A 121896-nucleotide genomic window follows, 5' to 3' on the forward strand; every position below is an offset into this window, starting at 1 on the left:
TTGATTTCAGAGAGGAAGGGAGAGCAAGAGAAAGATAGAAATACCAATGATGAGAGAGAATCATTGACCTGCTGCCTCCTGCACACCCCTCCACTGGGGATCAAGCTCACAACCCAGGCATGTGCCCTTGATCAGAATTGAACACAGACCCTTTAGTCTGCAGGCCAATGCTCTATCCACTGACCAAACCAGTCAGGGTTCTATATCCTTTTTTGTGCTATTAAAGTTCTCACTAAGTTCACTGAGCATCCTTATAACCAGTGTTTTGAACTCTGCAACTAGTAGATTGCTTGTTTCCATTTTATTTAGTTCTTTTATACATACACACACACACATACACACACACGCACACACACACATCCTATATAATAAAAGCCTAATATGCAAATTGACCAAACGACAGAATGACCGGTGGAACGACTGGTTGCTATGATGCGCACTGACCACCAGAGGGAAGACATTCAATGCAGGAGCTGCCCCCAGCCCACAGGCTCCAGGATAGCCAAGGTGGGTGCCAGTGGGGGCCCCCTGATTGCCCTGCTGATCGCCCCACAGATCAGCCCTGATTGCTGGCCAAGTCTAGGGACCCTACCCGTGCACAAATTTCATGCACCAGGATATATATATATATATATATATATATATATATATATATAAATTTTTTTATTGATTTCAGAGAGGAAAGGAGAGGGAGAGAGAGGGAAATATCAATGATGAGAGAGAATCATTGATTGGATGCCTCCTGCATGCCCCCTACTGGGGATTGAGCCTGAAACACAGGCATGTGCCCTGACTGGGAATCGAAACATGACCTCCTGGTTCATAGGTGGACACTCAACCTCTGAACTACACTGGCTGGGCACGTTTAGTTCTTTTTCTGAAGTTTTATTCTGTTCTTTGATTTGGAACATGTTTCTTTGTCTCCTCAATTGTCAGCCTCTCTGTGTTTGTTGCTATGTATTAAGTAAGAGCTGCTTCATCTCCTAGGCTTGGTAGAATGGTTTAATGTAGTAGGTGTTCTGTAGGGTCCAGTGGTACAGCCTCCCCAATTACCCAAGCTGGGCACTCCAATCACCCCATGTGGTTGAGCCTTGTGTAGTTGAGCCTTGATTGCTATTGGCATGTCAATGGAAAGGATTTACCCTCAGGACCATCTACTGCAAGGACTGGCTGTGACCACTGACCTTCATGGAGGATCAGCTGTACAGGGGCCCATTCACAGAGCAGGACTTACTTCAGTGGGTCTCTGTTGCCCACTGAGTCTGCCCTTGAGTGTGTTGCTTATGGAAGTGCTTAGGTGATTCTTCAATGTGATCTGAAGTTGTCAATCAGGTGCAATGGCTGTGGGTCCTCCTGGGAGGTGCAGACCAAGGTCAGCTGCCACCTGTGTTCTGCCTAGGCCACCTATCATGAGCTACTAAGTGACCTGCAGATGGCTGCTACTTGTGCTGATCTTGAAGGTGCCCAGGAGAGGCCAAGCTGCGAACCAAGACTGGCTGATGCTAGTGCTGGGCCTAGGGCTACTTAGAGAGCGGTATGGGCACTCTGAGGCCATATGCTGCTTGTTTGAGAGAGTTTAGGAAAGTCTGAAGCACGAGCCAAAACAGGCCATTCATATGGGAATGCCACTGAAAATGGTTTGGGTGGGCCTGCAAGTTGGATGGGGCAGGGTCTCAGGGTACCACCAGGGCTTGTCGAAGACTATGAGCCTGGATGATGGAGACTCAGATATGATGCCTGCCTATGGCTCTGTATGGGAAGTTAAGGAGGGTGGGGCAGTGGTCACAGAAAAATGGCCTCTGCCAGCACTTATTTCTGGCAGAAAGCTCCCCACCCAACTCTTGTCCTGATGCCAGGACTAGAGTGTACTTTCCCTTTCTACTGAATACTGACTTTCTCTTGAGGTGTCTTACCAGAGCACAGTGGATCAGACCAGCACAGAACAGAGCAGAGCAGACTAGCGAGGAGCAGAGCAGAGCTGTTTGGCCTGAGAGGGACTTGGCCCCAGGGCCACCTGGCCCCAGGGCTGCCTCACAGCAATGCTATTTTTACACTGGTGCTGTATCACAATAGAGTTGTTTTGCACTGAATAAAGTTTCCTTTTTCATTGCAGCCCAAATTGGGAATTTCTGATGGCGTTGAGCTGGAGTCAACAACCACATTTAACATTCCATGGTGCCTAATGTGGGGCACTAAAGCAATGATTCCATCTCCTAACACCATCCTGAAACCAACTGGTCTGGCACCTGCATCAGCCCCTTGTGCTGAGTGGTCTTCCCAGTGGCACCTGAGGACCTTGGGTAAGTCCTCTCAGATCTAAGACCTCCCACTTGCCATTGAGGTCTCAACGACTTTATTGGATTTAGGTAGGGGACCCATATCCAGTGATCTCGGTTCATATGTTTTGAACCGAGGGCCTCTCCATAGGATTCGGGTGTGGTACCTAGGAAAAGTATCCCTCAGTCGTGGTTGGCACCAGGAGGGTATCCCCCTGGGAGGGCTTTCCTCCATTGCATTTGATACCCAGGCAGGTATCCTCCAGGTTGGAACTAGGCCTTACCAAGTTTGTGAGAATGCTCACACTAACAGGCACTGGGGTGGGGGGTGGGGGGTGGGGATGAGGGAGGGGGTGGGGTGGATGGAGACTCCCCATAAGGAGGTGTGCATAGCGGATAACTCATTCTCTAAGTTTCACATGCTAATCAGCCACCATTTGGGACTTTGGCTAATTGCATGCACCAAAAGTGTGGTCCAGAGAATTGCAATTGCCTAGGCCTCTGGACTAAAGTCTTATGAGGTGATCTCAAGCTCTGTTGGCCGAGATGGGATTCCTCTGCAAACCCAATGCTGGTTTATTTGCACGCTCAGTGAAAACAAAGAGCATACTGTTCCTCCCAGAGACAATGAGGAGCTTTAAAAACAACAACAACAAAACACCTGGTACCTTGATAGCTCTAAAAGAAATCAAGAGGCTCTATTGCCTCCCTCAGGAAAAATAATTCTAAATTAGGTAAATTCTTGATGTATTAAAAAGGAACCCGGCGCTTGTGAAACTGGAACAAAAGGGAGATCATTAGAAAACTTTTCCTACCCTTGTGCTAGCAACTCGAAAACTAGGTTTACTACCACAGCCCCTGGAGATCCCTCACTTTCTAGCCCCACACCCTTGCCTACCCCCTGCCTCCCCTCTACCTTTTTCCCCTCCCCCATCTTTGTCTCCAGATGCACAGCAGCCATCTGATGCTCAGGCCTCACCTCTGAAGCCATTTTTCAGTCTCCCTCCAGGAAAATCTGTCCCTTTTAAGGCCTTACGGGGCCATTCTCTTTTCTTTTGGATCCAAATTTTTCTTTTGAATTTTATATTGTTGTACTGTCTGTGTGTTTATGTGTGTCTATGTATGCATGTTATAGATAAGGTATGTTTCTACTGCTAGATGCTATTGCCAAAAATTGACTTGTAGCCTGGCCAGTGTGGCTCAAAGTTTGAGCGTCAACCCAGGAACCAAGAGGTCGCTGGTTCAGTTCTCAGTCAGGGCATATGCCTGGGTTGCGGACTCAGTCCCCAGGAGGGGGCATGTAGGAGGCAGCCGATCGATGATGTTTCTCTCTCATTGATGTTTCTATCTCTCTATCGCTCTCCCTCCCTCTCGCTCTAAAAATCAATAAAAACATAACTTGTAAATTCAAATTTAGATCATAAAAGGGCTCTATTCAATTGTCTTAAAATAAATGAGCACTGATACAAATTGGAGAAATAACAAAAACTAATGCAATTGCTTTAAAAGTATGCATCATCTATGATTAATCTTTAGCCAATAAAAGCTCCTTAAAGATGTTGGTTTCATTAAGGACATACAGTTGTCCGCTGCTTTCTAGCTTTGGAACTAACAGACCAGATGGAAAACCAGGGTATAAGGTGGAGAAGATGTTTCATATGACCAGGTTAGAGGGGCACACGGTGCCACAGTTTGGGATGCAGATCCCTGTGCTAGAGCCTGGTTGGAATGTTATGGTGACCGAAAATGATTCATGTAGGTAGTAAGATGTGCATTTGGTAAAAGGAGTTATTAGGAATTGAAATACATTTTAATTGAAGAAAAAAAAAAGTAATTTTATCCTAAAGTAAATGATTGTTCTACAATAAAAAGGTAAAAGATAGGACAAAGGGTGAAAGATTTGTGAAAGCTGCAGAAAATTTGTGTATGTTGCAGAGGTTCATAGAAAAGGAATCTTGAAAAAGAAATCTTACGTATGGTCAAACTAAGATTGGAACAGATTTATCTGACAAAGTATGCTGAGCCCGGTCAGTGTGGCTCAGTGGCTGAGCATCAACCTATGAACCAGGAGGTCATGGTTTGATTCATATCCTTGGGTTGTGGGCTCAATCCCCAGTGTGGGGCATGCAGAAGGCAGCCGATCAATGATTCTCTCTCATCATTGATTTTTCTATCTCTTTCTCCCTCTCCCTTCTCTCTGAAATCAATAAAAATAGATTTTTTTAAAACATCAACAAAGTATGCCGATACAGAATTGGAATTTGGGTTTCTCTCTCTGTTAAAGAGACAAAAGTGTTTTTTCCACACTATTGGTATCCCTTTACTAGGAAATCATAAAGGGAAAGTAAAGCTATACCTTGCATCATTGGATCTTTGATTGCTTAGGTAAATCAAACTTTAATATTTAAAGAGCTAAATTTTACTTTTCACTATTTAACTTTCTATAATTGCTGTGAAGTGTGTTTTTTTTGTTTTTGTTAACTGAATGATTGAATGCATAACTAAAATAAGGGAATCTGTGTTTACAAAAGAAGGCAGTGAAACTAATGAGGTTTGACTTTGGGGTCGTGGGCACACGGTGTAGTATATACAGATCTTGTAACAAAGAAACCTGTATGTTCATGTTGACCAATGTCACCCCAATAAATTTAATTTAAAAAAAAAAAGAAACGAATGAGGCCTCTCTGATGTTTGAAAGGTGGATTTCAATCCAATTGCCCCGCCCCCCCAGATAAAAGTGTATTAATGATGATCCATATGTACTCTACCATTGCGTAGAACATTCCTTTGTCCAAGGGCTACAGCCATAGCAGTTACTAAAATACTTCCTCCCGATTTGACTTACTGGATGGGCGTCGGCCTGTGGACTAAAGGGTCCCGGGTTTGATTCTGGTCGAGGGCACATACCTTGGTTACAGGCTCCTCCCCAGCCCAGGCCCTGGTTGGAGTGGGTGCAGGAGGCAACCAATCAATGTGTCTCTCTCACATCAATGTTTCTTTCTGTCTTTCCCTCTCTCTTTCACTCTCCCTAAAAAAATCAAAGGAAAAATATCCTCAGGTGAGAATTAACAACAAGAACAACAACAACAGCAACAAAATACTTCTAGAAAGGATATTTCCTGCTTAGAAAGTCCCTACAGAGTCCCATTCAGAAAGGGAAACCCATTTTACTAGACAAATACTACACCAGGTGTGCCAAACTTGGCTGATATTGCAGCGTTTCCATTGCACTTGTCCTGTTTTTTGTTTCTTTCTTCTTTTTTTTAATCCTCACCTAATGATATGTTTTTATTAATTTTAGAAAGAGAAGATGGAGAGGGAGAGAGAGAGAAAAAAAACATTGACCAGCTGCCTCGTGTAAACACCCTGACTGGGGATCAAATCCGCAACCTGGGTACGTTCCCTGACCAGGAATCAAACTTGCACGATTTCGGTGTATGGAATGGAGATGACCCTCTAAGCAACTGAGCCACACCAACCAGGCTATCCTCTGGTTTTATAGAATAAAATGGCAAAATAAGTAAAATTCAATTGGTAAAACTTATTGAATCTTTTCATCTGCCTTGACCCAAGGCCTTTCCCTTGATATTGCTACTCCTTCTAGTAAATATCAATTGTCTCCTTCTAAAGTTGTTCCAGAAGACCTATCCTGTGAGGCTAGATCAGGGAATGTGCAAACCTGCCTTGTTAAGGAGACCTTCTAACTTATTGGGAAGAACTTGCAGAGATTCTTGGAATTAATGCAAGCTCATAGAGTAGCTTTCACAGCGTGCTCCCAGGAGATTAAGACAACGAATATCATGGCCTGCAACCTGGACACAGGGTCCATCAAAAAACATATCGCCACAAGGACTCACTCCAGCCTGGCTGGAAGGGACGATACCAGGTACTTTAACTAGCCCCTGAGTTGAAGGTTAAAAAGATGTTGATACATGAATTTATGTTTTTCATTTTAAAAGGCTCCCAAACTTACACCTCATTTGTCTGATTGAACACCACAGCCTATAAGAAACCTCAAATTAAAGTTATCCAGAACAGAAAACCACACAGACAAAAAGCAGATGACACTTAAAACATATGGCTTTTCTCAGGATCGGGGATTGGGCCAGTAACATCAGCTCCTGCTATGTATAACTCTTACGTTTATTTCAGAGTTGCTATAACACATATTTCTTAGATATTTTAACAACCTTAATCCTGTCTCAACAAGCTGGTCGCCTATGTTTTAAATTGGATGTTCTAGTTATTGCACATCATTTAACCCTCGACTATACAGTACTTCCTAATTTTTGCTGTTTTAATCCTTATAAAGGGGAAACCTTGGGCGTAATACAATGCTTTCAAACCTTAGCCTTCTCCTGGAACCTCTCTACTAGATAGCCATCCAGGGCCTGTTTCTAAGTCTGATAAAATTGATGATCCTGCCGGAAGCCGGTCCATCCTTGCTGCTTGACACAGTCGCTGCAGGGAAGAAACATCTGCACAGCATATGTTTCAAGGGACCTGGCGTATATGGCATACTGTTCTTAATATGTTTGCTCACCTTCTTGGAGCTATGTGTTTTAACCAAGGTCACCTCTCCAAGAAAGGTTGTTTCCCCAGGTAGGGATTTTCCCCTGAAGCTAGGGAGGGAATAAAACCCCTTAACTAAATGCCAGGCGGGTAGTTAATCGCTTTAACTATGAACAATCACCCTTAAGCTACATAATCTTTACTCCCTGGAATGGAGATAAGAAACGACCTAACCTTTGTAATAGAAATTGATAGGATTAAAATCAACTGGTATAAATACAGATGTAACAAGACAATAAAAGACAGAACTTGGAGATCCTGGACAGAACTTGGCTGGAGATCCTGGCTAGAGATCCTGGCTAGGCTGCTGATCACCTGAACGCTGTCTCCGTGTCATTCCTTCTTCACCGACTCTGTCCACACCTTTGGGGACCCCTGGACCTGCTGGGGCAGGATCCCAACATGATCCCATAGTTGTTCCTGTTAGCTACTTCTCAACTATCCTTAACTTTACTATTAATTTCACCAAAACTCCTCCTTCTGAAACTTATCAGGTTAAATTGCAAAAGGAACTTCTACTCTCTCCTATCTACCTAAACCCACCCTATGCACTGGATACACTCTCTCACCAGGTGATACCCAACCATCTCCCACAGTTGAATTAGTCGCTAGCCACCTCTTATCACATGACCACCTGTGGCTTAAATGCCTGAAATATGGTTGTGTCTGTCAACCCTGACTGCTTTGGAATGACCCTTTGTAAGGCCATTGTGAGTGGAAACAGTCCACACTGTCATGAACCTGGATGTTCACCCCACGAGGTTCAAACATACCAGAAGATTTCTGGAGGGATGTTCAAACAAGACTGAGCCCTGGTTGGAAAGTGTTCTCACTCCCCTCCTGTTATGGATAGAAATGAACAAACTCTACCAGGCACCTTTGTGCCTCCACAGGTTATATTTTGTCTCCATGTACATGAATCAGCCTTGGACACTTGATTGTCTAGATAGCTGGAGGCTGACTGGGACACTTGACGTCTTCTTTTACTATCCTCAGGATGATAACAGCCACCCCTCCAAGTTCTCATCAGAGGAAAAGGAATGCCTGATCAGAGTATATTAGTCCCCTGATGTGTGGATCCCTCTGTTTATGAAGATAGCTCTCCCCAGCCAGCCTGGCTCAGTGGTTGAGTGCCAACCTATGAACCAGGAAGTCACAGTTCGATTCCCAGTCAGGGCACATGTCCAGGTTGGGGGCTTGATCTCTAGTAGGGGACATTCAGGAGGCCACCCACCAATAATTCTCTCTCATCATTTATGTTTCTATCTCTCTCTCCCTCTCCCTTCCTCTCTGAAATCAATAAAAAAAATATATATTTAAAAAGCCCTAACCGGTTTGGCTCAGTAGATGGAGCATCAGTCCTTGGACGAAGGGTCCCAAGTATGATTCTGGTCAAGGGCATGTACCTTGGTTATGGGCTCGATATCCAGTAGGGGGCGTGCAGGAGGCAGCTGATGTTTCTAACTCTCCCGCTCTCTTCCTCTCTGTAAAATCAATTAAAAATATATATTTTAAAAAGTATTAAAAAGAAACAAAAAATAAGTTCATATATCCTATATAATAAAAGGCTAATATGCAAATCGACTGAATGGGGGAACAACCGGTCACTATGACGCGCACTGACCACCAGGGTGCAGACGCTTAATGCAGGAGCTTCCCCCTGGTGGTCAGTGCACTCCCACAGGGGGAATGCTGCTCAGCCAGAAGCCAAGCTCATGGCTGGTGGTGGGAGCCTCTCCTGCCTCCACGGCAGAGCTAAGGATGTCCAACTGCTGGGGAGCAGGCCTCAGCCGTCAGTTGGACATCCCCCAAGGGCTCCTGGACTGGAGAGGAGAGGGTGCAGGCCAGGCTGAGGGACAACCCCCCCATGCATGAATTTTGTGCACTGGCCTCTAGTATATATATATTTTAAGATAGTTCTCATGGCCTTTCTGTGGGATGTGACTTGCTAGCAGGTTTTTCAGGAGGTGGGAGTAATTGCTTTCTCAGAATTGTATTTTCATGGGGTGGCCTTGGAACTGCTTAATTAAGTATACTATGAAACCTAGCTAGAACCATCAATCAAATTGCTTGTTTTTTGTTTTTAGCAATTTGAACCCAGCAAATATCTTTAGACTTCTGAGTACAAATAGTCCTCAACAACATCACCCTTGATTATGTGCGTATAGCCCAAGGAGGAGTTTGTGCCACAGCCAATACCTCCTGCTGTCCTTGGAAAAATACTTCTTCCCAAGCAGAGTTTGAGACATCCTAACTCCTTAACCTTGCCAGATCCCTTAAGGGGCATCCCAGTTTTGCTTCTAGTGTCTATGGCTGGTTAGGACTTAAATTTTCTGACATTTTCAGTTGGATCCCCACTGGGCTCAGAGCTATTTTAGGTCTGGGTTGCAAATTGTTATTATAATTTGTTAAACATATTTTATTGTCAAGCTAGTGGTGTTCTGTATAACCAAATGTTTAAAACCTCCTACAAAAACTTGAGTAATCATTGCATAAAGGATAGAAATAATCCATCAGGCCCTAGCCGGTTTGGCTCAGTGGATAGACCATTGGCCTGCAGACTGAAGGGTCGTGAATTTGACTCTGGTCAATGGCAGGTACCTCAGTTGCAGGCTCAATCCCCAGCCCCCTCTGGCACGTTCAAGAGGCAGCAGATCAACGTATCTCTCTCACGTGGATGTTCCTCTCTCTGTCTCTCCCCTTCCCTTCCACTTTCTCTAAAAATCAATGAAAAAATATCCTCGGGTGAGGATTAACAGAAAAAAGAAGAAGAAATAATCCATCACCTTACTGTATCCCCTCCATGTGTGTAATTTATGATGGTTGGAACCTTTATTCCTGATGCCAAGTACCTTTTGTCAATTATCCATGATTTCTCTTACGAAATCAGTGCCTTTGTTGTTTTAACTTGTCTGGGCTGCTTTTATAAGAGCTTGTGAATTTTGAGTTTGGCGGGTGCCTGAGAGACCTCTTGTAAGCAAATGGCTCTAGTTCCTCCATTGGCTACTTCCCTGCCCCAGGAGTCCCACCGAGGGACGGAACCAGAGTAGGTGGCCACCAAGGGACTAGATGGAACCAGAGTAGGTGGCCAAGCCACTCTGGCACTGACATGGGACAAACTGACCCGATGGACCACCAGCACTCTCTGTCCACAGGTTCTGATCAGAAGGAGGGAAATATGGACCTGAGATGGAAGAGAACCCTAAGAAGGGTTCCTGGTAGCTAACTGGGCTCAAATTAAAAACAAAAAAACACTAAAACAGAGGATGGGCCAATCAGGGACCAGGGGGGAGAACTTCTATCCATATAAGCCAGCTCCCCTCTGGCTCTGAGAGCGCACTTCTCTTATTATTATTATTTTCCCAATGATTTTTAGAGAGAATGGAAGGGAGGGAAAGGGAGAGGGGGCAGTATATCGATGTGAGAGAGACACATCGTTTGGTTGCCTTTCACACCCACCATGACAGGGGCTGAGGATAGAACTTTCAACCCAGGTATATGCCCTTAACAGGGAATGAAACCTGTGACCCTTCAGTCCATGGGCTTATGCTCTAACCACTGAGAAATATTAGCCAGGACTATTATTATTTTTTCATCAAAGCCATGTTTTATCCTGTCATCGTAATAAGTACTGGGCACTTTCCCTTTCTACCAAAGACCAAAGACTGTGTTTCCCTGGCTGAACTGAAACACCAAATATATTTCACAGGAGCAGAGTGGAGCAGACCAGCGCAGTGCAAAGCAGACCAGCATGGAGCAGACCAGCGCAGTGCGGAGCAGACCAGCATGGAGCAGACCAGCGCAGTGCAAAGCAGACCAGCATGGAGCAGACCAGCGCAGTGTGGAGCAGACCAGGAGGGAGCAGACCAGGGCAGTGTGGAGCAGACCAGCATGGAGCAGACCAGGGCAGTGTGGAGCAGACCAGCATGGAGCAGACCAGTGCAGTGTGGAGCAGACCAGCGCAGTGTGGAGCAGACCAGTGCAGTGTGGAGCAGACCAGTGCAGTGTGGAGCAGACCAGTGCAGTGTGGAGCAGACCAGCGCAGTGTTGAGCAGACCAGCATGGAGCAGACCAGGGCAGTGTGGAGCAGACCAGGGCAGTGTGGAGCAGACCAGCGCAGTGTGGAGCAGACCAGCATGGAGCAGACCAGTGCAGTGTGGAGCAGACCAGCGCAGTGTGGAGCAGACCAGCATGGAGCAGACCAGGGCAGTGTGGAGCAGACCAGGGCAGTGTGGAGCAGACCAGGGCAGTGTGGAGCAGACCAGCATGGAGCAGACCAGGGCAGTGTGGAGCAGACCAGCGCAGTGTGGAGCAGACCAGCATGGAGCAGACCAGGGCAGTGTGGAGCAGACCAGGGCAGTGTGGAGCAGACCAGCATGGAGCAGACCAGGGCAGTGTGGAGCAGACCAGCATGGAGCAGACCAGCGCAGTGCAAAGCAGACCAGCATGGAGCAGACCAGCGCAGTGCAAAGCAGACCAGCATGGAGCAGACCAGCGCAGTGTGGAGCAGACCAGGAGGGAGCAGACCAGGGCAGTGTGGAGCAGACCAGCATGGAGCAGACCAGGGCAGTGTGGAGCAGACCAGCATGGAGCAGACCAGTGCAGTGTGGAGCAGACCAGCGCAGTGTGGAGCAGACCAGTGCAGTGTGGAGCAGACCAGTGCAGTGTGGAGCAGACCAGGGCAGTGTGGAGCAGACCAGCGCAGTGTGGAGCAGACCAGCGCAGTGTGGAGCAGACCAGCATGGAGCAGACCAGTGCAGTGTGGAGCAGACCAGCGCAGTGTGGAGCAGACCAGCATGGAGCAGACCAGGGCAGTGTGGAGCAGACCAGGGCAGTGTGGAGCAGACCAGGGCAGTGTGGAGCAGACCAGCATGGAGCAGACCAGGGCAGTGTGGAGCAGACCAGCGCAGTGTGGAGCAGACCAGCATGGAGCAGACCAGGGCAGTGTGGAGCAGACCAGGGCAGTGTGGAGCAGACCAGCATGGAGCAGACCAGTGCAGTGTGGAGCAGACCAGGGCAGTGTGGAGCAGACCAGGGCAGTGTGGAGCAGACCAGCGCAGTGTGGAGCAGACCAGCATGGAGCAGACCAGTGCAGTGTGGAGCAGACCAGCGCAGTGTGGAGCAGACCAGCATGGAGCAGACCAGGGCAGTGTGGAGCAGACCAGGAGGGAGCAGACCAGGGCAGTGTGGAGCAGACCAGCATGGAGCAGACCAGGGCAGTGTGGAGCAGACCAGCATGGAGCAGACCAGTGCAGTGTGGAGCAGACCAGCGCAGTGTGGAGCAGACCAGTGCAGTGTGGAGCAGACCAGTGCAGTGTGGAGCAGACCAGGGCAGTGTGGAGCAGACCAGCGCAGTGTGGAGCAGACCAGCGCAGTGTGGAGCAGACCAGCATGGAGCAGACCAGTGCAGTGTGGAGCAGACCAGCGCAGTGTGGAGCAGACCAGCATGGAGCAGACCAGGGCAGTGTGGAGCAGACCAGGGCAGTGTGGAGCAGACCAGGGCAGTGTGGAGCAGACCAGCATGGAGCAGACCAGGGCAGTGTGGAGCAGACCAGCGCAGTGTGGAGCAGACCAGCATGGAGCAGACCAGGGCAGTGTGGAGCAGACCAGGGCAGTGTGGAGCAGACCAGCATGGAGCACACCAGTGCAGTGTGGAGCAGACCAGGGCAGTGGGGAGCAGACCAGGGCAGTGTGGAGCAGACCAGCGCAGTGCGGAGCAGACCAGCATGGAGCAGACCAGTGCAGTGTGGAGCAGACCAGCGCAGTGTGGAGCAGACCAGCATGGAGCAGACCAGGGCAGTGTGGAGCAGACCAGGGCAGTGTGGAGCAGACCAGGGCAGTGTGGAGCAGACCAGCATGGAGCAGACCAGGGCAGTGTGGAGCAGACCAGCGCAGTGCGGAGCAGACCAGCATGGAGCAGACCAGGGCAGTGTGGAGCAGACCAGGGCAGTGTGGAGCAGACCAGCATGGAGCAGACCAGGGCAGTGTGGAGCAGACCAGCATGGAGCAGACCAGGGCAGTGTGGAGCAGACCAGCATGGAGCAGACCAGGGCAGTGTGGAGCAGACCAGCATGGAGCAGACCAGGGCAGTGTGGAGCAGACCAGCGCAGTGTAAAGCAGACCAGCATGGAGCAGAGCAATGCACAGCAGTGCAGACCGGCAAGGATCAGACCAGAGCAGAGCTGTCTGGCCCGAGAAGTGCTGCCTCGCGCTGTGTTGTTTTTCACAGCCGTGTGGCATTACATTCCAACTGTTTTGTACTGAATAAAGTTTCGTCACCGCCCCCCAAACTGGGGCTTCCTGTTCGCACTGACGTGGAGCCAATGACCAATTGACCATCGACCATTGGTGGACACTGGGATAGGAGCAGAGTCAGGAAGGGATACCTGTGTGGGGTGTGTGATCAGGGCGGGGCAGCTTTGAGGAGGTGATGTTCCAGGAAGGCCTCAAGGAAGGAGTGGAGAGAAGTAAAGAGCGCTTGCCAGGGTAGGGAGAAGATGGGTACAAAGGTGGTATAGTGTGGCTGAGATCTTGAGCTCTGGAATCAGACAACCTTGTGTAATCTCTGCAGCCCCGACTCTAAATGGATATAACCACATAGTACTGTTTGAATATTGTGAATTTGAAATAGCACGATAGACCAAAAACCAGTAAGACTTGCTCAGTGCACCCAATTTGAAATAATTTGAAAGACCTTCCCCCTGAAATGTAAATGCATCAGAAATCATTCAACTTCCAAAGTCACTAAGGTCTGAGGAATGTGAGGCTCAGGATATTGAATATGATTTGATGGCTCCTCCTACACGTATGTCTTTGGGAAATGGAAACATTTGCCAATTTGGGTCCAGCTTGCTGGTAAATTATATAAATTTGAAATTATACCAAATCTTTAGTAATGAATCCTAGACATAAAAGGTGCTCCATTCTGTCCCTGCTCCATGGGACAATTAAATGAGACTGTGTTTAGGACAATTAAAGCCCAGGGCCAAATTCTCCATTAGACACAACAGGCATGGGACCTAGGTGCCCTGATACTTTTAGGGGCCCCCAAAATTATTTTAATTTGTTTTAACATCAGAAGAAAAAAGTGGAATTGTCTTTGTACTAATACAGTCATAAAATATGATATTTTATTTTGGAGGAGGGGCCCATGAAAGACAGCATGGCCCTGATAGTGCCTGGTACAGAATATGCGTCAATAAATGTGAGTTGTTTTATCCTCCTCCTCATTGTTGCTAATATTGGCAAGAATGGGCCACTCCTTCTCAGGGTGTGGTCATCAGACCAGCCTAGCTAGATGAGAGGATAAATACAGCCAATGTCATAACATGGATCAGCAGTGGTGAGTGTACACACCCTGCTTTGTGCTAGACAATCATTGTCTCACCCTGGCTGGTTTGGTTCAGTGGTTAGAGTGTCGGCCTGCAGACCGAAGGGTCGAAGGTTCGCTTCCCAGTCAAGGGCACGTACCTTGGTTACTGGTTCGATCCCCTGCACCCTGGCCGGGGCCACTGGCAGGAGGCAACCAATCAATGTGTCTCTCTCACATCAATGTTTCTACCCCTCCATCCCTCCATCCCCTCTTCCCTCCCTTCCACTCTAAAAATCAATGGAAAAATATCCTCAGGTGAGGGTAAGAATGATTTAAAAAGGCAATCATTGTCTTATCTTATCCTCTCTACATCCTCATGAAATGGGTATTGTTATATGTAGTAGTTTCAACATTAAGAATTACTTAAAAAAAGAAATAGGTATTATTAACCCCATTCTACAGATGAAGAAATGGAAGCCACCGGGAGTTTAGTGATTTTCCCATTATCACAAAACTAGTAAGAGGAGGCAGGATTTGAGTCTAGAATGCCATGGCCATATGCTCTATATGCTAAGAGAGGTGATGCTAATCAGAAAAGAGTGAAATCCTCCAATGACAGTCATGGGAGTTGGATTTTATCACAAGATGGCAACACTGGGATGATTTTGGAAAGGAGCTAAGTGGCATTTAGGAAGATGAATTTGGCAGTAGTGCTTGGAGTCCCAGTGGGTTGCCATAATAATTCTAGGAACATCCCAAGAGGTTTCTAAGATTGGTAAAGGGCCCTAGCCATGCAAAGGTACGATTCATTCTTTCTGGAGACTGTCCACCTGAGGCACACCGTGGCTTAGTGTTAAAGGGAAGTTAGAGGTGCTGCCAGCAATCATTTGGATAACTTTTTATTTTATTTTAATACCCTGCATTTGTGTTGGGCAAAATGAGATAAACCTCATTCATTACCTATATGATGTATCTGCTAGAAATTATTTGGCTTTAACAAATATTGACTAATTCAACAAACATTTACTAGGTGCCTAGTCTGTGCCAGGAAATGTATCAGGTAGTGGGATACAGAATTAAGACTGTCAAGCCCTGGCCTGTTTGGCTCAGTGGATAGAGCATTGGCCTGCGGACTGAAAGGTCCCAGGTTTGATTCTGGTCAAGGACATGTACCTTGGTTGCAGGCACATCTCCAGCAGGAGGTGTGCAGGAGGCAGCTGATCAATGTTCCTCTCTCATCGATGTTTCTAACTCTCTATCCCTCTCCTTTCCTCTCTGTAAAAAATCAATAAAATATATTTTAAAAAAAATTTTAAAAGACTGTCAAGCCTTCACCCTCTCAGAGCTTAAATTTAAAGGACGTGCCCAGTTGGTATGGCTCAGTGGTTGAGTATCGACCTATGAACCAGGAAGTCACAGTTCGATTGCCCATCAGGGCACATGCCCAGGTTGCAGGCTCAATCCCCAGTGGGGGGCATGTAGGAGGCAGCCAATCAATAATTCTCTCTTATCATTGATCTTTCTTTCTTTCTCTCTTTTTTAGATTTTTAGAGAGGAAGGGAGAGGGATAGAGAGATAGAAACATTGATGAGAGAGGAAGTCATCAATTGGCTGCCTCCTATACTGCCCCCACCCGGGATTGAGCCCACAACCCGGGCATGTACTGTGACTGGGAATTGAACTGGCGACCTCTTGATTCCTGGGTTGACCACTGAGCCACACCAGCCAGGCTCATAATTGGTGTTTCTATCCATACCTCCCTCTCCCTTCCATTCTCTCTAAAAATCAATAAAAACATATTTTTTTTAAAAAAAAAACATCTAAGGTGAAAGTTTGACCAATGGAAGTAGGTACTAAAGTGCATTTCTCTATTTAGCATAGTGAGTAAGAGCATTTATAGTTAGAACCTTGTTAGCTATGTGACCTTGGACAGGTTGCTTAAACCCTCTGTGCCTCAGTTTTCTCATCTGTTAAATAGGGATAATAGTAACTATTTACAAGAATGAATGCAGGTGAGTTCCCTAGAACTACCTTGCAGGTAGTAGACATTTAACAAGTATTATTATTATTAGTATTGTCATAAGTTGCATTGCAGAAATGGGGGTGGTAGGGCATGGATGCTCAAGTTAATCCTCATAGTAGTGTGATTAATGAGTTAGTATGAAGTCAGACAAACCCATATCTGCCACTTACTATGAAGGTAAATATCTACATGCATCAGCCAGATGTTTTTGGCTATAAGAGACAAAAAGTTATATCAACCATAAGAAAAAGTATCATCTCACATAGCAAAAAGCCCAAAGGTAAGGTGGCCTTCTGTAATGGCTAATGATCCAAAAGCTGAATCTGGTCACCAAGGACCTGGAAACTTTCCACCTCTCTATGTGGTTGAGTTTCTCTTGTGGGTACTAGATGCTTCTGGCTTCTCATGGTAATTGAGGCCACATGCCTTACTGTTCATATCCAATGAACAATAGAGTCCGTCCTCCCCCCCCACCCCCCCACCCCCCCGCTCCCATCATGCAATAAAATTCCTTCCTTTCAGTATAATTGGTCCAATTTAAGTCTTACACCCACCCACAGACTGAAAACCCATTCATTGTGGAATACCTAAAGCTGATTGGCTTAGGCCTGAATTCCCGAACCAATCACAGTCAGGGGAATGGTATTACCAAATTTAGACCAATCAGAGCCCACCCCTACAATTGAGGATGGGATTGAACTACTCTCAGTCAGGTGGGCTACATGCATTTCTGAATTTCAAGAAAATGTAGACTGGATGCTGAGCAGGCAATCAATAGTGCCTGCCCCCCCTCCCCACAGACTGCCTCCCAGTATTATCAAGAAGATTAAATAAGAAAATGTCTTTAAAATGTGTAGCACAGTGCCTCACACCTGTTATTAAGCTTATCTATGTTGTTAGTCGGAGCTTGAACTGAGTGCACAGAGCTGCTTAATTAATTTCCAAAGGAGAGAACAGAGAGTACTGGTGGAATCTGGGGTTTTATTTTTCTGTTTTGTTTTGATTTTTTTTGGGCGGGGGGCATTTACTGTTAAAAAAAAAAAAGAGTATAAATATTCGTAATAAGTTGCTATCTGTCAGGTGCCCTGTAGACAGACTCAGAGATCAATATAGTCATAGGCAGTGCGATCTTAATCTGATGTAATACCCAGAGAAAAAAATAATAGATGCAAACAAATAAAACCACTCATCCTAACTGGGTGCAAACAGAGGTGCCTTAAAGGTGAGGGTCATGCAGCCTGAGTTGGGGGCCCTACCTTATTTCTTCCTAAGCCCTGGGAGGGGACCTAATACTTTTTTTTGTTTTAGATGGTGTGTTCTCCTTTGATGCATTAGATCAGGGGTCAGCAAACTATATCTCTTGGGAAAATCTGGCCTGCTGTTTGTTTCCTACTAATTTTATCACTCTAATTAAACTTTTTTTACTTGAGAAGGGCCTCTCCAAATCACATAAACTGGAGGCCCCACAAAATGCGACTCTCTTATATTTTTTTCTTTTTCTTTTTCTTCTTTTTGTTGTTGTTAATCCTCACCTGAGGATATTTTTTTCCATAGAATTTTAGAGAGAGTGAAAGGGAGAGGGAGAGACAAAGAAAGAGAAATATGGATGTAAGAGACACATTGATTAGTTGCCTCCCACACTCACCAGGAGATGGAACCTACAACAGAGGTGTGTGCCCTTGATCAGAATCTAATCTGGGACCCTTCAGTCCACAGGTGGACGCTCTAATCAGCTGTGGGCAAACTACGGCCCGCGGAGCCGAAAGAGCGGAGGGTTCTCTTGCTCTCCCCTCCACTCCTTCACCAGCAGCAGTGTTACCATGTATTAGTTCACACAAACACTCCATCCATGCTTTTGTTCCGGCCCTGCGGTCCAGTTTAAGAACCCATTGTGGCCCTCCAGTCAAAAAGTTTGCCCACCCCTGCAGTCTAATCACTTAGCATCCCAGCTAGGGTGAGTTTTTCTCATTTAAGTGCAAACCCAAAGAGTTTAGCTAGAAGCTAGTTAATGGGTGAGTCATGGGAACTTCAAAGGTGAGAGCTTTCTGTCTCTCTTTCCTTGCTCTCTTCCTTTCTCTCTGTTCTGTGAGTTGCTGCCTGGCTTTATTTGCATGGATAGTCTCTCCAAGTAGCAGAAACAATGACCTCTGGTGCCTTTAAATTCTCCGCCGCCCCCCTGCCCCCGCAGCCCCCCCCCCCCCCCCCCCCCCCCCAGTTAAGCAGCCCTATCAGAAAAACTTTTGCCTCCCAACATCCTAGAGAAGATTCTGATTGGCTCAGTGTGGACCGCATGCCTATCTCTTGAGCCAATCCAATGGCCTGGGGGGAAGAACTACTCTGACCAACCTAAGCTATAAGGGAAAAAAGAAAGGAAGAGATAGCCCAGGACCACATGATGTTCTCCCAGAGGACCTTGGAGAGGTGGAAATATACAATAGTTAATTATATAGTATGTTACACAAGGACTGCAACCCTTTACTCCATCCCCATCATGTTATCACTGAGGGCACTGTGACCCAGAGAGGAGACATTTCCATTTACACAAGGTTACCCTGTATTTGCATAGTAGATCAACCAGTATTATGAAGTCACAGACCTGATATAAAATGATCCTACCACACATGCCGGGGTGTTTCACAGGGAAGGGAGAAAGCACCACGTTTACCATGATGCTGGCTATGAATTCATCATCCTGGGCCTTGTGACCTAGAAAAACAGGAAAGGCCCAGAGTCAGATTGTCTAGTTGACTCTTCTAAGGCTCGTCACAGGAAATTAGATAGATAGATAGATAGATGATAGATAGATAGATAGATAGATAGATAGATAATCAGAGAGGAAGGGAGAGGGAGGGAAAGATAGAAACATCAATGATGAGAGAGAATCATTGATCAGTTGCCTCCTGAATGCCCCACACTGGGCATAGAGCCCCTAAATGGGCATGTGGCCTGACTGGGAATCAAACCGTGACCTCCTGGTTCATAGGTTGATGCTCAACCATCAAGCAACACTGGCCAGGCAAAGGAATTTCTTTTACTATACCACACAGGCTTCTTGTAGAAGCTACTCTCATAGCTGACAGAGCTGCTTTCCTAGAATAGCTACGGTTCAGATGAGTGGATGAGTGGAGGTGAGTCATTTCTCATCCACCAAACACAGAGAATCAAACACCATTTTCATCACAACCTCCAAGGACACTGGCACCATGAACTGGGTATAATCTGAATCTTAACTCCCCTGGATTTTTGGCAGAAGTCAACCCAAGGGATTGATGGCTGTATCCAAATGCTCCCTGGGTTGGTAGGAGTCTGCTGGAGCAGGAACACAACTCGCTTAAGCAAAGGGGAGGGCTTACTATAAAGATAGGGAGCTGCTGGCAGGACGTCAGGAGAGTCCAGAACTGGAAAGCCTTCAGGAACGCAGACTCGATTTGCATTTCAAGAGCCTCTTGGCTCTGTTTCGCTCCTCAGGTTGGATTCATTCTTTCTCTCTCCAGCTCGATTTCCTCGGCTCCTGGACCATGCCAAGGACTGCCCAGCTCCAGAGCTCAATTCTGGCCACCGTGTGTTTCTCTCACTCTCTGCCTTGTGGTGCGGTAGATATAGGGTGGCCATGGATGGTTAAGCAGGGCCCCTGAGCATCATGCCCAGTGCCAGTACTCTTCACCAGTATTAGTGTCCTATGGCTGCTATAACAAGTTACCAAAAACTTAGTGGCCTCAACAACATAAATGCATTATTTCACAGCTCCGGTGGTCAGAATTCGGATGGGGGGTTGTCTCAGCAAGCCAATAGGAATTGTCATCAGGGCTGTGTGTCTTTCTTGAGGCTCTAGAGGAGAATCTGTTTTCATGCTTTTTCCACCTTCTCTAAGAGGCTGCACACATTCCTTGGCTCATGGCCCCCTTCCATCTTAAAAGCCAGCATGGCAGCCCAAATATTACCCACCATTTCCCATCCCTGATTTTGATTCTTCTGCTTCTTTTAAGAAGCTTTGTGGTGACCTTGGTGTCACCTGGATATTCTAGGATACTAAACCCTCATTGCTGATTAGCAACCTAAATTCCCCCCTTGCTGTGTAAAATAGCATATTCACAGGTTCCAGGGATTAGGATGTGGACTCTTTTGAGGAGTCATGATCCTGCCCAGCACAGGACCCCTCTTAGGAAGTCAGTAACAGAAGCAGCCACACATCAGATCTCATTTCTGTCCGTTTCAGAGAGAGAACAGGTGGTGCTGACTGCCATGAGCCACCCTGCCATACAGAATGCATGGGGCCATCACAAATTGCAGGAGACAGAAATAGGTATGATCTCCCCGAGACACCGCTGACCTTTGCAGAGGAGAGAAGGGACCACTGCTTCCCACCTTACCTCCCCACTCAGGCCAACCAGGTCTATATGTCTGAACATTAATAGCAGTAAAATCTACCCTCTTCTAAGTGGTGCCATGCTGAAAACAAACCTAATGCTTTGGGGATCAAACTTTGGTCCTGACTACCCCAGCCCCATGCATCAAATTCCTAACCATTTTGACCTCCACCTATGGTCAACAGCATCCTAGGAGTTGAAGTGGTGTCTGATAGAGGTCTCTATTATGGCTAGAGGAAAGGACAAATGAGGTCTCAGTGCCAAATATACACCCTGGGAAACATCTCCCCAGGGATGCCTGCACTTGCTGTTTGTCTGGTGTGTTACCTGCCATCTGTTTGGGTCTCTGGTGTAGGAAGGCAGCATGGCATGGCAGCTAAGCACTCAGACAGCCTTGAATTCAAATACTAGCTCTGCCATCTTACTAGATCGGTGACTTTGGACAGGTTATTTGTCTCCTCCTCTGGAAAATAAAGACCATAATTGTAACACTGCCTCCCGGATGTGTTGTGAAGGTACAAATGCAAATGTGGATGCAATGTCATGCAAATTTGCCTTGTAGGTCCTGAATGTTTGCTCTGGCTTTTCTATTACCTCAAGAGGAATGACAGGAAATAAAGAGCTCAGACATTTTCTAGATCCAGTTAAGTCTATCTGAACGTGAATAAAGAGAGAGAAAAAATTCACACCCAGTGTGAATTTTGTATTCTTAGGGTTTCCCAAAGAGTGATCTAAAAACCAGCTCTATCAGCCCGGCCGGTGTGGCTCAATGGTTGAACGTCAACCCATGAACCAGGCAGTCACAGTTCAATTACCAGTCAGGGCATATGCCTGGGTTGTGGGCTTGGTTCCCAGTAGGGAGTGGGCAGAAGGCATCCGATCAATGATTCTCTCTCATCATTGATGTTTCTATCTCTCTCTCCCTCCCCTCTCCTTTCCTCTCTGAAAGCAATAACAATATATTAAAAATAAAATAAGTATATTTTAAACAACAAAAACAGAAACCCCCAGCTCTGTCAGAGTCATTGGCTGGTGGGGGTAGGGGGGCGTGGGAAGGGTGTCTGAGGAAGGCTGTAGATGTCCAAGTCCCAGCCCAGCCCGACCCAAGGTGGGACTGAGGAATCCGCATTGTTAACATCCTCGGGGATTCTTGTGCTTACTGAATTTGAAAACTGCCCTCCCTTTGTAGAGAACCTCAGCAGAGAGGAGAAAATTACAGTCCATATTTGGGATGTCATGAGCATCTCATGACATAAGGTCAGGGGGCCGGAGCAGGCTGTCCTGTTTCCTGTCTCCAGACGCTGCTGCCTGGCATCCCTATGCGGGCAGACAAGCTGAGCGCTGGGTCTGACTCAGCTCCTGTCCTGCCCACATCGGGTTAAGTGGGTGCTTCGTAGTTTCTACTTGTGCAACTCAGCCCGTCAAAGTCTCAGCTGGTCCCTCAGGCCCCTGTTGAATGAATAGGAGGATCTGAAGACAAGCCCTGGCCGGTGTCACTCAGTTGGTTGAGTGTCATTCGGTACATCAAATGTGTTGGTGTGGTAGGTAGTTAGACAGACATGAGCAGAGCAATGACAACAGACCAGGTCAGAAGGTCATCAGGGTGGAAAGCCCTGGGTGCCTAGCAAAGGACAAAATGTAGGGTGGGACCTTGCCCCCAGGTGACCTTTCCTCCCCTAGCATACTGCTGGTCATGCAGTTTGGACCCCCTGATCTTTCCCCCCTAGAAGAAAGTTGTATTTCAATTCCAGACCAGAAGAGCAACAAAACCAGCCAAGGCTGACCTCAGTACCAGCTCCATTAATACGGATCGCCTGCCCTAATGCAGACCAATCAATCAGTAGAGACCACAACCCTGAAAGGACACACCTGGAAAACTGCTGGATATTCTATTGAGATCTTCCCCTTTACCTCCCCTAAAATATCCACCCTTAAAGCCCTCCCCCAGCCACATTAGCTCCCTCACTCCCACGGGCCCTTCCTTTACCTCTATAACTTCTTTCCTAAGCACATTTCTTCTAGGAAATACTTTTCATATCTCTGTGATTTACTCAATAAATGTTCTCTTATAGTTTGGGTCTTGGCTCTGAATTCTTTCCTAGCCAGAACTCAAGTATTGAGGTTGCTGAACCCGGGTCCAGTCTGATCCCACCTGGTGCTGTTCCTCCGCCTACAACAGAATGGTGCCAAGATTTGGATTGTTTCATCACTTGCCGGAAGCCGGTCCATCCTTGCTGCTTGACACAGTCGCTGCAGGGAAGAAACATCTGCACAGCATATGTTTCAGGGGACCTGGCGTATATGGCATACTGTTCTTAATATGTTTGCTCACCTTCTTGGCGCTGTGTGTTTTAACCAAGGTCACCTCTCTGAGAAAGGTTGTTTCCCCAGGTAGGGATTTTTCCCTGAAGCTAGGGAGGGAATAAAACCCCTTAACTAAGTGCCAGGTGGGTAGTTAATCACTTTAACTATGAACAATCACCCTTAAGCTACATAATCTTTACTCCCTGGAATGGAGATAAGAAATGCCCTAACCTTTGGAATAGAAATTGACAGGATTAAAATCAACTGGTATAAATACAGATGTAACAAGATAATAAAAGACAGAACTTGGCTAGAGATCCTGGCTAGGCTCCTGATCAACTGAATGCTGTCTCCATGTCATTCCTTCTTCACCGACTCCGTCCACACCTTTGGGGGCCCCTGGACCTGCTGGGGTTGGACCCCAACCATCATTGATAAGCCAATAGTCCTCACCACCGTGGCTTGAAGGAAATAGACTGTGTCCTTTCCTTCCTGCATCTTTCCTCCAGTTGTCTCTCTCTCTCTCTCTCTCTCTCTCTCTCTCTCTCTTCAGATTGCAGCACTGTGAGGGTATGGCTGGAGCATTTAAAAGCCATTAGGGCACTCACCACTAGAAGACTCCCATGACAGGATGAGTGGGTGATGGACTGGGGAAGTTTGCACTAGGCACCCTGCTGGCTGCAAGGCAATGTCCATGCACCAAGGACACTGTAGAATCACACCAAGCCTTTACCCACAGCTTTTCCCTGTCGGGTTATGAGTTCCAATGGAGAGAGAGACAGACAGATCCTTGCCCTTTGATGGAAGAATGTTCGTTTCTCCCTTTTCTCTTCCTTTCTTTGTGTCTGGAGTTAAATTCAGGCTGACTTTCTTTGGGCTCTTTTGAAATCCTCAAGGTGGAGCTAAGGGTTAAGGGTTGAAAGACCCTAGGCCAAAAGATAAGAATCTAGGTAACTAAAGACCCCCCCACCCAAAAAAAAAGAAAGGATGGCTGGTTTTTTTTTAAATTTTATTTATTGATTTTGAGAGCGAGAAACAATTTATTGTTCCACTTATTTATGCACTCAATAGTTAATTCTTGTATGTGTCCCAACTGGGAGTCGAACCCGACACCTTGGCATATCGGGACAATGCTGTAACCAACTGAGCTACCCAGCCAGGGCATTGACTTTTCTTTTTTTTTCTTTTTTTTATATATATATTTTATTGATTTTTTACAGAGAGGAAGGGAGAGAGATAGAGAGTCAGAAACATCGATGAGAGAGAAACATCGATCAGCTGCCTCCTGCACATCTCCCACTGGGGATGTGCCTGCAACCCAGGTACATGCCCTTGACCGGAATCGAACCTGGGACCTTTCAGTCCGCAGGCCGACGCTCCATCCACTGAGCCAAACCGGTTTCGGCCAGGGCTTTGACTTTTCAATTGCAATTGCTTATGAGGGCCCTAACAGGACCTTTTACTGGATAAACGAGAGCCTGAACTCATTCTGCTCCGAAAGTAGGGGACACCCACTGTTCTAATCTTCCTAGAGAAGGCCGACAGGATTTGCCCCCAGGGCCTGAGGTGCTATCTCTGTCTGGCCGCCCGCTAACATACATAGGTCACCAGGAGTTTTCTCTGGTCCCTGTAACCAACTTCTATGAGAGCCTGAGGGATAACTTAACAGGAACTCCCTTCCCTTCGAGGGGCCATTGCTCTCCTAGGCCTCTTATAGGAACAGTGCTTTTGGGAACATGAAAGGCAGGGCAGCAGGTGACTAGCCCAATTACTATAGACGAGAGCTGTGGCACAAGTTTTCTAGGTGCCCCTTGTATGAACAGATGTGATAGGGGGGACCTCCAGTGAGGCTGGCTAAGTCCGGAGGCAGACAAGCAGGGACGCCTCCCTTAGGATTGGTTTTGGGTAGACTGCAGTCCACCTGTCTGAGTTGAGCGAGTCCATCGGTACAGTGAACAGCTACCACTGTGACCATTACTAAGTCTGTCCACAGCACACAGGGTAAAACTCTGCACCCAGGAGGTACCCAGGTGGTAGGACATCCCTGTGGAGTGGAGTCCACCTATCTGAGTGGAGTGAGTCCATCCTCCTGGTGGCTGGCCATCTCAGGGCACGGGTATTACTCAAGGCCCCAGGTATTTCCCTGGCAAAAGGGAACCTGCCCCACTGTGGTTCTCAACCACAGGACGACAGCCCAGAGACCAGCAGGGATGCCTGTAACTCTTGGCTCAGAATTTGTCTGTCTCTCTGTAGATGGGGGACCAGTCTACAGTGTCTCAAGATACCCCTTTGGGTCCCTTAAGCTTCTTTTACAACATAGCCTGGCCCCATTATAAAGTGGGCAGTGGGGAGGTTTGGCCAGTAATGGCACCGTTCAGTTTAATATTATCCTGCATTAGACCCGTTTTGCTGTTCCAAGGGAAGTGAATGGAGAATGAGGCCTTTTTAGATCAATGTGTCTTTTCCATACATACATGGTTATGGCTCTCAGCAACGACCTCAGCTATATGCTACCCGTAAACTAGATCTCTATAATTGCTACAGAGCCTGAAAGAAAAATATCCCCAAGTGGAAAGGAGCAATCCAAAAATGGATGAGTAAATTTGTTAGTCTTTTGTCAACATTTGCCAATCCTTAAGATATCACCACGGGGGGATAAAATGGACACATATGTAATACCCTTTGTAATACTTTAAGCAATAAATTTAAAAAAAAGAAAAAAGAAAAAAAAAAGATATCACCAAAAAATGACCTCCCCCCTCCCCAAAAAACCCCAGCAAAAAGAAAAAAAAAACACATCCAACAGCAACACTATTGCCTTTTTTTACAGATAGTCTTTACAGGCGCAGACATGTGACGCCAGAATGTCAAAGCCCACTAAATCCTTTTACCTTCCCTGAAACCTCCCCTATTCAACTCAAAATCCTTATAGATAATTGGCTTTAGGAAACCAAAGTCTTAGGACCTTTGAAATGTAAAATAACTGGTCAAAGAGTCTTATCTAGGCCATTGTTTAAAATATACTTTTTATTGATTTCAGAGAGGAAGAGAGAGGGAGAGAGAGATAGAAACATCAATGATGAGAGAGAATCATTGATGGGCTCCCTCCTGCATGCCCCCTACTGGGAATTGAGCTACATGCCCCAACTGGGAATCCAACCATGACCTCCTGGCTCACAGGTCAAAGCTCAACCACTGAGCCACACCTGGTTGGGTGAGGCCATCTTTTAAAATGCAAGTTTCTGGTAGGTAATCCTTATTGAAAGGAAAAAAACAAAAAGACATTTGCCAATGTTAAACATTGATTGGTAGACAAGTCTTAAGTTTACCTACTTTGGGCCTTTTAATACAAAAAAGCCAGGAAGTATATTTGAAACTATTAAAAAATAGTTTATACTTTATCAGAAATATGCCTTTTAAAAGTGTGACTGTGGCCCTAGCCGCTTTGGCTCAGTGGATAGAAGGTAGGCTTTCGGACTGAAGCTTCTTGGGTTCCAGTGAAGGGTCCATACCTTGGTTGCAGGCTCAACCCCTGCCCTGGTCAGAGCCTGTGCAGGAGGCAACCAATGGATGTGTCTCTTACACATCAATGTTTCTCCCTCTCTCTTTTCCCCTTCCTTCCACTCTCTCTAAAAAGTAATGGAGAAATATCCTCGGATAAGGATTAATAACAACAAAAAAAGTGAATGTGTTTGCCAATGGAGACCATGTTTCTAGAAGTTATAAAATGCATTTGCCAATTTAAGTAATTCTAATTGCTTATTTTTAATGACCACTAAAAAATCAAGGTTTCTGCCCTAGCTGGTTTAGCTGAGTGGATGGAGCACCGGACTATGGACTGAGGGGTCCCGGGTTCGATTCCGGTTGGGGGCACATGCCTGGGTTGCGGGCTTGATCCCCAGTGGGGGACATGTAGGAAAGCAGCCAATTGGTGATTCTCTCTCATCATTGATGTTTCTCTCTCTCTCTCTCCCTTTCCTTTCCTCTCTGAAATCAATAAAAATTTGCTTAAAAAGATCAAGGTTTCTAAGAGTTAAAAATTTCAATTAATTGGAAAGAAATTGTATGGTTTTGGTAATAAAAGACATGAGATATGGAAATGCATTTTGAAAGAAAAAAAAGTGAATTATTCTAAAGCCAGTTATTTCTGAATGGGTAAAACAGTTTGTGAAAATTGTAAAAAGGTTTGTAAAGAGAAATATTAAAAGGAAATCGTGTAAGTGAGACAGGCGGGTAAGCCAGGACAAATGGAACAGGGAAACTGAGACATAGTTAAACAGCAGTTTGCAGCCATCTAAAATATCTAGACGCCAAACAGTTTGCAGTGGTCTAGTAAATCCTGTCTCCCCTAAACCAAGGATACTTAAGAATACACCATGGACACTTTCCTCCCCAACCATAAGGTAAACAGCTTAAATCACCCTACTCAGGCAGATAGAGAGCAGAAATCCAGTTAAGGCCATTTACCCACCTCATCCAAGAACAAATGAAGTTGAGACTAAACCTCAGTTTGGCATATCAACATAAAACTAATGAATTCTATTGAGCTCCTCCCCTAAATGCCCAGTCTTTAAAGCCCTTCAAAATGAAGGCACAGCATGTGCTCTTCTGAATAACACGTTTAATTAAGTGAATAAGTTTAAAACTTAAAAATAAGCTACTACAGAGTTAGAATTTGGTTCCTTTCCACTTTGTTAAAAGGAAACTAATTGTCCGCTTGCTTTTCAAATATGAGGAGACTTATTTTTATAAAGCAATTTGGTGAGTTATATATTTTTCTCCCTACCGAATCCCTCCAAAATTTGGCAATTTTTAATGAGTGAGTCATGGAAATACCTTTCTTTGCATGAATTCCATAAGACCAGTTTCCAATTATGGTTTTATTAACCAAGACTTTGGCTGGAAGGTCATGTGTGAGAGAGACATGCCTGTTTCTGGATGTCACCGGAAAGCCTTAAGAAAGGAAGACTGCCCTAGCTGGTTTGGCTCAGTGGATAGAGTGTCGACCTATGTACCGAAGAGTCCCGGGTCTGATTCTGGTCAGGGGCACATATTTTGGTTGCAGGCTCCTCCCAGGCCTGAGCCCTCATCAGGCCTTGTGCAGGAGGCAGTCAATCAATGTGTTGTCTTGAATCAATGTTTCTCTCTGTCTTTCCCTCTCTCTTCCACTATCCCTAAAAATCAATGGAAAAAATACCCTCAGGTGAGGATTAACAGAAAAAGAAAGAAAGAAAGAAAGAAAGAAAGAAAGAAAGAAAGAAAGAAAGAAAGAAAGAAAGGAAGGAAGAAGGAAGAAAGAAAAAGAAGACTGACTTTGAAGCCAGTAAGAGCCCGTTGGAGAAAGCCTGATACCTTGCTTGGTCATGTGGTTCATGGCAGCCTTCCCAGGTGAGAAATGAAGATTGCTTTCCTGAGCGATGGCAAGGAAGGAACCTCAAGACATTTGGGGAACCTCGAGAACTGGAGGAATTCACCCAAGTCTATAGATATTTCAAACAAACCTAATGGCAACTCAGTGGCTCAGCTTCTTTGCCATTGAGGGGCTTATTAAAGCTCGATCATGAAATTCCAGCAAGGCAAATTTTAAAAAGCCGATATGATCAATTGCTATTTTGATTATATTTATGCAAATAACCAGGCCAAGTTGAAACTAGACAATACAATAAATAAATTGGTCTTAAATTGGCTCTTTAATAAAAATGAGGGTGATTTTAGGGGGAAAATATGTTTCAATAGACTCTATAATACACAGTTGTGAATATTAAATTCTAATCCAGTTAATTATCTTGAAATTTTTATTTTTCATTTATGAATTGAACTGAGCCCTAAATTTATCTAGTTTTCTTAAATATTTGGCTACAATCCTCCAAACTAATGTTTCACTTTTCTCTCATCCTTCGATGGAATTAGTGAAAACTAAGACGTCTTTCCTACAACCAGACCATTTGTCATAATTCTTGTCATTCTAGCTTTTGCCCCAATAATATTAAAATTTGTAACACAATTTGTCTCCACCAGGTTACAAGCCCTACTCCTCCTCAGGGAATACCACCTCTAGACATCATCACCACCTCCTTCCGCGCCCAGGCCTCACGCAGCAACAGAAGAGATCCCGCGCCCCCTTTCTCTGAAAGGATTCAGAGCCAAGATCCCTGATGGGGGTATGTGGTAGGCAGTTAGACAGATATGAGCAAAACAGGGGCAATGGGCCAGGTACAGAAGGTCATCAGGGTGGAAAGCCCTGGCTGCCGAGCAAAGGACAAAAGGTAGGGTGGGCCCTTGCCCCCAGGGTGACCTTTCCTCCCCTAGCATACTGCTGGCCATGGAGTTTGGAGCCCCTGGCCTATCCTCCTTAGAGATAACATCTCGGCCTCAGTTGCATTTCAACTCCAGACCCAGAAGAACAACAAAACCAGCCACAGCTGCTTCAGAACCAGCTGCATTAATACTGACTCCCTGCCCTAATGCAGACCAATCAACCCTGTGGTCTCAGTGGAGACCACAACCCTGAAAGGACACACCTGGAAAACTGCTGGGTATTTATTCTATTGAGATCTTCCCCTGGGATCTCCCCTAAAATCTCCACCCTTAAGACACTTAGGGTGGAGGGCCCAGTGCACTCTCCCTTCCAGGAGCCCATCAGAGCCTTTTCCTACTCTCTCCCCCACCCCTCAGACATGCTACCATCAGCTTCCTCACTCCCAAGCCCCGTGGGCCCTTCCTTTACCTCTATAACTTGTTTCCTAAGCCTATTTCTTCTAGGAAATACTTTTTGTACCTCTGTGATTTACCCAATAAATGTTCTCTTACAGGTTGGGTCTTGGCTCTGAATTCTTTCCTGGCCAGAACTCAAGTACCGAGGTTGCGGAATCCAGGTCCAGTCAGACTTCATGGGTCTAACACGTGATGCAGTTCTGCTGCCTACAACAATAGGCTTGGTTCCGGTCAAGGACATTCCTAGGTTGTGGGTTTGGTTCCTGGTTGGGGCATGCTTGAGAGGCAACTGATTGATGTTTCTCTCTCTCTCTCTCTCTCTCTCTCTCTCTCTCTCTCTCTCTCTCTCTCCCCCCCCCTTCTCTCTAAAATCAATAAACATATCCTCCAACAAGGATTTAAAAAGAAAGAATCTGAAGACAGGATGTGAGTAAACACTATGTATGGGACATGCAAGTGTGCTTCTATCTTGGAAATGAAATGGGACAGGCAGGACGTCCACTCATTCCACACACACCCCTTGAACTCCTACTGAATGCTGGGGTAGGGCGACAGAGAAGGTGGAAGAGATGGGCACTCCTCCCCCTATTCCCGTCCCAGGCCCTGCCTGCTCCAGTTCTATTCCAAGTGGCTTCTAAGGTAAAAAAACAACATGGGGCATTTTCTCACATCTTGTCTCTAGATTGATTCATTTGTTCACCAAATTGCTTTTGAGCCCCAAATTGTGCAGGCCCGGAGGGGTGGTAAGGAGGCCGCGGAAGCTCTTCCTGCTTTATGGAGCTGACAGATGAGTCGGGGAGATTAACTAAACATCTGAACAAATAATAATAATAATAATAATAATTATTATTATTATTATTATCTTGGACATTCTGAATAGAGGTGAGTTGACCTTTCTCCATCTGTGACACAATGTCAGAATCTGAAAGAAGGGTCCTAGAGACACAGGGCTTCCTGCCCGGTAAGTACTCATGACAGTGACAGCCAAAGCTCAGGTTCTCTGTGTATAGCTTCCTTCCATCTGAGCAACCCCAGGGGGCTATCGTCAATATCTCCATTTCCCAGAACCCAAAGGCTGAGGCACCGAGAGGCCTTCCCTGGCAGTAGCAGAGCTGGTAGTCAGTAACACCAGGACCACTGGACTCTTACTTTCTTTTTTAAAATATATTTTTATTGATTTCAGAGAGGGAGAGGGAGAAAGAGAAACATCAATGATGAGAGAGAATCATTTATCAGCTGCCTCCTGCACACTCCCTGCCGGAGATCAAGCCTGCAACCCCGGTATGTGACCTCCTGGTTCATAGGTCAAAGCTCAACCACTGAGCCCTGATCAGTTTGGCTCAGTGGATAGAGCGTCAGCCTGCGGACTGGAGGGTCCCGGGTTCAATTCCCATCAAGGGCATGTACTTTGGTTGCGGGCGCATCCCCAGTGGGGAGTGTGCAGGAGGCAGCTGAATCAATGTTTCTACCTCTCTCTCCCTCTCTTTCTCCCTTCCTCTCTGTAAAAAATCAATAAAATATATTAAAAAAAAAAAAAAAAGCTCAACCACTGAGCCACATGAGCTGGGCTGGCTCTTACTTTCTATGGCCCCTCCTTAGGAAGTGCTCCTGGACCGCCATCTCTGGAAGGGCCCCCTCTGCCTCTCTCTTCCCTTAGCCTGCCTTGCTTCTCTTCCTGGCACCTAGAGATAGATTCACTTCTTGTCTGTCTCTCCCATGAGAACATAAGGCCAACGGAACGCTTCCAGATGAATCATCCCCTGCTGGTGGCATCATGCACACAGCCGAAAATAATTGTATTTTGACAGAAATGAGTTCCATTGACTTTGATTAGCCCTTTAAACCCTTATCAGTTCCAGGAGCTCTCCTATTTCTGGAAGTGGTTGCTAGACTTATTTGGCTAACACTATTCCCAGGATCCAGCACAATGTCAGGCACATATGAGAGGTTCAGTAAATACTTGTTGAAAAAAGGAATGAATTAGTGAAAGTTTCACTGCTAAATCATGTCCACATTGTCCTCATTTTCTCCCTTCCTTCCTTCCATCCTTCCTTCCATCCTTCCTTCTTTCCTCCCTTCCTTCTTGCTGTTATGGCATGTACTTTGAATACAAACTGAAAGTGACATGAAGCTCAAAATAGTGGGTTTGAAAGATATATTTTTATAAACTTCCATTACTATAATGTGCAAATCACTATTTCATTATATTTATTTTTCTATCACATGCTTTTTTTCAGCTCTTTTGTATACTTAATGTTCAAATGTATATAATCCTCACCGGAGGACACACTTACTGATTTTAGAGAGAGGGGAAGGGAGAGGAAGAGAAACATCGATGTGAGAGACAAACATTGATTAGGTGCCTCCCACATGCACCCTGAACAGGGACCAAACCCACAACCTAGCTATGTGCCCTGACCAGGAATTGAACCCACAACCTTTCAGTGTATGGCACGAAGCTCCAACCAACTGAGCCACACCAGCTGGGCTAATGTATACATTTTGATGAGTTTGGACATATGCATATATACATGATACTATTGCCACAATCAAGGCAATAAACATATTCATCCTCCATCAAAGATTTCTTGTATCCCCTTGCTTTACTTATTTTATTTGTGGCAAGAACACTTAACCTGAGACCTATCCTTTTTGTTTTGTTTTCCAAGTTGCATTTTTCTTTTCCTTTTTTAAAAATTATATTTTATTGATTTTTTACAGAGCGGAAGGGAGAGGGATAGAGAGTCAGAAACATCAATGAGAGAGAAACATAGATCAGCTGCCTCCTGCACACCCCCCACTGGGAATGTGCCCGCAACCAAGGTACCTGCCCTTGATCGGAATCGAACCTGGGACCTTTCAGTCCGCAGGCTGACACTCTATCCACTGAGCCAAACCGGTTACGGCTCTTTTCTTTTTTCATCTTTAATTTCTTTATTGGTTAGGGTATTACAAATGTGTCCTCATCCCCTCATTAACACTCCCCCCCTCCCCGCACACACACCTCATGCTCTCATCCCCCTGTTGTCCATGTCCATTGGTTTGGCTTATATGCATGCATACTGTTGGGGGCCAGCCCCAGCAGGTCCAGGGGTTCCCCATAGGTGTGGACAGAGTCGGCAAAGAAGGAATAACATGAAGACAGCATTCAGTTCATCAGCAGCCTAGCCAGGTTCTCTAGCCAAGTTCTGGTCAGGATCTCCAGCCAGGTTCTGTCTTTTATTGTCTTGTTACATCTATATTCATACCAGTTGATTTTAATCCTGTCAATTTCTATTCCAAAGGTTAGGGCATTTCTTATCTTCATTCCAGGGAGTAAAGATTATGTAGCTTAAGGGTGATTGTTCATAGTTAAAGTGATTTACTACCCGCCTGACATTTAGTTAAGGGGTTTTATTCCCTCCCTAACTTCAGGGAAACATCCTTACCTGGGGAAACAACCTTTCTCAGAGAGGTGACCTTGGTTAAAACACATAGCGCCAAGAAGGTGAGCAAACATATTAAGAACAGTATGCCATATACACCAGGTCCCTTGAAACATGCTGTGCAGATGTTTCTTCCCTGCAGCGACTGTGTCAAGCAGCAAGGATGGACCAGCTTCCGGCAGCATACAAATCCTTTGGTTGATCTCTTCCCCTTACCCCCACCGTCCCCTTTTAACAAATTTTTAAGTGAAAGCATGGTGTTTAATTACAGGCTCTATGTTGTACAGCTGATCTCTAGATCTAAAACGTACTCATCTTGTAGTTAGAACAAAGCCAGAGGTGGAAATAATCAGTTATTTAGGGGTTGGAGTTGGAGTAGGGCATAGAACAGTGGTTTTCAACCTTGGCTGCGAATTAGAATCACCTGGGAATCTTTTTAAAATCCTGATTTCTGGGTCTCATCCTCTGGAAATTCTGTTTCTTTGTCATGGGTTGGGGCCACAACATTAGTAACAAAGAAACAGAATTTCCAGAGGATGAAGCCCAGAAATCAGGATTTTAAAAAGAGTCCCAGGTGTTTCTAATGTGTAGCCAAGGTTGAGAACCACTGGTATAGAGAGTGAGGAAGGTCACTTCAGAAGGTCAGTTTGAGCAAGACCCAGAAAAAGGACCAGGATTCTACCTGCAGGCCATAGAATGACTAGAACAAAGGTATAGAGCTGTGACTGCAGCAGAGGGCCTACAGTAGAGAGGTGTGAGGGATTTTGGAGGGAGTAGCAGTTTGTCAAGCCAGAGTGTCCTTTTGTGAGTAGTTATTAGTCACGTAGTTGCATGTTTAACTAATGGTTATATCCACAGCAGATTTTACACATCAACATTGGAAGGGATTTATTTATTTATGTATTTATTTATTTTTTAAATATATTTTTATTGATTTCAGAGAGGAAGGGAGAGGGAGATAGAGATAGAAACATCAATGATGAGAGAGAATTATTGATGGGCTGCCTCCTACACACCCCCTACTGGGGATTGAGACTGCAACCTGGACATGTGCTCTGACCAGAAATGAAACCGTGTCCTCCTGGCTCATAAGTTAATGCTCAACCACTGTGCTCACCAGCTGGGCATTTTTTTTTTTTAAATATATTTTATTGATTTTTTACAGAGAGGAAGGGAGAGGGATAGAGAGTTAGAAACATTGATGAGAGAGAAACATCGATCAGCTGCCTCCCGCACACCCCGCACCGGGGATGTGCCCGCAACCAAGGTATATGCCCTTGACCGGAATCGAACCTGGGACCCTTCAGTCCGCAAGCCGACGCTCTATCCACTGAGCCAAACCGGTCAGGGCCAGCTGGGCATTTTTAAAAAAACATTTTTTAATTTATTTCAGAGAGGAAGGAATAGGAAGAGAGAAATAGAAACATCACTGATGAGAGAGATTCACTGATCACTGCCTTCTGCACACCCCACATTGGGGATGGAGCCCACAAGCCGGGCCATGTGCCCCGATGAGGAATTGAAGCATGACCTCCTGGTTCATGGGTCAATGCTCAAGCACTGTGCCATGCTGGCCGGGTTAGCTGTTTAAGATGACCCCCCACCCCCAAAAAAAATGGCCCCCTAGCCAACTATCATGAACACCAAGAATGGACTTACATACAGTACAGGGCGCTAATCTTGAATGTTCTGCTTGATGACTTTTCGCATACATTCCCATCCCACAAGCACCATGCATATCAACACCAACTGATAGAACATTTCCAGCACCCAAAGGTTCCCTCAGGGCCCATCCCAGGCAGCACCCACTTCCCATCCAATTGTCACCGTGATTCCAGGTTCTAGCAACACTGAGTAGTTTTGCCTCTTCTTATATTTCATATAAGTAGAATCATACACGTTGTTGCATGTCTCAATAATTTGTTCATTTTTATTGCTGTAGAGGAATCCATTGCATGATTATAGTTCAAACTAGAGGCCCATTGCAGGAAGATTCCTGCAAGAATAGGGCTTCCTGCAGCTGGAGCGAAGCAGAGAAGGGAGCGAAACCCACTGAGGAGGGCTTCGCTCCAGCCTTGCCACCGGGCTGGCTTCCCTCCCGCCTCCACCGCCTCTACTTTGCTCCCTTCTGCAGCACTTCACTTCCACGTTGTCTTGAGTCTTCGCTCCCAGCTGGTATATGCAAATTAACTGCCAACTTGGTTGGGTTAATTTGCATATAGGTGCTCTGATTGGCTGGTGGGCATAGCGAAGGTACGGTCAATTAGCATCTTTGTCTTTTATTAGTGTAGATAATTTAGCCATCCTCCTGTTGATGGCCACTTGGGTTGTTTCTAGTATGTTCTTGTTGTTGCTGTTAGTATATCCCATTATTTATTTATTTTTTAAAATATATTTTTATTGATTTCAGAGAGGAAGGGAGAGGGAGAGATAGAAACATCAATGATGAGAGAGAAACATTGATAGGCTGCCTCCTGCATGACCCACACTGGGGATCGAGCCCGCAACCTGGGCATGTGCCCTGACCAGGAATGTAATGGTGACCTTCTGATTCATAGGTCAATGCTCAACCACTGAGCCATGCCGGCCGGGCTCCCATTGTTTTTTTAAAAAAATATATTTTATTGATTTTTTACAGAGAGGAAGGGAGAGGGATAGAGAGTTAGAAACATCGATGAGAGAGGAACATCGATCAGCTGCCTCCTGCACACCCCCTACTGGGGATGTGCCCTCAACCAAGGTACATGCCCTTGAGCAGAATCGAACCCGGAACCCTTCAGTCCGCAGGCCGACATCCTATCCACTGAGCCAAATCAGTTAGGGCCCCATTGTTTTTTTTAAAAAAAAGAATAATAATGCGTTCCCACCTAATATGCTCCTTAAACATATTATTAAAACATTCCTAAAAAAAAAACAAAACAAAAAAAAACAAAAAAAAAACATTCCTAACCTCCCACATAACAACCTACTAAAAATTTTCTGCAAAATAGAAAGCCTTTAAAATGACCTGATTAGTTCACATTAATGAACTCATTGGTGGGAGTGATGTGAAGGATGCCTCAATATTGTACAGTATGTGTGGCATACAATTATGTTATGTTAAATTATGTTTTCTTAAACCATGCAAAAAGCTTGTACTGTTATGTAATTGAACAATTAAATAATATGTTAAAAATTATAAGGATGCCTTGACAGGTTTGGCTCAGATGATAGAGCGTCGGCCTGCAAACTGAAGGGTCCCAGGTTCGATTCCGGTCAAGGGCATGTACCTTGGTTGCAGGCACATCCCCAGTAGGGGGTATGCCGGAGGCGGCAGCTGATCGATGTTTCTCTCTCACTGATGTTTCTAACTCTCTATCCCTCTCCCTTCCTCTCTGTAAAAAAAATCAATAAAATATATTTAAAAATGAAAAAAAAATATGTGCTCGCTTCGGCAGCACATATACTAAAATTGGAACGATACAGAGAAGATTAGCATGGCCCCTGCACAAGGATGACACGCAAATTCGTGAAGCGTTCCATATTAAATAAAAAAATAAAATAAAATAAAAAATAAAAATTATAAGGATATTATCTAAAGTGAGCTTGATTCAGTAGCCACCAAGGTACAAGGCAAAAGCCACACCGGGACCGAATTAAGAGCTAAGTATTCAGGGAAGGAATGGGTAAGATGAAATGCTCATGTTTAAATAGCAGACACTTATTTTGATCATTGCTAAATTTACTCTGTCTATCTATCTATCTATCTATCTATCATCTATGTATCTATTTAACAAAGTGCCATAGTGAATATTTGGAGTGAAAGTTCGAATGGAAGGTCTTTTGCACCATACTTCAAAAGAAAAACAAAACAAGGTAGATGCTTCGAACTTTCTTTATAGTACCATTGTTTGTTTGTTGTTGTTGTTCTGGAGCCACACCTTAAGTAAACCTTTAAGCTATGCAAATGAAGCAAAGATTCTAGGGACTCTGCCTTTGGACCTGCTGGGAGGGGCCTATAAAAGGCTGAGGGTTGTGAAGGAGGGACCAGATCCCTTTCTCTCCTTTGCTAAGTCCTTTTGAATTGGGAACGGACGGGCTGTGAGGCCTAGAGAACTTTCCAGGACTCACCCGAGCAGTCAAGGCCCCTGGGAAACAGATGCCTGTGCAAATGAAGCGCAGGCGCAAAGCCCTGTGGTCTCATCCCAAACGTCGGAAGCAACCTCCTCTCCCTGAAGTCCCCAGCACCAGCTTCCTAAGCAGACTGTTACTGTCTGACTTTTCCTGGAATTGCAGCAGCAAGAAACAAGGCAAGTTTGTTTGTTTTTTAATTTATATTGTTGAAAGTATTACTGATTGACTCTCTCCACCTTGCTCCCGCTCCCAAGGTCTGTTTTTTTAGAATTGTATTTTCCAACTTTATTGCGGGTTCATAAGAATACTGTTGATTTCAGGGTCTAGAATAGATCTTGCTTTTGACCACCTTATGGCAATCTTGCTTCCCATAGCTGGTTTGGGTTTTCCTCTGGAGGGTTTTAGGTATACCATCCTGTATTTTGTGCATACGCATTTGACCTTATCTTTTGCCTGTGTTTTGTTCTCTTGCCTTTGGCCTTGTTCCTTTGAAACTTGGTTGGATTGATCAAAATGGAATTGGTGTTTTGAGCAACTAGTACAAGGATGGATGTGGAGAAGGAGGCTATAGGCAGGGTGGAAAGCAAAGAAGGGTGAGTTGTTATCAGGTCTAATCAGAATAATGGCTAAAGAGCTTCTACACAGAACCCCAAGTCCAAGATCAGTAAAATGCTGGATTGGTACAAATGCTTTATGGGTACAAATAATTACCTTTGAAAATCCTTTAAGTCACTCTTATAATCTTTTTAAATCCATCCTCTTCCAAGATAGGAACAGATCACCTTATTGGGGACTGCTGAATTGACTATTGTATTTAGAAATGTTATTACATTTCCTTTCCTCTGCTAATCACATCAGTTATGCAAGTTCACATGAAATGACTGAACATTTGCTCCGGCTCCGTAAACTCTCAAGGTGCTTTTCCTCCCACGATCTCCTTTGACTCTCACTGCCCTTATTCTCATGCTTTTGTAATTGATACTAAGGGACATTCAAACACCATCTTCAGATTCCTCCTGTACTTATTCTTTTTTTTAAGTAATTGATATTCTTTTTCTTTTTAAATATATATTTTTTATTGACTTCAGAGAGGAAGGGAGAGGGAGAGAAAGATAGAAATATCAATGATGAAGGAGAATCATTGATCAGCTGCCTCCTGCACACCTCCTGCTGGGGATCGAGCCCGAAATCTGGGCATGTGCCCTTGACCGGAATTGAACCCCGGACCCTTCAGTCCGCAGGCCAATGCTCTATCCACTGAGCCAAACCAGCTAGGGCCCTCCTGTACTTATTCTTGTTTCACCGTGCAGAGGATGCCATCTCTTGCTTTGCCTACTTGGAGAACATATCCTTCCAAAAGCCACAGATGGTGAGAAGGTTGTGTGAGTGTGTGGAGTTGGAGGGGGAGCATTGAGGAAGGGTGTCACATGGGGTAGCAACCAAGGTACTTTCTGCATTTGCCTAAGACATCTTGGCACTCTAGAACCTACAAATGAATCGGTCTGTTCCCTCAGGCAATATTTAAGTCTTTTCTCCAGATAAGGGCAAGCCTCCTACCTTATGGAGGCTACATTCTAATGAAGACCGACTTTTTAAATAAATTGACTTGAGAGAGAGATTTGTTATTCTGTTTATTTATGCATTCATTGGTTGCTTCTTATATGTGCCCTGACTGGGCATCGAACACTCAGCCTTAGCATATGGGGATGATGCTCTAACCATCTGGGCTACCTGGTGAGGGTGGAGATTGTTAAAAAAATCTAGCCCTAGCTGGTTTGGCTCAGTGGATAGAGCATCGGTCCCGCGTTCGATTCTGATCAAGGGCATGTACCTCAGTTGCAGGCTCCTGGCCCTGGTCGGGGTGCATGCACAAGGCAACAATTGATGTGCCTCTCTCACATCGATGTTTCTCTCTCTTTCTCTACCTCTCCCTTTCACTCTCTCTGAAAAAATCAATGGAAAAAATATCCTCAGGTGAGAATTGAAAAAAATAAAATAATAACTTTTTAAAAATCGACCTAAAAATATGAACTCAGCCCAGCCAGCCTGGCTCAGTGGTTGAGTGTTGACCTATAAACCAGGAGGTCACGGTTTGATTCTGGGTCAGGGCACATGCCGGGGTTGCAGGCTCCATCCCCTGTGTGAGGGGTGGAAGCAGGAGCCAAACAATGATTCTGTCTCATCATTGATGTTTCCATCTTCCTCTCTCTTCCTCTCTGAAAAACAAACAAAAAAAAGAACTCACATACAGGCACTTGTGTGTGCTTGGCCCTGGGAACAAGGGATCAATGAGGCAAGTGGGGCCCTCCCTCATTCAAGAAAATCTCATCAAGTAGGAATAACACTGTTAACTCAAAACTTTTAATCAGTCACACCCAAGTGGCTACCAAAGGCAAGTGCTGTGAAGAAGTAAAGGTACAGTGATAAGGAGAGACCGGGGACTCTAGGAACGTGACTGGTGTCAACATGGGGAAAAGGTTGTTGGAGGGAAGAGGCTCTGGCATCTGGAGAAAGGGCCTGAGGCTAGAAGCACTCCCAGGTCTTGGTGGAAAGGCAGCCCGGCAGGAGGGGTGAGTTCTAGCTAGAGCAGATCTGGGTGTAAGAAAGGAAGTTAATCAGTTCAGTTTTGTTTTGGAAGGATGACTCTGCCTTCCCTGAGGAAGAAAGGCTTAGAGGTGGAGAATGGGTGGGGATGCCCTTAGGAAGAATTTGCACTGGCCCAGGGAGGGTAGAGGGAGAAAGGACTGGATACGATGAGGAATGTGGCCTGAACTTGGGCAGGCAGAGGTGGATGCGGGGATGGAAGTGGAGAGCTCGTTTAAGAGTGGTTAGGCCCTAGCCGGTTCGGCTCAGTGGATAGAGCATTGGCCTGCGGACTGAAGGGTCCCAGATTCAATTCTGGTGAAGGACACGTGCCCAGGTTGAGAGCTCAACCCCCAGTAGGAGGCATGCAGGAGGCAGCCGATCAATGATTCTGTCTTCATCATTGATGTTTCTATCTCCCTCGCCCTTCCTCTCTGAAATCAATAACAATATATTTTTTAAAAAGTTTTTAGGCCCTGACAGTGTGGCTCAGTGCTTGAACGTAGATCTATGAACCAAGAGGTCATGGTTCGATTCCCAGTGGGAGCACATTGCCTGGGTTGCAGGTGTATAGGAGGCAGCCAATCAATGATTCTCTCTCATAATTGATGTTTCTATCTTTCCTTCACCCTTCCTTTCCTATATTTCATTTTTTGGAAATCAATACAAATATTTATTTTAAAAAATTGTTAGGATGCCGAACCGGTTTGGCTCAGTGGATAGAGCGTCGGCCTGCAGACTGAAGGGTCCCAGGTTCGATTCCAGTCAAGGGCATGCACCTTGGTTGCGGGCACATCCCCACTGGGGGGGCATGCAGGAGGCAGCTGATCGATGTTTCTCTCTCATCGATGTTTCTAACTCTCTATCCCTCTCCCTTCTTCTCTGTAAAAAAATCAATAAAATACATTAAAAAAAAATTGTTAGGAAGCCCTAACCAGTTTGGCTCAGTGAATAGAGCGTCAGCCTGCGGACTGAAAGGTCCCAGGTTCGATTCCGGTCAAGGGCATGTACCTTGGTTGCGGGCACATCCCCAGTAAGAGGTGTGCAGGAGGCAACTGATTGATGTTTATCTCTCAACGATGTTTCTGACTCTCTGTCCCTCTCCCTTCCTCTCTGTAAAAAATCAATAAAATATATTTTTTAAAAAATTGTTAGGAAGCAGAACTGAGTTACAAGTGGGAAGAGAGAGGGAAAGGCATGCTGGACAGGCTTGGGCCTTGCCCTGCCAGGAAAACTGGCCTACCTGGAGGATGTAGCAATGAAATAACTACATGGTATCTAGTACTATATTGACAACTGGACAGCTGCTCAGCGCTATGCTAAGCACTTACATCCATCAACTCCATTAATCCTCGCAATAACCCTCAAAGACAGTGCTGCCAACCGAACTTTCTGTGATGATGGAAATATTCTATATCTGGGCTGCCCAGAATGGGAGCCACCAGCCCCACGTGGCAATTGACCCTTTGAAATATAAATAGTGGGACTGAGGAGCTGAAGTTGTAATTTAATTTAAGTTTAAAAATGGATGGTTGATTCTGTTCATTGGAAAACCTTTAAGTGGGTTTGGAACAACTTGGATATGTTGTCCTGCTTTAAAAAAATTAATATATTATTGTCAAAGGAAATTTGAAAAATACTTTAAAATGCCATTTAAACAGTTCCTAATAACATTTTGACTCTACTTTTTATGAGATGAGTTTTATAAAACCTAAATGCAGAGCTAGTATTTCCCATGAAATTTTAACATCTAAAGTTGAAATAAACTGTGTGAAATATATACCAGATTTTGAAGACTTAGTTATAAAAAATAATGTAAAATAGTTTTTATGTCAATTACCTAATGAAATGATATTGTGGATACAATTGGGTTAAAATTAATATCACCAGCTTCCTTCTTGCACGTGTATTTTTAATTGAAATATAACTCATGAGTCCAATATTCACCCTTTTAACCTGTACAATTTGGTGAGTTTTAGTATATTCACAAAGTTGTACAATCATTGCCACAATTATAATGCCAGAAGTTTTCATCACTCCCTAAAGAAATCCATATTCTTTAGCATTTGCTTTCCATTGCCCCTCCCCCATCCATGGCAACCAGTAATCTACTTTCTGTCTTTAGATTTGCTTATTCTGCACTTTTTTTTAAAAAATATATTTTATTGATTTTTTACAGAGAGGAAGGGAGAGGGATAGAGAGTTAGAAACATCGATGAGAGAGAAACATTGATCAGCTGCCTCCTGCACACCCCCTACTAGGGATGTGCCCACAACCAAGGTACATGCCCTTGACCGGAATCGAACCCGGGACCTTTCAGTCTGCAGGCCGACGCTCCTCCATCCACTGAGCCAAACCAGCTAGGGCTATTCTGCACTTTTTATATAAATGGAAGTATACAATATGTTCTTTGTAACTGGCTTCTTTTTTAAAAATATATTTCTTTATTAATTTCAGAGAGGAAGGGAGAGGGAAAGAGAGAGAGAAACATCAATGATGAGAATCATTGATCTGCTGCCTCTTACACACCCTCTACTGGGCATCAAGCCCATGCCCTTGGCTGGAATCAAACCCGGGACCTTTTCGTCAGCAGGCGGACGCTCTATCCAGTGAGCCAAAACGGCTAGGGCTGTAACTGGCTTCTTTAACTTAAAATGTAGCATATATCAGTGCTTCATTCCTTCTATGGTTGAATAAGTCTATTTGTAGTTATATATCACATTTTGTTTATCCATTCCAGAGTTGGTGAACATCTGGGTTGCATCCATGTTTTGGCTATAGTATGAATAAAGTGGCTGTGAACATTCATGTACAAGTTTTCGTGTGGACAAATTTTCAGTTCTCTTGGATATATATCTAGTAGTAGAATTGTTGGATCACTTGGTAACTCTACTTCTTGAGAAACGGATTTTTACCTGCTAAAATGTGACTCCTAGGAAATTTTAAATTGCATATGTGCCTCATATTATACTTGCGTTGGACGGCCAGCCTAGAAGTCTACTTTGGGCCCACATGTCATGGTGAAAAGTTGGAAAAATACACTAAAGGTTGTGATGGGAAGAAAGAAGACAGTGCTGGGCAATGGGTGGTACCCTTTGGTAACTTGCATATTTTACTTCATGTACTTTCATCTTTCAGTGCCAAAGTCTGTTAACTGGTCTCCGCTCCACGGATAAATCTCCAGCCAGCAGCCAAAGAGATATTTTTAAAAGGTGTAAATCTGATGGAGCCATTCCCTGCTTAAAACACTTCGATGGCTTTCCATTGCAATGATATCAAATCTAAATTCTTTCCCATAGTCTGGCAATTATTTGACACTCATGCAATATTTGTGAACAAATAATGGAAAATATTGTTATTTTGTTCCAAATGCGTGTGTGTGTGTAAATTTAAAGACGTTTTAAGTTAAACCTGAAAGTTAAAATTACTACTCAGGGAAGCATTCCATGTGAAATGTATATCCATGGTCCTGCATCTTCTCCATCACTGAGTACACCTTTCTAATTTCTAACCATGGCCAATCATCTGGGTGAAAACATCTTGTATTTAATTTGGGCTTCTTTATTACTAACTAGGTTGAACATCTTTTGTCTTTTCTGTTATTTAGTTTTATGGCCAAGTTAATGAGTATAAGCTTAGCTTGTCTTTATCTAAAAGTATTCCTTTTACATCAAGAATCTCTGTCCTATGACAATGTCTTGAGTATTTTTTCCTATATTTCATTTTTTCGGTTAATGTTTTGAAATATCTTATAGAAGAAAAATGCATGGTCACAAATGAATCGAATAGTTCAAAATTATAGGTTAAAGAAAGTTTGGCGTGTATGTTAGGGACATTGATAATACGGAAGACTAGATAATAGCTGATATTTCTATGGCATGTGCTGTTTTACTGAAAGCATCCTTTATCCAGAGGCCAGAAGTCTTTTTTATAAAGGCCTAATTCAGAAATAGTTGGGACTTTGCTGCTGGCCATAGAGTCTCTCCCAACTACTTCTCTCTGCCACTGTAACAGCCACAGACAATAAGTAGATGAATGGGAGTGGCCACATTACAATAAAACCTTATTCATGGACACTGAAATGTGAAGTTTACATAATTTTCACATGTCATGAAATATTATTCTTCTGATTGTTTTCAACCATTAAAAAGATGTTAAAACCATTCTTAACCCCTAGCTATACAAACCAGGAAATAGACCAGACATGGCCCAGGGGCTGTAGTTTGTCAAGCCCTGCTTTATCCCATTTGAACTTGACTATGGTGCAGTGAGGTGGACAGGGGGGCACGGTTTTCCATTTATTTTTATTTTATTTTAAAATATATTTTATTGATTTTTTACAGAGAGGAAGAGAGAGGGATAGAGAGTTAGAAACATCGATGAGAGAGAAACATCGATCAGCTGCCTCCTGCACACCTCCTACTGGGGATGTGCCCGCAATCAAGGTACATGCCCTTGACTAGAATCTAACCTGGGACCTTTCAGTCCACAGGCTGAGGCTCTATCCACTGAGCCAAACCGGTTAGGGCTTTTTAAATTTTTATAACATTTATTGGGGTGACATTGGTCAGCCATTTTTCTCTTTCAATACATGCAGAGGCAGGTTCAGAGAAGTGAGGGCACAGAGCTCAGGGGGTCTGCTTGGGTCCTGTTCCATTACACACAAGTGCACAAAAGAAAAATGAGAGCGAGTGGCCCCGGGGTGGCCAAAAGTTATTTAAATCCAAACTGTCCCAGGTTTATAAAACTTAAAAAGCTCATAGGCTCTAAATTGTTCTTTTTATTTATTTTTTAAAATATAGTTTTCTTATTTCAGAGAGGAAGGGAGAGGGAGAGAGATATAGAAACATCAATGAAAGAATCATTGGTCAGCTGCCTCTTGCACCTGCCTCCTACAGGCCCCGCACTGGGGATCGAGCCCGCAACCTAGGCATATGCCCTGACCAGGAATCCAACAGTGACCTCCTGGTTCATAGGTCGATGCTCAACCATTGAGCTACACTGGCTGGGCCAAATTGTTTTTAAATTAAAAAAATTTTCTTTCAGTTACATTTGATATTCAATTATTATTCATTTCAGGTGTATAGCGTAGTGATTAGACATTAATTTAACTTACAAAGTGATCCCCCTATAAGTCTAGTACCCACTTGACACCATACATAGTTATTATAATATTATTGACAATATTCCCTATGCTGTACCTACATGCCTGTGACTATTCTGTAACTGCCAATTTGTACTTATTAATGCCTTCCCCAACCTCCAGCTCCCTTCCATCAGGCAATCATCGGCTTAAACAAATCTAAGGTTTTAATTCCTAGACCAAACCCTGTGTGTGTGTGTGTGTGTGTGTGTGTGTGTGTGTTCATTCGTACGTAGACCAACCAAATACTTTTAAGAAAGGAATACCACGTCCTTTTGAGAGTAGCTGTCTCAACACTTGCCTGTCTGGATCCCATCAATGCTTTCCACTTGAAACTCAGAGAGGAGGAGACTTTGAAGTGACCAGAAGAACTGGGGGGCGGTGGAGCCCCAGCTTCAGATCTGGACAGACTCAGGCTCCATCACTTATTTGCTGTGTGCCTTTAGACAAGTTGCCAACCTCTCCATAAAAGAAAGATAATCACATAGGGTTGTCATTGTCAATACAGATTGAACCAATGCAACAAAAACATGGGTACAGTTTCACATTTTGCCTTGAAGTGAAATCATGCAAATTCCTTACCTCGCACATTACTTTAAGGATCCAATAACCTCAGGGTAGGTAGGATCAAGAGGCCTGCAGAACGCTGTGCCATATGCTCGCCACTAGGGCAGCCCCACCGAGCTGTAAACAGAAACCCTCCATTCTCAAGGTTAGTCTTAAATGATGATCTTTAAATGTTGACAAGTCTTCAGGGACGCTTTTTCCCAGAAAATAGGGGAGTCTGGAATCCAACCTGCCCTGCTGGTGTGAAAAATGAATTTAATATAAGAAAAGGACCAGGTAAAAAAAATGGGTCTTTGTATTAATTCACTGGCAGAGTATTAATTCAGGAATTCCTTGGATGGGTTGTGAGGTGTTGACAGGCCTGCCTGGGTGAAGGGTTGACAGCTCTTGTGAAGTGGTGTACAGTTACCAGAGTACAAATCTTTTTTCCTTTTATTTTATTTTTTTAAACATATTTCTATTGATTTCAGAGAGGAAAGGAGAGGGAGAGAGAGATAGAAACATCAATGATGAGAGAGAATCATTGATCGGCTGCCTCCTGCAGGCCCCACACTGGGGATCGAGCCTGCAACCCAGGCATGTGTCCTTATGGGGAATTGAACCGTGAGTTTGAACCATGAACTCCTGGTTCATAGGTCAACGCTCAACCACTGAGCCATGCCAGCTGGACTTTTTTCCTTTTAAATAACAGCTTTATTAAGATATAATTTACAGAGGGGATAAATGGTGATGGGAATAAATATAATTGCACAATTTAGCTATTTTAAATGTACAATTAATTCAGGGGTTTGTAATGTATTCAGAGAGTTGTGCAACCATCACCACAGTCAGTTTCCAACATTTTCATTCCTCCTTCCAAGTCCCATGTCCATTAGTCACCCCCCATTCTCCCCTACCCCTGGCCGCTGGCAACTACTGATCTATTTACTGTCTCTATGGATTTACCCATTCTGGACATTTCATATAAATAGAATCATACAATATTGTGGCTAAATAATATTCCATTGTAGGCTATACCACTTTTATCTATCCAATCATCATTCAGTGGGCATTTAGAGCTGTTTCTAGAGGAGAAATCTTGGTGCTTTCTGGACCTGTTTTTATGCCAGTTAACTGCCTGCTGCCTTGGCTTCCTCATCTGTAAAATGAGGTAATGATAGCTCCCTGATCATAGGCAGGGCCATCATTAGCCTATATAGACCCTTTATTTGAATTAGATTGAGGTGCCCCTCTTGGCAGATACCTATCTCATCACAAGGCAGGGTCAGCAGATGGAGCCTTTGCTGCCGGGGGTTCTTAGGATGGATTGCAGCCCCCTTTTCTTTATTTTATTATTATTTTTTTAAATATATATTTCTTTATTGATTTAAGAGAGGAAGGGAGAGGGAGGAAGAGATAGAAACATCAATGTGAGAGAGAATCATTGATTGGCTGCCTTCTGCACGGCCCCTACTGGGGATTAAGCCCGCAACCCCGGGCATGTGCCCTTGGCCAGAATCGAACCCGGGACCTTTCAATCTGCAGGCCGACGCTCTATCCACTGAGCCAAACCGGCTAGGGCAGCCCCCTTTTCTTTAAATGTACAGTTCTTTGACATTAGCTTTATAGATTCCACTAAAAATACCACTCTCCAAAGTCATTTAAATCAGTTCTCTTTTTTCTCCCACTCCCTTCAGTGAGGTTATGTCCTACATCTTGGGTACAGCCTCATTTGTCACAGTCTGCATTCTGTCCTTGGATGATAACATTCATTGAAGTTCACCGTATGTGATGTAAAACTTTATGGGTTTTACAAAGCCGTAGGGCCATGTATCCTCCTTCCCCACTATCAATCCGAACACCTCAAAATCCCCTTTTGGTCCCCCTGAAGTCAAAGCCTCTCCCCAACTCCTAGCAAACACCGATTTGCTGCCCCATTTTTTGTACAACGCACAAACTACCCAATGACCAGCAAGGCTCTGCTCATGGGGTTGTTGTGATTATAAAATGAATTAGGAATGGCCGGCATGGCTCAGTGGTTGAGCTTCGTTATTTGTTATTATTATTGATTGATTTCAGAGGGGAAGGGAAAGGCAGAGAGAAATAGAACCATCAATGATGAGAATCATGGATCGGCTTCCTCGTGCACGCCACCCATGGAGATCAAGTCCACAACCCGGGCATGTGCCCTTGACCGGAATCGAATCTGGGGCCCTTAGTCCACAGGCTGATGCTCTATCCACTGAGCCAAACCAGCTTGGGCAGAGCATTGTTACTTATGAACCAGAAGGTCACTGTTTGATTCCCCCCAGGGTTGTGGGCTGGATCCCCATGTGGGGTGTGCAGGGGGCAGTGGATCAATGATTCTCTCTCATCATTGATGTTTCTATCTCCCTTTCCCTTCCTCCCTGAAATCAATAAAAATATATTTTTTTTATAAAAGAATTAGTTCATAGAAATTCAGGACAGGGCCTGGCACATATTAAGTGCCCATCACTCAGGAGCTGTTGTAACTATCAGACATTTTAGAGGCCAGAGTGCTTTGTTCACTGGGGGTGGGGAGGTGGTGCCAGACATCAGCAAAGTGACTCTGATGGAAAAAGGGACAAAGGAAGTGTCCAATGGTGCCTGCTCTGGCCGAACCTGGGGAGCCCAATGTACCCAACAAGGCAACCAAGGAAAATGGTAATAGGGTGGTGGTCTCAGAGAAGGGCCACCTGAATTCTCTACCACCAACCCACTCTGAACCCCTGGGTAACTGCTCTCCTCTTGGGGTCTGGGCCTTTCAGCTCCAAGGTCCCCTGTAGCTTTAAGGCAGGACAGCAGGGGTCAACAAACCTTCTATAAAGGGCCAGATAATTATTTTTGGTTTTGCAAGCCATACACCTCTGGTCTCTGTTGTAGCTACTCAACTCTGCCTTTGGAGTGGAAGCAGCCATAGACAATGCATAAATGAATGAAGGCTGTGTTCCAATAAAACTTTATTTTTATTTTTTTAATATATTTTTTTATTTTATTGATATTTAGAGAGAGAGGAAGGGAGAGGGAGAGGGAGATAGAAACATCAATGATGAGAGAGAATCATTGATTGCCTGCCTTCTGCACACCCCGCACTGGCCTTTGAGTCCCCAACCAGGGCATGTGCCCTGACTGGGAATCGAACCGTGACCTCCTGGTTCATAGGTCCACGCTCAACCGCTGAGCTACGCCAGCTGAGCTGAATAATATTCCATGCGGTCTAGGTCGGCTGCATTTTTTTGTCCATTCATCTGCCCGTTGGCTGTTTCGGCGATTGAGATTAGTGCTGCTGTGAACATTTGTGTACAAGTTTTTGTTTGAGACCCTGTTTCCAATTCCGTTGGGTATGTAGCCAGGAAACCCCTGGCTACTTTTACCTCCGAGGCCTGAGCACCTCTTCTCGGTGCCTCAGTTACCTCACCTGTAAAGACGGTTCACGACAGCTTATTGCACAGGGTTGGGGAGAGGATGAAACGAGTTCATGTTGAGCTTTTGGAACGTGCCTAGCACAAGGAAGCACTAGCAATTACTGCTCTCACTGGCTGTGAGGATGAAGCAAAACACCCACAGAGAGCATGTTACCTGGCTCTGTGAGTAGTTACCTATTATTTGGTTTACAATTCCTGCTGATAGAATTCTGTCAAGAATGTATGTGATGTGGCAAACTTCTAGGCTAATATTGGCCAATTAAAAATACAGAATGGATGTCTTTTAAGCAAAGGGTAGTTCCTAAAGAAGATTTTGCGTGATTCCAGAGCAATGCTGCTGAAAGATGGCCTGTATTTGTTTTCCAGCTAATGTGGATAAGAAAATAGTGTAAGGCAGTTGTGAAATGATGGGATTCCTGATGCATGCTTTCAATGGCAGAGGGGCATTTCACATTTGGGGTTTACAGTGGGTATAAATCTCATTAATATTCTATTGCAATATATGGACCCAGACTGCATGGGTTCAAATCTGGGCCTTTTTTTTTTTTTAACAAGCTTGTGTGATCTTGAGCTAGTTATTTCGCCTGGAGACTGTGCCTCAGTGACCTCATCCATAAAATGGAGATAAGAGCAGCTGCCTCATAGGGTTGTTGGTGAGAATTAAATGAATTAATATGCAAAGTGCTTTAAAAAGCCCCTGGCTCACCCTATCCGGTTTGGCTCAGTGGATAGAGCGTCGGCCTGCGGACTGAAAGGTCCCAGGTTCGATTCTGGTCAAGGCATGTACACCTTGGTTGCGGGCACATCCCCAGTAGGGGGTGTGCAGGGGGCAGCTGATCGATGTTTCTCTCTCATTGATGTTTCTAACTCTCTATCCCTCTCTCTTCCTCTCTGTAAAAATCAATAAAATACATTAAAAAAAAAAAAGGTTTATCCTGCCGAGACCGGTTTGGCTCAGTGGATAGAGCGTCGGCCTGCGGACTGAAGGGTCCCGGGTTCGATTCCGGTCGGGGGCATGTACCTGGGTTGTGGGCATATCCCCAGTGGGGGATGTGCAGGAGGCAGCTGGTCGATGTTTCTCTCTCATCGATGTTTCTAACTCTCTATCTCTCTCCCTTCCTCTCTGTAAAAAATCAATAAAATATATTAAAAAAAAAAAAAAGATTTATCCTTAAAAAAGAAGAAAAGCCCCTGGCTCACTACCAGCTCTGTTTAACTGAGCAATTCAATTGGTGTGTGTGTGTGTGTGTGTGTGTGTGTGTGTGTGTGTGTGTTTCTAAAACCACACAGTTGAAAAGATCCCACTGTTCCATATTCTTACCCTTTTAAAATGGTCTGATTAAGCCTGGCCAGGTAGCTCAGTTGGTTACAGTGTCATCACAGTATGATAAGGCTGTGGATTCAACCTAGGATCCAGGCACACAAAAATCAACTGATAAATGAATAAAGAAGTGGAATAACAAATTGATCTCTTTCTCTCTCTTTCCCTTCCTTTCTCTTTGAGATCAATAAGTTAAAATAAAAAGGCCTGACCAAGGAAAGTGGGTAATAGTTTGACAAATTTTCCTGAAAACCAAAAAAAAGGAAAAGAAGACACCCTTGGCTGCTCATGTTCTCAACACCTCTCATTACTGCATCTTTGTATTTAAAATTTGAGTCAATCCAGTCACGCCACCAAAGCATCTTTTGTGAGTTTTAAGAAAAAAATAAACAAGACCCAGCATCTGTACCCATACCTGGGCAACCATGAGCAGTCATTGTAGCAAAATACTTGCATTAGCATTTTGCCATCTCACAGCTGGGAAGGATGTTGGTAAAATGACTTTGTTTAGTTACCCGATGCCTATTTTTGCCATTCATCTAACAATAGTCCCTGGCACATAGGTACTCCACCTATAGACAGTTTTTAAAAAGTAATATATATATATATGTGTGTGTATATATATATATATATATAATTGATTTCAGAAAGGAAGGGAGAGGGGGAGAGAGATAGAAACATCAATGATGAGAGAGAATCATTGATGGCCTGCCTCCTGCATGCCCCACAATCCAAGCATATGCCCCGACCAAGAATCGAACCATGACCTCCTGGTTCATAGGTCAATGCTCAACCACTGAGCCACGCCAGCTGGGCCACCTATGAGCAATTTTGAGTGAAAGGGTGGTGGGTCAGAAACTGGGGGCTGAGGTCTCATCTCATTCTGCCCTTGCTCTTACAATAACCATTTCACCACCTCTGGATTGTGAAGTATTTCCATAAAGTTTCAGCATTTCATATGCTTTCCACAATAGTCCCTTTAGGTAGAAACTTTCCTCCCCATTTCCCTGATAGGAAAGTTAAGTCTGATAAGAGGTTAAATCAAGCCCTAACCGGTTTGGCTCAGTGGATAGAGCGTTGGCCTGCGGACTGAAGGCTTCCGGGTTCGATTCCGGTCAAGGGCATGTACCTTGGTTGCAGGCACATCCCCAGTAGGGAGTGTGCAGGAGGCAGCTGATTGATGTTTCTCTCTCATCGATGTTTCTAACTCTCTATCTCTATCCCTTCCTCTCTGTAAAAAATCAATAAAATATATTAAAAAAAAAAAAAGAGGTTAAATCAATTCCCAAGTACACGTTTGCAGAACTCCCACCTGGATCATCTGGTTCTGAATCCTGAAGCCCCTTGTCCTCCCAAACTGCTTCCAGCAGCATGGCCTTGGCAAATGCCTGATCTCAAACCCAAATCCTTCTCTAAACTTGTGGTTGGGGTTTTAGGTCATCTATCCAGGTATGGATTATCTAAGAATTTAAATGACGTGGTGGAGGTGGTGGGAAATACCTGCTAATGCCCATTTCTTCTCTGATACTTCCATGAAATTGTTTCAGACCGAGTAACATAACTTCCAGGTAAATATTTTGGTTCTCAAGAAGAAAAACCAGCCCTCTGTTTATGCCAAGTCATAGCGCGGGCCCTGGGAGGAGCAAAATATGTTTTGCTGTGAGAGTAATGATAGGGTAGCCCCTCCCTACACTTGACTGACTCGACTTAATGACAAGTCAGCTGCTCCAGCAGTTCCTGTCTTCCCGGTTTTTTGTTTTCCCTCATCTCTGGATTCTGAACCAGGGAAGGGGGTGTAAAATTATATAAAAATTGGCAGTGATCAGAAACGGCGTCCTCAGTCGTCTCCCTCTTTGGAACTCTCCAGGTCCCTTGTAGCATCTTGGCGTTAAGCCTCCCAGGAAGCCGGTGTTGCTCAGCCAATTCACATCTTCTGTGGAGTTCTTCAACACCACCGCGGCCCCCCCCCCCCCCCCGCCCCCTTCTGAGTGTAAATGGGCCTTATGGCTAATGCAGACCTAATTCTACAAGGGGAAGGAGAAAAACAGCCTAGTGCAGCCCTCTGGAATAATCGAGAGGTGCCAGTTTTGCTTTTCTAGTGACTGTTGTGGCCTAGAAATGAACTCTATGCCCAAGCCAAAAAATCGGAGAGCAATGCTTGACTCCAAGTCTAGGTGCAAGTCCAGCAAATTCTATCGGCCAACTTACCTAAACCTGTCCTCGATTTTCCATCTCCACCACCCTAGTCCAATCCACCCCCATCTCTTGTCTAGACTCTGTTCTTTCTCACTCATTCTTTTTCTTTGCAACATACCCTTTTTAAAAATGAGTTTTATTGCCAATTTTATGCACTGTAAAATTCACCCATTTAAAGTGTTCAATAGTTTTTGGTATATTCACAGAGCTGTGCAACCATCAGCAGAATCAAATTTCAGGCAATTTTCATTAGCCCCCAAAAGAAATCCTCTGCCAACTCCCCAGCCCCCAATCTACTTTCCATCTCTATATAAATTGATTCTGGACATTTTGTGTAATTGGAATCATATACTACGTGGCATTTTGCTTCTGGCTTTTTTCACTCAGCACAGTGTTTTCAAGGCTCTTCCACTTGCAGCTTCTGTCAGGACCTCATTTCTTAAAAATATATTTTTATTGATTTCACAGGGCAAGGGAGAGGGAGAGAGATAGAAACATCAATGATGAGAGAATCACTGATCAGCTGCTTCCCGCACACCCCCTACTGGGGTTCAAGACTGACCAGGAATTGAACCAAACCAGGATCTCCTGGTTCATAGGTCCACCCTCAGCCACTGAACCACACGACCAGGCAAAGCCTCATATTTTATTGCCAAACTAGAGGCCCAATGCACAAAAATCGTGCAAGGGGCTTGGCCCCCCAGCCCACCTTGGCCTTGGCTCTCGCAGCCCTGGCTTTGTCCAGAAGGTCGCCCGGAAGGATGTCTGGTCTAATTAACATATTACGCTTTTATTATATAGGTTAGTATTTCCTTGTATGGGTATGCAACGTGTGATTATCCATCATGCAAGGTATCCTTCTCATCCTCATATTTTTTTGTTGTCCCACTTTTTTATGCATTCACTGTATGTGCCCTGACGGGGGATGGAATTCACAATCTTGGAGTGTGTGTCGGGGGAGAGGTGCCGGCCAGGGCCATTTCCTGGCCATGTTCAATGTAAAACGACATCCTCACGGTGGGAGACGGCGCTCAGATGCACAGGTGTGCAGGGACGCATTTCCCTTCCCGCGCTCCCTTAGCTGCCTTGGTTACCCTGGAAGGGTTGAAGCCAGATCGCGGTCTCCACCGGAGGAGACAGCAGGGCGAGTACCTCCAGGATTGAGGACGTTCTGCGGGAATCTAGCCGGACGGGGCTGACAGGCGGGACAAACTCCTGCCCATGGAGAGCTCTTCGGGCTGGTTCGAGGGACTCCGTTTTCTGGGTCGGACCAGGGTGAGAAAATGAGTTCTCACGTGAGGTCTCCGGTGAGTGGATCGCAGGTCGGATAAGGGCGCCCAATACCAAGCGCAGCTGCTCGCAGCGTGGACCCGCGCCCGGCTCCGGCCGGGTCTGGGCCGGCCGTGCACGGACACAGCAGCTACCGCCCGGGTCTCTCCGGGTGATCGCATCCCGGGACGGGGCAGATCCTGGGGAGGCACCCACCGAGGGCGGGGGGGTTGGCTGTGCGCATCGGCGCGTCCAGGGCCCCAGCCGACCTCGGGGCTCAGGGGCAGGGACCGAAGCGGGGACCGGGGAGAGGCCGGGGGCCGGGCTGCCAGGGGGCGCGGCGCTGCGGCCGGGAGGCGGCGGCTGCGGGCGGGCCCCGCCTCCCCGCTCCGCCTCCTGCTCCGCCCTCCGGCCCGGCGTCGCCCGCCCGCCCGCTGGCTTTCCTCGCTTGCTGCTCGCTCGCTCGCTCTCGGGCCCCCATGCGGATGTGACATTTCAGGCCGCCGCCATTTTGAGAACCCGCCGAGCCGAGCCGAGCCGCCGGGCGCCGCGTCCGCTCCGCAGCCCCGCCGCCGCCGAGGAGGCCGAGGCCGCAGCGCCCCGAGCGCGGCCGGCCCGTCGCCCGCCCGCGCCGCCGCCGCCGCCGCTCCCGCCGGGCCCAGGCCCCGCAGGCCCGCCGCGCAGGCCAGGCCTCCCGCCCGCCGCGCCCGGCCCGAGGCGGGGCTGAGTCCGCGGCCCCCGCCCGGCCGCCCTCCGCCCCCGGCCGGCCCGCAGCCCCGCAGCCCCGGCCCCGGCGGCGGGAGGCGGGCCCCGCGGCGGCCGCAGCAGCGGCGGCGGCGGCGGCCCCTGCGAGCGACGAGGCCGCCCGGCCCGGCCCGCCGGCCGTCCGCCCGCCTCGGCGCCGAGATTGGGCGAATCGCGAGCAAGTACGTGCGCGTCTCCCTGCCGCCGCCGCCGCCGCCGCCGCCCGCCGCCGGCCTCCCCGGGGCCGCCGACGACGACGCGCGGGAGGAGGAGGAGGAGGCCGCCCCGCCGCCGCCGCCGCCGCCCGGGCTCGCCGCCCCCCGCCCGCCGGGCCCGCAGCCTGGGCCACCGGCCGCAGGCGAGGCCCAGGCCGCGGCCGACATGAACCACCAGCAGCAGCAGCAGCAGCAGAAAGCGGGCGAGCAGCAGCTGAGCGAGCCCGAGGACATGGAGATGGAAGGTGAGGCCCGCGGGCGGCGGCGGGGGCCGGGCGCCTTCCATTGTGGCCGGGGGGAGCCGCGGGAGCCACGCGGGGGGCTCGCCATCTTTAAAGCAGGCCCGCGGCGGCCCGGCCGGCCCGGCTGCACCGTCATGCGGCCGCTCATTGTCCGGGCCCGGCCGGCGGCCTCCGGGCACAAAGCGCTCCCTCCGATTTGTAAATGAGGGCGCCCGGGCCGCGCGGGGACGCGGGCGTTCTCTCGCTGCTGGGCGGCCTCCCGCCGCCCGGGGAGGGGAGCGAGCGGGGCTCCCGGGACCGGCCTCCCCTGGTCGGGCGTCTCCGGGGCCCGCTGGGCTGGCCCGGTTCTGGCCGGCAACCCGGGAACCCCTCTCCGTGGACGCGGGGCTGGCCGGCACCTGCTCCTCCCGCGCGCTCCCCCGGAGAGCCCACGGGCTTGGCGACCGTCTCCCCGATCGCCGTGGATCAGCACTTGCCAGCGTCGGGCTTCATTTTGAAACACCTGCCAGGAGCGCAGATGTTGTCAGCCTGTGGGCTGGCTCCGAGCTGGGAGCCAGGTGCTCTTGGTTTCTAAGTTGCCTGCTTTTCGGGGGGGGGGGGGCGGGGGAGCGTGGCCCCCCGACTGTGTGCCGTGCAGTCCGCATCCGGCCAGGTGTGTGTGTGAAACTCCGCGGATGCCCCGCCACATTTGGCTACCTCCATCCGCATCCAACCTTACTCGGAAGGTAATTTAATTTCCTGCCCGTGTGGCAGCAGTTTTCCGAGGTACGGCACTTGGCGATGCGAGGGCTTCTTGGTTAGGTTTGTAAAGGCACTGGGAGGGAGAGCGCTTTCTTGAATTTTACCTGGTTGAGCAGAGCTGGTCATTGGAAGGCATCTTTGATTTCTCGTGGTGCCAGGTACTTAAGAGGGTAAAGGCAGAGTTGTCTTCATTAAAAGACAGTTTCCCATACACCTGGCGGAGTCAGCCTGGCAGGAACCGGGCATTGAGTGTTTTGTTCTCGCTGGCTTTTAGCAAGAGATTTTGAGTTGCATAAATGAATGGAGGCCCTAAGGAAGCTGGGAAAAGAAGCATTTATCATATGCATGGGCCGCACGTGTGGGGTGCTGTGCACTGGTTGGTGGAAGTCCTTTCCATGATTGGTATTCCCCTGTGAAGAATAACTTACTGCCAGTATACTGGGTGTTGACTGAAAAACTGGCCTGCCAGACTGCAGAAGGCCAAGTGGTGGAGGTGCCTGCAGAAAGCACTTCCCAGTGGTACTTAGCGTAGCGGGAATGGGGGCCCGCGGAGCGGAGTCCCCGCAAGGACTGGCTTATTTCACTTGGCCCCAGCAAGCAGCCACTTTGCAGAGCTTTTGGCAAGTGTGATTCAAGCGGCTAGTGAAGGAAGACATCGCCGGGAGAATTTTGTCTATTCCTTTGATGCTACCTAGCAAAAAGGATGCTTTTCATTTTGTTTTTTAGGATATTACCCCGTCAGGACCAAATCAGGGCTAGTTTATAGATTTTCCATCTATGTTGCCTTACCTATGTTCAAGTGTTACTGAATGCTGGTGACAGTGAATAAACATGGACATCACTGAAGTCTATTTCTGGTACAGAACTGTGCTCTTTGGGGGAACTGTAAGAAACTTGTTTCTCTTGAGTGGGCCTCTGTCCCAGATTCATCATCCAGAAGGTACCTTTTCTTTGTCAGGCTTGTGATTGACACCCTTAGCGCACCCACAGGTGTGTGGTTTAAAAAGCCGCCTATGTATTAAGCAGTCTATTTCTGCTTTTCTTAGCCTTCCCCTTCTTCCAGTGTGGTGCTAGGTTTATGTTATAGTTTAGGATTGGGAAGAGTGAAAGAATCCTATTAAAAAGCCAGCAGGGTGGGATTTAGTTCCTATCAAGTCTGGTTGGCTCCATATGTCAGGCTGTGGTAGTGACTTGCACCTGTTTAGCATCTTTGCCTTAATTCCAATAGAATTAACAGCTGGAATCTCAGGGTTCTGATCAGCTTGAAGCTTTGTCAGTGAGCATCTTGCCTGCCCCTCCTGGCAGGGGTGGTTTCAAATTAGACGGGGAGACTAGATTGGTGGGTTGTTTTTTTCCTATAAAGAGGTCAGTGTTAGTTTGCTGTCTGTCCTCCTGCTCCCCTTTATTGGGGTTGAATTTGCTCCTGACTGAACTCTGCACAGTCCTTGCATAGCTGCTGGAGAATGACAGTGCCCTGGATGAGTTATGGTAAAAAAGCCTTGTTTTGAGCAGTTAGGAAAGTTACGAAGGGTGAAGGCAGAGTTGGGAAAGGTGGGGAACATGGAATTTCATTGGGGTTGGGACCACAGGCTTCCTGTAAGGCCCGAAGCAACCAATCTCACGTTTTCAAGTTGGGGGCATTTAGAACTGTGGAGGTGGTGTTGTGTTGTTAGGTCTGGCCAGGATTGAATGTTCTTGGCAGTTGACTCTAACTCAGAGGCAATGCGCGCTGAGAGGCTGAAAGAATGACTCGCACAGGCTTCTGCCCTGTGAGTACTTTGGGGAGGTGATAATCTGGTCTGTGTTATGCCCTGTCAACAGGAAGTTTTCCCAAGGCCTTGCTTCTGCTGTATAGACTGGCCAGCACCAATGTAAATATCCTCATGTTTGTTCCCTGGTGTTTCTTCTGCCCTTGTGAGCAGTCTCTGTTTCAGAGTGTAACCTCTGAGTGGACAGTTCGGTTTGACTTTCGTGGAGCACTCAGACCACTGCTATGAGGGACACCAAGCTTCAAGCGAAATCAGTGAGTCAGTCAGCTGCAGTTTCTGAAAAGAATTGACCACTGTCTTCCATGTTTTTAGTTTGGGGGGGTGGGCGCCACAACAGCAGTGGGTTTTTTTTCTTTTCAAACTTGTGTGGGTAGATGGAGTTTCAAGTTACTTTTCTGCTCAAGCAGGTTTGGGAGTAGAAAGTGAGTTCTGTTGAACACATGTACCTAGATAAGCCCAATTAATGCATTTTATTATATCTAAAAGGTTTCCTTTTCAACTAGCATTGTAACAAGACAAATAATAAGAATATTGACTTTCTCCTCACATTTGCTTGGTATGGTAAAAAACTATGCAAAGCTACAAAGTGAACATCAATTCGGAGAACTCAAAAGAAATATAGAAGAAATGAAATTAGGCCGAACCTAGAAACATAATCTGATGTGAGCCTGTCCATTTTTGAACATATTGGAAGTTACTGTTGCAGGCATCAGCCTTATTCTTTCCAGGTGCTGATTTTGATTTGGTTATCTGTAAACAAATAAAAAGTTGATACGGCAAATATGGGAAGAAAGTATATACTTTTCCTCCTCCATTTATTTATTTTTTGAATCAGTGTTGTGGGAAGAGGCCACTGAAAACTCATGGTGGGGCTGTGGGGTGACTTGAGAGTACAGGTTTAGGGCTGAGCCTGAGTTTGAATGTAGACTTTGCCATTTAACTGTTCTGTGGCCTCATATACACTGCTTAAGCTCTTGGTGCCTCAGTTTCTTCGTCCTTGAAAAGGAGTCAATTCTATCTTGCAAGATTGTGAGGGAGGAAACACAAAGCACAGGCAAAGTGCCAGGCACAGAGTTGGGAGCACAGGTGATGTGTAGTCGGTGGTAATGCTGTGCTGGTTGAACCTTTGCACCTGAGGAAGGATAAAGTTTGCCAAATCCAGGTGGCATGAGTTGGTTTTTGGAGGTATGCAAAAATGTCCTATGGTAATTATATCCTAATGTGGATCAGGAAGAAAACATAACCAGCTTCAATCTAAGCAACACTTTATGAAATTTGGGACTTGATGTACCTAAATAGGTATTTAAGGCCAATGGTATAAATATTTTAAGAAAGATTAAATGGGTAGCCCAGCCGGCATGGCTCAGTGGTTGAGCATTGACCTATGAACCAGGAGGTCAGTTTGATTGCCAGTCAGGGCACGTGCCCGGGTTGCGGGCTCGATCCCCAGTGTGGGGCGTTCAGGAGGCAGCTGATCAATAATTCTCTGTCATCATTGATGTTTCTCTCTCCCGTCCTCTCTGAAATCAATAAAAATATATTTTAAAAAATTAAATGGGTAATAGAGATGATGAGTGGATGTTTATTGTGACACTGGTACTGCAGTTTGGTCAGCTCCATAGCCTTCGCCATTCTTGTTCTTGCACTAGTGTTAGATCATCTAATGGGAGTTTGAGCATCAGGTTGTAGCAGGGATGCCAGGTCACCAAGCATCCAGACTTTGGGAGTTGGCCTTGAACTCTCTCTGGATACCCATATCCTGTTACCAAGCTCTTTTGATTTTCCAGCTGCCACCCTAAAGCAAGGTCCCTGTTGCCTCATGCCGGGACTTTGCAATAGCCTTCTTACTGGTCTCGGCTTCCACCCTTCCTGATTCCCACACAGCTATGAAAACGGACTGCCCACAGGACTGCCCAGCCCTGCCACTGTCCTGCTTTTATTTTATTTATTTACTAGTATTTATTTATTTTCACTGCCCTGCTTTAAAAAGGACTCAGGTGTGCTGCCTTCCCTGTGTAGAGGCTAAGTCACACAACCCAATCTAGGCCATCGGAGTCCTCAGGATGGCCTCAGCCTGCTCTGTGCTTCAGGCTCCCAGCAGGCACACATTTGTGTTGATGGAGTACAGCTCCAGGTTCTGGATCTCACAGGAGCGTAGATGGTGATGTGACAGCTTCTCTTTCTGGAATGCATAGGGCAGATACCCCAGGAAAGAGGTTCAAAACCCATTCAGATGCCACCTTTTTCCTAAACCTTTCTGGTCACCTCCGCCACTTTTGTTGCCAACCTTTTGCCCCATGTGCTACCTGTGAGGTTGCCACTTGTGTTCCCATCTTCCTCACTGTTGGATTATTTGTGCTGAAGGTGACTGTCTTATGTTCCTGTTTTGTAAATGTACTGTGGAAGCTACTTCTTCAGAAAACAGCAATTCTAAGGCTAAAGGTACCTGACTGGCTGGCAAGGTGGCCTGTGAAAGAGTGCCGAAGCCATAAACCAATATTGCTTTGATAGCTGCAAACTCAGTTTTATCGCTTTTAACGGAACTTGCTTCAAATGACATTTTTCATCCTTTTGGAAAGCTTGTTTTCCAGATAAGGACATTGATAGATCTTCATAAATTACTGAAGGTTTCTTTTGAATATTTTCAAATTTGTTTTTATTGCTGTTCCTGGTTTTTGGGTGAGCAGTAGGTAGCCTGGTTCTTCTCAATTTCCAAAGCAATGCAATTTTAATTTGGAGACCAAGAGTTGTAACAAGGTATTTATTTCGTGACATGTATTGTGACAGTGTTCAGTGTTAGATGTCACCTGCTTCATAAACTTATTGTTCTGAAATAATTTGAACTTCGGAAAGTTGGAGGAAGCAGGATTTTAAGTGTCATGTGTAGGCCAGAAAGTTAGTTATGCCATTTTTCTAGTGGGTTAACACATGCCTTGGCTAATGAGAAGTCACATGTGTTGAAATTTTCTTGAAGAGAAGCAGGCTTACTTCTGAGGGTTGGTGATTTAAGTTTGGAAGTTGGGAATCGAGGTAATTAGAATGTTTCCCAAGCAGGGAAATATACCAACCTGGGCAAGAGCCAACTGCTTCCAGAACTTGATGACACATTGAATGTGGGACTAGCAAGAAAGAGGGGCCTCTGGGAGAACACACCCTGAGAAATAGCGTCACTGTCTGCGTTGTTGGGTGGACAAGAGCTGGGAGTAGAAGACCACACTGGGGTTATAATGATGATGGCTCACTGCCCTCACTAGGCTATGCAAATGTCATATTGTAGCCAGTTAGCTCTTGGTAAACCATTGAGGTGTGGGGACCACTGTTGTGAGGTCACAGCTATTAATATTCACAGAGATGCCCACATATCCTTTCAAGGAGCCCAAGTTACTGATTGACAGGAGCTTTATCTTACTAAATGTTTGAAATATGAGTGAATATTGTCTGAGTCTCTAAGTGGTAGGTCCTTTTTCTTTTTGGGTCACTGAGAATCTAAAAGCTGTGGAGAAGGAGACCTCCTGTGTGACCACAACCGTTCTACCGGATTTTCCTGCCTGGCATAGAATATTCGAAACCCAGGTCCTCCCTCGGTTTTGATTTCATGCCAGTGACTAAATTAGTTTTCTGACATCCTAACACTGGGAAGGCAGTGTCCTGTGTTATGTACCAGCCTCCAGAATATCGACCAGGGGAAGGTCTAGGTATCGCAATAAGTTGTTCAACTGGCCTCTGGTTTGGAAACGGGTTGTAGTATGCGTTTGTTAGGATGACCTGTATTGCAGAGCAAGCTCACACCCAGGGTGTAGCCACAGGAGTCTAGGTGGTAATTTCACTTCTCTTGGCTGTCCCTCTTGCCACCCTACTCCTGGGACTTTCAGAAAGTTGAGAGGAGCATTTCCAAAGGAAACCATGTGGCATTGCTCTAATGCAGCTGAGCAGACCCTGCCACTCTGGCCCCTTATAAAAAAGCCCCTTGTAAAAGGCATATGGGCCATTTACCTAGAGTTGCAAATACATTTCATCAATATGACTTCAGAGAATGAATTATTTCAAGACTCTTAATTGACCCTGTGCAATTGCTGTTTTATTTTTTTAAATTTTTATAAGAGTTTATTTGAACCAAACTGGTGACAGTGCTAGGAAGCAAGATCTCAGATGTTTCCTGCATTTGCTGGAAGCACATGGTATCCTGGCCAGTAGCGCAGTTGGTTGAAGCGTAGTCCTGACCGCCAGGGTTGTAGGATTGATACTCAGTCTGGGCACATACAGGAATCAACCAGTGAGTGAGTGCATGGATGAGTGGAACAGCAAGTTGATGTTTCTCTCTCTCCCTCTCTCTCTCTCCCCCTCTCTCTTTGCCTCCCTCCTTCCCTATTTCCCTCTCTTTTTCTCTCTGCCTTAAAAAAAATCAATTAAAAAAACACAACAAGCACATGTTAACACTCCTTAACATGTTTACATAGTTCAGCTCCTTTTAAAATGTAGGGTAGGTAATTTTGAAGTGCTTGCTTCTTAAGGTTAGTAGTTTATATAAGCTTGGATGAGAAATTATTCAATCAAATAAACTGTGAAGTCGTTAGAAACATCCCATAGCCCAGATCATTGTTTTAGAACCATCATAGATACTTGTTGGAATTCTCCCCAAGAATCTCAGCCTTTTTGTCTTATGTCTTGAACTTGTGAGGACTTGGAGGGTGAACAGAAAGGGGCTGGAGTGCCTGATGTGCAGAGTGCCCTCAGAAGTAGCTGGAGGAGTGAGGGTTGCTGTGGCTCTTTGTAAGCGCCAGCCTTTGGGCTCTCCCTCCCTGTCAAGCCTGGGAGCAGTGGTGGCCCATGGCTGCTTCTCCTGGTTGGTGTAGTGTGGTGTGTCTACCCTAGCCCGAAGAAGTCCTCACTTCTCTGAAGCACTCCAGGTCTCCTGCTACTGGTACTGGTGGGAACAAACTGAGGTTGTTTTCCTACTTTAGGTCAATCTTTGTCCAGAAAGCTACTTGTTTTCATATGGGGGCATGGGGAGATACATGTGTGAGAAGACTCTTAAGGGTTTATTATACTCTGCAGTGTGGTAGCACCAGCCACATGGCGGTGATTTTTAAGTTTAAAATAAAATTTAAAATCTTATTACTCAAGTGATTAATTGCTTTTACCTGTTCAGTGATTATACACATTGGTGAACAGTGCAGATGAACCTGTCCCTCAATGAAGAATGCTAGTATGTTATGGCCAGCGCTGGTGTGGCTGGCTCCTTGGCTTGAAGGTGTTCTGGTAGTAGTAGTGTGACATTGAATGATAGAAAGTGTTCCAGTGTGTCCTGGAAAAGTAACATTAAAATGAGTAAAAGCATTGGAAACTTATGGATAAGTAGTTCCTGGGCAAACCCGTTATTTAGAGCTTGGCTTCTCCAGTTACTTGTGGTACAGTACCAGGTTCTTTCCTTTAACTGCCAGTCCATTGTGGACAATTTCTAAATTGTGTTTTATAGAAATTCAGTGCAAACAAATTACTCAACAAGTAAAATAGAATAGACATACAGAATACAAGCCCTAATTTATTATTAAAATTCAACAAAGGTAAAGTTTCAACAGTTATATTTAGAGCAAACAGGAAGAAAGGAAAGTATTGCATAAACTGTACATGTTTGTTGAAAGTATGTGTATAGGCCAGCCGTGGGCAAACTAGGGCCCGCGGGCCGGATCCGGCCCGTTTGAAATGAATAAAACTAAAAAAAAAAAAGACCGTACCCTTTTATGTAATGATGTTTACTTTGAATTTATATTAGTTCACACAAACATTCCATCCATGCTTTTGTTCCGGCCCTCCGGTCCAGTTTAAGAACCCATTGTGGCCATCGAGTCAAAAAGTTTGCCCACCCCTGGTATAGGCCATTAATATAAAGACACACTATCACAGTTCCCTATATTAGAAGCCTACAGGCACACTTTGAAGAATGTGGGTTACACGAATAGTTTTTGAAGCAACAATCTTGCGTCCTGCTTGGATGGACAACATCCTTGCTTCTCAGGGAGGATGATATTTATTCAGACTGCTTCTTTGTTTTACTGATAGATGGGCGAATCCTATGTACCCAGTGCTACAGAGGTAGCAATGAGAATGGGAAAGATCTTTAAAGAGATTTTCCAAAATTTATCTGTAGACAGCTTCGACTGTAGCTTACCAACTTAAAGCTAGCCGGTGTGGTTCAGTGGTTGAGCATCGACCCATGAATCAAGAGATCACTGGTTCACTTCCTGATCAGGGTATATGTGGGCTCAATCTCCATCCAGGTAGGGAGCATGCAGGAGGCAGCCAATGATGTTTCTATTTCTCTATCCCTCTTCCTTTCTCTCTCAAATCAATAAAAACACGTATTTTGTAAAAAGAAATTATCTTCCATTGAAAGAAATGGATTCTGGGTTGTATCTACTTTTGGGTTGCAGTTAACAAGCTAACCCTAAAGCCTGTCAGGCTGTAATGTGATCCTATGTGACATGTGCCACACAAGTTCGACAACACCCCAACTAACCCCAACAGGCCCATGCTTGGCTATTGCAGCAAAGTTAGATTGCTAAAAAGTGCCTGTGCTTGCTCTTTTTGACGGGTCCACAAAGGGCCACCCAGAGCGTCTTGTTTTTAGCCCCACCCCTTTTGCTTTCTGCTTTTCATGTGGATCAGGGATCATTGCTCCTGACTCTTTGCACCCTAGTGCCGTGGTCGGCAAACTTCGGCTCTTTGGCCCCTTGAGTGGGCTCTTCCTAAGCCTTAGGAGTACCTAAGTTAATAACAATGTACCTACTTAAATAGTTTAAGTTTAAGAAATTTGGCTCTCAAAAGAAATTTCAGTCGTTGTACTGTTGATATTTGGCTCTGTTGACTAATGAGTTTGCTGACCACTGCCCTAGTGGCTGCAGAGCTGACTTTGCTGTGGTGCTCAGAGCCTGTTGCAGGGCTTTCGTTTATCAAACACACTTGTGAAAGCCCTGTTGACTGGCCTGGCCTTGATAGCATGGAGTGCAGACACGTGCAGGGGAGAGAGACCTCAGGGAAGGACTTTCATGGAATGGTGCAGAGGAGGTGGCTGTGCCACAGGGCTGGCCTGTTTTGGGGACGGGATGGGTGAGTGAAGGATTCACAGCTGAGTTTGGAAAGAGGGAAGGGCTGGATTGGTCAGAGGCTGGAGGTATAGAACAGTGGTTCTCAACCTTGGCTGCACATTAGAATCACCTGGGAATCTTTTTAAAATCCTGATTTCTGGGCCTCATCCTCCGGACATTCTGTTTCTTTGTTACTAATGTTGTGGCCCCACCCCATAACAAAGAAACAGAATTTCCGGAGGATGAGGCCCAGAATCAGGATTTTAAAAAGATTCCCAGGTGATTCTAATGTGCAGCCAAGGTTGAGAACCACTGGGATAGAATAACAGGATGGGATAGGAACCTTAGAGTCTCTGACTCAGCGGTTGCCAACCGGTGGTCCGGTCGCCAACCGGTGGTCCATGAGGTCCGAAAGGTTGCTGCTCTGATTAGAGGTGTGATTAAGTTAAAGGGAGATTATTCAGCATTATCCAAGTGGGCCCACTATAATCAGAAGTCCTTACACATGAAAGAGGGAGGTAGGAGTGTCAGAGTGGTGTGGTATGAGAAGACCATTGCTGGCTTTGAAAGATGGAAGGGGAGCTACAAAATGCAGATGGTCTCCAGAAGCTGGAGAAAGCAAGGAAACAGATTTTCTCTTTAGCCTCCAAAAGGGACATGCCTTTCTGACCCCTCAAATTTAGCCCAGTGAGCCTCTTTTCCAGACTTCTGACCTCTAGAACTGTAAAAGAATAGGTGGGTGTTGTTAAAGCTACCAAGTTGTGGTAATTTGTTCCAGCAGCAATTGGAAATTCATACAGGATCTAAGGAGATGGGAAAGAAGCAGCAGATGGGTGCCCAATAAGTGTAGCTGGCCTTGAACTTTAGAGACTGCAGAGAGGCTCAATGAGTACGAGGGAACTAACCCTCACTCTGCCAGGACATGTGAGGTGGCCTGTACCTGTACTAACTCCTTTGCTCCTTACTACAACACTGAAATAGATGCAGCAGCATCCCTGTTTTGTAGAAGAACAGAACAAGGCATTGAGCAAGTTACTTTCCTCAGGGGCAGTGATGGGATGAGCACCCACACATTTTGGCTTCACAGCCATTTGCGTTTTAATGATCATAAAGAGAGAGGGAGGGAGAGGGAGAGAGAAACATCTATGTAAGAGGGAAACACCTGTCGGTTGCCTCCTGTACGCATCCCAATGGGATGGAATCCGAAACCTGGCTATGTGCCCCAACCCAGAATCGAACCTGCGACCCTTTGGTGCACAGGATGACATTAGCCAGGGCAGTCAATTGCAGCCTTCTCCTATATTTCTTCCCTCACCACCTCGTACTGGTATGCTGTAGTTAGGCTTCCTAGTCTGAACGTTTTTGTGTGGTTCACCACATGCTTTGAATATAGAAAGTAGCTCATGCCCGGCTGATGTGGCTAAGTGGTTGAGTGTTGACCTATGAACCAGGAGGTCATGGTTCAATTCCTGGTCAGGGCACTGCCTGGGTTGCTAGCTTGATCCCCAGTAGGAGGCAGCTAATCAGTGATTCTCTCTCATCATTCATGTTTCTTTTTCTTTTTTTAAATATATTTTATTGGTTTTTTTACAGAGAGGAAGGGAGAGGGATAGAGAGTTAGAAACATCGATGAGAGAGAAACATCGATCAGCTGCCTCCTGCACACCCCCCACTGGGGACATGCCCGCAACCAAGGTACATGCCCTTGACTGGAATCGAACCTGGGACCCTTTGGTCCGCAGGCCGACGCTCTATCCACTGAGCCAAACCGGTCAGGGCTCATCATTCATGTTTCTATCTTACTCTCCCTCCCTCTCTGATATCAATAAAGATATATTTTTAGAGAGAGAAAAAATCGGCTGGGGCCACCCCTACACACCCTTACAGTTCAGCGAGTGAAATAGGGTGGCAAAAGACAGAACAAAATAGTATGAGTTTTTAAAGGTAGATGACTGACTCCTCCCTCCTTTGAGAATTGCAGTAACTGAATCAGGTGTTCAGTAACAGGATCCTGAGTTTGAAGTGAATCATCCCTAAAGCAAACCAGCCGGGGCTCTGGGTATAATGGAGAAGGCCCAAGTCTTGTCAGCTGATGCTCAGGGCACAAGTATGCTACATTTCAGAGTACCCAATTCTGTGGACCTACAGCAGCGGTTCTCAACCTGTAGGTCGTGACCCTTTTGGTGGTCAAACGACCCTTTCACAGGGGTCGCCTAAGACCATCCTGCATATCAGATATTTACATTATGATTCATAACAGTAGCAACATTACAGTTATGAAGTAGCAACGAAAATAATTTTATGGTTGGGTTACAACATGAGGAACTGTATTTAAAGGGCCAGAAGGTTGAGAACCACTGACCTACAGGGTTAGCTGGGGAAGCACCTTAATCCAAGATGCAGACCTCTACTGAGGTCCTGTCCCCAGAGCAGCATTACAGATGAGCAGGTCCACACAGATCGCACGAACCTGGCCGCTCTCCCCTCTCCATGGGCCACCGTCTGTTTTGAAGCCCTGACCAGCTGCTCTTTCCTTCTCTTTTCTAAATCACATAGTTTCTTTCTTAGGACAGCGGCTTTCAGAAGGTGGAAAGAACACTGGGTCAGAGGCACAGAGCTCCGGGCTGCCTCACCTGGGTAGGGGTTGAAAGGAATGAGGTGACTTCAGAGGCTAGTCTCCTTGCCTCACTAACCTCCAGCTGGCTGTGTGGTATTGCTTTTGTGGCATATTTTGAATGTTTTCCTTTGGGGCTTTTCCTGATGGAATTTTAAAACAGGATATCCATCTTCATAGGTAACTTTGGGAAGCATATTTAGTTTGTAAAGTGATTGCAGCAGTCAAAAACTGTAGAAAAGCAGTTTTAAATATACAGAAAGCCTCACTTGGTTTGATATCAGCCTTTGCCTGTTAAGTCACTGATTGAAGAAAGCTTAAATAAATGTGGCCTTTGCTCTTAGTTTTTCTGAATGTCCCTTCTGTTCTCAGAATGCAGTGTAGGACCCATCTCTCTAGAAGTGTGTGAGCAACGAGAGATCTCAAGTTTCTGTGATTTCCTCTGAAAGAATACCTTTTTTGGACTGGACATTGCATCAGATGGGTGTTTTCAGTTGTTGTGCAGATAGATTTAGGATATTTATTGGCTATCAATTATGTGTGAGTTTCTGCAGAGAAAGATACGAAGATGGCCTCAAGGAACTGGGCCAGAAGCGAAATGTCCCCAGAATGAGTGTTAGCACCAACAGATAATTGCCAATGTGTTGAGCAGTGGGCTGGCAAAGTTGAGACCTTCAAAGGAATTGATTTGGGGGATGTTTGGAGAGGATGCAAATAAGTGAGGCAATCCTTGGACCTCATCGTGGGGAACAGAATTGCATATGAATTTTGAGGTGACTAGTTCAGCTTCAAGACACATGGCAGCCAGCTGCACAGCTTCTGTCTTAGCAATGCAAGTTAGTGACAGGTGGTTGTTGCTTCCTTCAGCACTCTTAGTTCACCGGGACTGTGGTCCCTGCGGATTTAAGTCTTGAGGATTATTCTAAAGTTTGTTATTGATTACCTTGGGAATGGAGAATATGAGGAGAGGGAGAATTAATTACTGCAAATCTAAATGCTTTCTGTTATGGCCAGTATTAACACCTAATTTCTCTTTTGATGAAATTCAGTCCTATCTTTTTTTGTTGTTTGTTTGTTTGTTTTAAGAAGCCCTTTATTTTTCTTAAAATACGGTTTTCATGCCTTAACCGGTTTGGCTCAGTGGATAGAGCCTCGGCCTGCGGACTCAACGGTCCCAGGTTCGATTCCGGTCAAGGGCATGTACCTTGGTTGCGGGCACATCCCCAGTAGGGGGCGTGCAGGAGGCAGCTGATTGATGTTTCTCTCTCATCGATGTTTGTAACTCAGGGGTGGGCAAACTTTTTGACTCGAGGGCCACAATGGGTTCTCAAACTGGACCGGAGGGCCGGAACAAAAGCATGGATGGAGTGTTTGTGTGAACTAATATAAATTCAAAGTAAACATCATTACATAAAAGGGTACGGTCTTTTTTTTTTTTTTTTTTTTTAGTTTTATTCATTTTAAGCGGGCCGTAGTTTGCCCACGGCTGTTCTAACTCTATCCCTCTCCCTTCCTCTCTGTAAAAAGTCAATAAAATATATTTAAAAAAAAATACTGTTTTCATTTTGGGTCTGTCAATATTAGAGGGCACTTGGTTGTATGATTTTGTTTTAGGGCAGAAAGTGTTTATTATGCCCCCAACTCTACAGGTGAAGAAACCCAGGCTCTGAAGGATGAAGTGATTTCTAGACCTGGATGATTAGATTTATTTTATTGAACTGTAAGTAAAATTAATAGTTCCTCAGTCTCAATAGCCATACTTCAGGGGCTTAGTAGCCACATGTGACTTGAGGCTTCTAGATAGGACAGCACAGCTGTAGAGCATCCACAAGGTCACAGAGAGTTGTGTTGCCAGTGCTGCTCTAGACCCAGCCTGTGAACTTCAGGCTCGGGCTTTTGCCTTGTTTAGAATAATGAAAAACCAAGCATTTCCTTCTGTAATAAGCTAGGAAGAAGGTTCCCCGAACAGGCTCAGCATATTGCATACTTGCTGGCCATCTGGCAATCACTGAATCTCTGCTTCAGGCTCAGGCATGGGTGTGTTTCAAAGATGTAGAAATGATAAGAGATGTCTTTGCTTAAGGAAAGTCAGCAGGTTATATATAGACTAGAGGCCCAGTGCATGACATTCGTGCACTGGGGGGGGGGGGGTGTCCCTCAGCCCAGCCTGTGCCCTCTCACAGTCCGGGACCCCTCGGGGGATGTCTACCTGAGGCTTAGCTGGCAGGCAGACATATCCTGAGGGGTCCTCAGTGCTGCCATGGAGGCAGGAGAGGCTCACCAGCCATGAGCCTGCTGGTGAGCCCGGCTTCTGGCTCAGCATAGCGCCCCCTGGTGGTCAGTGTGCATCATTGTGACTGGTAGTTCCACCGTTTGGTCAATTTGCATATTATGTAGGATGGGTCATGTGCATACATAATTAATGCAGGAGGGGTGAAGAGGTAGGGTTTTGGAAGTTGAGAAGAGAGATCATGATAGGCTGTAGGGAAGCTGGAAGGTTTGGTGAAATGGTACTTGCAGTGGGTTGTAAAGAATGGTTAGGATTTGAGTTCAGGGGAATTTGAGATAAGACTGCCAGAGGCAAGACTTAGGGGTAGATGAAAATAGAGGTATCTTACGATGTGTTTCCTGGGCATATCTATTATGTTGTAATTAACACATTGGGTTGTATTCCTTTGCTTTTCTCTCCCCCATCTTGGGTCTAGGTCAGAAGTGCCAATACTTGAGCCAAGGTCATTTTCTACCCTTGAACAGTAGTTGGTCCTCAGAACCAAATAATCAAATGCATTGTGTTTTTATATTTTAGTTTCTATCAGACTGGAACATTCCACAGTGTTAAATGCCAATTAACCTTAATTTTACCCACTTCAGTACCAGTTAAAAAGGGTTAGATTTGCATCTGCCGTTCTATGTCTTTCTGGTAAAATGTTAATCTGTAAGATATTAAAAAATAGCAACTTATATTGAGATATAATTCACATAATAATTCACCCATTTAAAGTGTATAATTCAGTGGTTTGTTTGTTTTTTTATTATGTTCACAGTTTTATTAAAACAATAAAAATTGGAACCTTTTCATTACCCCAGAAAGAAATCTTGTAGTCCTTCAGTCACTGCCTGTCTTTCCCTAACCCCATCAGTGTTTCATTCCTTTATTGCAAAATAGTATTTCATCTGTGGAACCTCACCATATTGGATCAGAAAATAGGCCTTATTCAGTATTTTTAAAAGGGACTTTTTAAAATGTGTGATTATGAGTGTGCTTCACCACTAAATTAACTGGATGGTATAAGATGAGGGTGTAAGTGTCCATTGAGGGTCCAATCAGAGCAGCAGAGTAGCAGTAGAGAAGGATAAAGGAACTTACAGTGGGGCCTTGACTTATGAGTGTCCCGACTAACGAGTTTTTTGAGATACCAGCTGTCTCAGCAGATTTTTTGCATTGAGTTGATAGAGTAATTTGAGTTAACGAGCTCCTTAATGAGCTCCTTAACGAGCTGGTCTCAGAACGAATTAAACTCGTAAGTCAAGGCCCCACTGTACTAGATTTTTACCATGCACAGCTGTGGGAGCTGCCAACGGTCCATGGAGTCTGGGTCTGGAGCTGAAGTTTGTAAGACATGCAGTCTGCAGGGGAAGAACTGGGTACCCATAGATCTCTCAAAGCTAAGGGCCCACAGGGCAGAGAAACCCGAGGCATAAAGGAATGTGGGGCTTCTTTACTCTTAATCCTCAGATTGCTAGTAGGATGTCTCCTCTAAGTGGGGACTCTGCAGGGAGAGGCTTGGAATTCCAATTGACTAAAGGGACACACTACAAATCTACTAGTCAGTCTGATCTTTGCACTACAAAAATTTTTGTTGTCAGGATCCTGTTACAGGAACCCCAAAGAGATTTTGGGTAGGTGGGTTATATAATTATTTGCCATATTAAAAGTTCAGACTAAGACCGATCATTTTATTTAAAGATTATATACCAATACATGAAGAACACAAAGAACACACTTAATAATTATTATTTTTAAATATATTTTATTTTTTACAGAGAGGAAGGGAGAGAGAGAGAGTTAGAAACATCGATGGGAGAGAAACATCGATCAGCCGCCTCCTGCACATCTCCTACTGGGGATGTGCCTGCAACCCAGGTACATGCTCTTGACCGGAATCGAACCTGGCACCTTTCAGTTCGCAGGCTGACGCTCTATCCACTGAGCCAAACCGGTTTCGGCTTAAATAATTATTTTTCAAACCAAAATTTAGTGAGGAATGGCATTATCTTTACATTGTTGAAAATATCTTTTTATTGTCTGCTTAATTGAAGACGACAGCTGGATCCTCATAGCTGCTTGTGGAAATGTAAAGAAAACACAGTCTTACAGAGGCACATAGAAGAGGGAGAGTACCTGAAAAGCCTTTTCAATAGTTGCAGCAGTTCTTTGCTGCTGCACCAAAGCTTGGTAGCTTCTTAAGGTTAATAGCAATGTGCAGTTTGAAACTGTGAATTAACTTTTCATGCTCTAATACATTAAAATTCATTGGTCTGTCTGATACTTTGAATGGATCTTTTCTAATACCATTCGTTCGGGTCATTTGGAAAAGACGGATTCACTGAGTTACACAGATCTTCTAAATATTGACATACTAGAGGCCTGGTGCATGAAATTTTTGCACGGATAGGGTCCCTAGGCCTGGCTGGCCGATCAGGGCCTTCTGGCTATTGGCCAGGGCCTTCCTTCCCTCTGCGCCGCCCCTTGGTGGTCAGCACACGTCATAGCAAGCAGTCGAACTCCTGAGGGGACACTGAATAGTAGCCTTTCATATATATATATGTAGATTTCTTTATTACAGTTACATTTTAGAAAATTGAGTGCAAGTGCCTAAAACATCACATTCATGTATGTGGCAGCCTTGTGCTGTTACCTGTTTCAGGACAGAATTGTAGTTCTAACTCCTGAAACCTTATTGGGACAGAGAGCAGTGACTTCTGTTTTGTATGTAAGAGCCTTAATACTCCATGGCAGAGTGGGTGAAGATAGTTGGGTTGTATTTGTGGCAGCCTAGTCATCCTCAGCAGGGTGGTGGCCACTTCTGTATCAGCTAATGCCATGGGGATGGGAAGCAGGCAGTGTTGGATGGTCCCTGTGATGGGGAAGTGGTGATCAGAATTTCCCCCCACTTAAAGGCGGTCCTGTTAAGATGAATAACAGGTATTTCATGAGCATTTAAGGAGAGAGCACAATATCAGATGTAATTTTTGATCTGATTATTTTGCTTTCTAATCCTTAATATTGGCCAACATTCCACTATTTTTATTGTTTGTCTCCCCCCCCTTTCCAATTGAAATGTTATAAAACAGCACACCTTTTTAAAAAAATGTTTTTAGTGATTTCAGAGAGGAAGGGTGAGGGAGAGAGAGAGAGAGAGAAACATCAATGATGAGAGAGAATCATTGATTGGCTGCCTTCTGCACACCCTGTACTGGGGATCAAGCCTGCAACTCGGGCATGTGCCCTTGAACAGAATCAAACCTGGGACCCTTGAGTCTGCAGGCCTGACACTGTATTCACCGAGCCAAACCAGCGAGGGCAACACACCTTGTTTTTATGTATTTGAGTTTATTCGAGCAGAGTATGTGTGTATTACTAAACTATTGTTTTAGTGGATATTTTCTTTCAGTTCTATTTTGACTTCCCGTTTTCCTTGCTCTTACAGGTTAATTTGCCATCCCTCTTTGAAGTATCTGTTCAGATATTGGGTTATTTTTTATTATCAAGTTTTGAGAATTTTTTATATATTTGGGATACAAGTTATTTGTGAGATGGGTGATTTGCTAGTATTTTCTCCCAGTCTGTACTTGGTCTGTCTATTCTCTTAACTGATTTTCTGGAGCAAAAATTTTCTGTTTCGATGAAATCTAGTCAGTCAAAATTTTCTTCTATGGATATTGCTTTTGTTATGTCTAAGGAATCTTTGCCCACTCTGTTTTCTTTGAAAGGTTTAGTTTTAAATTTTATATTTACACCTATGATCATTATGAGTTAATGTTTATTTAAGGTATGAGGTTGAGAGACTTTGTTTTGGCCTGTGGGTGTGCAGTTGTTCCTTTTCCACTGAACTGCTTATCCCTTTGTAAAAAATCAAACATTGTGCTTATGTAGGTCTGTTTTTGGACTCTTCTGTTTCATTGGTCTGTGTTCTTTGCTAATGCAATTCTGTCTTGATTGCTAAAGCTTTATGGTGAATTATAAAGTCAGGTAGTTTAATTCCTCAAACTGTGTCCTTAGTTTTCCAGGTCGTTTTACTTACTCCATTTCCTTTACTTTTCCTTATAAACTTTAGAATCAGCTTGTCTTTAGGTAGAAAAAATCCTGCTGGGATTTGATTGGAACTGTGTTTAGACATATATGTTAATTTGAAGAGAACTGATATCTTTACTGTGAGATTCCCAGTTTGTGAACACAATAACTCCTGTGCTAATGACATTACTTCTTGGTGTCCTGTTTTCACAGGGCAAACTGCGGCTCGCGAGCCACATGCGGCTCTTTGGCCCCTTGAGTGTGGCTCTTCCTCAGCCTTAGGAGTACCCTAATTAAGTTAATAACAATGTACCTACCTATATAGTTTAAGTTTAAAAAACTTGGCTCTCAAAAGAAATTTCAATCATTGTACTGTTGATATTTGGCTCTGTTGACTAATGAGTTTCCCGACCACTGGTCTAGTCCATCAGTGATGTTCAAGGTCTCCACTGGTTTGTGGACTGACCTCCCCCTCCTGGGAGTGGGGATGGGGAAATAAGACTGTATTTTCTTCCCTACTCCGGGAAATTCTTCTGTCTTCCAGGAACTTTTAAACCATTTCTTTGGCCACTAGTTTTTTTTTTTGGTTTTTTTTTAATAAGTGGAGGTGTTCCTTTAAAACCCAGGGAAGGTCTTCTCGAAAGGATGGTAACACCTGAGTGGTTTTATGCCTGCACCAACACGTTAAAAAAACACCCCCAAAACAGAGACAACTTAGTCTTCTGTTCTAGGGTTATTCTGTTTGTGGTTTTATTCAAATAAAGGAATTCAGTTGAAATTGGTTGTGTTTGACCAGTTTTAATTAGCTTGTTTAAAACTATCTCTGACCTCACCCACAGCCCCTAAAGTACCTTGTCTTTTAAAATAGTTTTTAAGGAAAATCTACATGTTTAAGAGAGGATGCTGCCTTTTGCCAATATGTAAACTGATCTTCTAGGCCACAAATTGTTTAGGTAATTAATACCGTTATTGTAGGTTCTATTCCAAATTCCTACTTCCTCCTGCCTCTTTTTCCTCCTCTGTACAACTCCTGATGGCTGTTGAGGTGGTGTCATGCTCAGACAATATTTGAGTTGTGTCTTTTTGCACCACAGTTTGCTTTCCTTGTATGTGTGTGTTTTAACTTTTATTATAAAGGTAACACATACTCACTGAAAAATTGAAGCAACATGGAAGCTAAAAAGAAAGCCTCCATTCCTCAAGAGTTAATTTGTATTCCTAATGTATTATAGACTTTGTCACAGGTCCATACATGCAAGTTCACTCATTCTATAAGGACATCCTTGTAATTTATAATTTATTCAGTGGTTCTTCTATTGGTGGACATGTCTCTTAACTTTACTTAAAACTGTATGAATGTAGAGTAAATTTACACACATCAATAAACTTTGAGGTAATTGAATTTTTAAAACACCAAACTGTTTAATATTATTTTTAGAGAAATACTGCAGAAAATGGACCATTTATACACGACTCAGTTGTTCAATATCCACATCATTTACTATGTAGAGCTCTCAGAAATGTGTGATTTGTGGAACTACTTGTCTCTAGGTGAAATGACCTGTTTCTATTAAGTTGTTGTGCCCCCCCTCTCTTTAATAGAGCTTTATTGAGATACTAGTGGCCCGGTGCATGAAATTCATGCACATTAAAAGGGAATTAATTAGAGGAAGTCCTATATAATAAAAGCCTAATATGCTAAGTGTCTGGTTGACCAATCAGCCGTTCAATCAAAGCATAATATGCTAATGATATGCTAAGGCCACTCAACCACTCGCTATGATGTGCACTGACCACCAGGGGGCAGACTGTCGACCAGTCAACCAGTTGCTAGGACATGCACTGACCACCCGGGGGCAGACGCTCCGCCTGGTAGATTAGCTTGCTGCGGGGGTTTGGCCGATTGGGACTGAGCGAGATGGGCCAGATACATCCTGGAGCCCTACCACGGTCCCTCCCCTGCTGGCCAACCTCCTGGGTCCCTCCCCACCCCCGATCCTACACAGGTGGGGTCCCTCAGCCTGGCCTGTGCCCTTTTGCAATCCGGGACCCCTCAGGGGATGTTGGAGAGCCGGTTTTGGCCCAATCCCACAGGCCAGGCCAAGGGACCCCACTGGTGCACGAATTCGTTCACTGAGCCTCTAGTATTTTAATATTGCTATTTGCCCTTGCTCTATAATAGAAGTGTCAGAGACGAAAGAAAATTAGTAGAATGTATATGAAAATCACCTCCTGTCAGAGTCTGGGGCACGCTGCGGGACCCAGAGTCAAGTCCCCACCCACCTGCTTACGCCTCGAAATCACACAAGACCCAGACCCGGCCAGCCCCACCCCTATCAAGTCCTGCTTGGCGGGTGGGTGCAGCCTCAGGGCCCCGGGGCGGGGGGCATGGCCTCGGGTCCCCCCGGCGTGAGGGCATGACGACTATTTGCATATTAGCTCTTTATTATATAGGATAATTAACATACCTTGCAATTCACTTATCCACCATGTACAGTCCAGTGGCTTTTAGTATAGTTCGAGTTGTGCAACCATAGCCCCAGTCAATTTTGGAAGATTCTTATTTCACCAAAAAGAAGCCCCTGTATCCCCTGTCCATCACCTCTCCAATCTCCCTATTCCTTACATACCCACTCCCCCTCAACTTGAGGCATTCTGTCTCTAAGCACTTTATATAAATGGAGCTATATAATATTTGGCCCTTGATGTTAATGGGTACTTAGGTTGTCAATTTTTCACTGTAAAAAATGGTATTTCAATGTAAGAAATTTGCTTGTGTGTACCTTTGGGTATATAGTCTAGTTTTCTTTGGAATGAATTCTTAGAAATGACATTTTGTTTGAAAAGATTTGATTTTATTAAATACTGCCTTTGGGGAAAATAATTTGACTGTAAATGTGCACTCCAGATAGCCATTAGATTCCACGCATTTTGCGAGACCTTCAGTATCAGTGGGCATTTCCAATATTTTCCATTGTTAATATGGTAGATGAAAAATGGTATTGCGTTAATTAGGGAAGTCGAGCATATTTGTTAGTCTTTTGTTTCTTATTCATTTCTCCTTTGTTGTAGTTGGGTTGTTTCTTCCTTATTTTTAGGAACTCTACATTCTGAGTGTCAATCCTTTGGTTCTTGTGTATTGCAAACATTGTCTACCTTCATCATGTAGCTTCCATGAACCTGTGTCTGCTGGGTATGCTGGGACTTTCTTTTCCACAAGTGACCTGTGCTACACAACTTAGCAGATAATGCTGTTTCTCTTTTTCTGTGGAGCAAGATCAGATGTGTAAGAAAGCAATAGACATATGCTGGTAGGCTCTGCAGTTGTGCAGCATTGCACATCCCTCTCAGTGCCCAGCCAGCATTCAGTCATCAGTCAGGGTTTGTGGGACAGACATGACTGGCAGTTAGGATGATCCTCCAGGGAGCAGATGGTTTTTACATAGTCAAGCCAAACAGAAAGCCCCAAACAAATAATTTTATTTAAGGAACACAAGTTTATATGAGGCCTTCTTTGTGGCTTTATTTTCATGTAACTCATTTAAATTGGGATTACTTCAGAGTATAGAGCCAACTGTCGGGTTTCAATACAGTGGTCTACTTTGAACCTTCAGGCTCTGCTACTTAGTAGCTGGGCGGACATCGACATCAGGCCCTGTGGTGGCCCACCAATGGCAAAGGACCAAAGAAGTCCTGGATTTGTAGGACAGGACTCCCAGCCATTTTTAAAAACATATATCTTATTGATTTCAGAGAGGAAGCGAAAGGGAGAGGGAGATAGAAACATCAGTGATGAGAGAGAATCATTGATTGGCTGCTTCCTGCATGCCCCACACTGGGGATTGAGCCTGCAACATGGGCATGTGCCCTGACCAGGAATTGAACCGTGACTTCCTGGTTCATAGGTTGATGCTCAACCACTGAGCCATGCTGGCCGGACTAGCCAGCCATTTAAATGGGAGGTGCATATAGCCAAATCATGTAAAAGTCATAAAAGTAATAAAACCAGAACACCTTAGAGTTGTGGTATTGATTAAGTCATAATTTTCTTGTTAATAATATGACCAAAGGAATTCTGAGAGCTTCTGGAGGCTGCCCTGCTAACCTGGCAGCTAGCCCTGAGGGGCGCCCACATCCTCTGCAACACAGCAAGGGAGGCCTCTGTCAGGCTTGACCAGATGGGTGTATGGGCTTGGCAGCCAAGTTCCAAACACTGGAACCATCTTAGCTCTGATGGACCCGAAAGCTCTTCTTTGAGCAGTGCTTTCAAGGCCATGGTGGCTTTCTTTTCTTTCTTTTCTTTTTAAGTTAAAATTTTATTGAATTCATTGGTGTGTCATTGGTTATTAATTATGTAGCTTTCAGGTGCATAATTGTATACTACATCATTTGTATATTGTATTATGTTGACCACCCAAAGTCAAGTCTCCTTTTGTTACCATTTTATCGCACCTTTACCCTTTTCTTCCTCTTCCCAGTGGGAGCATATCCTAGAGGGAACATTTGGAAATGAAATGTAGAGTCTTTATCATGGCCTTCATGGCCCTTCACAGCCTTGGCCCTGCCCACCCTGTGTCTGAACCTCATCTCCCATCGTCTGCATTGCCACTCCATCTAGAATGTGTTTCTCTAGGTTCTCTGCCAACCTGGCTCCTTTACATTCATGGTTTTGACCTGTGCCTTTTTGTCTGTGGCTGATGATACATGTCCAAGCCCCATGGATCTGTTAATACTGTTTCCCCCTGCATTGCAGTTGTCCCCTCTTGTCTCCTCCCATAGCTTATCTGCCTGTTCCGGCCTGAGCTCCAGAGCCCCTCCCAGCTCTTGGTACACACAAGATGATTGATAAGTAGTAGGTTGACTAATTTCTGAGAGAAGAGTGGGCTCTGCCCAGTCCCGGCCAGAAATGCTTGCCTTCACCTCCCAGGTTCTTCCTGTCTGGGAAAGATGTGTTAGAAACAATTAGAATGTCTTCTTCGTTGTTACTGTGATTGCAGACAAATAGGGCATGCCCACCTAGAGGGATGTTTGAAGTCCTTGGTAATGGCATGGTAATGGATTAGAAATGATCTTTTTGAAGCATAGTTGAAGTTTTCCACTTAGGATCACATTCAGAAATTGACTACTTCCTGGAGGCTTCACTTTCCTAGTCAGGCACAGAGGGAGTGAGGGCCCGAAAGCGTTTTTGTTTCCTTGGAGCCAGTGGGCAGTGTGGTCCTTGTCTGTGACTGGACTAGGAGGGGCCATGTTGTCTTGTTGGCCTCTGCTTCTCCCCACCCAGTGGCCATGAGGGTGGTAAACTTTGGGAGCCACTGACTCAAGGAAGGGAGAAAATACTGACCTGAGGGGAAAGCGGAGGAATTCAGATCTGAGAGTCCCCACGTTTGTATTCTTGTAAGAACTTCAGTCCCTGGTTACCTCAGGTTCTGTCCAAGGACTGGCTGTATTCCATGGTCTCGTCTGAGGCCTAATGTTGCCTTAGACCAGTGGTCGCCAACCTTTCAGACCTCACAGACCACCCGTGATCCTCGACCACCGGTTGGTGACCGCTGCCTCAGACGACTCGCACAGAGGGAAGTGGAGTTGACTTCACAGTTAGGAAGTTTTCTCACAGAACGAGATGTTCTCTCCAAGTGGCAAGAAGTTGTTTCCCAGCCCTCAGGAGGCTCTGGTTTCTTAGGGAGCGCGGCAGTCCCAGCCTGGGTGTTCCTCAAGACTGCCCACCTCCCTTCAGGTTGCTATGTGCCCCCCCCCACAGGTCAGTGCTGCCTTGGCTTCTGGACACCCTCCCTTTATAACTGGCTGGTTGCTGCGCCCTGCATCTTAGTCCTGCTCAGTACACCTCTGTGTCTCTGTTGCTCTGTCAGCTGCCTATCACTGTTTGTGAGCTTGGAGCTCGGTTCCATACATTGAAGATTGTTCTGGGCCAGACCATCAAGAAATTGATTGTATTTGAATCCCTCCAAAAAATAGTAATGGAGCTGTGCCTGAGAGCTGGAGGAGTTCTCCTGAACACAGTATGTGAACTTTGTGCTGAAGGTGGGTCTTGAGATTTAGTTGTTTGGAGCCATTTTGTAGAGTTCTGGTTCTTTGATGTGAAGAGCTACTTGGGGACTAGATCTGTTTGAGAAAGAAGTGGCTACAAGACACGCAGCAGGGTGAAAATCATAGTTCAGAGTTGTTTACTGTGCATTATGCAAGTTGGGGGGGGGCAGCCCTCAAACTAGAAACAGTCATCTGTAAGGGAATGCTTGAGTAAATCATGACATAATGCTATGGTGCTATTCAAAATTAAATCCATGTATCCATGTTCATATTTATGCATATGTGCATGTATGTTGACTCAGAATAGCTGTAATTGGTCCATGTATTATGATTAGTGTACCGTTTCTTTTCCAGAGAAAAAGTTCATGCACATATGTCTGTATGTGAACATTGAGAAAGCCTGGAAGGTGACATATCAAACAGTAGCTTCCTTCCCATTTGGCTCGCAGGGGAGAGGTCACTGTTTCCCCGAATGCATTTCTGCAGCCATTGCCTTGCCATTGTGAGCAGTGAGCATTTCATTCTTGAAAATCCAAAAGTAAAAATAAATACAGGACCTGTACAAAAATATTTATAGCAGTTTTATTCATACTGTCCCCCAAACTGGAAACAACCCAGATGTTAGCAGGTGTGAGTGGGCAGATAATGGTGTGTCCCTGCCATGGAACCCTACTTGGCAATATATGTTTCAGGAGAGTCTCATTGAATGTTGAAAGGCCTTCCAAAAGGTTACATACCTATGTCCATTTCTGTAACATCGAAATGACAAATTACAGATATGGAGATTAGTCATTGCCAGAGTTTGTGGGGGGCACACGTAAGGGACGTGGGTATGAATGGGAAAGTGCACTCTGAGGGTCCTTGTGTTGGGATTGTTCAGTATCTTGACTGTGGTGAACAATAAACATACACATGTCATAAAATGAGTATAAGTGAATAGGAATTGGATTAGTATCTTGTGTCAGCGTCAGTATCTTGGTTGTGATATATTGTAATATTACTTTGCAAAATCGTACTTTTGGGAAAATTGGGTAAAGGGAAAGGGATCTCTGTTATTTCTATAGTAATTGTGAATCCATGTTATCACAATGAGTTTCATAGAAACATGAAATTGGGCAATATAGAAGTTGTGCAGGACTATGGGTTATATTGAGAGTGGGCATTGTAAAAAGTGTATATTCATAGAGTTAAGAATCTCACAGCATCGTGTCTCTATGCTCAGGACTTTTTTTCATCTTTATTTTCTTTCTGACTAGGGCCTCTGGATTCATTTGGCTGCTCCATCAAACTTGTATTTAAGGAGTGAGCATGCCTCCTTGAGGAAAGGTCCACATGGGCACATGGTATATTAGGGAGGAAAGGTAGAGAAAGAGCCAGGGCTGCCATGGCTTTCTAGACCTGGGTTCCTCTGTGGCAGTGCCCTCAGAGTGCCTGGCTGTGACCCATTCTGGTAACATGACCTCTCTCATCCCACTCTGCCTCACTCAGGGGCTGTGATCACTACCTGAGACCCAGTAGGGGGCCAGTAAATGGGAGCTACTGGTTCATGAGCTACTTCAAGCAAACTTGAGGTGCTGCTCACACTGCCCCAGGACAACAGACTTGAGCTCTCCTCCCCAGCTCTTCTCCCAGAGACCTTCCTGAAGATCTTTGCTCTGTATGCCTACCCAGGCATCTCTGTGGAAGCTTTTCCTGCCTCGGCTCCCAGGCTACCCTTTTTCTTCACCCACCCATCTATTTATTATTTAATTTATTGGGGTGACATTGGTTAATAAAACCAAACAGGTTTCCAATATGCTATTATTTAACATCATCTCCATACTGCATTGTGAATTTACCACCCAAAGTCAAGTCTCTTTCCACTTTCTTTTCTCCTTTTAATTGTGTGAGAATTTCAGATATGCTTATGTGAATGCTTCATGCTAAAATTTTCCATATATAAATGTAATGTTATATTCTTTGCTTCTAAGGCTTGAAATTTTGCTGTGTTGTCTTTTTAAAAGGTTTGCTGTGTGCCCATGTACTCCTCACCCGGTTTCCAGTCGTTAGCAACTTAAATCAACAACTAAGGAACTAGTAACCAAGTTTTTTGTTTTTTTTTATAATTTTTGTAAGAGTTTATTTGAGTCAAGCTAACAACATATACAGGGGAGCAAGATCTCAAATGCTCCCAACCAGATTCCTCCATTAACCCTCCATTAACCCTGTTAACATCCTCATTCCGTTTCTGGGCTATTGTGCCCCCCCCCCCTTTTTTTTTACTGTTACTGTATTGGACAGTCATTTATTAAATATCCTAAACACTTACCAAAATAAATCAAGTATTGCTTCTGTTTTTCTAGTGTCAAACTCTTTGCCATGGAAAATAGAATCGCTGATAAATTAAATGTTACAATTAAGTTACATCAAGTTTAATAACTGCACACCATTTTCTTTTGTGGTTGTCCTTTAGTGTTTTACAGATTTCTAAACTACTACTTTGCAATGTATAGGTTCACAGTAAGAATATATGCATACAACCATACACACATTTTACATAGGAATGGTTCTTGTTAACTATACATACAGAGAACCTAACATGGTAGTATTGTGCCATAAAAGCCACCCTATAGAGCCAGATACTTTGCCTTTTGAAGGTGATTATTTAAATTGTTGAAGTTGCTTGAGTCTGTTTCTGGTCCTTATTTTGTGGGGAATTAAAAAAAAGAAAAAAAGAATGTTGAGGCATAGAGCTCCTAGAGATTCTATGCAGTCACTCTGATGTGGATGAGAGAACCCTCCCCTCCCCCAACCCAGCAGATTCTGCTGCAGAGCCATGCAGACATGGCTGGAAACCACAGACTTGGACAAGAAGGTGACTCAGGAGTTCAGATTAGGAGTCTTGATGCTGCTTGATAGGTTTCCAGAACCAATACTGATATTTCTCAGCTGTCCTTCTGAAATATATTTGGGATTGACAAGAAATGAGTATGCAGAAAGAGATCAGTGTTCTAATTTATCTTGATAACCTCTGTTTTATGTAATATTCTTTAAAATCGGTTCAGTGCTGGGAGAGGTGTGAGGAGGAAGACCATACAGATTGGGGGTCGGGTTTGGCGTGGAATTCAGGGTGATCTGGTAGAGTTGGGATTAAGAGATGCAGTTAAAGGCTTGTTCGACCACTTCAGGGACTAAGTTGGTAATCCGTAATCTGCTATTTTAACCAAGTCCTGGTTTTGCTCATTAGACTGTGTCACTAGATGGGAAATTCAAGGACGACTCTGGGGGACTGAGTAGAGACTGAATCTGAGGAATGGCTGGATCTTTGTGTTACCAGGGTCTTTGTGGCCTTGAAACAATCTTAGTTGAAAGACTGAAGTTTTATTGTGGTGTTCGGTTTTCCCAAACCCAGCCTTTTTGGGAGGTTTGAGAAATCTTAATGAAGTGACAGAAAATGTCAAAGCCAACACATTGGAATTATATTCTTCATCTATTAGCTCATTCAGGAGATTCAGGTGCCAAATTAGTGCTGCATCATTTCCATAGCAATTGGCCATGTTCTCTGGGTTAGTAGGTCTGTTATGACATCACAAATGAAAATCATCAGGAAGGAAAGCTGACATAAGCATAGACATCCTCAATAAAAAGGAGGATATAGAGGATTTGTAACTAGCTAAGGTAGTCTTTCGTGTGTTTCTAAACTCACTCTTTAAAAAAAGTATTTTGTGTCTTTTTACATATTTATTAAAATATGCCTCTGATACCACAAGGTTTGTTGTCAAAAGGCTTACCCATGAGTAATAGAGATGATTTCTGTTGTTTTTTCTGAGTGTCAGCGTATATTTTGCATTGATAATTGGCTTTTTTTTCCCCCTACCCAGCAGACATCTGGCCTATCAGGGACTTTTATCTGTTTATTTGAGGCATTCCATATGGTCATTAGTGTTTGCCAAACATGTCTCCAGTCTTATTATTTGAGATTGTTGTGTATCAAAAAATTAGTGTTGTTCATATGGGCTAGATGAGAGTCAACACACCTGGGAAAATTCCAGCTGTGCGGGACATAAAATTCAGGAGCAGGATCACTATATATAGCAGTAAATATATGTATACACCAATCTTGCACCCCTTTGATGATAAGGAAGGCAGTTTATCATTTAGGATATTTCTGGAAGCCTAGTACAGACTTTTTGTGGTTATCGGGTACTTTCATTTAATTCTGGTCCAGGGATTTACTGTGTCTTAATTAAATTTTTAATCCTCTTGTGAACTAACTCCTTTATGAGGAGCTTTTAAAAACTGGATATTCAGTCCCTCAAGAGCTAGACTTGAGTTGCCAACTTTCTACAAAGGTCCCATGGCAGTTAGTTGGGAGCTTCATGGGGCCTGTTGTCCTGGATTCTCATGTACTTGGTGGACCAATTAGGACTTTGTGCCCTTTCACATCCACTGACCCCCATCTTTATGCTTATGAAGGGTGGGAAAGAGCAAATTGGTCAGCCTAGCTGAAATGTGTACCTTGGTGTAAAAGATGGGGTATTGTCCAGGAGAACCCTGTTCAACTGTTTATTCTACCTGCCTTGCCTTCTGGGGTAAATTCAGAGAAATCCTGTCTTCATTAACAGTAGAACAGGAGCTCTTGTTTCATAAAATATTAGACTCTCTTTATTCACCATATTGCAGTTAATTCTGCCAAAAAAACGTGGTCCAATTTATTCATTTTCCCCAACCCACACTAAGGTGTTGTGGATGGTGATCCATAAGATCTCTTGAATCGATCTTTACTTTTATGAGCACCGTAACTTCTGGTGAAAAAGTGCTCTATCTCAAGTCACCAAAACAAATCTTTAAAAATACTTTCTTTCAGCAATAATCTGAATTCACTTGGATCTCAGAATCATGGGTCAGGCAAGTTATCACTTGCCATAGTTTATTAGATTGCTTACCTTTACATATCACCCTATTTTTAGGAGCAGTGCTTTGTTTTGTGAACAGAGAATTATTTGTCATATTTGCATTTGCTCATTATAAACCATACTTTAAAGCAATTGAAGTTGGACAGATTTAAACCAAGGACCTAAATTAAAAGTATAGGGCATGTGTCAAACAAATTACTTTAAATTTATAGTACATTCACATGACGGGAGTGTGTGTATATGGTGAAAAATACTCTTCAGCTTCTATAGAACCTCTTAATAGTTTCTGTGTATTTTCTCAGTGCTTATTTATTCGTACAAAGAGAAAGAATAATTTACATATTCCAATATACTCTATCTCTTTCATAACAAAGGCTGCATTTATTGCTTGGTTCTTAAATTTTTTTTTAACTTGACTTGAATTTTCCATATAGGTACCCAGCTGTGCAATATTCTATCAGTGGATTGTGTGTTATTAATTTCATAAGCCTCCTCAAGACTTTTTTACTTTTTCCCCATAAAATATTTCTGTGGTATTTTCATGTAGTTAATTTTGGAGGATAAATGTGGGTGAAAGACATTTTGGCCACAGTACCTGATTTTTCATTGCTTTTAAAGCACGTTTCAGAGTTTGAGCTAGTTAAGCAACGGTAAAAGGAACTTCTCTTTGCCATATTTTCCCTCCACCAATTTTTCTGTCAGGGTGTAGTGGTCAAGGGACCACTTTAGAAAAAGATTTATTTATTTATTTTTTAAATATATTTTATTGGTTTTTTACAGAGAGGAAGGGAGAGGGATAGAGAGTTAGAAACATCGATGAGAGAGAAACATCGATCAGCTGCCTCCTGCACACCTCCTCCTGGGGATGTGCCCGCAACCCAGGTACATGCCCTTGGCCGGAATCGAACCTGGGACCCCTCAGTCCGCAGGCCGACGCTCTACCCACTGAGCCAAACCGGTTTCGGCAAAGATTTATTTTTAAGAATAGTTTTTAAGTCATTGTTAATTTAAGTGTATATAGAACAAGATTGGAAATGGTCCATTGAAATGTGGTGGTAATGCCGGTTTCTTGGCTTCCAATGATTTCTAAGGTGTGTGTGATGCTTAAGAAGGGAAAAGTACAGTTTATTTATATTCAGGAATTGGTTGAGAGATGTAACCTGATAGTTTGGGGTTTTGGAGTGTCTAGAGAGGGAAAGGGATGGTGCTATCCATGGTGCTGAATTGAACAGTGCTGGTATAAATGCTGGAAAGACTCTGAAATATTGGAGGTCGAGGACACACCTATGTACATATTTTTAAAACTAAATCTCCTGTTTGTAGCTGAGACTGTTTAATTTCTATAGAAGTGTCTGATGCCCCAGGGAAAGCTCAGTGCACAGCACTGATTAAATTGGGGACCAGCGTTAGTTGTAATGAGCTATTCTGATATGTGGAAGATGGCAAGGATCTAAAAATGTGAAATATGGCCCTTTTGATCAGTAGAGACTACTTAAGTCCTGGCTTTCCATCATTTTTTCCACTCCCCTCTTCTTTTACATCATGGACCTATGCCGGTGAAAGAAGATGGCTTTTAAATTAATTGGTAAAAATAGTGATGAGAATTCTAGTTAAAATTGACACCTTATATTTCCGAGCCATTGCTTAAAAGTTTTGAATCCATACTTCTGATTCTATGTAAATGTTTTCCAAGACATATTTAAGCAAGCATTCAGAATAAAAAAATCATTTTATTAGTTTCTTGGTCCTCTCTGGGCCTGTTATACATGCCAATCCTCCCAGGGTCCTCCTTCCCAATTCCCTGTGGCCCCCCCCCCCCCCAAAGCACACATGTTTTAGGGTTTGAGCAAGTTAAGCAATGGTAAAAGGAATGGTTTTTGCATGGATTTATACTTCAGTTATACAGTAATTATCCAGAGACTTTGAGAATGATAATTTAATATTTTAAGGTACTGATGTGTATCTGTGTTAAAAAGATATAACGTTTGTACACTCTTGTATATATTTCATAAATCAACATTTTCTCTAGGATTGATTGGTTTTAATGAGTAGGAAACCTACTTCAAAGTAAATATCATTGCAGATGGAGCAGATTACTATGTGGTATAGTGCATGTTAAAGTACATTTAGCATTTTGGAAATCAACCCAAGTTCATATTTAGTAAACATACTAATAAATGCCTTTTGGGTTAGGGTGCATTTATTTTGACACAGTTGTAACTTATTAGTGCCTAGAAATCATCAAAAGTACCAGTATAGTTTTATTTAATTTAAGCCAAGAAGGTAAAAACCATGGAATTTCTTTGTTTCTTTAAAGCTGGAGATACAGATGACCCACCAAGAATTACTCAAAACCCTGTTATCAACGGGAATGTAGCCATGAGTGATGGGCACAACAACACGGAGGAAGACATGGAGGATGGTAAGTACATGTGGTTTGCTTGCTTGCACCAGACAGAAACGCTGTCCGAAACACAAGTAGATGTGATGCCTATTTCTTCCTCAAGTTCTTCTGAGTTTCTTAAAAGTAGCTAGTTTTTAGGAGGTTGTGCCTGAAGAAAAATTGGGCATTGAATTGGTGTTGAGTTCAAGATTACCTACAAATTTCAAGGTAAGTTGATTCTCCCCAGCCTAGGTGAGAAGGTTTAAATACAGAAGCTTATAATTATATAACAGGTACACAGGCCTGCAATTTTCTGGCCACTGTTAGTATTCAGAATAACTACATGTTACTCTCCTTTCCTTCTTGTTGGCAGCAAGATACTTCCAGACATTGGAACTTGGCTTTCCATTGCATTCTTAGTGCATTGTGTCTACCAGTTGTCTGTACCCCACTCCTGTTAGGTGTGAAATCAGACCAAGCTTTGGACTTGATTCTCCCACACTAACTTTAGGTCTATATCTTCTATGCAAAAAACATACGCATATGTACATGCATGGACATTTTATGCCTAGGGAATCATTTTCTTTTGAGGCAGTTTCTTTTTTATAATTTATTAGATTATATGACCTATACATTGGCAAGGTCAGAAATCGTGAGCAGGTAGCAGCCAGTCATCACTTTATGCAGCCCCTGGAATCTTGCAGTGTAATATGAAACCATGTTCTGTCAAAAGCATGTCCATCAATCCTCATGAGGGTTGTGTCCTTCCCAGGGGTGTAACGGGGCAGTTGAAAGAAACCTCATCAGCCACGGGCTGCACCACCAGAAGGACTGCTGTTCAGACCTCCTGCCAAAAGTTCAGCCTCCATGAGAAACTGCAGCCGTAGTTGAGATTTCTCTGACAGTGCGGTTTACCCCCTGGCAGCTGGCTGAGGCAATATCTGAGGAAGGTAAAGAAGAGTGGTCTAAACCCCGCTGCTTTATTACCCGTGGAGTGCGCTTTCCACTCGAGACCAAGGGCAACGGTGTGGGTGTGGTCTCTGGTTGCTGGGCTTTTGGTTTTATTTTAGACACCGGAGATGCCAAAAGTAATTCAGAGAGTATAGTGGGAAGGCACAGCCAGGTCTGATGTACCAGGTGTGAGTGAAGGATCAATTCTCACCACTTGTGGAGCAATAGCTTGCCCAACCCAGTCACAGCACACTCAGTCTGGTTTCCACAGAGCATTTTCAATCTGATATTTCCACTGGTGTTTTTATGGGCAGAGGGCTTGGGAGAAGGCACAGGTGTAGATAAAAGGGCATGTGTCTCAGCCTTGGCTCTGTTGCCTTTTTGGGTGGGTCATTCTTTGTTGTAGGCGGCTGTCCTGTGTATTATAGGACATTAGTGTCATACCACCCTCCTCCCCCTAGTTGTGACAACCAAATGTCTAGATACTGCCAGTTGTCTCTTTGGAGCCAGAATGGCCTCATTTGTGAACCACTTATACGAGATCTTAATGTATGTAAAATCCCTTTTCTCGCAAAGTAATTTTACTAAATTATCAGTAGTAAGTAATGATGCTGAACCATAGAACCTAAAAATGGAAATGCTCCTGTTGTGAATTACCACATGGAGAAAGCATATTATAGGAGAAAGTAGAGTGGTCTTCAATAGCACTTTCTTCCTGGTTTGGATATTACGTGCTTTTTGAAAGACCCAGGAGTCAGAGAATGAAAAAATAATCATTTCTATTTGATGGCAAAGGGGGCAGGAGGGAGGTGGTTCTTGTTCTAGGCATAGAAGCCTTAAGGGCAGCATTTTCCCAGCCATCATGTGTATTTCAAAACTCTTCTGTAGGACATAAGTGTGTTGTGAATCTAGGAAGTTTGAGGAGTGCTAGGTTAAACAAGTTTCTGTAGTATAGGTCTCTGAGTCATTCGGTATCCCAACATCTTTCTCCAAAAGACTCTTTGTTAATGATTCCCCAAAACTCTGGACTTTAGAACCCTTTTTCCCTGAATCTCCTTTTAACACCTCAATCTGGAAAACACTGGATTTCAATGATCAATGCCTTAACTGTGCAGAGAGGCCCTAGTGTAAGGCACATTTCCTATACAAAAGTTAAGTAGCTAATACACAGTTTGGAAAAACATTTGTGGGGTAGAGGGCATAAGTCCTGTTAACACTGAGTTGTGGACAAGTATCAAATCGTTTCCTAGTTGTGCGTACCTACTGTACTTTGATGTTAGTATCTTACTGTCTTTGCTGAGATGACCATGAGAAGTTTTAGAGCAAGTGCAGCCTCGGCAGGTCTGGAGGGATCTAGATTGAGATTGTTGGTACCCATGAAACAAGAAATTTCTGGGAATTCATTAGGGCTTTGTAAAGACTTGTATTCGAGGCTTGATACAATCGACTGCAAGAGTGCCATTTGGGAAAACTTCACTCTAACCTTTTTGATTCAGAAAATCCAAGTATTTTATGCTCCTCTACTTTTTCACGAAACTAAACCTCAGGCCAGTACATTGGCCTTTGACCTGTGAAGATAAAGGTTGTTGTAAGAATAGGCATAATGGTAGCTGGGGACTAGATGGGAGCTGCTGCTGCTGCTGCTTTTCAGAGACAGGATGGGAAAGTAGTGGGTTATCAAGTTTTCTGATTGAGGATGTCTGATGGCAGCAGTTAACACAGCTCATTGTTCTATTATTTATAATAGAAAGATTCATGGAGTGATAGGTGCTCTGTGGCATCCTGGCAATTTAGAGTCTTTGTTTGGATGAAATACTAACACTGCAGGATGTGGGGTATCCTTCATAATTTCAGGTTTACTGCTTTCTTAAAACACTTTTAATTTTGAAGTCATTATAGACACAGGAAGTTGGAAAAATTGTACATAGAATCCCAAGGACCTTTCATTTATATTCTTGGGCAAATACTTATATTAGCCTGTTGTAATTCCTTATAGGGCTGTAGCAGGCCAGCCTTATCTGTCCAAGGTGGGTTTCAAGTAAGCTTCTCTTGTTTTGACCTTTTTGTATTCAAAATAATTTGAATTATTAAATTAGTATAAATAATTTCCAGTGATAGGGTAAGATTTCTATTTACTTGATTTCTATTCATGTTAAATTTCCTGTTTAGGAAGATAAGTTCTAAGAATGTGCCTTCAGTGTGAGGCAGAATCTCACATCTAGTGTATAATTCAACAAGTGTGAACTGAGTACCATGAGCCAGGTTGGCACCAGGCTCAGGGCACTGAGCCTCTGTCGGGCCTGCCATCGTGTGGACTCAGTGCCACGCTCACTTCACTATTGTTGGGTCCTATTTAACATTGAAAGATGAATTTAGAAATTGACTTAAATTCTGAAGAACAGAAAAGCACTGATAGGTGTCAGTTGTTAATCTGTATAAGAATCTAATCCTATGGATAGCTGAATTGTATCTGAAAACAAAATCATAATTAGAAGAGAGGTGGGACCTTGCAGCCTCGAAATCTTTAGGCCCCAGGAGCGAGTGTCCTGGGGTGCTCTTCGTTTAGTTCTGTTCAGTTCTTCAGTCAGTGTAAAGCAGGTCAGTTTTGTTGGGGTCTGTGTTTGGTGGAGTGTTAAATGGCATCCTACAAACAGAGGCAGGGTCATTGTGCTTAGCATTGACAAATCTTGAGTATTAAAACTCCCGTGGTCACTTTGTAAGAACACCTTGGATAAGATGAGCCAGTAAACCTCAGGGAGACTCAGTTTCCTTGTCTGTAAAGGGGGAATTAAGTACTGGCTGTCCTTGCTTACCTTGTAGGATTTAAATACCACTCAAATGTGACCTATGTGTCTATGCAAAAGGGGCCTGCTTTTCTCCTAAGCCATTCCATACACCATTCTCTTCAGCAAGTTTCTTGCCTTTTCAGTGGACTTTATTATCCATTAAAGGGATTAGGGTTGCCTGCCACTAGGAGAGGCTCGAATTCAGAATGCGATCACTTCTTAGATGTGACTAACCCCTGCTCAGCTGCTCTCCTTTTAAAGGCTTCACTGTAAACTGCCGAGCAGTGTTATGTGTAGGAAAAATTCTTAGGGATGAAGAAAGAGTGTTTAAAAGAAGGTAAAAATGCTGTCACACATACATTTGGCTTTTCTTTTTTTTGGTAAAGAATATTAACCTCTCATGAGGACTGATGGACATGTTTTCCTAAGAACAAATCAGTCACAAATCAAGCAGTTTGTGTACACTGAGAAGTCTGTATCCTGAGTACTTGGCTATCTCGGTGCAGTGTGGAGACTGAAGGATGAAGGGAGGGAGTGTTCTCTTAACCTGCTCTTCTTCCCCTAAGCCTCCAGTCTCATTGGGGACCTCAGGAGCCAGTCGGGCAGGATGTCAAAACAGCACTGATTCTTAAACCCTCCATGCCCCTTCTATTCTGTAAACTAATTGTGGCTCCTCAAGGTGTAGCCCTTGGTCCCCTGCCTGTCTGTGAACTGTTCCCAGTCTGCAAGGGGATAGGTACAGAAAGTGAGAGGAAGCATTTAGAAACATGTACCTTGCTGTGGCAGTTTTACGATGCTTTATTTTTAAGTGCTGGCAGTGATAGATTGGCGGGTGGCCTTGGGAGGACCACTCCTTCACACAGGGAGTCTAAGAAGTGTCGATATGGACACTGCTGGGTTTATCAAAGCTAATCTGGTGCTTGTGTCAATTGTAAATGAATAGCCACCATCAGTAAAAGCTGGAATTCTAAAGTTTGTGACATTAGTTGAATGTCTAACAGGCACTACAACAACACATTGCTTTTTATTGGAGAAAATCCTAATTCCTTAAATTTCCCTTTAGTATCATTGAGTAATAAAGAATACCAATTTTTCTATCTCTCTCTTTTTTTTTCTTTTGCTAGGGAGTCCAGGCTGATTTTTCACAAAAATTATGAACTAATGAAGTTATTTAACCTTTATTTATAGGCTAACTTTTCAGCAATCTTCTTGTCTCTAAACAGTGCCGTGCTTCCTTGGGAATAGCCCTTTACCCGAAAGGCCACCTGTGTTTGCAAGTTCAGCACCCCCTTCGTTTTTCCTCTTCAGCTCAGCCTAAGTCTCAAGGCTTTTTCTTTTCCCTCCACAACCCCTGACCTTGACAGACGTCACATGTTTCATCCCTTCTCTCCAAAGCTCCTCCAGGCACTAAGAATTATGTGAGAAGTAAGAAGTAGAATAGCTGTTCTTATCACACTGGACTCTTAAAAATCTAGGAGGGAAGGCAGGTGTGTGTTGTTAGCCTCCTGAATTTGGGGTTTCATTCACACAGAAGCTGCATATCATTGTGCTGTTTTAGGTTATTAGTAAATTGGGCTGATGTTATTTTTCCAGAGAGCTAGGTTTTAGCAGCTAGTTGATGTCGTGTAGAATAGTTTATTCCTGTTTGTTGGTGCTTTCAGGGCTGTTTTACCGGCTCTGATTGACAGTCACGTGTTTTCTTGCAGACACGAGTTGGCGCTCCGAGGCAACCTTTCAGTTCACTGTCGAGCGCTTCAGCAGACTGAGTGAGTCGGTCCTTAGCCCTCCGTGTTTTGTGCGAAATCTGCCATGGAAGATTATGGTGATGCCACGCTTTTATCCAGACAGACCACACCAAAAAAGCGTAGGATTCTTTCTCCAGTGCAATGCTGAATCTGATTCCACGTAAGACAGTTTAAATGATGCAATTACAAATCCACAGATAGTTATAATACATTTGGCCTCTTTTTGAATTTTTTTTTTTTTTAATTTCCTTAAGCCTCTACAGTCCTTTGATTTTAAATTAGATTAAATACATTTCCCTCTTTAAAACTCACCGGTAGGTATTACATCCAAATTAAAAAGATACGTATTTTTCTTGCATATACAGAACTAAAGTGTTTGTATGAACACGGAATCAGGACCCAGTGGATTAGCTGAATACTGGTTACCAGGCTTAATTCCTTTTCAGCAGTAACTCTCCAAGGGGAAAATTTGGTTAAGAAAAATTATTTAGGCTGACATCTTTCTCATTTTGTGTTAATCATTTCATATGGGTTATTCAGAAAATTCAAATGAAAACATTCGAGGGCACTACAACATGAGCCTACTTGGCTTATTTTAGAGAATAAATTTTTATTCATGTAATTTCTAAAAAGAGGTATGCTATAAAATGTCTTTAGAAAGAAGAAGTGTCTTTGGTGGTCCCTCCATTCAGGTAAAGCCAAAGATTAGAGGTTTCACATTTTCTGCCTACTTCCAAAAGCTTCTTTACTCTTCTTTCCTTTAATTAAGAACTGTCACTGTTCAGCGTTTATCAGTTCCCCTAGTTGTGACACTGTTTGAAGGGATTCCAGATCACTTTGTCACCAAGCTGCTTCCTTGGACCACATCTGCATAGACTCCCTGTCACCTCCTGATTGTGGCTCTTTGGTGCCCCCTGGGGAAGGTTGTTCCCCAGAGGGCACTGGTTCTAGTTCTGTCAAAGCTCCAGGGAACACAGCTCATTTTATTTTTTATTTTTGAATTTTTAGGAAGTGCCAAGCCCATTTTATGGTGCAGCCAGGGCTGTATTCAGATTAACAAAATTTTCCCCTATGTTCACATTGTGATCAGATCTGATGAGTATTGGGCTAGATTGTAGTCTGACAGCTTTAGCCTGAACAGTTGGGAAGCACAGCGAGCCGTCCACATCCAGCATAAGGATCCAGAGCAAGTGGAAGTGCCGAGGTGACAGCCCTGCTGTGCTAGGTATTTCAGTGAGTTTGCAGCCCGTTCAAAGTTCATTCCTTTATAAGCTCTACTTGCATTGTAAACCTGATGGTGGACTTGTAAAGTGGCATATCTTTTTGGTTTTTAAAACGTTTTTATTTTCTTCAGAGAAAGGAAGGGAGAGGGATGGAGAGATAGAAACATTGATCTGCTGCCTCCTGCACGCTCCCTACTGGGGACAGAGTCCGCAACCTGTGCGTGTGCCCTGACTGGGAATTGAACCAGAGACCTCTTGGCTTATGGGTCCTCATTCAACCACTGAGTCACACCCACTAGTATCTTTTTCTTTATAAACATCGATCCAGAGGCCCTTTGTGTTCTGCTCAAAACGTGACTGACAGCAGCTATGGTCATGTTTCTTGGTTGTGATTCGGTACCCATGCTTAGAGTTTCTCAGGAGACCTGTGTGGAAGATGCTCTTCAGAACTTGACAGCCACAGCACCTATGAGCCACCAGGGGCAGGAATGATGCTTAGAAGTGATGACACCTTTATTAGTAGAACCATTTTTTCCCTATTCTTTTCTTTCTTTCTTTTAAATGTATTTTTTATTGATTTCAGAGAGGAAGGGAGAGGGAGAGAGAGAAACATCAATGATGAAGAGAATCCTTGATTGGCTGCCTCCTGCATGCCCCCACTGGGGATTGAGCCAGAATCAGACCTGGGACCCTTTGGTCCGCAGGCCAACACTCTATTCACTGAGCCAAACCAGCTAGGGCTTTTCCTGTTCTTTTGAAAGAATATCAATAGAACTATAATCTGACCCCAAAGCTGTAGTCTTTTATAAAATCTAAACATGTATTTTATAGATACATCTATAAGAAACTTGAAGTAAACTTTTGAAAAATTAATAAATAATAAAACCATGGGTTAAATCAGTACATAGGAGCACCCCCAAACCCTTTCAGCCTTTTTCTCCATTAAAGGTAAATGTGTCTTCCTCAATCCCTCCAAAAGAGAAAAACAATAAGTATGGGAATTTTTGTGTGCTGTATTCTTAAAAATGTAAACATCAATGAAACATGTTACCTAAGTCTTAGATTATTTTCTTTAAACAGGTCGTGGTCTTGTCATGCACAAGCGGTGCTGAAGATAATAAATTACAGAGATGATGAGAAGTCATTCAGTCGTCGTATTAGTCATTTGTTCTTCCATAAAGAAAATGATTGGGGATTTTCCAATTTTATGGCCTGGAGTGTAAGTAACAGTGGGTTTAGCCTGAATAACCTGAGCATCATTCTGTGTTACCCTAAATCTTTTATTTTTCAAGGCCTTCTATTTATTTTAGAATAAGTTGGCCAGGTATCTATATGTGGTTTTGTTTCTTGGCTAAGCTTTTAGCAGCCAACAGGACTCAAGTCTCAACATTTGGTCAAAATTGATAAGTTGGTTAATAGCTTTCCTGTTAGGTAAATTTCCGTTAAAAGAAATAATACCAGTTGGGGTCCTTTCCTGAGTCAGACATAGTGCAGGGTGGTTGTAGGTACCTTCCTGAATTCTCCAGTCAGTGCATTTTGGCTGCTTTTTGCAGAGGTGGAAATAGTCTCCTAGCATGGGTTCCTGGAACCGCCCATCCCTGCTTTGATGAGCAGACACTGATCCTTCAATTTCTATGCGGTGGCCTTGCACCCCCATTGCATCTGGGATTCCTCCTTTTATTCAGAGAACAGTTTAAAATAAACCAAGAACACTACAAAACGAAGCATAATTGGGATGCTTGAAAAAGTAGCATTTTAATTCATTAAGCACAGGACACTGGGATAATTGTCTTGCTGGAATGAAGGGAGCATTCGTGTGATCTTATTCAAGTTGGATATTCTTTTCTTTTTTTTCTTTTTTTATAGGAAGTGACTGATCCTGAGAAAGGATTTATAGATGATGACAAAGTGACTTTTGAAGTCTTTGTACAGGCAGATGCTCCCCATGGAGTTGCGTAAGTTTTTCTTTAATTGGGTGTTGTTAATGTGTTTTGTGCTGTAGTGAGGGCAACATTCTCATACTATCAGAGATGCATGTATTCCACAGATAAGCACCCTGTCTGTGCTGCCCCTTGGCACACATGGAACACACAGACATATATGCAGCTTCACATTCACTGCTTTGTTTATTAGATTTATAGAGCAGTTTTCTTATGCCAGACCCTGCTGTGCATTAAGAATATAATTATAGAGTCAACAAGACAGCCTTGGGTTTCTGTCCTCAAAGAATGTACATGCTGGTCTGGTAAAGGAGTAAGACCAGCATGTAAATAACTACAGCAGGAGTGGCTCTGTTTTTATTTTGAAGAGGTCAGGGATGTACAACATGGGAGCATCAGCATGTGCTGAAGGGGCCTTGGCCCACTGAGCGGTGAAGTAGTGAGTGGGGTGCCACAGAGCTTAGAGGAGGGCCTGCTAGGAGATGCGTCTGTCACTCATCCAGGAAGGCCTGTGTGCAAGAGGAAGTGTTGGCCTTAAAGAGTGGATGGGTGACTGGGTGATGAGGAGGGACAGTGGAATTTGGGAGTAGGGAGAACACATGAGTGAAGACACTAGCAGGGAAGTTTGGGATTGGGCAGAGTATCAGGAAAGTGTGCAAAGTGGAACTGAAGGCTGAGATGATAATTTGGGATCATGTTATAGAAGACCAACACATTTAAAATAATATATTTCAGAGAGGAAGGAAGAGGGGGGGAGGGAGGGAGGAAGGGAGGGAGGGAGGGAGAGAGAGAGAGAGAGAGAGAGAGAGAGAGAGAGAGAGAGAGGGAGAGAAAGAGAGAAAGAGAAACATCAATAATATTTCAGTGATGAATCATTGATTGGCTGCTTCCTATCCGCCCTCCACTGGGGATTGGTATCAAGCCCACAACCCTGATAAGGAATTGAACTGTGACCTCCTGATTCATAGGTCGACATTCAACCACTGAGCCACATCAGCTGGGCCCAACACACTTTTTAAGGCCCAAAGCGAAATAATAACACTCTCTCCAGAAAGAAGTTAAGTGACAGATTCCAGTGTCTTGCTTGTGATATTTTGTTTCCATATGGCCCTGCTCTTGGTCAAGAGTGCACCATTGGTTGACCTGGATGGAATGGGGCAGAGAGCAGTGGAGTGGCCCTGAAGGAGCTGGTACTTAGTCCAGGTCCTGGCTAATGTGGCCTGGGGGTGGCACTGGGAATTTTTTTAAAAGCAGATAACATTAATTAGTTTTATGTTAATTGGACCAATACAGGAGGAATTAGGCTTTTTTTCTGAGTTGCCTTTTCAAAACACACACGCTGTATTCTAATATCAGAAGTGGAGGGCTGAAACAAGGTATTGCTAATTTTTTTGATCTCCTCCCCACCCCCTTCATTTAAAAACACTTATCCCTATGTCTCTTGTCTTAAAAAGTAGATTGGGGTTTTCAGCCTTACCAATCAGAACATTAATTGGCTTAGCCACACTTACCAAAACTTATTCAGCCATTATCACCTTTATGGTTATAGTTCTTAAAATAACAATCTGTAATTTGTGATTCTTGCATTAAAAAATTACTTTTACACACATGTGCAAATTTTAACTGGGCCATTTTGACACACCTTGAGTGTGTTTGCCAAGGCCATGAACTAACCCCTGGAATTCGGAGTACTGTTGACATTTGATCTCATAGTAAATACCTCCTCTAGGATTGGTCACACTTAGTGGCAATCACGTTTATATCTTTGCACTACACACACACGGGAAGGTGGAGATGGAGGTGGGGGATTGTCCTGCTTTCAGGTGGTATCCTCTTCAACTTCCTGTTTTGGCGGGGGTGGGCTGGGGTGGACTATTAACTCTGAGAAAAAAAAAATCTATCTTCTAACCAACCACCAAAAGAAAAGAGTAAGAGAAAAAGCTATAGATGTTTAAAAGTCTGCATCACAACTTGCCAGTATACATGCTTATCTTTTCTGTGTATATGATTACAGAAAAGAGGGGTCTCAGCTATTTCCACTTCTTGCTGACTACACATGACCTAATGTGCATGTAATAGAACCACAGTGGGTGTCATTTTGATAGAAGTATATAGAATTTAAGCCCTGTCTGTGAGTGCTGATCTTGGTAAATGATGGCATTGCTACTATCAGCAGACAGTGTTTTAAGCTGCTTCTTGAACACTGAGATTGAATTAGCACTGGTCCACACACTTGGGCGGACAGTCAGTGACCATTGAAGGGAACCCTGTGATAAGAACTCTTGGCCTTGGTGTCCTCCATGTCACAGGCCTAGTTGATGAGTTATTGCCTTGGAGGGATGCTTGGCCTTCATTCCTGTGTCAGGATGGTGGGAAGTGAAATGTTGGCCACCATGTTGACATCTCATCGAATCGCTCCACACACATTGCAGAAGCAAGGGGGTGTCCTGTGCAGTTTTCCCTCAACCTCAAACTGATCTTGTAGGTGGGATTCAAAGAAGCACACGGGCTATGTCGGTTTAAAGAATCAGGGAGCGACTTGTTACATGAACAGCCTGCTGCAGACTTTATTTTTCACAAATCAACTACGAAAGGTAAATGGATGGTATTTCTCTCCCCAACCTCCACCCACCCTTTTCTCTCAAGTGTTAAGGCACAAGCAAAACTCTCTCGCCAACTTTCGTCTTATCTTCCCGTATCACAGTGCTGTCTCCAGAGAGGGCCCCTGTGTTATGCTTGTGCATATTTTTATTCCTCAGTGTTTGGACACTTTCAAAGCTAACTGGGGTGATCAGAAGTTCTCTACAGCTAATAATCCTAACTTTGAGCTAGAAATAATATGGGTTTGTTTTAGATCTGAAAGCCATGAACATGATTTGAAAAGTTCTTTATAAAAAAATTCTTCAGTTAGAAAACTACTGGCTGCGACATATAATTTTCAGCTATTATAGGTAAAACTTATATTTGTAAGAATAGTTAAGCCAGAACAAACCTCCTTTGAATCTAACGTAGGAGAGAGCCGTGAGCAGCATGGAGCAGTGCAGGCAACACGGACTCCTGGTTGGGGGGCACCACTGGCTGGTCTGCTGGTTCTCTATGTTTGCGCTATTCTTCTAGTTAATTACCATAGAAGGATTTTATCCTGGGGATAGCTGAATATGGATAGTTTCAGTAGCATTTGTTTCATCAAATCTTTTGTTTACAAGTAATGTTAAGTTTAAAAATGTTGCTCCGAGAAGTATGACATGAGTGTGGTTCTCTTTTGGATGGTGAGCTATAGGTAATTAAAAAAAATATTTTGTCTTTTTTTTCTAGTTTGTTTCTAAAGACTTTTATGATTTTAAAAAAACAAAACACACTTTGTGGCCTATTTAGGGGATAACTAAAAGCCTTTATTAAACTACCTTAGCCATTGTGATATTAGAAAGTGTACTTTCACATCAAATTTCACTTTTATGACTTCTTCTAGGCCGTGTACATGATGCCAACAGAGGGTGATGATTCATCCAAAAGTGTCCCTTTAGCATTGCAGAGGGTGTTTTATGAACTACAACACAGCGATAAGCCCGTAGGAACAAAAAAGCTAACAAAGTCATTTGGGTAGGTATTCAAATCTGCCTTTCCATTCTGCTGCTTTTCTTACGGATGAGTGAGTTGCTAGAAGAAAGGGAGCGTAGTGTAGGCATTTAATTATGTCGGAGTGTTTTTATCATTGCATTTTATTTGACCTCTTTGGAAAATAGGGGCTTGGTTTTAGAAAATTGCTTGAGGAATAAGTCACCACTTAAAGCTTTACCTGTCAGGAAAAGGACATGTATAGTTTTTAAGTGAATGTGTACTTACTTGCGAACATGACCTCTCCTTGCAGTAAGTTGTTTAGAACAAGATAAAGTTGTGAACATTTGGGTGTCCTGATAAAACTTAGTTTATGTTTTAATTATAACCCCCCAAATAATCTTTGCAGAAAATGAATTTAAGAATAGTGGCCGATTATTTTACTGTGTAGTTTTTTGTTTTGTTTTTTTAATATATTTTATTGGTTTTTTACAGAGAGGAAGGGAGAGGGATAGAGAGTTAGAAACATTGATGAGAGAGAAAGATCCATCAGCTGCCTCCTACATGCCCCCCACTGGGGATGCGCCTGCAACCAAGGTACATGCCCTTGACCTTGACCAGAATCGAACCTGGGACCCTTCAGTCTGCAGGCCAACGCTCTATCCACTGAGCCAAACCGGTTTGGCCTGTGTAGTTTTTTTTTTAATCCAAGCTGCTTGTTAATTTATTCTTATTTGAAATGTCAAAGTTTCAATATAAACGTTCATTTTCTCTTTCCAAGGTGGGAAACTTTAGATAGCTTCATGCAACATGATGTTCAGGAGCTATGTCGAGTGGTAAGTATTAAGCTGTCATTGTATACTACTGACATCTAATATTTTGAAACACTGTCTGAAGCTGTTTTCAAGTAAAACCTCAGACCTACCTCACGTCACTATAATTCAGATATACCCATCTTCGTTCAGGACCAAAATTAGGCCAGAAGGAATTAGCAGTATCTTTCTAGTTAAAAATCCAAAAAGGATGAAAATAAGTTATTTGAAAGGGAAGTATGAGGGGAAACTTGAATTTAAATAGGGGGCAGCATACGTTTACTGTGTTAACCTGGAATATCTACCCGAGTTATTATAAAAGAAATCCCAGGTTGGCTACGTAGCCTTCCTGACTGCCCTGCTGCACTTCAGAAGGGTGACTTCTGTTACTGCCCTGCAGCGTCCCGGCCCCTCCTTTGCACAGATGTTCTGGTTGAGGCAGAGCTCTGTGTGGGTGATTCTCCCCCAAACCAGCTCTAGCCAACCAGCAGATCCCATTCTTCCAGTTGCGATGAAAGACACACACACACACACACACACACACACACACACACACACACACACAACATGACATGGCTGTTCAAGGTGATTGGCTGGGCAAGGTGTGTTTTCTTTTTTGCAGCACTAGCTGGGTTGAATCCAGTTCATTAAATATCCATGGACAAACCAGTCAATCCTGTTGACAGGCTCAACCTCATTAATCTCTTGGTGTGGACCAATACGAGTTAAGTTTAGTGCTCAATTTACATGCTTTTCCACAGAGGTAAAATGAATATAAAAAATGCTTCTAAAGGCACTACAGATTACTAATTCATTCCAAAGGCTGGATAGAGAGTTAATCTCAACTGTTGCATGTAGATATTTTTGTAAATATCCAACCAAGGAAGAAGACTTTATATATTTTTGATAATTGCATGCCAAAGGTCATAATATTTATAGTCTAGAATTTGACCATTGAAATTTCCTAGTCAAGTTGCAAATTACTGTATATTTATTAAACATAACATTTTCCTAAAGCCAAAATTTTCTCTTCCAGTTGCTTGATAACGTGGAAAATAAGATGAAAGGCACGTGTGTAGAAGGCACCATCCCTAAATTATTCAGAGGCAAAATGGTGGTATGTGGCCCTCTCTCTTCAAGAATGATTTTAAAATACTTAAAAATGCTAACAGTGTTCTGATTAATACTCACACCATGTCCTCTTCCTTTGTAGTCCTATATCCAGTGTAAAGAGGTGGACTATCGATCTGATAGGAGAGAAGACTATTATGACATCCAGCTGAGCATAAAAGGAAAGAAAAACAGTAAGTTGTGTGCACGCAATGGCCTGCTGCCTGTCTGGTAATTTCTGTTGCGGTTCAGTGCTTCCTTACAGAAGTGCTTGCCATTGAACTGGAGCATAGACAGCCACGTGCCCAAACGCTGCGTGCACAGCTCACCCAGTGAACACGCACACGCAGCCCTGCCTGGCCCTTCCCATCACTGCCTCCTCCGCAGGGGAAACCACTACTTGAGTTTCTAACATCCTGTTATAGGTTGTATTTGCATGTTGTAAATATTTATGTAGGATGTAGTGCCTTTCTCACTTTGCTCAGCATTACTTCTGTGCAATTCACCTATGCTGTGAGTAGCAATAATTTGGTCATTTTCATTGGCTTACAGCATTCCCCTTTGGAAATGTATTACAAGAGTTTTGAAACCATCTTTTTTTGATAGATGTCTGGGTTGTTTTCACTGTGAGGCTGTTAGGCATAAGCTCCTTGGCCATGCTTATTTCTGTCTCCGGGGCACATACATATTCACATTTATGATGAGTGGGATTGCTGGCTCACAGGGTACACACATGTTAAGCTTAATAGATAAAGTCAGCAGTTTCTCAAAGGGGTTTATCAGTCGTGTAACCACCACCCCTCTCCCCCCCCCCCCAACAATGTGTGGGAGCTGTCAGTTACCAGATTGAATGTTTTGGTGGGAGAATGGTGCTCTCTGGGCTTTAATTCACACTACAGATCATGAAGTGGTCGCTTTTTCCAGTACCTATTAGTAATATGGCTATCTTTCTGAACATAATGGAATACAGTTCATAAAACTTGCAGCCAAGGACATTAAGTTATCATCACCTGTGTGATTTCTGTTGAATCACCTTTGTCATCTTTATGGCTGTGTTTGCCGGCTGTGTGGTATGCCTGGTAATCTTTCATTGGGTGCCAGCCGTTGTGATTTTGATGGGTGTTTGCATGCGCTTAACCTTTGTTCTAGGGCACAATTAAGTTACTTGTCAATAATTTGTTTTTTTCAAGTCTTGCCTTTCAACTTTGTCAGGTGGGAGCACAACAGTTTTTAGTTCAGGGCTAATTTGTCCTCACAACTGAGGCAACACCTGAGTTTCAGCCTGAAGTCCTAGGAGGCTTTCCCTTGAGGCAGGAGGGAACACAGACCAGTCTCAGGCTGGTGTGAGCTCTGGGGCCCGTGCCTCTATCGTGAGGTGGTTTGTCCCCCGGCCCCAGATAATGTCCTCACTCTCCTGAGTACAGTGACCTGCATTCACCGCAGGCTCCAGGACCCTGTGCGCCACTGGCGCTCTCTTCCTCCACAGCTGTCTGCCCTTGGGCTCCCTGTCCTGCACATTTGAGCTTCCTTGGCCCCTCAGGCCTGTTTGAGTTTCTTCTCCCTGGAAAGTACACGTAGTTGGGATACTTGCGGGCTCTCAGAGGTCACCGCTCCGCACTGCCTGTCATCCGGAGTGTGGGCAGTGTTGTTTTCCATGCAGTCCAGGGTTCTACCGGTCCAGTGCAGGAGAGGAAGTCCGGCTCCTGTTACTGTCACCAGCAGCACAGGAGCCTTCCTGTCTGCACGCCACTTCTGGGTGGGGTCGCTGAGGCGTTCCCCCAGAGTGGGGCTCGCCTTTTCACTCTTTTTGTGTAACAGAATTTCGTAACTTAAGTGATCACCAGCGTATCAATCTTTGTTTTTTGTGTCCTAAGAACATCTGCCCTGAAGTCATAAGATATTCTCTTATCTGTTATTGTTCTATCTTTTCTGTTTATCTACAACCCACCTGTAATAGTTCTTTTTGCATGTGTGGGATGTTAAGATTCGCCACCCCTCACCTCTTCCCCTTGGATGTCAAATGGTCCCATCATATTCTCCTCATTGCTCTGCGATGCAGTTTAATGGACACTTACACGATATTTAAAGTGCACATCGTATTTGACATGCGTATGCTTTGTGAGGGATTACTTTCATCTGATTAGTGAACACATCCGTCACCTCACGTGTTTCATTCCTGTATTTCTTTTGCAGAGAACACTTAAGTTCTACTCTACTTTCAATTGTACAATATGGTTTAAACAACTATCGGCACCATGTTTTACACTAGGTCCTCAGACCTTACTCATGTTATATCTCAAAGTCTGTGCCCTTTACTACCCTCCCTAGTCACCCCCCCCCCATTCCTTCTCACTTTCTACATTCTCTTAATAATTGTAGCTTTATAGTAAGTGCTTGAGTCACAATTTGTTACTTGCTTTTGTTAAAATCTTAGAACACTGACTCCATGTTATTTTTGTAAGAACCTTAGGAAACCATGTCATGAGCATTTAGGCCTTTGCTGGATTAGTGAAGGTGGTATGGCAAGTTTAACTGCTCTCTGTTCGGGGCTGAGAGGTACTGCTCGCAGTCAGTCAGTTACATTCCCTTCCCTGGCATTCCTAAATGTATGGCGTTGGCTTTATTGTAATCAAAGCTTTACTGATAATTTCGGCTGACTTTTTCCTTTCTCTCTTTAAAGTATTTGAATCATTTGTGGATTATGTGGCAGTAGAACAACTAGACGGTGACAACAAGTATGATGCCGGGGAGCACGGCTTGCAGGTAACTTGGACATTTGTACCAGTGTCTTGGTGTAGCTTTTCACTTTCTTCTCAAATCTTTTGCTTAATTGTGAACTAACAATTTCCTCATAACTTTCCATATGCTGCTGTTATTTAGAACTCAAAAGGATTTCATATCTTAGCCTAGACAGTATATATTAGAGAGCTCTGAGTGTGCGGCTGGTGGGGTTGAACGGGAAGGGCTAGGAAGGTGTCAGCAGGACATTGAAGCAGTTTTTTATTAGAGGTAGGACTGTCACCGGCACACCCTAGGCTCTGTCCCCATGTTTGACGACTTTTCCAGTTCACTCGTTCGTTACTCTGTTTCTCCCGTTCCTGGTGTCAGTGCACGGGCTCTCCTCAGTTCCTCCTAGTCACACATAGAATTTCTCAGGCACGTGGAGTCTGCATTTGCTGGTGATAACAGTTTTCTGGGGATCCTGACTCCAGAATGAGGAGTCATTTTCTGATATCTGTTCCATGATACTTGGTGCCCCACTTGTTTTCACATTGCCCTTCAGGAGCTCTGAATTTCTGGCAGAGCAGGGAGCGTCCACGGTCGGATAATTCATGTTGCTGATGTGCCACTTAGCAGTGGGCCACAGGCCTGCTCTTCTGCTTGGTCGGGCCTTTCGGGACACCAAGCAGTAAGTCACTTGGATGTGCCAGGACATACCTGTGTTACTCAGGAGAGTTACCCTTAACCACACTGGCTATTTGGGGTCTGGGCGAGCAGTATGTATTTCCGCATCATAGATACAGCATCAGGGGACAGTGGTGGAGTAATAGTTCTTTTGTTATTATTTCAGGGTGTATTGAAACCATGCCAGTCCTTTGTGTGGCAGTAGGTTCTGGGATTTGTTTTTCCTTCCAGATGCCCTATCCCCTTAAATACACTAATGTATATCATAGAGCATTGCCAAGTAGCTTGCCTGATACAGCTACCAGTTCCTTTAGGTGGTCGTTAAAGTGCCGAGGGAAAGTCTGGGTTGGAAATCAACCTGATGAGGGTCACAGGTGGCCTGGAAGTGGTTGAGTTGGCAAAGGCTTACTTTCGAGAGGGAAAAAGCATTGGCTGAGGTGGAGCAGAGATGGGAGAGGCGTGAGCGCTGTGCAGGCACAGGCCCCGGAGGAGCCGAGTTTGGGAGTTGGGGTGTCTGCACAGGCAGCAGGGAGAGGCCATGTTGCTGGCACTGACTCGGAACGTTCTTCAGATGTGGTCTGAGCAGTAAGTGCTGTGAGTGTGCTCCACAGTAAGATGAAAGTCCGGGGCAAGGACGCCGCTCACGGAGAGTCCCCCAGCATAGCCGCTCGCCGTGCGGCTCTGTCCAGGTCTTCCTAGCACTCCTTCGCTTGCGTTACTGCATTTTCTCTTAGGCTTTTCCACCTGGTCGTTTTTCCTGTGTTCCTCCATATTTTTCATAGTGTTAAATGACTATAAAATATGTCAGAAAGTGACCAAACCTTAATTTACTCAACTATTCCCTTGTTGCTGGATATCAAGATAGAATGTCATCCTTAGGGAACTCTCACATGCAGTAAATATACAGTGGGGCCTTGACTTACGAGTTTAATTCGTTCCGTGACAGAGCTCGTAACTCAAATTACTCGTATATCAAATCAATTTTCACCATTACAATGACACATGATGCTGGGCTGATGTTGTGGCGTTCACTGTGACGTTCGCTGCGCCAACTAGCGGTGGGGTATCTGAAGCTGGCATGTAACCCGAATTTTAGCTCGCAACTCAAAGCAAAAAATCAGCCGAGAAACGGCTCATATCTCGAAAAACTCTTTAGTCGGGTCACTTGTAAGTCAAGGCCCCACTGTAGATCTAAATATTTTTTGTTTGTTTTTGTTAATCATCACCTGAGGATATTTTTTCCAAGATTATTTAGAGAGAGTGGAAGGGACGGGGGAGACTGAGAGAAATATGGTTGTGAGAAAGGCACTTCCATTGGTTGCCTTCCTGCACTTGCCCTGGCTGGGGTTGGGGATAAAACCCGCAACCCAGGTATGTGCTGGTTACTGGGAATCAAACCCATGACCTTTTGGTGCACAGGCCGACACTCTAACCCAGCCGTGGGCAAACTACGGCCCGCGGGCCGGATCCGGCCCGTTTGAAATGAATAAAACTAAAAAAAAACACACATCATTATGTAATGATGTTTACTTTGAATTTATATTAGTTCACACAAACACTCCATCCATGCTTTTGTTCTGGCCCTCCGGTCCAGTTTAAGAACCCATTCTGACCCTCGAGTCAAAAAGTTTGCCCACCCCTGCTCTAACCACTGAGAAACACCGGCCAGGACTAGGTCTACTATTTTAAAGGCACCCTAGATGGATGCCTAAACATTGCCTCTCCCATCAGAAGTCCCTAGCACGTTCCAGTCTTGCTGAGATAACTGCTGCTTTCATTGCTTTAAGAAATAACTGGCTTTGAACTAAATTTGCATTTCTTTTTCAATGTTCAGGAAGCAGAGAAAGGTGTGAAATTCCTTACATTGCCACCAGTGTTACATCTACAACTGATGAGATTTATGTATGACCCTCAGACGGACCAAAACATCAAGATCAATGATAGGTAATCTAAGTGGGTGTGGAGGTGTGAGTTGATCGGCACTCGAGTTTTTGGGGGAGGGGTGTTAATCTCAGGTGCTTTTTTTAGTCTGTATATGTATTTCGGTCTCATCTCTGATGTATTTAGGTTTCCCTTCTACCTAGGTGCCCAACAGCTGTCATTTTAAAGGAATACTTTTGCTTAAAATTGGAGCTGCTCTTGTGTATCTCCCTCTCAAGGAGCCCTAGCCACTCTGCAACGTGGCAGCTTGGAGTCTGTGAGGAGGGTGTTCCCCACTCCACAGACTCTGCAGTACCAAATGCAGCGTTACATTTGTTTAAGCAGGACTCTCCGATATATTGTAATATCTCAGTTGGTGTTGACTTGTAGAATGTGGTACAATTTTCAGGAATCCTGAAGTAGGTGTGCGTGTACCTTATTCCAGGTTGGTCAGCCACCCTTCAGACTTGAGGGGGAAATGTATGTAACACAGTCAGATTGCTTGCCACCAGCTGGGTTTTTGCTCATCTGCTTATCCCTTGTCGTTCTTTCCTGTGGAGAATAGAAGAAATTGTCTCCACCAGACCCCACAGACTGGCAGTCCGCAGACTAAATCCAACCTGCTGGTGTGTTTTGTTGGGTCCTTACCTTGGTTTTGTTCCTATTTTTATTGGAACTCATTATACAATTTCATTTAAAAATTCCTATTTCTGGCATCTTTTAGGAATTCAGAATATTTGGTGGCACTGGGCCAGAATTCCCGTGGCTCAGGCGCTGCCCTGTTAGGGTCATTGTGCATGCTCTGCCTCGGGCCCCAGCTGCCCAGCTCACTTCCTTCCTGCCTCTGACAGCACTCCCAGTTACCATTTAATTTAAAAGCTATGGAGCCAATAATTGGAAAATAAGTAGAGTCCAGGGTATTTTTAAAAATCATAGGGTGGGGTTCTTGTTTACATGTCCCCCTGCAGTTTTGATTTCCCCACATTTCTCAGCCTGCAGGATACCCGTAGTGGTCCCAGTCCTGCACTGTCAGAATCGCTCATTAACACACACGCAGAATTATTTCCATCCTAGAAAAACCACTGTGTACATTTATCACAAGACTCACTGTTGTGTTGTACCCTTGGATTGAACATTCTGTTAGGTATGTCAGTGCTTTGTAGCCATTTTTCTCACATCTAGCTTCAGGTCTTCTATTGACATATAAACAATTATTTGTTCTATTGAGCAGGAGCTGCCTCAGAAGGAGTTCATAGGGCCTCCCTAGTCAGATTCTTACTTCCCTTTCCAAGTAAAGATGAGCCCGTCAATTAGAAGGTCTAGCAATAAATAAAGCCTAGGAGAGAAATGTTTTACGTGTAAATGAAACCTGGATTTCTTTAAAAATGTTTTTTTAATAGGTTTGAATTCCCCGAACAGTTACCGCTTGATGAATTTTTGCAAAAAACAGATCCTAAGGACCCTGCAAATTATATTCTTCACGCAGTCCTGGTTCACAGTGGAGATAATCATGGTGGACATTATGTGGTTTATCTGAACCCCAAAGGGGATGGGAAAGTAAGTGCTGGGTGGGGCCGGGTTGGGGAAGGGGGGTGGAGTTGGATGTGATTGCCTATAGGGGACTTACTCTGACGCCAGCCCAGCCTTTCCCTGTTCCTCCTGATCGCTTGTTAGCAAACAAGCCTTCTTGGCCTCTGGTTGATCTGTATGTTCTGATGTGTATTAATTGCTGATACTCTAAAGTCAAATAGTAAATTAGTGATCATACTTTATGTTTGTATCTCTGTTAGTATTGAATGTCGGAACTCACAGAATTCCTTTACACCTAAAATGAGGCAATTATTTTCCACCTAGGAGTAACAACAGAATAGTTCTCTGCTACCTGGGCAGGGAAAGCAGCATTGATTGCATGGTATTCCATGTCCCCTGTTGTCCACACTGTGCAATGCTCCGTCTTTCTTGGTTCATGTGGATCTCATACATAATCTTCCCCAAGGGGAGCAAGTGAGGGTCTCAGGCTCTGTGTCCAGCAGCATAGGGGGCCTGGGAGGATTCCAAAGATGGAGCCTGCTTGGCTCATGCTAAGGGAACCCTCACAGCATCTTTAATTGTGAGGCTGAGTACCATTTAAAATGACTTAATCCCTGATGAAGAGTCTGGAACATAGCTTTGTACAGCTATGCTTTTTTTAAAGTCAGGCCCTTACTATGATAATCTATCCATAATAATAAAAATGTAATATGCTGATTAGACCAGACAGCCGAACATCCTTCCAGACAAAGCCGGGGCTGCGAGGGTGAATTTCGTGCATCGGGCCTCTAGTCTATATATAAAAGCCTAAGCAACCATTACGACCGGTTGACCAAATGACCGGTTGCTATGACACGCACTGACCACCAGGGGGCAGACGCTCAACACAAGAGCTGCCCCTGGTAGTGGTCAGTACACTCCCACAGCCAACCTCCTGTGGGTCCTCCTCCCGACCGGCCAGCTCCAGTCACCGGCCAGGCTGAGGGACCCCACCTGTGCACGAATTGGTGCACTGGGCCTCTATCTAGTATGTCATAAGGTATAGGTGATCTGTTCTAGGAAAACCCCGCTGAGCTTGTGTGCTCAGAGCGTGATCTCTCTGCTGATGTCTCGTTGCTCTCCTGTCCAGTGGTGTAAATTTGACGATGACGTGGTGTCAAGGTGTACGAAAGAAGAAGCAATCGAGCACAATTATGGGGGCCATGACGACGACCTCTCCGTCCGGCACTGCACGAACGCATACATGTTGGTTTATATCAGGGAGTCCAAGCTGAGTGAGTAGAGTGGCCTGTGGTGCTCTGCACTGTGGGGAGCTTTGTAGTCATTTCAGGAGTCATTGCTGTGGTGTGTAGGCCACGCTACAGGGACCTCAGCTGTGTCTCCTGTGCAAACCCATGCTCTGATTAGTCTTCCTTGTTTACAACATCTAGAGGCAGGAGGGGTTGGGCTTGTGGGCCGTGATGTGGACTTGTGGCACCCAGTCGTTTCCCTTTAATAGATTGCTATAGCAATGATGACGTGAAACGGGGACCTTCTAAGAAGGGGAAAGGAGAACCTGGTAGAGGTGAATGAAGATGCATTTGTCCTGCAGGTGAGGTGTTACAAGCTGTCACCGACCATGACATTCCTCAGCAGCTGGTAGAACGATTACAAGAAGAGAAAAGGATCGAAGCCCAGAAGAGGAAGGAGCGGCAGGAAGCCCATCTTTACATGCAAGTGCAGGTCAGCCTCAGCCTCCTGGGGCCCTGGTGGGAAGGGGGCTGCTGAGAGCCACACTGCTCTGAGGGCTGGCATGAACCTGGGCTATTGCTGACAGATCAGAGATTGCTCTGGGCAGCCCTTGAGTGTTACTAGCTGAGTGACTGTGTAGGCCAGTTTCCCGACCATTTGGAGTATACAATTCAGTTCAGGGTAAGGACATAGCTATGAGAAGTACAGAGCACCAATACATTATAAAGTATTTCTAAAAAGTGTCCTAAGGGGTTAGAGGGGTGAAGGCCTCAATGGAAGGGTACGTAAAAGGGAAGGTTCCCATCGGGAGACGAGCACAGCCCGGATGGGGTGTGGGGTGGTGGTATGCCAGGCCATGGAAAGCCTGACACAGTATGGAGAAGGCAGGAGAGGTCCAGCAGGGAGGTGAACTTCTAGGTGGTCCTGGTTCATGGCTCAGTGGTGATTACCTTCCTGGAAAAAGGTGCATTGTGTATTGCCCTCCTCCCTTTTTTGGTAACAGGTTGTTACTGATTTTTTTTTAGAGAGGAAGGGAGAGGGAGAGAGAGAGAAACATCGATGAGAAAGAAACCTCAATTGCCTGCCACACGCCCCCTACCGGAGATTGAGCCCACAACCCTGGCATGTACCATGACCAGGAATTGAACTGGCAACCTTTTGGTGCATAGGATGACACTCAACCAACTGAGAGATACCTGCTGGGCATATCATATCTTTATATTATTTGGTGATCACCATATAGATGGATTTTTAGCTAATGCTTTTAGATGAGTTAAGAATGGCTGCATGAAAATGTAGGCTTTTGTCTTTTCTAAATACATACTTGATTTCATTCTTAGTCATTTTGAAACTTTTCTCCTTGGGTCTTCTGAAGACCAGTAGTTTTCAGCATTTTATTATTTGAACTTACTATTTTTTTTAAATCCTCATCCTAGGATGCATTTATTGATTTTAGAGAGAGGAAGGGAGATAGAGATTGAGAGGGGGAGAGAGAGAGAGAGAGAAACATCGATTGGTTGCCTCTCCTATGCACCCCAACTGGGGATGGAACTCGAAACCTAGGTATATGCCCTGACCGGGAATCGAACCCACGACCTTATGGTGCTCAGGACAATGGTCCAAACAGCTGAGCCATCCCGCCAGGGCTGTTTGAACTTGTTCTTGATCAGCATGGTCTCATTGTATTTGTGTGTCAGTTGTTCTGTGTGTTTGTGCATGTTTTCAGATAGTTGCAGAGGACCAGTTTTGTGGCCACCAAGGAAATGATATGTATGATGAAGAAAAAGTCAAGTACACTGTGTTCAAAGTGCTGAAAAACTCCTCGCTTGCTGAGTTCGTCCAGAACCTCTCCCAGACCATGGTGAGTGCCAGCTGCTCTGCTGATGGTTTATTTTGACTTCCACGCGCCACCCTCCTTTATACCTGGATAAGAGAGTACCTTTTGCGGTAGGTGCTGTGTGCAGGCTGCTTGAGAAGTGAGGTACCTGACCACTCATTTCCTTCTGGGTGGTGCCTGTGTCTGCCCTGTGACTAATGTTTCAGCTGAATCAGCAGTGAAGGAAAGTTGAATGTAAACTCAAATCTTCTCTTTTCTACACCTTCCTGTGTTTCTTTTTCTTATTCCTTTTGTAAAATGGCCACTTGAGTCTTGGAAAACTAGTGATCCTGAAAGCAGGGAGATCTATGATTATTTTTCTTATAGTCATAGAATGGTTACAGTGGTACAGAAATAAAATATGAATTAACTTTGTTTTCATTTAATTTTTTTCCAGGGATTTCCACAAGATCAAATTCGATTATGGCCCATGCAAGCGAGGAGCAATGGAACCAAACGACCGGCGATGTTAGATAATGAGGCCGATGGCAACAAAACAGTGAGTGTTGTTGACCGCTGCACACCTCAGCGTGCTCCGCTGCTGGGACTGCAACATGCCTCCCCTGTGGTCCAGCCGGATACGTTTCTTCAGTACACGAGTATAGCTTTTCACTCTCATTCTGCATTAAAATTTTCTAAAATTGGCATCTCTTTTGGAAATAGATGATTGAACTCAGTGATAATGAAAACCCTTGGACAATATTCCTGGAAACAGTTGATCCGGAGCTGGCCGCTACTGGAGCAACGTTACCCAAGTTTGATAAAGATCGTAAGTGCCCACCAAACACCCAGCCACCGTCAGGGCAGTGTAGTTGGGTTCCTGGGCCATCGTTCCAAACATATTGCCTTAAATGTTATTCCCTCGCAAAAAAATCTTAGTAATTCCAAAAACGCTCATAAACCCCTGTTGTGGTCGAGGCTTCATGATGAAGTGAAGTAGGACTGGCCATGGGCTGTAGCGTCTGGGAGCAGAGGAGGGGAAGCAGTATTGAGGCATCATATGACGTTCCATCTTCAGTTGTGGCCCCATGTTTGCTGATCACATTGGTCCTTTATATACCGGCAGATCACACAGAGCAGGCATTGCAGCCTCTCTCTCAAGGGCCAGGTATAAATACAGTGGACTCTTGCATAGCATGGGCTTGAGCTGCATGGGCCTACTTATATGTGGATTTTTTAAAAAGTGCTGTATGTATTTTCCTCATGATTTCCTTAATAATCTTTCTCTAGCTTACTTTATTGGGAGAATATAGTATGTAATACATACATAAAATATGTGCTAATCAACGGTTTATGTTATCCATCAGGCTTCCAGTCAACAGGAGGCTATTAATAGTTATGTTTTCGGAGAGTCAGAAATTACATATGGATTTGTAACTGCTTGGGGGGTTTCCCTGACCCCCAAGTTGTTAAGGGTCAACTGTATTTCATGCCTTGTGGGCCATATGGTTTCTGCCTGGCATTGTAGCAGGAAAGTGGCCACAGAGGATGAATAAATGGATAGTCTAGCTGTATTGCAGCACTACTTTATATGAAAAGCAGGTGGATCAGATTTTGCTATAAGATTGTTTTTATTGCTGTAAGTGGTCACCTCTCTAGTGTAGCAAAGTCATACAACCCTACCATTATTCCCATGACAGCACCCAGCCATCTAGTTAGTACTAGATCTTGAAACTAGGATTTCTAAGCTCACTGCCCCAATTCCACCTTCACTGCGTCACATGGAGTGTTCCCGGGGGTTCGATGCTTGGAGTGGGAGCAGTCACAAGCCTGGTCTGACAGTTTTAGGCACAGTGAGCTGTCATTTCAGTGCCTCACTACGTTTACTGTCACTGTTTTAACAGTGTACTGAGTGGTAAGACCCTAACAAAACCTGTTTATGAACCTTGTAGATGATGTGATGTTGTTTTTGAAGATGTATGATCCCAAAACACGGAGCTTGAACTACTGTGGGCACATCTACACGCCAATATCCTGTAAAATACGTAAGTCCTGCTGCGCTCACCTCTGCCTTGATTCTGCTACAGTTGTGGTGTACTACAGCTTTGCATTCTTTTCTTTCTCTCCCCTAGGTGACTTGCTCCCAGTTATGTGTGACAGAGCAGGATTTATCCAAGATACTAGCCTTATCCTCTATGAGGTTTGGATGGTTTATTTTTCTATAATCAGTGTATTGTTAGCAGATAGGGGAGGAATTTTTTTGCTTGTTTGACTGTCCCTGTATTTGTTACGGGTAATGTCTACTGTTGAGGTGACCTTGAGTTTAGGATCACATTTGTAGATTTGTGATTTTTTTACCAATTGAGGATCAATCAGTGATTATTACATCTTTACGGATATTAATATTTCCCGTTAGCTTTTTAACATACTAAAAATACATGGCTGATAGAACTGGGTGTAGGGAAAATACATACAGAGTATGGCCATATTAAACATTAGACAAATGTTGCATTGTAACTGTTTCATTTCTTTTACTCTAGGAAGTTAAACCGAATTTAACGGAAAGAATTCAGGACTATGACGTGTCTCTTGATAAAGCCCTGGATGAGCTAATGGATGGTGATATTATAGTGTTTCAGAAGTATGTACTTTTTGAAGGATTTGATCACTTTGTACTGGTAGCAGAATTTTTTTTCCCAAGTTTTGTAACACTGACAAGATTGTGTTGAGACCCCGAGTCAGGTGTTGTTTGAAATGCCTCACAATGCTGACACGCTGGCTGTCTCTGGGTCTTGGAATTAGGTGTTGAGCATTTTCATCAATGCTCTGATTTCCTAAAAATGTCTACAGTGAGCATGAGCTCTGTTAGCATGGCCGCAAAGGTCTTTGTGAAATAGCAAGATGGTATTTCTTCCCTTAAAACATAGGGCATTTCTGAGAATGCAGCTACTTAGGTAATTGATTTAAACCTGCATGTTAAACCAGCAGGTCTGAGGTCTTAGTCTGAAAGCAGCCCGGTGTTACCCTTTTCTTGCTGTTAAAGCGTCTGGTGAGGTGGCCCTGGCATAGGGTGTGGACAGGCCACTTCTGTCGTGTCCTGCTGCCTTGGCCTGAAAGTGCCTTGGTCAGGGAGCAGGCTGTGCCACAGGCTGTGCGGGCCCCACACTTCACCGCAGCCCTTCCCCTTGTCTGTAGAGAAGAGGCTCCTGTTTCTGTATTGCAGTCAGGACGGCAAGCAGCACTGTGCCTAGCTCAGGCACACCTGTACGTGATGGCCTTTCCCCATGGTCCCTGCTTACAAAGGTCACTGGCAGACCCCCACCACCACCACCTTAAAATAGGACCCTGAGCTTCTGTCTGTGCCTGTTGGTGTCACTGTGGTGTGAGAGGTGATGACCCCTGGCCTGGGTTTTGATTCAGTCTACAAATGTGTGTGTTTTTTTCCTCCCCCCAGGGATGACCCTGAGAATGATAACAGTGAATTACCCACCGCAAAAGAATATTTCAGAGACCTCTATCACCGTGTTGATGTCATTTTCTGTGATAAGACAATCCCTAATGATCCTGGATTTGTGGTCACGTTATCAAATAGAATGAATTATTTTCAGGTATTTGATAAAGGCTCTTCTCCCTTCAGATTTTGCACCAGAAAAACCACGTTCTTTTAAAAAAAAAAAATGCTTGCTGATGAAGCTGATGGATTTGGTTCAGGAGGAGGGGTCAGTCCTGCTGGTCTGAGGAAATTTCTAACTAAAGTGGGTTGGTGCTAAGATGGCCATGGGAGCAAAGCTGTTCTTACCCCAGCCTCAGCCTCCTCATCAGCTACCATGTCCATCTGCACTCTTGTCCTTCGAAACCCTCTCTACCTGGCACAGTGTGCTTTTGGCGATGACGGCGGTCCATTGCTGCAGTTAGAACATGCCAAGTGTGAAGCATTTCAAAAATCATCAGGAAATTTAAAAATCTATAGGCTTCACCTTAAGAGTGAAAAAGCCTTTAAAAGTTTATCTTCATCAGATATGCTACTCGCATGGTGCTGTTAGGTAGTAAATTCCTAGGGCACTGGAATGCGGCCCCTCATCCCACATCGGGTGAAGATGATGGGGTGCCTCGTTAATAATGATGCTTATAAGCAAATCTAGTGCATTGCGGCAGTGTGCCCTGGCGTTCTGATGTCTGGCTTCTGCCCCCCCAGGTTGCAAAGACAGTTGCACAGAGACTCAACACCGACCCAATGCTGCTCCAGTTTTTCAAATCTCAAGGGTAAGCTACACACACACACGTGTGTTTGGTCCTTGCTGCATGCTTTCCATAGTTCATCCAAACATATTGGAGCTAATTTTAATAAACTGGCCACATCACCTGACATACCATTTCTTGCTTAGCTTCAGATACAGACTTGTCACCCCTCATATCTTGACCACACTACTCCAAGATGTCAAAATAATTGGCAGCCTCATCTCGAGTCAGACTTACTTTATAGATACATCATCAGTAAATACATCTCCCACGTGTCAGCTGGGTCCGTCCCAGCCAGACTTCGTGTGCTGTGCCACCATTGCAGAGAGCACTCGGGTGTGGCAGCCGGCGGGGCGTCGGGCTCAGGAAGTAGGAACATTCAATGGAACCCTGTGCCAGGTCCCAGTTGCAAGTCTAGGTGCAAGGCCAGTGGTTTGCTTTTCTGCTCAGTCACCGATATTTGTTTTAGGCGAATAAAGAAGTCATTTATTTACATGCTGTTTTCTTGTGTAGTTATAGGGATGGCCCAGGTAACCCTCTTAGACATAATTATGAAGGTACTTTAAGAGATCTTCTACAATTCTTCAAGCCTAGACAACCTAAGAAACTTTACTATCAGCAGGTATGAGTCCAAATTAATGTGCCCGTGGGTCATGAGGAGAAGCCTTGGGTTTTGTGGAAGCGCATCTAACAGGGTGTCTCTTTCCTTCACAGCTGAAGATGAAAATCACAGACTTTGAAAACAGGCGAAGTTTTAAGTGTATATGGTTAAACAGCCAGTTTAGGGAAGAGGTAAGTTTTTTAATGATATGAATCTTCATTTTTATTGGAGCTTATCTATGGTTTCTGTCTCTCTAGACCTTGATAACTAAAACAACAAAAGAAAGCAAGAGGAGTGATAGCCTTGTAGCGGCCCCTGGGTCCAGAGTTGGAGAGCCCATGCTGGTGTCCTCCTGCCACCACCTCTGAGCCCTGGGAGATGAATAGCAGTGCATCTGCCTGAGCCTCCAGGACTGCTTTCCTTACCGGTTTGGGCATCTTAAGTTGATGCCCTGCTGCTTGGCCGGAGCAGTATTTTCCTCGAACCCCGTCAGGCCTCAGTGAGGGCAGCCGGCCTGCCAGTGAGCTGACACTGACTCTGTGGGCCACTCCGGTGGCGTGTGCTTGTTGCATACAGAAGGCATGTGCAGCCACACTTTAGGTGGTTCTAGGAAGTGCGACTGCTGGGATCCCAAGTCCTTTTCACCGTTCTTGCTCGGCCATTTTTGAGGGAAAAGTTGAGTCACATGCCACAGACGTTCACATGTATATGCAGTTGATCAGTCAGGCTTAAATTGTAAAGCCGCCTGGTGCTCGCGGCCTAGAGCAGTGGTCAGCAAACTCATTAGTCAGCAGAGTCAGATATCAACAGCACGACGATGATATTTCTTTTGAGAGCCAAATTTTTTAAACTTAAACTATATAGATAGGTACATTGTTATTAACTTAATTAGGGTACTCCTAAGGCTTAGGAAGAGCCACACTCAAGGGGCCAAAGAGCCGCATGTGGCTTGTGAGCTGCAGTTTGCCGACCACGGGTAATCAGCCTTCTTTCTCACTGTGCTGGGATCAGAAAGGCTTGTAGGTGACCTTTCAGGGGGTCATTTCCTGAGAAGCTGCTCTGGAAATGGCAAACTTTTCACATCATAGTGGCATTTTTGTTTGTTTTTTATTATTTGATTCATTGGGGTAACATTGGTTAATAAAAGTACAGTTTTCAGATAACCAGAAAGTGGCATTTTTATTGTTGTTAATCCTCACCCATGGATATTTTTCCATTGATTTTTAGAGAGAGTTGAAGGGAGGTGTAGAGAGAGAAAGAGAGAAATATCAATGTGAGAGACACATTGATTGGTTGCCTCCCGCATGTGCCCGGACCAGGGCCGGGGATTGAGCCTGTATCTGAGGTGTGTATGGGATTCAAACCCGGGACCCTTCAGTCCACGGGTTGACACTCTATTTGCTGAGCCAAACCTGGGCTCAGGGCAAAAGTGGCACTTCTTAAAGTCCCCTCAGTACTTGGTGGGCTCCAGGTTTGGGCAGATGGTCTGAGTGAAGTCTCACACCAGGGGCCCTCATGGCGGGAACGTGAGTGAGAAAGTCCTGGGAGCTAGAGACAGCTGAGGACATCTATTGCTGTGTTTTCTTTCTTCAAGCAAAATTGGTTTGCGGTAGCAGATCCTTTATGTTTTCTTTAAAGCATGTGTTTCATCTTGTCATTTCTTAGGAAATAACACTATATCCAGACAAGCACGGGTGTGTCCGGGACCTGTTAGAAGAATGTAAAAAGGCTGTAGAGCTTGGGGAGAAGGCATCAGGGAAACTTAGGCAAGTATTTCCTGGAGCCCTTGGCGGCAGGAGGAGTGGTGACCAGCCCCAGCCCTGCAGTGTGCTGGTGGACACAGCACAGCCAGAACCCTGTGCCTGTTGCCAGATTCCTCTTTCAGCTGTTTTTTCACAACAGTTTTTAAATATTTCATAGTTAAGCCATCTTTTCCTCCTTTCCTTCCAGTCTCCTGATATTAACTACCTATAGTAAAAATGTGTGCTTTAGGTAGGAACGCCAAGCAGAGGAAGGATGTGATTACAATAGAATGATAACTGGAACTGGGAAAAGCTGCTGGGATTGCATTTGTGAAATTGGACAACGTTCAGGCTGTGGACAGAAGCCACAGATGTGATGAGCAGTTTTTATTTCAAAGAGCTGGGTGCTTTTCTTTTAATCCTCACCTGAGGATATTTTTTCCATTGATATTTTTTGAGAGAGTGGAGGGGGGGGATGCAGGAGAGAGAGAGAAACATTGGTTTGAGAGAGATGAATCAATTGGTTGTCACCTGCATGCGCCCTTGGGGTCCGAGTGCCGATGCTCCAACCACTGAGCCAAACTGGACAGGGCAGGGCGCTTTGCTATGTCGCCACACAGTCAGCTCAGGACAAAACTGCCCTTGTGGCTATTGGCTCCCAGCACGTTTTTTCTCTAATTTTAATATTTGGAGCCCTTTGTCCTCCAAAGGCTCGGTGAGAACAGCTTCACCAGTCCTGCCTCGCGTGGGTTTAGAGGGAGATTCATCAGCTCCAGGGACTCAGCCTCACCGAGGCTTGAGGTCACTCCGCTTGAATCGCACGCTCGAGGGGCCACCTGGCCAGTGTTGTGCCCTCTCCCATGGGTGCCTGCTTTCGACATTTCCAATCTTTTATAAAGACAGAAGACAAGCAAATCTTGATAGCTTTATAATACGAAAACAATTTGTCAGTGTGTTTTCCCATGAATTTATATCTTCCACCCCCATCCTGTTTGTACAGGCTGCTAGAAATTGTAAGCTACAAAATTATTGGTGTGCACCAAGAAGACGAGCTATTAGAATGTTTATCTCCTGCAACGAGTAGAACGTTTCGAATAGAGGTAACTGCCCTGCTCTTGGCACCAGGGAGAGCTCTGAGTCCTTGGTGGGTGGGGCAGCTGTCAGCCGCTTGCCCATTGTCTTCCTGCGGTAAATCCTACATACCGTACTCAGTACCATTTTAAATGTACATTTCAATGGCATTAGGCGCATCCACACCATCCATTGCCACAGTCCCCATCTTCCCCCAATAAAACTCCGTACCCACTAACGTCTCCCTCCGCCGGCCCCTGGCAACCACCATCCCACTCTGAATTGGACTGCCCTAGGTACCTCATTTAAGTACAATCATATATAGTCTTTGCACTTATACATTAATTTTAGATATGGGCCACCAGACAAATCTATTCAGAAACTGGGTCCCTGTTGGTTTCTAGAGTTGCTGAAATTACCACAGTAACTGGAAAAAAACATTATTGGGTGTCTTAAAACTCATCATTTTCCTTAAAAAAAACTTGGATATTTTCTGGCTCTGAATTCTTACCATTTTAACAAGCCCCAAACATGGTGTTTTGGCAAAAAATAATGACCTAATTGCCTCATTGCAGGAGCAGGTCAGAATTAAAGTGTTTTGTCTGCATCAGGTGCTTTACTCTGCTCCCTGTGTTTAACTGTGTCCCCAGGAAATCCCTTTGGACCAGGTAGACATAGATAAGGAAAATGAGATGCTGATCACAGTGGCACATTTCCATAAGGAGGTGTTCGGGACGTTTGGAATCCCTTTTTTGCTGAGGATACACCAGGTGAGCTTTTATAGGTAACAGGTTGAGAACGCATGTCAAAACTTGAAGCCTCGCCCCCCTTTTGGATTAGCGTTGCTAAATCTGCTTCCTGCCTCTGTGGGCAGACCAAGGGCTTTGGTGGCGTCCCCGTGGGCCATGAGCGCTGTCACGGTGCACACAGGTACGTGAGCACAGTGTCCTCCTGTCCGCAGGGCGAGCATTTCAGAGAAGTCATGAAGCGGATTCAGAGCCTGCTAGACATCCAGGAGAAGGAGTTTGAGAAGGTACGCGCGTGCTGGACGAGTAATCAGCGAGCAGCATGCTGGAGGCTTCCCGGGAGAGCGGCCTAGACTCTGCAGAGGCACCCCCAGTTCATGGAGGAGTTTTCATTTTTGTCTTTTAGTTTAAATTTGCCATTGTGATGATGGGCCGGCACCAATACATAAATGAAGATGAGTACGAAGTAAACTTGAAAGACTTTGAACCTCAGCCTGGTAAGAGCCCTCCCACTGCTTTCCTTCCGTGTGGGGGAGGTCCAGCTGGCCAGCGGTAAGTAGCTGGAGGCGGTGAGCTCGGGTTCGAGTCCCCTGCCCATTTCCACAGCGGGGCGGCCTGGGCTTGCTGACCTCCTTTGTGATAGGAGGAACAGTAGCCTGAACCCATCGAGTCTCTTAAGGATTAAAAGGTGGCTTGCGTCACGTGGTGGCTGAAAGAACTAAGCTCCAAGGTCGAGGTGTGAAGGCTCTGTGTGGTCGGCAGGCTCTGGCAGAGCTGCCCGTAGAAGCTGCCGAGGCAGGCAGGCAGAGTGTGGGCGCGTTTGGCTCAAGCCCCAGCCTCACTGTGAACCCCCACCTGGTCGCTGTGAATCCCCACTTGCTTGTGTGGCCGCCCCAGGTGTAGGGGTCCTGGTACTTGTTCTGTGGTCTCATCGCCCCTCTTTCCCCACCAGGTAACATGTCTCACCCGCGGCCGTGGCTAGGGCTCGACCACTTCAACAAAGCCCCAAAGAGAAGTCGCTACACTTACCTTGAAAAGGCCATTAAAATCCATAACTGACTTCTTCACCCATGCATGCAAGGCGAGGACGGCGTGTGGGTGTGCCCCTTTAACAGCGAGGACTCTGGCACACGTGCACTTTAGCGAGTCTTCAGAGGAGGATTTGCTGCTGGTGTTCATTTTATTTTGTTGAGGCAGTTCAGTTTGGCTTCTCTGTATCTATTGACTGCCCTTTTTGAGCAAAATGAAGGTGTTTTTATAAAGCTTGGATGCCAATGAGAGTTATTTTATGGTAACCACATGCAAGGCAACTGTCAGCATTCGGGGAGAAGAGGTTAGTGGGACGCGTGACGCTGGCAGGAGGTCTCTAGTCTGTCTAGTTGGCAGAAGCTGCCTGGCTGCCTGCTGGGGGTCCCGGCCTCCACCCGCAGCCAGGAAGTCGTATGTTTAGGCTTGTCTGACGTATTTCCTTCAGTTATATTTCAATGGCCTTTTGTGCATCTGTAAAGGCAAAACAGAGAAACTCACAAGCTAATAAATAGCACTCTTTCCTTCACTGCGTGTCCTGTCGCCCCTTCCTCAGTCCTCTCCCAGCCGCCTGGGTCTTTCCATAAACTGTCTCACTTCCGTCAGCCACTGCTGCTCTGCAGCTCATTGCAGAGTGGGAGCACGGAGCAGTCTGACAGCCGTCCTGGGGTCTTTTATTAAATGGAAAGCACTGTTAATTACAATTAAGGTGTATAAGCTGCCTGTCGGCAGACTGATCTCGCATTCATGTGAGCAGGTGAAAGATTATACATAGAATTTCCTTAAAACACAACAGATGAACAAGAGAGCCTTTTAGCAAAGAGGGCATGCTCACTAGTGGTAGTAAGCTGTTGACTTTGTATAAAAGTTAAAAGAAAAAAAAAACAGGAAAAATGAAATTGTATATTTAATGAATGAACATGTACAATTTACTGCTGGGAGGAGGTGACTTTTTTGTTGGGTGAATCTACAGGTGACTCACTGATGTTGATATTCATTGTGTGTAGTTTATTTCAGTCCCGACCTTTTATTTTGGAGCTAAATGCCAGCTGCGTGTCTAGTTTTGAGTGCAGTAAAATAGAATCAGCAGATCACACTTTTTTTTTCATTCTTTTCCAGTATTTTTTGTTTGTTTCTGTAGCAGCGGTGTACACCAACTCTTCCTGTATATTGCCTTTTTGCTGGAAAATGTTGTATGTTGAATAAAATTTTCTATAAAAATGATAATTCAGTGAGTGATGTGGAAGTTGAGGAAGATTTCTGGCCTCCCCAAAAAGGGGCATGGAAAACCTTTTCATTTATAACAAGGTTTTACCGAGCTGTCTTACCCCCCTCACCCCCACTGCCCCGACCCCCAAATTTCAGTATTGCTGATGTATAGTTCTGCCTTGTTTTTTTTGCCTTTTACTAGTTTCATTTAAGCTTAAGGAATAAGAGGTTTTCCAGGTGAGAACCATATACAAATAAGAGGACTGGAAATATTGAAATGGTGGAACAGGCCGCCAGCATTTGAGCGGCTGTGGCCTGCCTCAGTGCACTGTTCCTGGTCCCCAGGTGGTCTGTGCCCCGTGATCCCTTTCCAGATTCCACTGGGACACGTGCTGTCACACCCTGCGCTGCCCTGGGCCGGTGTGTGGATCGCACCGTGCCTCCTTCGTCCAAAGAACATGTTGATTTTTGTGTTTTGGGTTCTGGCTAAGGGTAGATTATATAGTCTTAGGTCACAGACAGAATTCTCCCTGAAGTTATTAAATGAATCTTTTTGCAAAAAAACACTTTGCAGTGTGGGTGTTTCCTTTGCCATCTACT

General features: G+C 44.6%; 1 protein-coding gene and 1 non-coding gene across 11 annotated transcripts; both read left to right on the forward strand.

Annotated features, from left to right (window-relative positions):
• The first annotated feature begins 36414 nt into the window (after nucleotides 1-36414).
• Nucleotides 36415-36521, forward strand: LOC118657276. The gene has a single exon (XR_004967971.1). It is a non-coding gene; the product is annotated as a U6 spliceosomal RNA (small nuclear RNA).
• Nucleotides 36522-54661: 18140 nt separating this feature from the next.
• Nucleotides 54662-121314, forward strand: USP7 (ubiquitin specific peptidase 7). 10 transcript variants are annotated; one of them, XM_036310408.1, is made up of 31 exons: nucleotides 54662-54815; nucleotides 86574-86678; nucleotides 92083-92281; nucleotides 94425-94563; nucleotides 95211-95299; nucleotides 97770-97878; nucleotides 98754-98884; nucleotides 99621-99675; nucleotides 100688-100768; nucleotides 100865-100955; nucleotides 103442-103524; nucleotides 106001-106110; nucleotides 107487-107643; nucleotides 108746-108890; nucleotides 109208-109338; nucleotides 110573-110707; nucleotides 111120-111221; nucleotides 111386-111491; nucleotides 112615-112707; nucleotides 112795-112862; nucleotides 113203-113303; nucleotides 114117-114270; nucleotides 114858-114925; nucleotides 115415-115523; nucleotides 115616-115693; nucleotides 117168-117268; nucleotides 118245-118344; nucleotides 118957-119085; nucleotides 119277-119348; nucleotides 119468-119613; nucleotides 120014-121314. In XM_036310408.1, exons 1-31 carry the CDS (start codon nucleotides 54737-54739, stop codon nucleotides 120015-120017), a joined length of 3270 nt encoding a protein of 1089 aa, XP_036166301.1. In that variant the 5' UTR covers nucleotides 54662-54736; the 3' UTR covers nucleotides 120018-121314. The 10 variants fall into 10 exon arrangements, with proteins under 10 accessions (XP_036166301.1, XP_036166299.1, XP_036166304.1 ...); XM_036310406.1 differs by having other exon boundaries at nucleotides 119468-119558; XM_036310407.1 differs by having other exon boundaries at nucleotides 54663-54815; nucleotides 118966-119085; nucleotides 119468-119558.
• The last annotated feature ends 582 nt before the right edge of the window (nucleotides 121315-121896 follow it).

This window comes from Myotis myotis, unplaced genomic scaffold (assembly GCF_014108235.1).
Source record: "Myotis myotis isolate mMyoMyo1 unplaced genomic scaffold, mMyoMyo1.p scaffold_m19_p_5, whole genome shotgun sequence".
Lineage (NCBI taxonomy): Eukaryota > Metazoa > Chordata > Mammalia > Chiroptera > Vespertilionidae > Myotis > Myotis myotis.

Bases quoted from the DNA above. Each gene is read 5' to 3' on its own strand.
- USP7 (XM_036310406.1), top strand. From the start codon at position 54,737: ATGAACCACCAGCAGCAGCAGCAGCAGCAGAAAGCGGGCGAGCAGCAG. The intron at 92,282-94,424 runs GTAAGACAGTTT...TTCTTTAAACAG, and splicing joins AATGCTGAATCTGATTCCAC to GTCGTGGTCTTGTCATGCAC. The intron at 97,879-98,753 runs GTAAATGGATGG...GACTTCTTCTAG, and splicing joins TCACAAATCAACTACGAAAG to GCCGTGTACATGATGCCAAC.